This window comes from Squalius cephalus (genome assembly GCF_949319135.1).
Source record: "Squalius cephalus genome assembly, chromosome: 9".
NCBI classification, from domain to species: Eukaryota; Metazoa; Chordata; class Actinopteri; order Cypriniformes; family Leuciscidae; genus Squalius; species Squalius cephalus.
The window spans coordinates 44,422,379-44,556,972 of NC_137130.1; the positions used below are offsets into that span (position 1 = coordinate 44,422,379).

At 40.5% G+C, this 134,594-nt stretch overlaps 3 protein-coding genes across 3 annotated transcripts in view; 1 reads left to right on the forward strand and 2 right to left on the reverse strand.

Annotated features, from left to right (window-relative positions):
- Nucleotides 1–15,880: 15,880 nt before the first annotated feature.
- On the reverse strand, nucleotides 15,881–16,939 carry LOC307163971 (putative inhibitor of apoptosis; the record flags this gene model as incomplete). Its single annotated transcript, XM_079880318.1, has 2 exons — nucleotides 15,881–16,281; nucleotides 16,444–16,939. The coding sequence occupies 2 exons, from the start codon at nucleotides 16,937–16,939 to the stop codon at nucleotides 15,881–15,883; spliced, it is 897 nt and encodes a 298-aa protein (XP_079736444.1).
- Nucleotides 16,940–62,332: 45,393 nt separating this feature from the next.
- Nucleotides 62,333–120,330, forward strand: LOC307163972 (E3 SUMO-protein ligase RanBP2-like). The gene is given in 26 exon segments (XM_079880319.1): nucleotides 62,333–62,581; nucleotides 66,026–66,093; nucleotides 66,180–66,291; nucleotides 67,688–67,840; nucleotides 67,945–68,175; nucleotides 68,458–68,600; nucleotides 71,536–71,731; nucleotides 75,387–75,687; nucleotides 77,548–77,729; nucleotides 77,812–77,993; nucleotides 78,074–78,197; nucleotides 78,562–78,723; nucleotides 78,791–78,928; nucleotides 79,043–79,174; nucleotides 79,379–79,573; nucleotides 79,660–79,743; nucleotides 80,992–81,130; nucleotides 81,565–81,659; nucleotides 81,763–85,366; nucleotides 92,512–92,678; nucleotides 92,760–92,883; nucleotides 93,898–93,984; nucleotides 95,859–95,983; nucleotides 95,987–96,019; nucleotides 97,389–97,454; nucleotides 118,553–120,330. Coding segments are annotated over 26 exon segments (7,218 nt in total). The 5' UTR covers nucleotides 62,333–62,512; the 3' UTR covers nucleotides 118,859–120,330.
- Nucleotides 120,331–133,253: 12,923 nt separating this feature from the next.
- Nucleotides 133,254–134,594, reverse strand: part of LOC307164982 (uncharacterized protein) — a 2,625-nt gene continuing 1,284 nt past the window's right edge. The window contains exons 4-6 of the mRNA XM_079882233.1: nucleotides 134,311–134,539; nucleotides 133,934–134,086; nucleotides 133,254–133,673 (exon numbers count right to left, since the gene is read on the reverse strand). Coding sequence (XP_079738359.1) covers nucleotides 133,402–133,673; nucleotides 133,934–134,086; nucleotides 134,311–134,539 — 654 coding nt within the window. The 3' untranslated portion in view covers nucleotides 133,254–133,401. The remainder of the gene's footprint in view (nucleotides 133,674–133,933; nucleotides 134,087–134,310; nucleotides 134,540–134,594) is intronic.

Consider the following 134,594-nt stretch of genomic DNA (forward strand, 5'->3'; position numbering starts at 1 on the left):
ATTAAGATGATTACGTTAATAGTGTTTTTTTTTTTGTTGTTTTTTTACAGTAAGTTTGATTTGAGTCAGAATTATGTGGTAATTCTTTATTAATTACTAATGGGTTCCCTCAAATACATGAATTTACTCAATGGCATTCTATGCTGAGGAATACACACACACACACACACACACACACACACACACACACAGTACTGTATATAAAAACTAATCTGAGGTTAGTTATGGCAAGGCACTTGAGTGGGCTTCCTTTCTGAAGTTGGTTTCTTATAGAACACACTCACAGAACCACACAGGCAAAAACCTCTTTAACATTTATATGTATTTGTTAAAATTGTTTTTTCAGAATACTACATATCCAAATACAGACTCACCTTCATTTTTTAAACACGTTTTCGCTCAGATCCCTGACATCTCGCAAACTAATTTACTTATTGCAGGTGACCTAAATTTAGTTTTAGATCCTTATTTGGACAGATCATCATCCCGTAGAGCACCACATTCTAATTCCAGCACTTTCATGAAGGAATATTGTAATAATTCAAATTTGTTTGATATTTGGAGAATTTTTAACCCTCGAGACAGAGCGTATTCTTTTTATTCCAATGTTTATAATGTATACATTAGAATTGATTATTTCTTGGCTGATGCTAAATTGGTGCCACTGGCCAGTGAGGTTGTGTATAATGACATAGTGATTTCAGATCACGCTCCTCTTTCATTCTCTTTAAATCCAGCTAGCTTGCCTCATTGTGATAGGATATGGAAACTGGACCCACAGCTTTTAAAGGAACCACAATTTTGTAATTTTTTAAGAAAACAAATTTCTTTTTTCTTTGAGATGAATGATCTTCCTGGAACGTCCCCCTCAATACTGTGGGAGACCATGAAAGCATACATCAGGGGTTGTATTATTTCTTTTCAGGCTGCTAGAAAGAAAAGGAAAAGGGCTGAGTTGGCAGATCTGGAACAACAAATTAATAGATTGGATAAAGAAAATGCAGTGCATCCATCCATAGAGATCTATAAGAAGATCCTCTTATTAAGATTTAAATACAATCAGATTCTTTCAGATCGTATAACTAGGGGATTTTTATTTACGCAACAAAGGTGAAAAACCTCATAAATTACTGGCTAGACAAATTAGGAAAATTGAAAGTAATTGTCACGGGGTGACTAAATACATCAGTCCCCTGTAGAGCGGAACTAAAATTTGTCGCGACTCCCCCGGAACCTAAACAGTGAAACACCTACACAGCCTGAACCAGCGTAAGCGCCCCGTAAACAGGAATTAATTATCCGAGATCACTGGCAGCTGGGCCCCGAGGTGAGCGAGGGCTGAGAATGAGACACGTTGTCTAAGAGGAGCATAAAAGGGGAAGGGCACGGTGTGCGGGGACGCGCAGCACGTGAGCGGCCGCGGCCGCGGTCACGGCGGGAGGCCGCGGGAGAGAGAGAACGAGAGAGACAGATGAGAGAGCCAGAGAGAACTTCGGCTGGATGGCGGGCGGAGGCCTTGGTGCACTGTGGGTCTGTTGAGTTGCAGTTTTATTGTGGAAATGAGCACGAGTGAAACCTTGCAGTGTGTGGTGGAAATGTGAGTGTGGGATTTGTTTCTGCTGTTCACTCGCAATCACAGCTGTCCATTCCTCTCTCTGCCTGAGCTCAATGAAGAGCCTGCTAATGCTTGAAGAGCCTGCTAATGCTTGAAGAGCCTGCTAATGCTTGAAGAGCCTGCTGATGCTGTGAGTTACACGTGTCTATTCCTCCCTCTGTCTGAGTCCAGTGAAGAGCCGGCTGATGCTGTGCTGAGAAACGCGAAGAGAACGCTGAAGAAGAGAATGCGGAAGCTGTGGATTATGTCCATTCCTCTCTCTGTCTGAAGGTGCTGAAAAACGCGAAGAGAACGCTGAAGAAGAGAATGCGGAAGCTGTGGATTATGTCCATTCCTCTCTCTGTCTGAGGGTGCTGAGAAACGCGAAGAGAACGCTGAAGAAGAGAATGCGGAAGCTGTGAATTATGTTCATTCCTCTCTCTGTCTGAGGGTGCTGAGAAACGCGAAGAGAACGCTGAAGAAGAGAATGCGGAAGCTGTGAATTATGTTCATTCCTCTCTCTGTCTGAAGGTGTTGAGATACGTGAAGAGAACGCTGAAGAAGAGAATGCGGAAGCTGTGAATTATGTTCATTCCTCTCTCTGTCTGAAGGTGCTGAGAAACGCGAAGAGAACGCTGAAGAAGAGAATGCGGAAGCTGTGAATTATGTTCATTCCTCTCTCTGTCTGAAGGTGTTGAGATACGCGAAGAGAACGCTGAAGAAGAGAATGCGGAAGCTGTGAATTGTTCATTCCTCTCTCTGTCTGAGGGTGCTGAGAAACGCGAAGAGAACGCTGAAGAAGAGAATGCGGAAGCTGTGAATTATGTTCATTCCTCTCTCTGTCTGAAGGTGTTGAGATACGCGAAGAGAACGCTGAAGAAGAGAATGCGGAAGCTGTGGATTATGTCCATTCCTCTCTCTGTCTGAAGGTGCTGAGAAACGCGAAGAGAACGCTGAAGAAGAGAATGCGGAAGCTGTGGATTATGTCCATTCCTCTCTCTGTCTGAAGGTGCTGAGAAACGCGAAGAGAACGCTGAAGAAGAGAATGCGGAAGCTGTGAATTATGTTCATTCCTCTCTCTGTCTGAAGGTGCTGAGAAACGCGAAGAGAACGCTGAAGAAGAGAATGCGGAAGCTGTGGATTATGTCCATTCCTCTCTCTGTCTGAAGGTGCTGAGAAACGCGAAGAGAACGCTGAAGAAGAGAATGCGGAAGCTGTGAATTGTTCATTCCTCTCTCTGTCTGAAGGTGCTGAGAAACGCGAAGAGAACGCTGAAGAAGAGAATGCGGAAGCTGTGAATTGTTCATTCCTCTCTCTGTCTGAAGGTGCTGAGAAACGCGAAGAGAACGCTGAAGAAGAGAATGCGGAAGCTGTGAATTATGTTCATTCCTCTCTCTGTCTGAAGGTGCTGAGATACATGAAGAGAACCTGAACTGAAGAGACTTTTAACATTGTTTTTATTATTTAATAAAGAGTATATTTATTTTGAATGCTGTGTCTGCCATTTCCTTTGCGTCCACGGCCGGCTCCTCAGGGGCGGCACGCAAGCGAAGGGGTGGGCGGCCCGCTGGCGCTCCACCCCGACCTGTGACATAAATGGCGTAGTCGGCAGGATGCCGCCCTGAGTTGAGCAGCCGTGGGCCGAAGGTATGGCGACCAGTTTTTTTTTTTCCTTTTTTTGTTTATTTTTGCTTTTCTTTTTTTTGTTTTCCTCTTTTTTTTTTTCCCCTTTGCTTCGGCGTCCCGCTCCAGGGACTGGAGCGGATTGGTGGGGGGGTATGTCACGGGGTGACTAAATACATCAGTCCCCTGTAGAGCGGAACTAAAATTTGTCGCGACTCCCCCGGAACCTAAACAGTGAAACACCTACACAGCCTGAACCAGCGTAAGCGCCCCGTAAACAGGAATTAATTATCCGAGATCACTGGCAGCTGGGCCCCGAGGTGAGCGAGGGCTGAGAATGAGACACGTTGTCTAAGAGGAGCATAAAAGGGGAAGGGCACGGTGTGCGGGGACGCGCAGCACGTGAGCGGCCGCGGCCGCGGTCACGGCGGGAGGCCGCGGGAGAGAGAGAACGAGAGAGACAGATGAGAGAGCCAGAGAGAACTTCGGCTGGATGGCGGGCGGAGGCCTTGGTGCACTGTGGGTCTGTTGAGTTGCAGTTTTATTGTGGAAATGAGCACGAGTGAAACCTTGCAGTGTGTGGTGGAAATGTGAGTGTGGGATTTGTTTCTGCTGTTCACTCGCAATCACAGCTGTCCATTCCTCTCTCTGCCTGAGCTCAATGAAGAGCCTGCTAATGCTTGAAGAGCCTGCTAATGCTGGAAGAGCCTGCTAATGCTTGAAGAGCCTGCTGATGCTGTGAGTTACACGTGTCTATTCCTCCCTCTGTCTGAGTCCAGTGAAGAGCCGGCTGATGCTGTGCTGAGAAACGCGAAGAGAACGCTGAAGAAGAGAATGCGGAAGCTGTGGATTATGTCCATTCCTCTCTCTGTCTGAAGGTGCTGAGAAACGCGAAGAGAACGCTGAAGAAGAGAATGCGGAAGCTGTGAATTGTTCATTCCTCTCTCTGTCTGAAGGTGCTGAGAAACGCGAAGAGAACGCTGAAGAAGAGAATGCGGAAGCTGTGAATTGTTCATTCCTCTCTCTGTCTGAAGGTGCTGAGAAACGCAAAGAGAACGCTGAAGAAGAGAATGCGGAAGCTGTGGATTATGTTCATTCCTCTCTCTGTCTGAAGGTGCTGAGAAACGCAAAGAGAACGCTGAAGAAGAGAACGCGGAAGCTGTGAATTATGTTCATTCCTCTCTCTGTCTGAAGGTGCTGAGAAACGCAAAGAGAACGCTGAAGAAGAGAATGCGGAAGCTGTGAATTGTTCATTCCTCTCTCTGTCTGAAGGTGCTGAGAAACGCAAAGAGAACGCTGAAGAAGAGAATGCGGAAGCTGTGGATTATGTTCATTCCTCTCTCTGTCTGAAGGTGCTGAGAAACGCAAAGAGAACGCTGAAGAAGAGAACGCGGAAGCTGTGAATTATGTTCATTCCTCTCTCTGTCTGAAGGTGCTGAGAAACGCGAAGAGAACGCTGAAGAAGAGAATGCGGAAGCTGTGAATTATGTTCATTCCTCTCTCTGTCTGAAGGTGTTGAGATACGCAAAGAGAACGCTGAAGAAGAGAATGCGGAAGCTGTGGATTATGTTCATTCCTCTCTCTGTCTGAAGGTGCTGAGAAACGCAAAGAGAACGCTGAAGAAGAGAACGCGGAAGCTGTGAATTATGTTCATTCCTCTCTCTGTCTGAAGGTGCTGAGAAACGCAAAGAGAACGCTGAAGAAGAGAACGCGGAAGCTGTGAATTATGTTCATTCCTCTCTCTGTCTGAAGGTGCTGAGAAACGCAAAGAGAACGCTGAAGAAGAGAATGCGGAAGCTGTGAATTGTTCATTCCTCTCTCTGTCTGAAGGTGCTGAGAAACGCAAAGAGAACGCTGAAGAAGAGAATGCGGAAGCTGTGGATTATGTTCATTCCTCTCTCTGTCTGAAGGTGCTGAGAAACGCGAAGAGAACGCTGAAGAAGAGAACGCGGAAGCTGTGAATTATGTTCATTCCTCTCTCTGTCTGAAGGTGCTGAGAAACGCAAAGAGAACGCTGAAGAAGAGAACGCGGAAGCTGTGAATTATGTTCATTCCTCTCTCTGTCTGAAGGTGCTGAGAAACGCAAAGAGAACGCTGAAGAAGAGAATGCGGAAGCTGTGAATTGTTCATTCCTCTCTCTGTCTGAAGGTGCTGAGAAACGCAAAGAGAACGCTGAAGAAGAGAATGCGGAAGCTGTGGATTATGTTCATTCCTCTCTCTGTCTGAAGGTGCTGAGAAACGCAAAGAGAACGCTGAAGAAGAGAACGCGGAAGCTGTGAATTATGTTCATTCCTCTCTCTGTCTGAAGGTGCTGAGAAACGCGAAGAGAACGCTGAAGAAGAGAACGCGGAAGCTGTGAATTATGTTCATTCCTCTCTCTGTCTGAAGGTGCTGAGAAACGCGAAGAGAACGCTGAAGAAGAGAATGCGGAAGCTGTGGATTATGTTCATTCCTCTCTCTGTCTGAAGGTGCTGAGAAACGCAAAGAGAACGCTGAAGAAGAGAACGCGGAAGCTGTGAATTATGTTCATTCCTCTCTCTGTCTGAAGGTGCTGAGAAACGCGAAGAGAACGCTGAAGAAGAGAATGCGGAAGCTGTGGATTATGTTCATTCCTCTCTCTGTCTGAAGGTGTTGAGATACGCAAAGAGAACGCTGAAGAAGAGAATGCGGAAGCTGTGGATTATGTTCATTCCTCTCTCTGTCTGAAGGTGCTGAGAAACGCAAAGAGAACGCTGAAGAAGAGAACGCGGAAGCTGTGAATTATGTTCATTCCTCTCTCTGTCTGAAGGTGCTGAGAAACGCAAAGAGAACGCTGAAGAAGAGAACGCGGAAGCTGTGAATTATGTTCATTCCTCTCTCTGTCTGAAGGTGCTGAGAAACGCAAAGAGAACGCTGAAGAAGAGAATGCGGAAGCTGTGAATTGTTCATTCCTCTCTCTGTCTGAAGGTGCTGAGAAACGCAAAGAGAACGCTGAAGAAGAGAATGCGGAAGCTGTGGATTATGTTCATTCCTCTCTCTGTCTGAAGGTGCTGAGAAACGCAAAGAGAACGCTGAAGAAGAGAACGCGGAAGCTGTGAATTATGTTCATTCCTCTCTCTGTCTGAAGGTGCTGAGAAACGCGAAGAGAACGCTGAAGAAGAGAATGCGGAAGCTGTGAATTATGTTCATTCCTCTCTCTGTCTGAAGGTGCTGAGATACATGAAGAGAACCTGAACTGAAGAGACTTTTAACATTGTTTTTATTATTTAATAAAGAGTATATTTATTTTGAATGCTGTGTCTGCCATTTCCTTTGCGTCCACGGCCGGCTCCTCAGGGGCGGCACGCAAGCGAAGGGGTGGGCGGCCCGCTGGCGCTCCACCCCGACCTGTGACATAATCATACTATAAGTAAAGTTAAAGGTACAATATGAGTAGTGATAACCCTATACCACCTGTCAAAATGATTGATGACTTCCGGTCCCGCCCACAGATAAGACATCTGGTCACCGCCCTTCCGGTTGTCCGTTGACCTGTCCCGCCCTTTCTGGCGTGTATAGATATGGATATGGATTGTCGTATTGACCGTTCGATCATGTGTTTTGACAGTTTTATCTACCGGTGTCTTTCCGGCATATGTTGTTGTTATGGTTTGCCCTATTGTCCTAGCTAGTCGTAGATCATTTGGTTTGACAGAAAGTTTTTGACCCTATTTGACCCTTTTTATCCGTAGATAATGTGGTTTTGACATAAACACTGATATCTCTGCTACACAGACGTCCACCCTCACATTCCTGAGGTAACAGCAAAAGTGAGAAAAAAGAGAGTTGTCCCTAATCATGTTTTATATTTCACACAAATGATATACAATAATATCTTAGCAAAAATCTACTGAAACCATTTAATTCAGTTTTAGATAAACAAAAGAATAAAAAATCGTATTACATAAACATTCCGTTCTTTAGGCCTATAAGTGTATAAAATAAAATAGCTATCTTGTTAATTTAACTAAAGTTGAAAACCATTCAGTTCTTTATAAAAGTATATAATGAAATGCTTATAAAATAAATATCTTATTGATCCAATTGTTTTTGATAAACAAAAGAATAAAAATCATATTACATAAAACATTCCGTTCTTTATATACATTAAAATGGTTATCTTGCTAATTTAACTAAAGTTGAAAAACATTCTGTTCTTTAAAAGTATATAAAAAAATAAAAATAAAAAAATCTACTGAAATTTCAGTTTTAGATAAAAAATAAAATTCATCTAAGTCTGCTGACTGAAGATTTCATGAAGCACCAGACAAATGGTATGTGTGTGTGTGTGTGTGTGTGTGTGTGTGTGTGTGTGTGTGTGTGTGTGTGTACGTGTGTCTGTGACAGGTTCCGGTAAATTAGCGTGCCGTCATCTTTCTGAATTTATTTCAAAACATAATCGTAAAAGTTTAAATATGATCTTTTAAAATTAAAAGACTGTTTAAATTAAATCTTTGAAGTTTGAATACATTCATATCTTCTATTTATCTTTTAGAAGATTACTGTAATGATTTTGTTTAACGGTGACCTAAAGTATAATTGTTATTAAACAATGTCTGTCTGTTCAAAAACTTTAGATTGTAGAAAAACTGTACTTTTTAGTCGTCTTAAATCTCATTTATATGAAAAGATTCAATCAGCATTTTTTTGTCCATGCGGGGTTTCAATTTTTATGGTGGGGGCTTTCCATAGCTATAATGAATTTTGTACCATACACCTAAACACAGAAAACTACATTTGTACATTTTCAAAATGAAATAAATAAACAAATCATTTAATATAATTTTGTGCACACACACGGTTCTAAAAAATGAACTAATCTCTATTTTAAATTAAATTATTATTAATAACATATGTTACTAAAATGTAAACAAAGTTTTAGCTAAATAAATATATAAACAAAAACACCTTACAGCCCCAGATCCTTCAGAGATAAACCACAGTGTGAACTGAAGCTTCAAGAAACAGGGTATCAGACCAGATGAGTCTCGGGGGACAATGTCACAGTAAATCTAGTCTGCTAACGCCTTTCCAGAGTACATCCAGAGTTTATACTAAATTCATTTAAAAGCATAACCTTAAAAGTTTAAATCAAATCTTTAAAGTTTTATTAAAATCATATCTTATATTTATCTTCTAAGAAGACTTATGTATTATTTTTAATAAACAACGTCTGTTCAAAAACATTAGATTGTTGAAAAACTGTGCTTGGGCATCTTAGATCTTTTGTCCATACAACATGTTGTCAAAGTTTTGTTGTTGTGTTGTTTTTAAGAAATCCGAGGACTCCACATTGCTCAAAGTTTTGTTGTTGTGTTGTTTTTAAGAAATCCGAGGACTCCACATTGCTCTTATTTAGACTAAGTTGTATCATTTGCAAAATCACTGACACGGCATAGCCTAAGTAAAGTTGGTCTTGAGCGAATATTTAATTTTACTCGTCTTAATTCAAAGTATAAGATCATATCATTTTTACTTGCATCTCCCGAACTATCCTTAATCAGTGTGGAAACACACAGGGTGAAACCCTTTTCTGAGAATATCGGTTATCTACTCAAAATATATGTAGAAGTGTAAATCTGGTGTTTAAAATCTGTCTGGTGGCCGCATGAATAGACTTTGGGGAGAGCTGATGATACTATCTATAGCAGGAAGCATGCCCTTTGACCTCCTCGATTGTGGAGGCTTTTTTGTTTGTTTTTTGTTAAAGACCCAACTACAAGTTAGTTCTCCCAAAAGAATTTCTCCCATCTAGTGGTTCTCCCATCTACTCGCTTTTTCAAATGCGTGTTGCAACTGCGGTAGCCGTAATGTGTCAAGAAGCTATGACAACATGGCTTCCAATAGCACATCATTGAGTTTAACGATACATGTTCTACTGTTATGGCAGCTATATAATGATTTACACAACCAAGCAATGAAAAAAGCTTGTAATTTAGACCATACCCTTGACTTACCTGTCGAGAAGAAATCAGGCAACTTCCCTTTCAAAGTCTTTCTCCTTCATTAGCTCTTTCCACATGGGGAAAAGCTATCCCGATATTTATTTACATACCGATAAATTAAGTTTTAGCTTTTAGGCGATGAGGATTCCTTCTCCTGCATAACTATGATCCAGCATTATAATGTACTGTGCAGCCTTTTCAGATTTGTCTGGGGCAGTATCAACGTCTCTCATATGGTCTAGCGGTTAGGATTCCTGGTTTTCATCCAGGTGATTGTCATTGTTGACTCCATATCATAGCTCGGCTCATGCTGCATTATTTAATGCCCGCTCTGTGAATAACAAGGCACTGTTCTTATCGGATTTTATTCAGGACAAAAAGTTGGACTTCCTGTTCTTAACTGAAACATGGCATAGAGAAAATGATGGACTTCTTTTTAATCAGATCACTCCTGCTGGTTTTGGAATCTTAGATCTCCCGAGGTTATCTGGCAGAGGTGGAGGCATTATTGTGGTTTACAACCTGCAATTCAAGATAAGCCCTGTATCAGTTTCCCAGTTCTCGTCATTTGAATGCCTGGTTCTGAGTATTTCTGCTCCTTCATCTTCCATCATTGCAACAGTCTATAAACCACCTAAGACATCACATGAAGCTTTTACATCAGAATTTGCTGATTTTCTGTCTATGTTGAGCTTGAAGTTCCATAGAATTCTTATTGTGGGGGACTTTAACATACATGTGGACCGAAGTGACTCTGTGTTTGCCAAGGAATTTTTATCACTTCTTGACTGTCTTGACTTCTCACAGTTGGTAACAGGCCCAACTCATTGTAAAGGCCATACCCTGGATCTTGTGATAACAAATGGTTCATTTGTATCACAGTTATCATCTGTTGACATTGGATTGTCGGATCACTCAGCTGTTTTCTTTAATTTGGAGATGCATCACTCAAGTGTGCCTACAAACCGAACTGTAACATTCCGGAAGTGGAAGTCCATTGATCAAACAGTTTTTTCTAATTCTGTTGTATCTACTTTAAGTGACCAGCATTCAACATCTTTGGAGGAGAAAGTTTCACAGTTTAATAATGCTCTTGCTACTAATCTTGACTCTTATGCTCCCCTAAGGTCACGTAAGATTAATTCAGCCCGCACTGCTCCTTGGTATAATGACAATTTACGCACTAGGAAGGCTGCATGTCGAAAAATGGAGCGCAAATGGCGTCTTACTGGCTTGAACGGTCATTATTTGGCTTGGAAGGATCTTCTGGGTGACTACAGAGCATTAATTGAGACTGAAAGATCTTTTTATTTCTCTCAGATTATTGAAAACAATCAAGGAAACCCCAGACATTTGTTTCACACTATAAATAGACTGCTTAAAGTTGATGCTGCCACCACCTTGCCTGTTTCTCAACAGCTATGTGATTCTTTTCTTAAATTTTTTAAATCTAAAATTGATAGTGTTCGCAAACAAATTTCTGTTGCATCTGCTCCCACTGTCTCACTTCTCTGTTCATCTGGGTTTACTGGTCTTCCTCTCACTAATTTTCCACATCTTAATTCTGAGGCTCTCAAAAGGGAGGTATCAAGCATGAAATCTACCACTTGCTTGCTTGATCCTGTTCCCTCAAGCTTATTTAAATCTTGCTTCGATGTTTTGAGTCCTACTGTCCTCAGTATTATGAATGACTCATTGCAGACGGGGGAGGTTCCAGCAGCATTAAAGATTGCTGCTGTAACTCCAGTACCAAAAAAAGGAAATACTACTCTGGAGGATTTTAATAATTTTCGTCCTATCTCCAATCTTCCGTTCATGGCAAAAATACTTGAGCGTGTTGTTGCCCTTCACTTACGTAACCATCTTGCAATTAATAACCTGTTTGATCCTCTTCAGTCAGGTTTTCGTAAATTCCACAGTACTGAAACGGCTTTGGTCAGAGTTACCAATGATTTGTTAATGGCTTCTGACTCTGGTGTAATTTCCATTCTCATCCTTCTTGATTTAAGAGCAGCTTTTGATACTGTGGATCATAGTCTATTACTCATCCGCCTTGAACAAGATTTTGGTGTGTCGGGGACAGCCTTGAAGTGGTTTAAATCCTATTTTTCTGACCGTTCTCAGTTCGTTTCCATGGGTGGTTTCAGGTCTGAGATTAGCTCTGTTCTCACTGGGGTTCCTCAGGGCTCAGTCTTGGGCCCTCTGCTTTTTAATATTTATCTGTCACCGCTTGGAAAGTTGCTGCGATCGCTTGGCCTCCATTATCACTTTTATGCTGATGATACGCAGATTTATATACACTCAAAACCTGGTGAACATCTTGATGTTGATTCTCTGTCCGGCTGTGTTTCTGAGATTAAGGAATGGATGACTACAAATTTTCTGTGTCTGAATAGTGGTAAAACTGAAGTTATGCTTATTGGCTCCCCTCATCAAATTTCCAAAGCTGGTTCCTTATCTTTGACTATTGATGGCTCTGTCTTGGCTACTCAAGCTAAAGTGAGGAATCTTGGAGTTATTTTTGATTCTAGGCTTTCATTTGATTCTTTCGTTCAGAGTACAGTTAAATCATCCTTTTTTCACCTCAGAAATATAGCAAGATTACGTCCTATGTTAAATTTCTCAGTAGCTGAAAAGCTGATGAATTCTTTTGTCATCTCTAGGATAGATTACTGTAACGCCCTTCTAGCCGGAGTCTCTAAATCCACACTCAACAAACTACAGTATGTACAAAATTCGGCCGCCAGGATATTGACTGGGTCCAGGGTATGTAATCACATCACTCCAGTTTTGGAGTCCTTACACTGGCTCCCAGTCCGATTCAGAGTAGATTTTAAAGTTTTGATGCTGACATATAAAGCATTGCATGGCTTGGCTCCGTATTATTTATCTGAATTGTTAACTTCCTATACCCCAACACGGAGACTGCGTTCTTCGCAATCCAACTTGTTGGTTGTTCCTCATACACGCTTACGATCTATGGGTGATAGGGCCTTTTCTTCATATGCTCCTGTCCTTTGGAATTCTCTGCCTCTTGATCTTAGGGAAGCCCAGAGTTACGACATTTTTAAAGGTAGACTTAAGACTTATTTTTTTAAACTAGCATTTGATTGTTGATGTTATTTTTATTGCTTGAGCTTTGTATTGCTTAATTTGTGTACAGCGCTTTGAGAAGTTGCTTTTAAAGGCGCTTTATAAAATAAAGTTTATTATTATTATTATTATTCATCCAGGTGGCCCGGGTTTCGACTCCCGGTATGGGAAGACAATTTTTTTTACATTGTCAACAAAATTCAAGTTCATCAATAATCATTTTTAGTTATCCATAGTCTTGGAGGCCTACACGAACTGCAGAAACAAGCAGAAGATATGTAAAAACTCATAAATGCTGTTTCAGTCCTGAATCATTTTCACAAATACAATTATATAGAATTCAGAAAATTTCACTATGGAATATTTACTTTATCATTTAGTACATCATCATTTAAACTTTTCATCTCATAATTATGACGCATAGTCATAATTTTAATTTAAACTTTTTGTCATAATTATTACTTAATTCAGAATTACAATTTTTGTCAATTACGCCTTTTTAACGTAACACTATTTTGATGGTCCTTTTGAATGTGCTGTTGACTATAGTAGTGTTGATGATGAAACGTCTTGAGTTAGGCTAGCGCTTTTTGTCCCTCTCTGTTATTATAGTGTTTCAAGATGGCGGAACGGCACGGAAGCCTCCTTGGACTTACCCGCCCCATGTAAATAAAGATAAGAAATGTTTCGCTTACGAGGATAAGTCAGATCATTGGCAGAGGTCATTTTACACCCATGAGGACATATTTTATGAATACAGACAATGATTTTAGCTAATAAAATACCATTTTTTTCAACGAGCGAATCTACACATGAGAGGCCTTCAGAAGTCATAACTTCAGGGGTCAACAGCTTAGGCCCGTTGGTTTAGGTATTTGTAAAAATCAAATACTGTATTACACTTTTCAAAGTTACAATAAAAAGACCTGTTGTGTTCTGACACAAGGCCATTAACTTGTTTTTATAAATGTATTTTGCTTATTTCTACAAATATCGGCCTGAAAATTGAAAAATCAGAAAAAGAAGAAAAAACAGTGTTTTAAAATACAACTAAACCATGATAATGTTTAGTTTAGATGTTGATGACTAAGCTTCTGGCATATAGTGCAACCACGCAACAAGAAATCTAATATTGGTGTAATCTTTGCTAGGTCTCACTCACGACACACAACTTTGTAAATAAAATAAAATAAAATATCATTGTAGTCATTGTACTGTAATTTAACCATATTTTATTGATTAATATTATGGCTTCATGTTGATTTAAAGTTTTTAATTGTTATTAACTAATACCTTTATCTTTTAACATCCGGCACAAAATGAAAGAGATGTATTATTTGAAAAAAAAAAAAAAAAAAAATTGGAATGTTCACAATCACTATGTGTCAAAAACAGTATGCGTGTAAATAGTTGTGCTAAGTTCCACACCCTATGGACTAACTTTAAAAAACAAAACAAAAATACACATACATATATATATATATATATATATATATATATATATATATATATATATATAACATACACAAATAATTTCTTAACTAAGCAACTGCTTCTTAAATTATCAGACACTCACCGCACTGATGTTAACATCACCATATATTGTGTTTTCTACCATGATTGTAGTAACTATTGTCCCACCATTCTTCTGGGCAATTGTTAAGTTAAGCTGATTAGGGTTCTGAATTAATGGCTGTCCCAATGATGTAGAAATATTATGCTTTCGTCGTTGTGGAAGGTTGTTAGGCTGGTGAACGTCACCATCTGTTAAAAAATTAGCAATTAAATACACAACCAAAACCATGTAAACATTATAGTAAAGCTTATTGAAGATTGAGAAACATATTGATTACTAACAAAGTAAATTATACAACTTTTCCTACGTTTGATATTCTTTTTTCTGATTTTTTTCACTATGGACTTGATCCTTTTTAATGGTGTTTTCTCTCCTTATTTATTCTGTAGTTCCTCTACTGTGTCTTCCAACCTCCCTGTTGTTCCTCTCCAGCTGTGTTAACCAAAGACAAACAGTTAGAAGAATAAAATGTATGTACAATAGCAAAAATAAAGTTGGTCATTAGTTGTTAGGGTTAGATACACCTGTAGACACATTCATACACCCGTTCACCTGTTTTCATTTAGCATACACCAGAGTTCAAACATTCACTTTTTCACTTTTTATTTATTACATCAAGAAAACATGAATACAACACACTGCACTTGGATGAATACATTTATTAGATTTATTTAATAATATTACCAGTTCCATATTATCTTTATTAAAAAATAAGGCAATAAATGATTTTATTTTTTAAATTTGACTGCATTCTTTACTTTTTGATTTATGAATTATAACAGACTGATGGGAAAAACCTTATTTTGCAGTTACTTTTTTAAAATTTGTTTTATTATTCAACTATCTCTTTCTTTTTGTTAGATTTTATTAGTTGTAATTTTATATATAAACATTTAACTTTTAAAATAAATGTTTTACAACAACATCACCATCTTCTGCTATATTTGGGCCTCCATGCTCATCTATTTACAGTATATGATATTGGTGAAGGGGGCCAGCATGAATATATTTTTTAGGGGGCCCCCGAATTCTCTACGGCCCCGTTCACATCGCATCGTAAGCGCATAATATCACCTGCTCAAGTACGTCTTGACGAGTTTCTTCTGTATTAAACAGCGAATCTTCTCAGTCAGATCGTCGCAAGATCTCAGGAATCCTCTCACACTGCTTGTGTTCACGCGCTCCATCGCTAACGATTCAAACTTCCATAAAGCGCGCCAAAACAGCAGCGCGGAGATGTGACGTCATGTGTCGAGCGGGGCGCTCGTAAAAAGCACATCTTTGCATTTCTTCTGAAACAACAATTTTTAACATCACTATCGCAACACTTATCGTATTGCCGGCTGGGATTGTAATGTTTTGTATGCCGTTTTCTTTACACTCACCCCGGATATCTGTTTCCTGCAGTTAGCTGTAATGTTAGTGAACTCTAGGTCTTCTCTTTGTTCATATATGACAGTATTCACGAATTGGCTTGATTTGATAAAATTATGTTTTATGTCTTCACTTGAGACATTTACATTATACCGTCCTAGTTTTTAAATAGCGCTAAAATGTATATTTTAACCCTTTATGCGGATATGCCGCACAAGGTTCTCTGTTCTCTGGTTCTGTGTTTTTAAAAATAAAGACAAGGATACCTCTTTCTATAAGCGACCCTTAAAATCTGTGCATACAACAAAACACGTGTAGGTGTACGATGATTTATCAGCAAATTACTTTTGTTTGAAGAAAAACTTAAATCAGCTGGTGCTTGATAACTATTGAAGTTATGATGATGCGATATTTATCACGTTTTCATTTTAACTCAATACTCTATGAACTTTAACATCTTGTTGGTCAAATTAACTTAAAGCCTGAGCATCCTAGCTACTTTCTAAATGTGTGTAACAGAACTTATGGTGAACAATTTAGCCATATGTTTTAAACGTGTAATGTTTAAACAAATTTTGTTACTGGACTGAGTGAAAATAATAAACTTCTCCTTTGTTTTTATTATTTATTAAGTTAAATGCAAATGATAGGAAAACTTTAGGATAGGAAAGTACGGACAGCGCCTTTGACCAAGCCTCTACATATGGGGCACTTGCGCAGAGAAGGTGCACATTCTTTGCACACAACTAGGTGACCACAGGGGATGAAGACAATGTTCACTTCCTTATCCATGCAAACTTTGCATGTGCGCTCCTCTTGAAGTCTTTTTAACTGTTCCTCCATAGGCAAGTCTGAAAGATCTTGACTAGGGGATGCAGCTTCATTTGTCTGGGGCGTCGGGCCACACTCAAATTCCATCTCTAAAGCAGACTTCACCACAGGATTGTTCTCTTGTTCTCTCACAAATTCTCTTGAGTCGCTGTCTCCATTAGTCAATAGCTGCTCAAATAGTCTTGGCAATCTTGCTTGAATCTGATGAACAAACTCTTGGCCCTTTTCTTGCAAGAGGTATTCACAACTTGTCACAATCTTGGCATGCGTCGGGAACAGGAACGCCTTGACATTGCTTCAGACTTGCAAAGACTTGCTTCAGTTGTGGAGGCCAGCTTAGCAACTGGGAACCGGGAGATCGTGCAGTATCAGAGCACCAGAGACATTACCCCAGCTGCCGTTTCGTTCGAGGTATTCACATCTTGGAAACCACTTGGCATGTTCTACCCATGGATCATCACCAGACTCCCAACATCCGAGTACACCATCGCAACAAAAGCACTTCACGTCAACATTACGACCAACATAGTAAAAACCAGCCTTAGCCAATTGGTCTGGTCGAACAGTTATTCTTGAGGGCCAGTAGACAAATGTGAGCAACCTTTCTTCACACCGTTGCATTGCCGATACATTGAAAGGGCTAGATAAAGGTACATTATCTGCACAGTCACCTCGAACGAAACGGCAGCTGGGGTAATGTCTCTGGTGCTCTGATACTGCACGATCTCCCGGTTCCCAGTTGCTAAGCTGGCCTCCACAACTGAAGCAAGCCACTCTGTCGCCCTGGCCAAGGTAGTAGAAACCAGCTTTGGCAAGCTCGGCCGGAGATAATGCAGCAGGAGTCCATTTCTTAAAGGTGTCAAGGCGTTCCTGTTCCCGACGCATGCCAAGATTGTGACAAGTTGTGAATACCTCTTGCAAGAAAAGGGCCAAGAGTTTGTTCATCAGATTCAAGCAAGATTGCCAAGACTATTTGAGCAGCTATTGACTAATGGAGACAGCGACTCAAGAGAATTTGTGAGAGAACAAGAGAACAATCCTGTGGTGAAGTCTGCTTTAGAGATGGAATTTGAGTGTGGCCCGACGCCCCAGACAAATGAAGCTGCATCCCCTAGTCAAGATCTTTCAGACTTGCCTATGGAGGAACAGTTAAAAAGACTTCAAGAGGAGTGCACATGCAAAGTTTGCATGGATAAGGAAGTGAACATTGTCTTCATCCCCTGTGGTCACCTAGTTGTGTGCAAAGAATGTGCACCTTCTCTGCGCAAGTGCCCCATATGTAGAGGATTGGTCAAAGGCGCTGTCCGTACTTTCCTATCCTAAAGTTTTCCTATCATTTGCATTTAACTTAATAAATAATAAAAACAAAGGAGAAGTTTATTATTTTCACTCAGTCCAGTAACAAAATTTGTTTAAACATTACACGTTTAAAACATATGGCTAAATTGTTCACCATAAGTTCTGTTACACACATTTAGAAAGTAGCTAGGATGCTCAGGCTTTAAGTTAATTTGACCAACAAGATGTTAAAGTTCATAGAGTATTGAGTTAAAATGAAAACGTGATAAATATCGCATCATCATAACTTCAATAGTTATCAAGCACCAGCTGATTTAAGTTTTTCTTCAAACAAAAGTAATTTGCTGATAAATCATCGTACACCTACACGTGTTTTGTTGTATGCACAGATTTTAAGGGTCGCTTATAGAAAGAGGTATCCTTGTCTTTATTTTTAAAAACACAGAACCAGAGAACAGAGAACCTTGTGCGGCATATCCGCATAAAGGGTTAAAATATACATTTTAGCGCTATTTAAAAACTAGGACGGTATAATGTAAATGTCTCAAGTGAAGACATAAAACATAATTTTATCAAATCAAGCCAATTCGTGAATACTGTCATATATGAACAAAGAGAAGACCTAGAGTTCACTAACATTACAGCTAACTGCAGGAAACAGATATCCGGGGTGAGTGTAAAGAAAACGGCATACAAAACATTACAATCCCAGCCGGCAATACGATAAGTGTTGCGATAGTGATGTTAAAAATTGTTGTTTCAGAAGAAATGCAAAGATGTGCTTTTTACGAGCGCCCCGCTCGACACATGACGTCACATCTCCGCGCTGCTGTTTTGGCGCGCTTTATGGAAGTTTGAATCGTTAGCGATGGAGCGCGTGAACACAAGCAGTGTGAGAGGATTCCTGAGATCTTGCGACGATCTGACTGAGAAGATTCGCTGTTTAATACAGAAGAAACTCGTCAAGACGTACTTGAGCAGGTGATATTATGCGCTTACGATGCGATGTGAACGGGGCCGTAGAGAATTCGGGGGCCCCCTAAAAAATATATTCATGCTGGCCCCCTTCACCAATATCATATACTGTAAATAGATGAGCATGGAGGCCCAAATATAGCAGAAGATGGTGATGTTGTTGTAAAACATTTATTTTAAAAGTTAAATGTTTATATATAAAATTACAACTAATAAAATCTAACAAAAAGAAAGAGATAGTTGAATAATAAAACAAATTTTAAAAAAGTAACTGCAAAATAAGGTTTTTCCCATCAGTCTGTTATAATTCATAAATCAAAAAGTAAAGAATGCAGTCAAATTTAAAAAATAAAATCATTTATTGCCTTATTTTTTAATAAAGATAATATGGAACTGGTAATATTATTAAATAAATCTAATAAATGTATTCATCCAAGTGCAGTGTGTTGTATTCATGTTTTCTTGATGTAATAAATAAAAAGTGAAAAAGTGAATGTTTGAACTCTGGTGTATGCTAAATGAAAACAGGTGAACGGGTGTATGAATGTGTCTACAGGTGTATCTAACCCTAACAACTAATGACCAACTTTATTTTTGCTATTGTACATACATTTTATTCTTCTAACTGTTTGTCTTTGGTTAACACAGCTGGAGAGGAACAACAGGGAGGTTGGAAGACACAGTAGAGGAACTACAGAATAAATAAGGAGAGAAAACACCATTAAAAAGGATCAAGTCCATAGTGAAAAAAATCAGAAAAAAGAATATCAAACGTAGGAAAAGTTGTATAATTTACTTTGTTAGTAATCAATATGTTTCTCAATCTTCAATAAGCTTTACTATAATGTTTACATGGTTTTGGTTGTGTATTTAATTGCTAATTTTTTAACAGATGGTGACGTTCACCAGCCTAACAACCTTCCACAACGACGAAAGCATAATATTTCTACATCATTGGGACAGCCATTAATTCAGAACCCTAATCAGCTTAACTTAACAATTGCCCAGAAGAATGGTGGGACAATAGTTACTACAATCATGGTAGAAAACACAATATATGGTGATGTTAACATCAGTGCGGTGAGTGTCTGATAATTTAAGAAGCAGTTGCTTAGTTAAGAAATTATTTGTGTATGTTATATATATATATATATATATATATATATATATATATATATATATATATATATATATGTATGTGTATTTTTGTTTTGTTTTTTAAAGTTAGTCCATAGGGTGTGGAACTTAGCACAACTATTTACACGCATACTGTTTTTGACACATAGTGATTGTGAACATTCCAATTTTTTTTTTTTTTTTTTTTCAAATAATACATCTCTTTCATTTTGTGCCGGATGTTAAAAGATAAAGGTATTAGTTAATAACAATTAAAAACTTTAAATCAACATGAAGCCATAATATTAATCAATAAAATATGGTTAAATTACAGTACAATGACTACAATGATATTTTATTTTATTTTATTTACAAAGTTGTGTGTCGTGAGTGAGACCTAGCAAAGATTACACCAATATTAGATTTCTTGTTGCGTGGTTGCACTATATGCCAGAAGCTTAGTCATCAACATCTAAACTAAACATTATCATGGTTTAGTTGTATTTTAAAACACTGTTTTTTCTTCTTTTTCTGATTTTTCAATTTTCAGGCCGATATTTGTAGAAATAAGCAAAATACATTTATAAAAACAAGTTAATGGCCTTGTGTCAGAACACAACAGGTCTTTTTATTGTAACTTTGAAAAGTGTAATACAGTATTTGATTTTTACAAATACCTAAACCAACGGGCCTAAGCTGTTGACCCCTGAAGTTATGACTTCTGAAGGCCTCTCATGTGTAGATTCGCTCGTTGAAAAAAATGGTATTTTATTAGCTAAAATCATTGTCTGTATTCATAAAATATGTCCTCATGGGTGTAAAATGACCTCTGCCAATGATCTGACTTATCCTCGTAAGCGAAACATTTCTTATCTTTATTTACATGGGGCGGGTAAGTCCAAGGAGGCTTCCGTGCCGTTCCGCCATCTTGAAACACTATAATAACAGAGAGGGACAAAAAGCGCTAGCCTAACTCAAGACGTTTCATCATCAACACTACTATAGTCAACAGCACATTCAAAAGGACCATCAAAATAGTGTTACGTTAAAAAGGCGTAATTGACAAAAATTGTAATTCTGAATTAAGTAATAATTATGACAAAAAGTTTAAATTAAAATTATGACTATGCGTCATAATTATGAGATGAAAAGTTTAAATGATGATGTACTAAATGATAAAGTAAATATTCCATAGTGAAATTTTCTGAATTCTATATAATTGTATTTGTGAAAATGATTCAGGACTGAAACAGCATTTATGAGTTTTTACATATCTTCTGCTTGTTTCTGCAGTTCGTGTAGGCCTCCAAGACTATGGATAACTAAAAATGATTATTGATGAACTTGAATTTTGTTGACAATGTAAAAAAAATTGTCTTCCCATACCGGGAGTCGAAACCCGGGCCACCTGGATGAATAATAATAATAATAATAAACTTTATTTTATAAAGCGCCTTTAAAAGCAACTTCTCAAAGCGCTGTACACAAATTAAGCAATACAAAGCTCAAGCAATAAAAATAACATCAACAATCAAATGCTAGTTTAAAAAAATAAGTCTTAAGTCTACCTTTAAAAATGTCGTAACTCTGGGCTTCCCTAAGATCAAGAGGCAGAGAATTCCAAAGGACAGGAGCATATGAAGAAAAGGCCCTATCACCCATAGATCGTAAGCGTGTATGAGGAACAACCAACAAGTTGGATTGCGAAGAACGCAGTCTCCGTGTTGGGGTATAGGAAGTTAACAATTCAGATAAATAATACGGAGCCAAGCCATGCAATGCTTTATATGTCAGCATCAAAACTTTAAAATCTACTCTGAATCGGACTGGGAGCCAGTGTAAGGACTCCAAAACTGGAGTGATGTGATTACATACCCTGGACCCAGTCAATATCCTGGCGGCCGAATTTTGTACATACTGTAGTTTGTTGAGTGTGGATTTAGAGACTCCGGCTAGAAGGGCGTTACAGTAATCTATCCTAGAGATGACAAAAGAATTCATCAGCTTTTCAGCTACTGAGAAATTTAACATAGGACGTAATCTTGCTATATTTCTGAGGTGAAAAAAGGATGATTTAACTGTACTCTGAACGAAAGAATCAAATGAAAGCCTAGAATAAAAAATAACTCCAAGATTCCTCACTTTAGCTTGAGTAGCCAAGACAGAGCCATCAATAGTCAAAGATAAGGAACCAGCTTTGGAAATTTGATGAGGGGAGCCAATAAGCATAACTTCAGTTTTACCACTATTCAGACACAGAAAATTTGTAGTCATCCATTCCTTAATCTCAGAAACACAGCCGGACAGAGAATCAACATCAAGATGTTCACCAGGTTTTGAGTGTATATAAATCTGCGTATCATCAGCATAAAAGTGATAATGGAGGCCAAGCGATCGCAGCAACTTTCCAAGCGGTGACAGATAAATATTAAAAAGCAGAGGGCCCAAGACTGAGCCCTGAGGAACCCCAGTGAGAACAGAGCTAATCTCAGACCTGAAACCACCCATGGAAACGAACTGAGAACGGTCAGAAAAATAGGATTTAAACCACTTCAAGGCTGTCCCCGACACACCAAAATCTTGTTCAAGGCGGATGAGTAATAGACTATGATCCACAGTATCAAAAGCTGCTCTTAAATCAAGAAGGATGAGAATGGAAATTACACCAGAGTCAGAAGCCATTAACAAATCATTGGTAACTCTGACCAAAGCCGTTTCAGTACTGTGGAATTTACGAAAACCTGACTGAAGAGGATCAAACAGGTTATTAATTGCAAGATGGTTACGTAAGTGAAGGGCAACAACACGCTCAAGTATTTTTGCCATGAACGGAAGATTGGAGATAGGACGAAAATTATTAAAATCCTCCAGAGTAGTATTTCCTTTTTTTGGTACTGGAGTTACAGCAGCAATCTTTAATGCTGCTGGAACCTCCCCCGTCTGCAATGAGTCATTCATAATACTGAGGACAGTAGGACTCAAAACATCGAAGCAAGATTTAAATAAGCTTGAGGGAACAGGATCAAGCAAGCAAGTGGTAGATTTCATGCTTGATACCTCCCTTTTGAGAGCCTCAGAATTAAGATGTGGAAAATTAGTGAGAGGAAGACCAGTAAACCCAGATGAACAGAGAAGTGAGACAGTGGGAGCAGATGCAACAGAAATTTGTTTGCGAACACTATCAATTTTAGATTTAAAAAATTTAAGAAAAGAATCACATAGCTGTTGAGAAACAGGCAAGGTGGTGGCAGCATCAACTTTAAGCAGTCTATTTATAGTGTGAAACAAATGTCTGGGGTTTCCTTGATTGTTTTCAATAATCTGAGAGAAATAAAAAGATCTTTCAGTCTCAATTAATGCTCTGTAGTCACCCAGAAGATCCTTCCAAGCCAAATAATGACCGTTCAAGCCAGTAAGACGCCATTTGCGCTCCATTTTTCGACATGCAGCCTTCCTAGTGCGTAAATTGTCATTATACCAAGGAGCAGTGCGGGCTGAATTAATCTTACGTGACCTTAGGGGAGCATAAGAGTCAAGATTAGTAGCAAGAGCATTATTAAACTGTGAAACTTTCTCCTCCAAAGATGTTGAATGCTGGTCACTTAAAGTAGATACAACAGAATTAGAAAAAACTGTTTGATCAATGGACTTCCACTTCCGGAATGTTACAGTTCGGTTTGTAGGCACACTTGAGTGATGCATCTCCAAATTAAAGAAAACAGCTGAGTGATCCGACAATCCAATGTCAACAGATGATAACTGTGATACAAATGAACCATTTGTTATCACAAGATCCAGGGTATGGCCTTTACAATGAGTTGGGCCTGTTACCAACTGTGAGAAGTCAAGACAGTCAAGAAGTGATAAAAATTCCTTGGCAAACACAGAGTCACTTCGGTCCACATGTATGTTAAAGTCCCCCACAATAAGAATTCTATGGAACTTCAAGCTCAACATAGACAGAAAATCAGCAAATTCTGATGTAAAAGCTTCATGTGATGTCTTAGGTGGTTTATAGACTGTTGCAATGATGGAAGATGAAGGAGCAGAAATACTCAGAACCAGGCATTCAAATGACGAGAACTGGGAAACTGATACAGGGCTTATCTTGAATTGCAGGTTGTAAACCACAATAATGCCTCCACCTCTGCCAGATAACCTCGGGAGATCTAAGATTCCAAAACCAGCAGGAGTGATCTGATTAAAAAGAAGTCCATCATTTTCTCTATGCCATGTTTCAGTTAAGAACAGGAAGTCCAACTTTTTGTCCTGAATAAAATCCGATAAGAACAGTGCCTTGTTATTCACAGAGCGGGCATTAAATAATGCAGCATGAGCCGAGCTATGATATGGAGTCAACAATGACAATCACCTGGATGAAAACCAGGAATCCTAACCGCTAGACCATATGAGAGACGTTGATACTGCCCCAGACAAATCTGAAAAGGCTGCACAGTACATTATAATGCTGGATCATAGTTATGCAGGAGAAGGAATCCTCATCGCCTAAAAGCTAAAACTTAATTTATCGGTATGTAAATAAATATCGGGATAGCTTTTCCCCATGTGGAAAGAGCTAATGAAGGAGAAAGACTTTGAAAGGGAAGTTGCCTGATTTCTTCTCGACAGGTAAGTCAAGGGTATGGTCTAAATTACAAGCTTTTTTCATTGCTTGGTTGTGTAAATCATTATATAGCTGCCATAACAGTAGAACATGTATCGTTAAACTCAATGATGTGCTATTGGAAGCCATGTTGTCATAGCTTCTTGACACATTACGGCTACCGCAGTTGCAACACGCATTTGAAAAAGCGAGTAGATGGGAGAACCACTAGATGGGAGAAATTCTTTTGGGAGAACTAACTTGTAGTTGGGTCTTTAACAAAAAACAAACAAAAAAGCCTCCACAATCGAGGAGGTCAAAGGGCATGCTTCCTGCTATAGATAGTATCATCAGCTCTCCCCAAAGTCTATTCATGCGGCCACCAGACAGATTTTAAACACCAGATTTACACTTCTACATATATTTTGAGTAGATAACCGATATTCTCAGAAAAGGGTTTCACCCTGTGTGTTTCCACACTGATTAAGGATAGTTCGGGAGATGCAAGTAAAAATGATATGATCTTATACTTTGAATTAAGACGAGTAAAATTAAATATTCGCTCAAGACCAACTTTACTTAGGCTATGCCGTGTCAGTGATTTTGCAAATGATACAACTTAGTCTAAATAAGAGCAATGTGGAGTCCTCGGATTTCTTAAAAACAACACAACAACAAAACTTTGAGCAATGTGGAGTCCTCGGATTTCTTAAAAACAACACAACAACAAAACTTTGACAACATGTTGTATGGACAAAAGATCTAAGATGCCCAAGCACAGTTTTTCAACAATCTAATGTTTTTGAACAGACGTTGTTTATTAAAAATAATACATAAGTCTTCTTAGAAGATAAATATAAGATATGATTTTAATAAAACTTTAAAGATTTGATTTAAACTTTTAAGGTTATGCTTTTAAATGAATTTAGTATAAACTCTGGATGTACTCTGGAAAGGCGTTAGCAGACTAGATTTACTGTGACATTGTCCCCCGAGACTCATCTGGTCTGATACCCTGTTTCTTGAAGCTTCAGTTCACACTGTGGTTTATCTCTGAAGGATCTGGGGCTGTAAGGTGTTTTTGTTTATATATTTATTTAGCTAAAACTTTGTTTACATTTTAGTAACATATGTTATTAATAATAATTTAATTTAAAATAGAGATTAGTTCATTTTTTAGAACCGTGTGTGTGCACAAAATTATATTAAATGATTTGTTTATTTATTTCATTTTGAAAATGTACAAATGTAGTTTTCTGTGTTTAGGTGTATGGTACAAAATTCATTATAGCTATGGAAAGCCCCCACCATAAAAATTGAAACCCCGCATGGACAAAAAAATGCTGATTGAATCTTTTCATATAAATGAGATTTAAGACGACTAAAAAGTACAGTTTTTCTACAATCTAAAGTTTTTGAACAGACAGACATTGTTTAATAACAATTATACTTTAGGTCACCGTTAAACAAAATCATTACAGTAATCTTCTAAAAGATAAATAGAAGATATGAATGTATTCAAACTTCAAAGATTTAATTTAAACAGTCTTTTAATTTTAAAAGATCATATTTAAACTTTTACGATTATGTTTTGAAATAAATTCAGAAAGATGACGGCACGCTAATTTACCGGAACCTGTCACAGACACACGTACACACACACACACACACACACACACACACACACACACACACACACACACACACATACCATTTGTCTGGTGCTTCATGAAATCTTCAGTCAGCAGACTTAGATGAATTTTATTTTTTATCTAAAACTGAAATTTCAGTAGATTTTTTTATTTTTATTTTTTTATATACTTTTAAAGAACAGAATGTTTTTCAACTTTAGTTAAATTAGCAAGATAACCATTTTAATGTATATAAAGAACGGAATGTTTTATGTAATATGATTTTTATTCTTTTGTTTATCAAAAACAATTGGATCAATAAGATATTTATTTTATAAGCATTTCATTATATACTTTTATAAAGAACTGAATGGTTTTCAACTTTAGTTAAATTAACAAGATAGCTATTTTATTTTATACACTTATAGGCCTAAAGAACGGAATGTTTATGTAATACGATTTTTTATTCTTTTGTTTATCTAAAACTGAATTAAATGGTTTCAGTAGATTTTTGCTAAGATATTATTGTATATCATTTGTGTGAAATATAAAACATGATTAGGGACAACTCTCTTTTTTCTCACTTTTGCTGTTACCTCAGGAATGTGAGGGTGGACGTCTGTGTAGCAGAGATATCAGTGTTTATGTCAAAACCACATTATCTACGGATAAAAAGGGTCAAATAGGGTCAAAAACTTTCTGTCAAACCAAATGATCTACGACTAGCTAGGACAATAGGGCAAACCATAACAACAACATATGCCGGAAAGACACCGGTAGATAAAACTGTCAAAACACATGATCGAACGGTCAATACGACAATCCATATCCATATCTATACACGCCAGAAAGGGCGGGACAGGTCAACGGACAACCGGAAGGGCGGTGACCAGATGTCTTATCTGTGGGCGGGACCGGAAGTCATCAATCATTTTGACAGGTGGTATAGGGTTATCACTACTCATATTGTACCTTTAACTTTACTTATAGTATGATTATGTCACAGGTCGGGGTGGAGCGCCAGCGGGCCGCCCACCCCTTCGCTTGCGTGCCGCCCCTGAGGAGCCGGCCGTGGACGCAAAGGAAATGGCAGACACAGCATTCAAAATAAATATACTCTTTATTAAATAATAAAAACAATGTTAAAAGTCTCTTCAGTTCAGGTTCTCTTCATGTATCTCAGCACCTTCAGACAGAGAGAGGAATGAACATAATTCACAGCTTCCGCATTCTCTTCTTCAGCGTTCTCTTCGCGTTTCTCAGCACCTTCAGACAGAGAGAGGAATGAACATAATCCACAGCTTCCGCATTCTCTTCTTCAGCGTTCTCTTTGCGTTTCTCAGCACCTTCAGACAGAGAGAGGAATGAACAATTCACAGCTTCCGCATTCTCTTCTTCAGCGTTCTCTTTGCGTTTCTCAGCACCTTCAGACAGAGAGAGGAATGAACATAATTCACAGCTTCCGCGTTCTCTTCTTCAGCGTTCTCTTTGCGTTTCTCAGCACCTTCAGACAGAGAGAGGAATGAACATAATCCACAGCTTCCGCATTCTCTTCTTCAGCGTTCTCTTTGCGTTTCTCAGCACCTTCAGACAGAGAGAGGAATGAACAATTCACAGCTTCCGCATTCTCTTCTTCAGCGTTCTCTTTGCGTTTCTCAGCACCTTCAGACAGAGAGAGGAATGAACATAATCCACAGCTTCCGCATTCTCTTCTTCAGCGTTCTCTTCGCGTTTCTCAGCACCTTCAGACAGAGAGAGGAATGGACAATTCACAGCTTCCGCATTCTCTTCTTCAGCGTTCTCTTCGCGTTTCTCAGCACCTTCAGACAGAGAGAGGAATGGACATAATCCACAGCTTCCGCATTCTCTTCTTCAGCGTTCTCTTCGCGTTTCTCAGCACAGCATCAGCCGGCTCTTCACTGGACTCAGACAGAGGGAGGAATAGACACGTGTAACTCACAGCATCAGCAGGCTCTTCAAGCATTAGCAGGCTCTTCCAGCATTAGCAGGCTCTTCCAGCATTAGCAGGCTCTTCATTGAGCTCAGGCAGAGAGAGGAATGGACAGCTGTGATTGCGAGTGAACAGCAGAAACAAATCCCACACTCACATTTCCACCACACACTGCAAGGTTTCACTCGTGCTCATTTCCACAATAAAACTGCAACTCAACAGACCCACAGTGCACCAAGGCCTCCGCCCGCCATCCAGCCGAAGTTCTCTCTGGCTCTCTCATCTGTCTCTCTCGTTCTCTCTCTCCCGCGGCCTCCCGCCGTGACCGCGGCCGCGGCCGCTCACGTGCTGCGCGTCCCCGCACACCGTGCCCTTCCCCTTTTATGCTCCTCTTAGACAACGTGTCTCATTCTCAGCCCTCGCTCACCTCGGGGCCCAGCTGCCAGTGATCTCGGATAATTAATTCCTGTTTACGGGGCGCTTACGCTGGTTCAGGCTGTGTAGGTGTTTCACTGTTTAGGTTCCGGGGGAGTCGCGACAAATTTTAGTTCCGCTCTACAGGGGACTGATGTATTTAGTCACCCCGTGACATACCCCCCCACCAATCCGCTCCAGTCCCTGGAGCGGGACGCCGAAGCAAAGGGGAAAAAAAAAAAGAGGAAAACAAAAAAAAGAAAAGCAAAAATAAACAAAAAAAGGAAAAAAAAAAACTGGTCGCCATACCTTCGGCCCACGGCTGCTCAACTCAGGGCGGCATCCTGCCGACTACGCCATTTATGTCACAGGTCGGGGTGGAGCGCCAGCGGGCCGCCCACCCCTTCGCTTGCGTGCCGCCCCTGAGGAGCCGGCCGTGGACGCAAAGGAAATGGCAGACACAGCATTCAAAATAAATATACTCTTTATTAAATAATAAAAACAATGTTAAAAGTCTCTTCAGTTCAGGTTCTCTTCATGTATCTCAGCACCTTCAGACAGAGAGAGGAATGAACATAATTCACAGCTTCCGCATTCTCTTCTTCAGCGTTCTCTTCGCGTTTCTCAGCACCTTCAGACAGAGAGAGGAATGAACAATTCACAGCTTCCGCATTCTCTTCTTCAGCGTTCTCTTCGCGTTTCTCAGCACCTTCAGACAGAGAGAGGAATGAACAATTCACAGCTTCCGCATTCTCTTCTTCAGCGTTCTCTTCGCGTTTCTCAGCACCTTCAGACAGAGAGAGGAATGAACATAATTCACAGCTTCCGCATTCTCTTCTTCAGCGTTCTCTTCGCGTTTCTCAGCACCTTCAGACAGAGAGAGGAATGAACATAATTCACAGCTTCCGCATTCTCTTCTTCAGCGTTCTCTTCGCGTTTTTCAGCACCTTCAGACAGAGAGAGGAATGGACATAATCCACAGCTTCCGCATTCTCTTCTTCAGCGTTCTCTTCGCGTTTCTCAGCACCTTCAGACAGAGAGAGGAATGGACATAATCCACAGCTTCCGCATTCTCTTCTTCAGCGTTCTCTTCACGTATCTCAACACCTTCAGACAGAGAGAGGAATGAACATAATTCACAGCTTCCGCATTCTCTTCTTCAGCGTTCTCTTCGCGTTTCTCAGCACCCTCAGACAGAGAGAGGAATGAACATAATTCACAGCTTCCGCATTCTCTTCTTCAGCGTTCTCTTTGCGTTTCTCAGCACCTTCAGACAGAGAGAGGAATGGACATAATCCACAGCTTCCGCATTCTCTTCTTCAGCGTTCTCTTCGCGTTTTTCAGCACCTTCAGACAGAGAGAGGAATGGACATAATCCACAGCTTCCGCATTCTCTTCTTCAGCGTTCTCTTCGCGTTTCTCAGCACAGCATCAGCCGGCTCTTCACTGGACTCAGACAGAGGGAGGAATAGACACGTGTAACTCACAGCATCAGCAGGCTCTTCAAGCATTAGCAGGCTCTTCAAGCATTAGCAGGCTCTTCAAGCATTAGCAGGCTCTTCATTGAGCTCAGGCAGAGAGAGGAATGGACAGCTGTGATTGCGAGTGAACAGCAGAAACAAATCCCACACTCACATTTCCACCACACACTGCAAGGTTTCACTCGTGCTCATTTCCACAATAAAACTGCAACTCAACAGACCCACAGTGCACCAAGGCCTCCGCCCGCCATCCAGCCGAAGTTCTCTCTGGCTCTCTCATCTGTCTCTCTCGTTCTCTCTCTCCCGCGGCCTCCCGCCGTGACCGCGGCCGCGGCCGCTCACGTGCTGCGCGTCCCCGCACACCGTGCCCTTCCCCTTTTATGCTCCTCTTAGACAACGTGTCTCATTCTCAGCCCTCGCTCACCTCGGGGCCCAGCTGCCAGTGATCTCGGATAATTAATTCCTGTTTACGGGGCGCTTACGCTGGTTCAGGCTGTGTAGGTGTTTCACTGTTTAGGTTCCGGGGGAGTCGCGACAAATTTTAGTTCCGCTCTACAGGGGACTGATGTATTTAGTCACCCCGTGACAATTACTTTCAATTTTCCTAATTTGTCTAGCCAGTAATTTATGAGGTTTTTCACCTTTGTTGCGTAAATAAAAATCCCCTAGTTATACGATCTGAAAGAATCTGATTGTATTTAAATCTTAATAAGAGGATCTTCTTATAGATCTCTATGGATGGATGCACTGCATTTTCTTTATCCAATCTATTAATTTGTTGTTCCAGATCTGCCAACTCAGCCCTTTTCCTTTTCTTTCTAGCAGCCTGAAAAGAAATAATACAACCCCTGATGTATGCTTTCATGGTCTCCCACAGTATTGAGGGGGACGTTCCAGGAAGATCATTCATCTCAAAGAAAAAAGAAATTTGTTTTCTTAAAAAATTACAAAATTGTGGTTCCTTTAAAAGCTGTGGGTCCAGTTTCCATATCCTATCACAATGAGGCAAGCTAGCTGGATTTAAAGAGAATGAAAGAGGAGCGTGATCTGAAATCACTATGTCATTATACACAACCTCACTGGCCAGTGGCACCAATTTAGCATCAGCCAAGAAATAATCAATTCTAATGTATACATTATAAACATTGGAATAAAAAGAATACGCTCTGTCTCGAGGGTTAAAAATTCTCCAAATATCAAACAAATTTGAATTATTACAATATTCCTTCATGAAAGTGCTGGAATTAGAATGTGGTGCTCTACGGGATGATGATCTGTCCAAATAAGGATCTAAAACTAAATTTAGGTCACCTGCAATAAGTAAATTAGTTTGCGAGATGTCAGGGATCTGAGCGAAAACGTGTTTAAAAAATGAAGGTGAGTCTGTATTTGGATATGTAGTATTCTGAAAAAACAATTTTAACAAATACATATAAATGTTAAAGAGGTTTTTGCCTGTGTGGTTCTGTGAGTGTGTTCTATAAGAAACCAACTTCAGAAAGGAAGCCCACTCAAGTGCCTTGCCATAACTAACCTCAGATTAGTTTTTATATACAGTACTGTGTGTGTGTGTGTGTGTGTGTGTGTGTGTGTGTATTCCTCAGCATAGAATGCCATTGAGTAAATTCATGTATTTGAGGGAACCCATTAGTAATTAATAAAGAATTACCACATAATTCTGACTCAAATCAAACTTACTGTAAAAAAACAACAACAAAAAAAACACTATTAACGTAATCATCTTAATCTTTGAAAAATACACGACAATGACTTGTTTAGGCTATATGGTCCGTGTAACACTTTGCAGTTCTTTGTTCAATTTGCACCATCAAAATTAACCAAATGAAAAATTGGCTTCAAACTTTCATTTTCCATTTCTTTGGAGTAATTCACAAACGGATAATTGTCTCTCAGTTTAATGTTCAATTCTCCAAGCTTGGGTTGCTGTGTCCTAGTCTGATTTTTGAACAAACATAAAAAAATGACTTATTGCTCTGATTTTCAATGTCTCCGTGTTTTGCTCGCGGCTGGACCGTACCAGTTCCGCCGGGGGATGGAGCGGGGGGTGGGGATGTGGATGCATTTACCCAGAGTGCTGTAGCGTTATGTATATGGCACGTCGGAGTCTGACCGTGAAATAATTTATCGCCTACATGTCAGAACCCTATGTTGGAAACTTTATATTCCTTCATCGAAGCAAAAACCAGGAGATGTTGGGATATCGTTCAAGCAGAAGTTCTTCTTTATTGAGCGTAGCTGCAGTCCAACAATCTCACTAATGTAACTTTACATGGTATCTTATAGGCATTTCAGTGGGCTGTCCTTAAACACAGCCTTAGGGATGACCACTAAGTCTAATCATCTAAAGACAATCGAGGCAATTAACCCCAACTGAGATAATGGTTCCCCCCAAATTGTATAAACAACACATGGTCACGAGAACTAAGACTATGTAACATTCACACATAGTTCAACTCTTAGTAGGAAGATCAAAGACTTAACAAAACCCCTTCAAGGGAAACTATGTTAAATCTAATCAGTAAATGGATGCCCTCATGTTCACCTTGAATGCACAATACAGTATAGTTCACCTTAGTTTTTTATGTGATGTTATGTAAGGAAGTAGGATCAGCAGATCTAAAACATATTCTTAAATTTGTAATCCTACACCTATTAACTGTGTAACTGCGGTTAACAACCACAGATTGTCTGGACGATGTGTGAGTGGAGTGTGCTTGATGATTACGAAAGTGAAATTCGCAGGTTAGTAGAGGAGCAGGGATACACATGCACACAAGTTCAAGAGGTCTTACAGCAGCAATAGAGGTTCCAGTATTTCCTCCATTTCTAAATTCTGTGCATCGAGGAACATTCATCGTTTCGATTACGCACGGCTAGGGAGAGATGGTGTGGATGCAGTCGTTCGACCAGCAGTTACTGTTTGCGGCCCTGTGTACGGTAGAGAGATGATGACTGGGATGTTGAGAGCTTCGGGATACAGGCTGGGTTAAAGAGCTGTAAGTACTGACCCCGCAGTTCACACAGATGCAAAGAGAGGGAACTGCTCGCCAAACTAATCCACATGTCTATTACGCTGAGTATGCCGGTCACAAAATACACATGGACCAAAACGAAAAGCTTGTGGATTCTGGAGTGACTGAAGTTGTTGCCGCTGATGGTTTCAGTGGGAAAATTTTGGGATTTTCTGTAATGCCGATCAAAAATAATCTGATAATTTATGATGATGTGTACAGAGAAATCTGCTTGAGCCATTGCCTTTTTGATCAGCTAAGAGTTGATCATGGATGTGAATTATATTTATGTCTGTATCAACAAGACAATCTTTGGGCCTTTCGCACTATGTCAATAGACTCCCTTTCATTCAAAGTCAGTCAAGACAGAACCACGCTGCTGAAAGAAAGTGGGTCGAAGTCAACGCGCGAATAAACTACCCAATTAAGTACACATTGTGTGCCTTGGTCAATGTAGTGGGATTGCCCCTTTAACAATAGTCTGCGTGACCCCTTGAAAAATAGCGTACGGATTGCATAAAGTGGGTGGGTACGTCAGGTCATCACGTAGCAATAAAGACACAGGTGAGAGTAGTTTCCTCATGACATTGTACCAATGTGACCTGTTTGTGTAGGTCTTGTATCTCCTTCACTCCTCGGGAAAGGTAGGTTTTGTTAAATTGGAGGCTCATAGACGGGAGGGAATTATAAACTTATGCTGGGTACACACCAAAAGATAATCGGGCTGATTTTGGGCCGATTTTCCCCCTTCCGACAATCCTAACTATGTCCCGATTATCTTGATGGTTCAACAGATTATTTTATCAGATTTTCCCTTGGTGTGAGGTGTGTTAAGAGTGTCCGAACCTGCTCGGAAGAACGTCGGAGCCGCTCCGATCGCGAATCGTAAATATTCAACATGTTTAATATTTACGATCAGAAATCCTGATTTGTGGTGTGAACTCCGAGGACAAACGCGCGCACGTTCTAGAGATTATCACGTGAAACAAAACAATATCCAATCAGAAAGTGAGATGATGGAAGACACGGTCATTCTCACACACACACTTGCAGGAAGCTGAGTGTTAAGATTTAGTATTCATAAGTGTTAATTAGGAGGAAACAAGCCTTTGTTTTTCATTTTAAGAGCAGAAATTTTACAATACCTAAACACAATATTGGGTTTGAAAAATAAGAAAGCTGCAAAGTGCGTTTCAATCCGTAAACATTTTCAAATTTTTGTTTAACTTTTAAGTTTGTCACTGATTATGTATATGTCTTTTTATGTTTGTTTATCGGCTTTACTCTTTGTACCCCCCCCCCCCCCCACTGTAATTGTAATTCTTAAAATCAATTAAAAAAAAAAGATAAAAAAAAGAAGCTGAATGTTAAGGGTTCAGTGAGGTTCTAGAGGGATTAAATAACTTTTTCTAAAGAGACAATAAATCCAATAAAGAATAAATGAAGACAATAAAGAATGAATATATTTCTGTATAAAAGGTTATAATGGTGGGTACAATGTTTTTTTTCGCGTGAATTTTCTGTGAAAATCATTCCAAACACTATCGCAATTTCTTCCTGCATATCGTCCGTCATGCTTATTCTGAAGTCTCACGGTATTTTGCGAGATTTCCTGTCTTCTCAGTCGAGACTCTGGTTGAAAATCTGTTTGTGTGTGGTGTGCTCTCTTTGTCACATCATGGCACACCACACACTATAGGAGCAAAACGCTTAAATCTAGGATTTTTTGTCCTCATGTTTGTGGTCTATCACATTTTGAAAATCTTATAAAATGTAAAAAATCTTTTGGTGTGTACCCAGCATTAGATGGGTGTTTGTGGGAATTTAATTTAATTTACATGTTTGATTAATGTGCTTGTTTGGTGTAATTTTAGATTAGTCGGGTGCGTCCAGGCATTGTTAGCAGGGTTGCCAACTCTCACGCATCTGGCGTGACACTCACGCTTTCAGCATCAATCTCACGCTCTCACGCACACGCAAGAAATGTCACGCCAAAATCCACGTTTCTCCCCTCTCAATCCGTTCATTTTCTGTTGATGACTAGACCACTGCGTATTAATTACAGGAGAGGAGTTTAAGGCCCACAGCTGCGATATCTGCCTACAACGTTCTCACTGCAGTATATTCTGAGCGCACAGACAGCGCGTCAGAATCAGTTTTGCTGGGCAGTTCTCTTTTGCGCTTGAACGAACAATAACACATGCCAAAATGTCAGTTTTGTCGAGTATCCTCATAACAATAAGCAGTCTTAAATTAGTTAAATAAGTCTTAAATGAACAAGAGTAAATGAGAAAATGAGATGCGTGAGAGCCTGTCAGCAGCGGCAGATCTTAAAGTGACAGCAGCCACTAATCCTGTAGTCAGTAAAGTTAACCAAAGAACAAAGGGAACCGAGAAAATCACTCACTGCTCTTGACTAAAGAACGCTTGCAATATCATAATCAACTTAATTATTTCCTGGATTTTGTATCACCATAGTCCCTAAAGGTATGTAAATGCAGGAAATGTGATTAAAATTGTGAAAAATATTTTTGCTTTTTTTTTGCAAAAACTTTTTCCCCCATTTTGTGTGATGATCAAAAAAATGATCAAAGGTTGCCCAGATTGTGTTGAGCCTGCGGATGCTGAGCGAACCTTTTCAGTTATTGGCATAAACAAGACTGACACCAGGAACAGACTGTCACTTGATGGCACCCTGTGAGTGATGCGAAGTTCGGATAATTTTACTCACTCGTTTGTTCGATCTCGTACGGAAGCGTATTGCATTCACTTGAGGAAAAAAAAATCTACTCTGTTTTTCTGAATTAACGAGTTAATTATCTCAGAATTACGAGATAATTTTTCATAAAAAAACATTTTGTTCTGTTTTTCTGAATTAACGACTTAATTATCTCAGAATTCTGAGATAATTAAGTCATTAATTCAGAAAAACAGAGCAATTTTTTTTTAAATGAAAAATTATCTCATAATTCTGAGATAATTAAGTCATTAATTCAGAAAAACAGAGCAAAAAAATTTTATTTATGAAAAATTATCTCGTAATTCTGAGATAATTAAGTCGTTAATTCAGAAAAACAGAGTCGGTTTTTTTTTCTCTAGTGAATGCAATACGCTTCCGTACAAAAATAATTTACAGGGAGCATAAATAATTACTTTCCGAGTCTTTCGTTCATTTGTCACGTGACAGACGCAATGAACGTTCATGAACGGACTGAACCCTGCTTCAGATACGAGCTCCTGCAGAGGTAGTGAAAGCAGGCCGACACTGCCACTGTGGCACAACAGGCCTCATGTGTGAAACTTGTGCTGTGGTTTTCTGGGGAGGTTGAGTAACTATTATGTGTACCTTTTGTTTTGAGATTTTTTATTGTTTTGATGTTGTTGTTTTACATGTTTGTTATTTAATCACCTCTATCTTTATTTTTTTTATAGTGCAATCAATAAATTAATTGTACATTTTGAAAAACTTTTTTTTTCATAAATCAGGGTTTATACTAAGTAAACAAGGACTGATGTTTTTAAAATTAGGGTTAGGGTTACGCGCGCGCACTGATGTTTTACAGAGTCTCACTCCAGCCAAAGTCCCAAAGTTGGCAACCCTGTTGTTAGTGAGTATGCGAGTGTCATACACGTGAAAGGTAATTTTATTTTTCCCTTACCCTGTTTGTGTGATTACAAATGTGAGAGGAGTGGGGAGGGAGAAGAAAGCAAACGAAAATGTCTATTTGTTTTGCAGAAGTTGTCAGCTGCTGCTTTGCTGCGGCTTAAATAGCGTTTCCAGTTTGAGAAGCGGGATTTTTGCCTTGAACGCTCGTGATTGCATTGAACGTCTTCGCTATTGCCTGTACAATGCTCACGATGGATGCGCTAAAGCCGTGGCCTTTGATTCTGGCGCCATCTGGTGTTCGCTCACTTTACTGGTGCAATTTTACTGATTTGTTTTTATTCGTTGTCTGTGTATTTTGTTTAAGTGTGTGTGCAATGGAGTTGAATTGAAATTGTTTTGTTTCTTTTTGGTTTGCTTTATTTTATTATTATTATTAGGTTTTGTTTACAAACTAATTTATTTAGTTTATTTTGTTATTTGGGTTGGTTGTATAATTTCTTTGTCTTGTGTTACATTGATACTGCTCAATTACGGAGCGGATTAATTCTGTTTTTGTTCTATTTGACTTTGGTTTATTTGGTTGGTGTTGAGTGGGTTTAAATAATTATTGTATTTTTGGGTTTGGTTGGTTTGAAGTGTTTTGATTTGTATTTATTTTGTTGTATTATTTGAGCAGTGAAATGTTTTATACAAAGACCTAATATCAAAGAAAGAAACCAACTTGTTTAGTTCTTTTTTTGTGTGTGTGAATTGTTCTTTTGTTAGTATACTTTTTCTCTTTGTGTGTTTGGCCAGTGTATGGGTGGCCGGCCCATGTGAACCGACTAAAAAACGAAGCCCATTGGGCTGATTCATTCACATTAATTAAAGTGATTTTATCATTGATGTTGAGCTCAAGGTGTTTTTAGTAACTAATTGATAAATAAAATTGTAATCTGTGGTTGTGTCTCTGCTCGTCCTTTTCCTTTAGTGGAAAGCCTGTTTCGGAGGCTTGAAAATTTGGGGTCTTGAGTACGGGCCTTACTAGTGTAAGTTAATTGAGTCATTCAGTCACATCAACAATGTTTTTTTGGACATTGATGACCTCTTTTGCAAGCACTGTGTCTTCGCCATTGCTTCAAAATGCTGCATGGTTGGGCTACAGAGTTTCATCCCTGCCTGGACAATCCGATCCAAGGGCATACCCGATGCTCTTTTTGCAGCCCATCTCAGGACCGCTCGAATCCCACCTCAGTTCAGCTGACTACATTAGGAATGGAGGAACTCTGACTTATCCTGCGCCCTTTGGACGAGACCCCCTCGATGGTCAACCTGACCTTCAGGTGCAGAGGGAAACATTGCTGTTGTCAACCTGTAGTTGTGATATGTTTTTCGATTGTCTTTTAGGTCACATTGGCCTATTCTGGGACGGTTTGGAGCAGTGGGGACTTCTTTCCCCTATAATGTAAAAAAAAAAGTCAAATATGTACTATTGTGTTAACATTTTATTAACTAAAAATGCGTTAGAACTGGTGGTGGGCCGTTATCGGCGTTAACGTGCTGCGTTAACGCGAGACTCTTATCGGGCGATAAAAAAAGTTGGGTTGGGAGCTACACAAGCTATGATGACGTAATCTACCCGCGGCCGTGAGGTACACCCGGCTGCAACGCATCATATTCGTCGTCAAACACGGCTGAAAGTGAAAGCTGGTGAAAAAGATCGGTGCAACATCCATTATTTGGACTATTTGGTTCGGTAAGTTAACACACGACTAATCCGTTCTACCACCTCAAATTCAAAACGAAACATATCACTGAATACCAGCGCGCGCGTATTATTCTCAATATATCTTAGTGGTGTAGCACATAATCTCTTTTTATTAAAAGCGCCCGATTTTAAGAATCGTTGTTGTGTTTCTTTTTAACTGAAAAGCCATCAGTTAGACAATATTCTAATTTTAAATTTGGGGTTTCATAAGCTCCAAGCCATAATAAACATTAGACCTACTTAAGTCTCTGCAGCTAGTGTACTTAAATTTTATTTATCTGCCAAATTATGTTGTATACTTACAGTTTTGCACAATACATGTTCTCAAAACTGCATACACCCTTTAAAATTCTCTGCGTCTAGCGCACCTCTCTCGCTCTGCATCTCGCGCGCGCGCACCTCTCGCTCTCTCTCGCTCTCTCTCGCTCTCTCTGCATCTCGCGCGCGCGCACCTCTCGCTCTCGCTCGCTCGCTCGCTCTCTCTCTCTCTCTCTCTCTCTCTCTCTCTCTCTCTCTCTCTCATTGAGATGCATTGATTTTGTGTCTTCTCCCGTCCCGCAGGAAAAACACATATTTGTATTGCTATTATTATTAAAGAGATTCATGGGGTTGTTTGTTTTGACTCCTTGGCCGGCATGTATTCTGGACACATACACACAGGACAATGGAGGAAATCGAGTGTATGCTGTTTTTGGATGGTTTTGTTTTTGTTTTTGCTGTTTTTTATTCAGGATACTCCGTCTGGCGCTTGCAATGATGATGCAGTGAATAGTGATGATGCTCTCTGACCAATCAGCAGTCTGCCGTGTTTTCACGTCACATTTTAGTATCGCCTCAGCTCGCGATACTAAAATGTGTATCGCTCAGAACCTCGCCGGAGGTGGTACGAAAAAAAGTACCTGGAAGCAGATACAGGTACAACTTTTACACAGTGAAAAACCAAACAAAGGCGAGTCGAGTCGAGCCGGTACTGTGTAGTGGAAAAGCGCCATTATTGACATCTCCATCATGTCGCTAGGATACCTCCCGATCCCGCAGTGTTTTTTTTTAGCCGCCCATTTCTGCCCGCAGCAAAGTTCAAACCGCCCGCTCCCGCGAGATTTGCGTTGGGTCGGGCGGGACTCAATCCCAATGCAGCCCTCTATGTCGGTGGTCTCCTACTTGGTTTATCAGGGTGTTCTGAGATCGCGCCCTCTATCCAGATTGGCGCATCAGATCCTCCTGTGGTCTCAGTTGTTATCTCAAACTGTTGTTATCTCAAACTGTACAGTCTCCAACTGTTATCTCTCAGAGCAATGCACGTCCCAGGGGACTAGAATCAGAGAGCAGACATCCTGTCGAGGCAGGGGCTGAGGCCCGGGGAATAGAGACTTCACACAGAGGGACGTCCCACTGTCCACTGTGGTTTTCTCTCACCCATCCAGCCCTGGTTGGATACCATGGTACAGACGTGGCCGGCCCGAGTATGGTTTTCAGACATCATAGCACTCCTGGCAGGCCAGCCTTGGCAGATTCCTCTGAGGAGGGACCTGCTTCCACAGGCTGGGGGCTCAATGTTCACCCTCAACCAGACCTGTGGAAACTTTGGGCCTGGCCCCTGAGGGGACTCAGTACCTAGAGGCTGCGGGCCCAGCTCGCCCTCCCCCTCCTGTGAGAGCTCTTCGGCCTCTGCCACAATGCCAGGGCCCACACCCTCCTCCATCTGCTCGAGGTGAACCAAAAGCGTCTCCTGGCCACCTGGGTCTCTGGCTTGGAGAGAGAGAGATGTGAGGAGATGGGATCTCTTTGGAGTCATCTCCTCAAATTCTGAGATGTTCTCTGTTAAGCATCACTTGGTAGCAAACGTGTCAAAAGAGATCAATTCAGTCCAGACTCATGACGCCATGCTCTAATTTACAATTATGAGTTTAAGGGATTAAAAGCTTCCTTAAAATTTATAATGACAAGTCACTGATTCTTGAGAGTCGGGACAAAACACGTTTTAAAAAACTTTTTTTTTAAATACACACTATATAAATTAGAGTTATATGTTTCTGCAGAGAAAGGTCTTAGCTATTTAACCATGTAAAGGAACAGGTTCTAAATAAAAACACATTTTTAACAAATAAACATGTTTCCCTTCAGAACTGGATTTGTGTCAACTCCGTCAGACACACTAAAAAGTATACAATTTTAATTCTTCAAATCCAACAAGAATCTAAAGTTCTGAAGTATATTGTAATAGTGTTTAGTTACTCTGATATGTAAAAAAAAATACAATATATAAACTTAAGTTGTTATTTCACGCTATTCTGAAAACTCAGATTTCTAAATATTTGCATTTTCAAACTTTGATTTTAATTTCAATATTGTAAAAACAAATTCCTTAAATAAATAAAACATAAGAGGATGTAGATCAGATGGTCCTTTATTACAAAAACAACATAAACTGAAGGAAGAATATTTTTTTCCCAAAAAAATAACAAAAACATACAAACATCCAACGCTGTTGACGAAGATCTGACGGTGTTGACGGAAAAACTGACGGTGTTGAGGGAAAATGTTTGAATGTTTTACCTCAGATTTGTGAAATGTTCACCTGTTTGTCGTGATATGTTCTGACAATAAAGAGTAGTTTAAAACCACAATTAACGCTCTGTTTTCTACAACTTTCACTTAGGAGCAAAAATCTGCCTTTAAACTTGAAAGACATTTATCGTGATAATTATCGATATCGACTGATATAAAAAAAAGATTGTGATAACTTTTTTTGGCCATATCGCCCAGCCCTACACTGGCTTCTCATTTCTCTATCTCTGTCTCTACATATATAAATATATATATTAAAGTGCTGGCAAAGTTACACGTTACACAATAATAAGTAGACCACTGCCTGCCCATTATCTACAAGTCAGATGCGTATGGTTAAATAATGTAATGCATGCTATGTATAAGCATTTATGTGTAAATAAAACCCTGAAATAACGTCTGACGGAGTTGACGTAAGGGCATGTATTTTCCCGCCAAAACATGTATTGTACACTGCAGCTAGGTAGTTTTTCCTCAGTTGCTAGCTGTCCCAATAACCTCACTAAAATGCTTAAATTCAATCCACTATGGTTTAAAAAAAAGTATCTTAACAGAAAGATGGTATTGACATGGTGCAGCTGTGACCATAGGAATATTGACATTGTTTGTCTAAAATATAAAAAAATGTAAAATGTACCAGAGCATGTGTGGTAGTGCTGCATTCACCACAGGCAGGGAGATGAAAAGGGGTCCAAATTTTCCCCAAAAAGATAAAAAGTTTATTCTAAAAATCAGATAGGTATATAGAATTCCTTTAGATTTAACTTTGTAAGTATGTCAATCATGATGAATTTCTTAATTTTTGCTATAAATAAGACTTTTCTATGTGGGACATGTTTTGTCCCGACTCTCAAGAATCAGTGAAGTAATCATGAGTCCTGTCCATACGCTACACTGTTTAGTTTTTATGATTTTTGAGCAAATTGGTTACAGGACACAGCAAGACTGATACGACTGTTACGACCAGAAGGAATTTGCAGAGAGTTTGGCTCTTACTTAATTCATGTTGAAAAGGACAAAGAAAGCGCTTTATTCCTATATATTCTATATACAACCACTTGAGAATGTATAAACACGTATCCAATTTACCCATCTCATGATTTTCCTTTTATGGGGGTTGGCCTATGTATTCATTCTCTCTTTTTAACTCTTTTGGTTTAATGTGTAACATGTTTGGTCTCTATGAACTCCAATCTACGCTCTCAATTTGTTAATTTACATTACATTTTGCTAACTCAGTGCCAAATTAGTATAATAAGAGTCTTGAGGGTTCTTCACTTAAACACCCAGTCAAATTACATATTCAAATGAAAAAGTAAAAGAGCTGCTGAGTCCGTAGCCATTTTCAAGAAAGACGCATCTTTTTTTACGGCAGCACTTGATCCAGAAATACTAACACTTTCTCTTCTATTATATTTATTTCACGAGTTCACATGTTAATGAAATCTGATGTAATATTATAATGCGTATTTGGCTTGCTGTCCGGGGGGAGGGCTCCGAGCTCGGAATTCGGCCCGACCCCAGAGTACTCCCCCCTATGAATGTATAGATCATGGGTATCTATGAGCAGACCCATCTGAATGTGAGGTGATGGGGTGGTGGCGGGATGCTGAGAAATTTGTCATGAGACAGGAGGTAAGGGAAGGCTTTATTTATACTGGCTTCTTCTTGTGCTGATTGGATGATTACCTGAACATGCTCCTCCCGAACTTTGTTACATAAAACTTCATTTCACGAGTTCACATGTTAATGAAATCTGATGTAATATTATAATGCATATTTGGCTTGCTGTCCGGGGGGAGGGCTCCGAGCTCGGAATTCGGCCCGACCCCAGAGTACTCCCCCGAAAAAAGCCAGATGAACGCAGGACAGCGAGCGTAGAATTTATCTCCCCAAAATGTGAAGGGTATGTATTTACCAAGGAACGAGCTTGCCTATTCGACTGGGAAGGCTCTCGCGACGTCCGACGGGAACTTGGATGCTCACAGCATCGGACGGATGAGCCCGTTCTGCAGTTGAACTGACAGCTTGATGACGCAAGAATTATGCGAGCGTGAATTTGTGAACGAGTTTAACCGTTCACCCAGGAGGGCTCTCGCAACATCCGACGGGAACTTATATGCTCACGGCATCGGACGGGTAAGCCTCGCCAGGTTGAACGGAGGGCGCCCGCTGGACTCGGTTGGGAGGGCTCGACCGGCGCTTCGACTGGGCTGGGGCACGGGAATAGACCCCTCGCGGCCCGACGAATGGGGATCCCACCTAGCGACACGAGCGCGGCCGTCCGGCGACGACTAAGACAGGCAGGCTCTCACTGCAATTCGAACGGGAGGGCTCGACCGGCGCTTCGGAAGGGGGACTGAGCCCGGCCCACGAGCGGGGAGCCGTCACTGCATGCGAACGGGGGAGCCTGCAATTGATTGTAAAATGCTATATTATAATTATTGAAGCGAGTGTAAATACGGCGAGCAAAATAGTTTCGGAAAGTCGGTTTGAACTGGTATCGGTGCGGAAAGTGACGAAGGATGTGATGTTGCAGGTGATGGAAATGAATGATCTAATTAGTTAGGGCTTGGTGAGTGTTTCTGATGTGGAAGCGGCTGGATCTAATATAAGTTTTGAAAGCTTCAGATGACCAGCGACCGAGGGTTTGAATTTGTTGATGGGAGAGACCTTTTTGTGCGGCTGTGGTAGCTGCTCCGATACGGAATGAGTGGCTAGAGAAATTATCTGCTGTGATGCCAGATTTGATGAGGACTGCTTTAAGGTGCTTTTGGAACCAAAATCTCGTAGCAGGATGATTGTAGTCGTTAGTGAAGAGTGGGTCGAGTGGGGATTTGGACGTGGAACGTTTGTACTGCAGGTAGTTAAAAAGAGCATGGTACGGTTGGATGGGAGTTTGTAAATTGAAAATATAAACGAAGTGACCTTTTTTAGCTCTGTCAGTTTTACTTTGTTTGATGAAAAATGATATGGTTTCATGATCTACGATCTGTAGGTCTGAAATTGTAGGATGAATGTTTGGGTCGAATAAGGAAGTGATGGTTAGTTCGGAGCAGCGGAGGAAACCAAAGAATGCTAGGATGAACATAGCTTCTAATGTATAGGCGGTGTTGGTGGAGTGGTATCCAAGACAGAGTGATGAAATGCATCTGGTGAGTATATTGATTGTGATTGGTTGTCTGGTGTCTGGGCGAGTGGGGCGGGTTCTTTGGATTCCCTTAATTAGAAGGGACGTTTGGGAGTTATTAATTGCAGGTGCAGGTTTACCGTGGATTAATTTATGGAAGAATTGAATGCCGCTTAGATAGCTTTTTATGGATCCGGCTTGGAGACCTTTAACTGAATTAAGGTGCGATATGAACGAAGTAATGGTTAGAAGAGAGAATTCGGGAAACGGCAGGTTGTGAGAGAGGTGGAATGACTTGAACGATTTCCACGCGGTGTAATATGTTTGCAGGGTTCTGGGAGAAACTGCTTGGAGGATGGAATTAATGGACGTGTCCAGGAGGGATTTTAGCGGATGATTTATGGGAAGATCAGCTGAGAATAAGGAGGTACTGGGGTTGGAGTGGGGTATGCTTCTGGTGCCAGCATCCTGAATTTCTGAAAAGAGAAACGGGAGAGAAGGTGCGTTCCATTCGACAGGGTCCCTACGCTGTGTTCACTGCTCCCTACTCCCTGAGCACGGTATATCAGTTGAAGTGGACTTCACTGACAATAACCACTCATTTGGAATGCCCTGCAAACGTCATCAAAGAAAGTCAACGACGGGGTCACGCAGATAATGATATAACATAAATATATATAGGACTACATTCATATTTAAATTTTTATTTACTATCACATTTAAAATATCACTTTACTTCACAAACTAGCTAAGCTGGCTGCATTCACTGAGGTAAATTATAATCATCAAAGATAGTATATGTAATATTCACAAGAATAACCGTTAAAAATACTGTCATTTGTATAACAATGGTGAAATGTTTGAATAATTACACACATACGTAAACTCCTCCATCAGTAGTTATGACCATTACTGGTGACGACGTGGTGCGTACAATGACAGTTGGGTGAACATCGCTCTCTACTTCCTGTGAAGTGATGTATCGATGTTCCCTTATTCCCTATGCCGTGCTCAGTGCCCTTCGAACTGAACATGTTCGCTCCCTTCGGATTGGAATCTCACTTAAGATGGCGGAATACCCTGGGAAGTCCACTTCGCAGTCCACTTACGGTCGAATGGAACGCACCTAGAGAGTCAGCGATTTGGTTTTGAGCCCCTGGAACGTGTTTTGCAGTTATTAAGAACTGGTCACATGCGGAGATCCAGATAAGGCGTCTGAGGAGTGGCATTAACGCAGGTGAGCGAGAACGACCTTTGTTAATGCAATGTACGGTTGCTTCATTGTCGCAATGGATTTGGATGCTTTTGGATGACCACTCTTTCCCCCATAGGGAAGCTGCGACAACGATCGGGTAGAGCTCGAAAAGGGCCGAGGAGGCTGAGGACTGGGGTGTGTCTAGGAGCTGAGGGGGCCAGGGAGACGCGAACCAGTGTCCTTGGTAATAGCCGCCGAAGCCGGTCGAGGGAGAAAAAAAAGTTAAGCCGTTCCACTGGTTAAGGAAATTCATCCATAATTTTAGCTCGTTTTTGGACTCGTCAGAAAGGATGATCCGATCTTCCAGCGCGTGAAAGGATGAAGTGAGGGCGAGAAGATGCGCGATAAAGGGGCGGCCCTGAGGAATAATGCGTATAGCATAATTTAGGTGGCCCAGCAGCGAGAGAAGTTCGCGTTTTGAACAATCTGAGCTGTCTGTACAATTGGATGCGATTAAGATGATACGATCTATTTTTTCCTTAGGCAGTGAGGCCTGGAATTTTACTGAGTCCAAATTGATGCCTAGGAACTCGATGGACGTAGTTGGACCCGATGTTTTCTCCTGGGCTAACGGAATCCCTAGTTCGGCGAAAACTTTTTGCACTGTGAGAAGGTGAGCCTCGGGGATGGCGTTGTATGGTGAAATTATTAAGAAATCGTCGAGCAGATAGAGAAGATGAGGAATTGCATAATTATTGGAAAGGATCCAACATATAGCTTCAGAGAGAGTGTCAAAGATTTTCGGGCTGCCGAAAGTTAAGCGCACGGCGAAATAATACTTGTTCCGCCAGTTTACACCGAACAAGTGCCACGAATCAGGGTGATTTGGCATTACTTTGAAAGCAGAGGAGATATCTACTTTTGCAAGCCATGCGCCTCGTCCAGCTATTTTACTCATGGTTATGGCTTGTTTGATGTCATGGTAGTTGAGAGAATATTCTTTGAGAGGGATGAGACTATTGATCCTCGGATATGGAGAATTATGGGGGGGCTGAAAGGTCTATTATCAACCGCTTTTTCCCCGAGAATTTCCTGGTAGCCACGCCTATAGGGCTGATGCGAAATTTGTCGAACGGGGGAGCCTCGAAAGGGCCTATCATAAAACCGGATTCAATTTCTTTTTTAATTAGTTTATCTACTACTTCAGGCTCCACTAAGGAGGACTGAAGATTAGCGCAGATAATGTTTTGCGTGGGATGACTTTCTACGCCGGGTTTAAAGCCTTGGTTGAGACCTGTCAGCAAATAATTTGTGAAGTTGACATCTGGGTGGTGTGATAATTCCTCGGCCAGGCGGAAAACATTTACAGGAGTCGAGAGCTAGTTTTTTGCATTTTTATTAACAGATTTTTTGACTGGGCAAACCACGCGGGCGTGTGCACCGCCACAGTAATCACAGACGTGGAGAAAACGACAACGTTGTCTTGGGCATCTCCCTTCATTGAAGTTTCTGCAAACTTGTCTGTCGGGTGCCGTGTATGGTGCTCTGATCGAACAATCTTCTCTTGCGGGTCGCGGAACGTAACTTGTGGATTTTATGGCATTCTGCTCTGAGCAGGGAGGGATCGATGGATTGATTTGGGGGCATGCCGTGGTGACATGGCTTGTGGATCTGCAGATTGCGCAGGAGATCGGTTAGGGACACTGATTCCATTGGGAAACGCGGACGGCGCATTTTGCGGAAAACAATTTATGGTAAGTATAGAAATGACTACCCCCATAAGACAACGCGAGCTCCGCTATGATCGCGTTTAGCTCGCGCCGTCTATGGGGGAAAGTCATATAATTTCTGTATAGCGGCTGAAAGCGTATACAGAATTCGGCCAGTGATAATGTGCGTGATGTAACTCGTGAATTATTTTTTAGAGTGACTGAGATATCGCAGTCCACAGTCCACTTGGCGATTGGACTCGACTGGGGGAAACAGGGACAGGAGAGAACCCAGATCTACGTCTGCACCTGCGAGGATTTGGGCTCTGATGTTGTTCGTCACTGGAGGAGGTTCTGCGGCAACTACATTCGGAGGGGCTGGCTGAGGAGTGGCTGAGAAGAGAGAGAAAGGAGAGCGCACTTGGAGTGGGTTAAAGGGAGGAAAAGTCGGGGCTGTGGCCGATTGCGGAGGCATCTTCGCGCAGAGATCGGCCCCCGGGATAGAAGGAGGAGGAATAGGAAGAGCATAGTGTGGAAGGGGAAGGGGAAGGAAATGCGCCGGCGATTGACCAGCTAACGGAGGCATCCTCACGTTAGGGTGAGCACCTGGCGCTTGGGAAGGAGGAAAACTGAAAGAACATTTGGGGATCTTGTGTGAAAGTAGAATTGCAGAGATCTGGAGCATGAGGTACCACGGTGGGAGGGGCTGAGGAGAGGAGTTGACCCGGAAAATTTTGGCGCCCTTCCGCGACTGGATCCGGGGCGCGGCCCAGGCTAGCGGAAAGTCTGCGATGACGTGGCGCGGGGCCAGGGCCCGGCGCTGCGAGTGAGGAAGGTGTAGATGCTGCGGGACGAGCGATCGGGGCCCGGCGGGCCTTGCTCGTCCGAGCCGATGGGTTTGGAGCTGAAACAGAAGGGTGAGAAGATTGTAAGTTGACATATAAATCAAACAACTCTGCTTTTTTCATCCTGCGGGAAAAATTTGCATCTGAATTAATTAAGGCTTGAAGACAATGAGGAAGATGATGAGTTCCTCGCTGGCGGTGGTGAGGGGAGTCTTCTGCGTCTCGGAGTATGCGGAGAGGATCTAGAAGGCCGGCGTCCCCTGTTTGAGGATAGAGGCTCGATGTTGTTAGCTGCTGGAGAGGAAAAGGCCGCTGGATCAGCGGTTTGCGATGGAGACATCTCCGTGATGAAAGAATCATCGTCGGAGGGGAAGAGCTCTAACTCGGACATGACGGCACGAAGGCGGATTCCGATGCTGAGAAATTTGTCATGAGACAGGAGGTAAGGGAAGGCTTTATTTATACTGGCTTCTTCTTGTGCTGATTGGATGATTACCTGAACATGCTCCTCCCGAACTTTGTTACATAAAACTTCATATATTTTTTTTAAACCCGCTGTACTGCGTTAGATTAAACTGAGAAGGGTCACAGCACTTGCATATTGTTGTCCTACTGTTAGTTTAACTGCTTCTGCTAAATGAATTAATGTAAATGTAAAATGCCCTGCTAGAGGATAAAGCATCGTAAAACTTCTCTCCAAAGAAACAACTTCTTATTGGCTCACACACCTCCAGAGTGTGTTTATCACTGTTCACAAGATCACGTATAGTTGTGAATGTTAGAATATGTTAGAATAGTGTAGTTTAGTTTAGTCTAGTTAATAAAGTCTTGTTCATGTCACATATGCTTATCTACTGGAGTATATGACTACTAGTATTTGACTACATGCTGTACAGTAAGAAAGACATTTCCCATACCCCGAACATTTCTTAGAATTAATAAACAATTAACACTGAGTTTTCACTGGACAAACAGGTTTATTGATTATAATATTAATTCTACTAAATTAAGTTAATTCTATTAACTGATCAAAATATTTATAATTAATTATAACCAGTTATAATTAATTATTCACATTTCTTCTGAGCTAATTTGCTACAGTTTTCTGTAAAGACAATACATTTAGAAAGTACATTTACTATATAAATGCCCGATTCTATTCTATTCTAACCGTATTTGAGTGCATGTGTCGTTTCATTAAAGTGCATAGCGAACGTTTTCACAGTATTTGTGTGTGTTGGCTACGAAAACTCTACAAGTACATAAATGTATCAAATAAGCATTCCGAGATATCCTGTTCATTCTCAAAGATGTTTCTTCTGCCAGAGTCTCTCCTTAATCTGAGTCTGACTCCGGTTTATACATGTAGGGCTGAATAACGAGTCTCTCTGTCATGTTGCTTCTACCGAATGTTTATTGCCATAGCTATGCAAAGCAGAGATGTATACGCTACGCCCTCTTCTGAAGACAGGCGGGAATGTGCACCTCATTTGCATTTAAAGTCACACACACCAAAACAGCTCTTTTTTAGCCACGCCCCCAAAAAATTAACCATTAACCACTCGTTAAAATAAATTATCTGTGGGGTATTTTGAGCTGACACTTCACCGACACATTCTGGGGACACCCAAGAATAATATTACATATTGTAAAAAGGGGCATAATAGGCACCCTTTAATTCTTTATGATGTAGAAATGGGTAAACATGCCAATTTGACGAGGATGTTGATTTTCAGATTGGTTGATTGTTTCATTTTGATCATTAAAATACCTAATGACCCCAGAAGGTTAAATTAAATTCAATTCACATTTATTTGTATAGAGCTTTTTTCACAATACACATCATTTCAAAGTGCACGAGTCCATATTACAATTTACAGTGATCTGTTATCAGAGGAAACTGTCTTTAGTTATGCATTTCAGAAATGTACATATACAAAATCACACTTAGATAAAAATGTATTAATTTAAACAATGCAATAATTAAAGGCAGAAACAAATTAACAAAGTTAACAAATGATTATGACATTTAGAAAAATATAGCATTAGTGCATGTTGATTCAGACTTTGCATCACCTTCACAGGTGTTGGGTCATCTGAAGTCTTCATAGGTGTTGGGTCATCTGAAGTCTTCACAGGAGTTGGCACCGTCTCTTCACAGGTGTTGGGTCATCTGAAGTCTTCGCAGGTGTTGGCAATGTCTCTTCACAGGTGTTGGGTCATCTGAAGTCTTCGCAGGTGTTGGCGATGTCTCTTCACAGGTGTTGTGTCATCTGAAGTCTTAATAGGTGTTGGGTCATCTGAAGTCTTCACAGGTGTTGGGTCATCTGAAGTCTTCACAGGTGTTGGGTCATCTGAAGTCTTCGCTGGTGTTGGGTCATCTGAAGTCTTCGCAGGTGTTGGCGATGTCTCTTCACAGGTGTTGGGTCATCTGAAGTCTTCACAGGTGTTGGGTCATCTAAAGTCTTCGCAGGTGTTGGGTCATCTGAAGTCTTCGCAGGTGTTGGCAATGTCTCTTCACAGGTGTTGGGTCATCTGAAGTCTTCACAGGAGTTGGGTCATCTGAAGTCTTCACAGGAGTTGCGTCATCTGAAGTCTTCACAGGAGTTGGGTCATCTGAAGTCTTCACAGGTGTTGCGTCATCTGAAGTCTTCACAGGTGTTGGGTCATCTGAAGTCTTCACAGGAGTTGGGTCATCTGAAGTCTTCACAGGAGTTGCGTCATCTGAAGTCTTCGCAGGTGTTGCGTCATCTTAAGTCTTCACAGGAGTTGGCGATGTCTCTTCACAGGTGTTGGGTCATCTGAAGTCTTCATAATAGGCTGGATGCAAACTGGAGCTGAGTTTGCAAATAGAAAAAAACCCAGAAGCAAATAGAAAATAATTAGCGTGCTGCTCTTCTTAACATCAAGCAAGAATAATCATGTGCATTTGATCTGATATAACTGTATAGGGTTAGGAGATGCATTATATGATTGCAAGGATAAAGAGATGTGTCTCTAATCTTGATTTAAACTGGGAGAGTGAGTCTGAGTCCCGAACATTATCTGGAAGGCTATTCCAGAGTTTAGGATAAATGTGAAAACGCTCTCCCTCCTTTAGTGGATTTAGATATTCTAGGTACTATCAGAAGCCCAGAGTTTTGTGATCTTAAAGAGTGTCGTGGATTGTAAGGCGATAGATGATTAGTCAAATACACAGGAGCTAAACCATTTAGGGCCTTATAGGTCAGTAGCAAAACTTAGCAATTGATACAGAACTTAATAGGTAAACAGTGTAGAGATAATAAAATTGGTGTTTTATGATTATATTTTCTTGACCTGGTAAGAACTCTAGCAGCGGCATTTTGGACTAATTGTAGCTTGTTGGTTGAGGATGCAGGACAACCCGCTAGTAATGCATTACAGTAATCTAGTCATGAGGTCATGAATGCATGAACTAACTTTTCTGCATCAGAAACAGAGAGCATGTTCCGGAGCTTAGCGATGTTTCTGAGGTGTAAGAAGGCTGTCTTTATAACATATGAAATATGATTTTCGAAAGACAAGTTGTTGTTTAATTGTCCCAGGTCTTAAACTGTAGAGGATGGAGTTACAGTACATCCTTCAAAGTGCAAATTGTATTCTAAGAGATTCTGTGTACAGGTTTCTGGTCCAATAAGTAATACATCAGTCTTTGCTGAATTTAATAAAAGAAAATTACAGGTCATCCAATATTTTCTATCTGTAACACACTCTGTCAACTTAGATAATTTAGAGAATTATCTGGTCGTGATGAAATATATAACTGAGTATCATCGGCATAACAGTGGAAATGAATTCCATGTTTTCTTATAATATTACCAAGTGGCAGCATGTATATAAAAGCAGAGGGCCAAACACAGATCCTTGCGGCACTCCATAAAATGCCTAATGTGTTGCACAGCTGCTCTCTGACCCTACCTCCTTTTTTCCTGGACCAGCAAACATGAAGTGTGTCACAGACATGTTATACACTTTAAACGCATGAGAAGCATCTGGCTTGAGCTCCACTGACACTGCTCTCACTCCAGAAGACCTTTTGATCTTTCTAAGTCAGGAGACGGAGTTTAACAAAGTCTGATAACTTCTCTAACCTTACTAGGAGGACAAGGACTCTCAGACATTGTTTTGTTGTGAAACAAGTAATCTCTGTCCCCATCTAGTGGACACTTTGAGTCACTGGTGTTTTCACCTTCAGTAAGATAAAAATTAAAACTGTTAAAATCTGTTGTGTTAATCTGTATAAGTACAGGAAATTGATTTCTTTTCTTAATCTTTTCCTAATCAAAAATTCTTCGATTTAAGTTATTTTCAGTGTATCTTCCGAGAATCTTCACTGTGCACAACATTTATTGAAGAAAGGAAAATATTACACAGTACTCACTTTTCATTCAGTCTGTGTTGCTTGGACTTCCTCATTTTGAAGTTCAGTAGAAGATCACGATGTTTAACCCCTAACCAGACCTATTTTGGCAGTGGGCATAAATTACATACCCAAAATAAAAAGGTTGCTGCTCAGAAGTCATTCTGGATAAACATATAATCAACATATATTTATAAAGCCAACCCTTGAGAGTTAACAGTGCAAGACTTAGAATTACTCAGTCTAATATCCAAATATTATGAAATCGCAATTATAACAATAAAAACATTACAAAGTATTTGAACTGTGTCTGTGCTAAATCGTTTTGTCTCATCCAATCCAATCCATTTTATTTGTATAGCACATTTAAAAAACAAAGGTTTACAAAGTGCTGAACAAGGGATAATACTGTACATAAAAGCGCATATAAACATATGTGCATATAAACATAAAACAAACACATACACACCTAGAACAACATATAATCACACAATTAACATGATGGGTTAAAAGCCAGAGAAAATAAATGAGTTTTAAGACGAGATTTAAAAGATTCAAGGGTTGGGGCCAATTTGACCTGTGGAGGAAGCTCATTCCACAGTTTAGGGGCGGCAGCTGAAAAGGCGCGGTCACCCCTGGTTTTTAACCTGGTTTTGGGAGCAACCAGCCGAAGTTGCTCACTAGACCTAAGTGACCGTGCGGGGGTGCAAATCTGTAATAGGTCTGAAATGTAACACAGAGCCAAACCATGTAATGATTTAAAAACAAACAATAAGATCTTAAAATGTATTCTAAAATGGACTGGAAGCCAATGTAACGAGGCCAGGACTGGTGTTATGTGTTCATGCTTGCGAGTTCCGGTTAAAAGACGTGCGGCTGAGTTTTGTACTAACTGTAAGCGTGAGAGAGAGGTTTGATTTACGCCAATATAAAGAGCCTTACAGTAATCTAATCACGTTGAAATAAAAGCATGAATCACATGTTCAAAGTGCTTAGGGGATAAGATAGGTTTAATTTTAGATAAAAGTCTCAAGTGATAAAAGCTGGTTTTAACAACATTATTTATTTGTTTATCTAGTTTAAAACCCTTGTCTATTTTGACACCCAGATTTGTGACTGAGGGTTTCACATATTGTTTCAGGTAGCCCAGGTCAACGGGTAAGAGATCATTGACCCGATTGGATCCAAACACAATGACCTCGGTTTTGTCTTCATTTAGATTAAGAAAGTTAGAAGCCATCCAGGCCTTAATATCTTTTAAGCACTCCAATAGAGGTGTGAGGGAGTTACTTTCACCTCTTTTGAGGGGAAGATATATTTGAGAGTCGTCTGCGTAAAAATGATATGAGATGCCATGTTTTCTAATTATGTTTCCTAGGGGAAGGAGATATAAAGAAAAGAGAAGTGGTCCAAGAATAGAGCCCTGTGGAACACCACAAGGAAGGGGGGCAGTCGATGAACCAAAATCTCCAAACTTTACTGAAAAGCATCTCCCAGCTAAATAGGACTTAAACCACTGCAAAGCAGTGTCTCTAATACCAACACAGTGCTCTAGACGAGAGATTAAGACTGCGTGGTGTATCAAATGCCGCAGTGAGGTCTAAAAGCACTAATATGGCAGAATTTCCTGAATCATTTATTAACAAGAGGTCATTAAAGACTCGTAGGAGTGCTGTTTCAGTGCTGTGAAAAGCTTTAAAACCAGATTGAAAAATTTCAAAAATTCCATGTACATTTAAAAAAGACTGCAATTGTAGAAGTACAGTCTTCTCTAAAATTTTTGAGAAAAAGGGAAGTTTTGAGATAGGTCTATAATTTAAAGACATTGTAAATTCAATTGGAGTTAGACAACACGTGTCAGGACCTACTCATCGTCGTAATCATACTCTAGATCTAATATTATCACACGGAATAGATGTGGATGCCGTTGAAATTCTGCAGCAGAGCGATGACATCTCAGATCATTATCTAGTCTCGTGTAATTTCCATTTAGCCAAGGCTGCAAAGCCGACTCCATGTTACAAATATGTGAGACCTATCACTTCTGCTACTAAAGATTGCTTTATTAATAATCTTCCTAATCAATTTCAGCATCTCAGTATCTCAGATAGCTTAGAAGAACTAGATATTACAACAGAAACGTTTAACTCTCTCTTTTCCAGCACTTTAGACACAGTTGCTCCGTTGCGCTTAAAGAAGATTAAAGAAAATAGTCCAACGCCGTGGTACAATGAGCACACTCGGGCCCTTAAGAGAGCAGCCAGAAAAATGGAGCGCAACTGGAAGAAAACAAAACTAGAGGTATTTCGCATTTCATGGAAGGAGAGCTCGATTACTTACAGAGAGGCTTTAAAAGCTGCTAGATCTGCTTATTTTTCAACCCTATTAGAAGAAAATAAACATAATCCTAGGTATTTATTTGAAACGGTGGCTAAACTAACGAAAAATAAAGCTTCAACCACCGAAGTTTCCAAGCAACACAGCAGTAATGACTTTATGAACTTCTTCACTTATAAGATTGATAATATCAGGGACAAAATTATAACTATGCAACCGTCTACTACAGTATCACATCAGGCAGTGCATTGTAGTCTCCCTGAGGAAAAATTTGATTCATTCGTTGCTATAGGAGAGGAAGAATTTACTAAACTCATTAAATCATCTAAATCTACAACATGTATGTTAGACCCTATACCGACTAAGCTACTGAAAGAAATACTTCCAGAGGTCATAGATCCTCTTCTTAATATCATTAATTCGTCTTTGTCTCTAGGATACGTACCAAAAAACTTTAAGCTGGCTATGATTAAACCGCTTGTTAAAAAAACGCAACTTGATCCTACAGAATTAGTCAATTACAGGCCAATCTCGAATCTACCTTTTCTGTCAAAGATATTAGAAAAGGCAGTATCCTCACAACTGTGTTCCTTTCTTGAAAGAAATGATATCTGCGAGGATTTCCAGTCAGGATTTAGACCGTACCATAGTACCGAGACAGCTCTCGTTAGAGTCACAAATGATTAGCTCTTTTCATCCGATCGTGGTTGTGTCTCGCTATTAGTGTTACTCGATCTTAGTGCTGCATTTGACACCATTGACCACAACGTTCTTTTAAATAGATTAGAACATTATGTTGGCATTAGTGGAATTGCACTAGCATGGTTTAAATCATACTTATCTGACCGTTATCAGTTTGTAGCAGTAAATGATGAGATGTCTCATCGATCACAAGTTCAGTATGGCGTACCACAAGGCTCAGTACTAGGACCGTTGCTGTTCACTCTGTACATGCTACCCTTAGGAGATATCATTAGGAAACATGGCATTAGCTTTCACTGTTATGCCGATGATACTCAGCTCTATATTTCTTCAAAACCTAACGAAACTTATCAATTCACAAAATTAACGGAATGCATAGCGGATATAAAAAATTCTAAATTCTGAAAAAACAGAGTTTCTAATTATTGGACAAAAAACTTCCTCACGTAATAATCTAGAATACTGTCTAACACTCGATGGCTGCTCTGTTAAGTCTTCGTCGTCGGTTAGGAACCTGGGTGTGCTCTTTGATTCCAATCTTTCATTTGAAAGTCACGTGTCTAGTATCTGTAAAACTGCATTTTTCCATCTTAAAAATATATCTAAATTACGCCATATGCTCTCATTGACAAATGCGGAACAATTAGTTCATGCGTTCATGACCTCAAGGCTAGATTATTGTAATGCTCTACTGGGTGGTTGCCCTGCACGCTTAATAAACAAACTACAGCCAGTTCAAAACACAGCAGCTCGAGTTCTTACCAGAACCAGGAAGTATGATCATATTAGCCCGGTTCTGTCAAAACTGCACTGGCTCCCTATTAAACATCGCATCAATTTTAAAATATTGCTGATCACGTACAAAGCACTAAATGGTTTAGCTCCGCAGTACTTGAGCGAGCTCTTAACGCATTATATTCCTTCACGTCTATTGCGATCTCAAAATTCCAGCCAGTTGATAATACCTAGAATATCAGAATCGACTGCTGGCGGTAGATCCTTCTCCTATTTAGCACCAAAACTCTGGAACAGTCTTCCTACCATTGTCCGGGAAGCAGACACACTCTGTCAGTTCAAAGCTAGATTAAAGACACATCTCTTTGACATAGCATTCACATAACACATTATAGACTTCTATAATTCAATGTTAGGCTGCATAGATTAGGCCAGCCGGAACCGGGAACACTTCCCATAAATCCTGATGTACTCGTTACATCATGAGAAGAATGGCATCTACGCTAATTTTAGTGTCTGTGTTTATCCCGAGGTTTTCCTGCAGCCTGCCGGATCCAGGCCGTATCCAGATCTGATGAAGGACCTTCGCCTGGACCCGATGACAACGCAGTGCTGAAGTGCCAACTAGTCTCTCCCTATGGAGGATCCCTTTACCACTCTACAGATAAAGCGTTGTCGGGAAAATTCGTTTCGCGTATCTACCCCGAAATGATAAAATAAAATTCTGTATCAAAAATTTATAAGGAAACACCAGTACTTTGTTTAGGCTTGGTTTGTAGGGAATTACAAACCTGCGCACATATATTCAAACGCACATAACTATAGAACCCATTCTAAATGCGCATGTGAACGCCATCAGTGTTTCTCACAGGTTCGCGTTTAAAGTCTGTGTAGAGAGAATGGTGTCGTCTTAGCGGCCCCTAATTTAATAACAAATGATCGTTGCGACGGAAGCGAATCAATGAAAACTAACTTTAGCTGGAAAATAACTTTATTAAAGAACCGCTATAAAGCCAAAACAATCTCTGTTACCTTAAATTATACGTTTATCTCTGTAAAGCTGCTTTGAAACAATCTACATTGTTAAAAGCGCTATATAAATGAAGATGACTTGACTTGACTTAAAGTGTTTAAGAATTAATAGATTGAGATTATTGCTATATATTTTTGTTATAATCAGACTTGATTCGTGTTATTGGTAACATGATTTGTTGTAGCGTACTGACATGATAATTTCTCTTCTGTTTGTACATAATCTCATCTGAATATACATTTGTAGTGTATATTACTTAAAATTATGTTAAAAGGAACTATGCACAAAATCAAATCATAATGTTTCGCTGGATAAGTGTATGTAAATGTGAACATAATGTTCATTAAAAAAATTCTTGTTGTTTGTTGTTTATAGAAAAAATATTGAGAAGCGCAATCACCAGTAAAGTCATTAAGGTTATGACGACAGCTTTCTGGAGTTCGCTAGTTGTACGTTATCTGTTAAGCCTTTACACAATACAAATCACACACATCAGACAAAACACAATTCATCAAAAATAAATAAAAAACACCTTATGGATATGTAAATATATAAACAGAAACTAAAATACAATATACTAATAGATAGAAATTGCAGTGGGAATAATTCCTGTAAGCTTTCTTTTTGGCCAAAGGTGCTCTAAACCGACGACCTGATGGCAGTAAAGAGTGATACAGGATGAGATGGGTCAGTGCTTTCCTCTTTACTGCTCAGTTATAGAGGTCTAACAGCTGAATCTGCAATGATTTCACTGCAAAAAGGGCTTTTCTTACTTAGTATTTCTGTCTTGTGTCCAGTCCAAATATCAAAAAATTCTTAAATCAAGAAGCATTTACTAGATAAGTAAAATGACATAAGAAATTATATATTGTTTTCTGATAAAAAAAAATAAAAAAATTAAAAAAAAAAAATTAAGTGAGATGATTTTGACATGATTTATGTGACATTATAACAATAAATGCTAAAATGTGTAATAGTTGCAACAGTTGTTGAATGTGTGATAAATCGCTTTGTCAGACCAGGTCCAAATATTCTCATGCAATCTGATTAAAGCTCGCAATAAAGAGCAAAATAAATAAATAAATAAATCTGTCACAAACGAGACTCCCGTGGCTCTTCTGCTTCTGTTCTCTTCCGACTTCTGCTCGCCACCAGAGGGATCCCTCTCCCGAATATTAAACCTCTTTGAACTAGATTTCCCTCTCACACACCCGGCACTGGTTACCCTTACACCTGACTTTCATCAGTGGATCTCAGACTCTTCCTCATTGTGAAGTTTTGTCCTGCCCTGGAGAACATCTCTGAGTGTGTCTTCCAGTGTTTTTGTCTTCCTGTGGATTACTCTTGGACTGTTTATCCTCTCCGTGATTCTTTGCTGCCTGCCCTGGACTGTTTTCTGTTGTGGACTGATTTATGTAAGCTTGCTGCCCTGACCTCACGCCTCCCAGCAAACATTTGGACGTTTAATGACCGTTGAAAAGACGTCCGTCCGAGACGTCCCGTCATGGTTGAAAAATAGTTCCAAAATGGAAGTTGAACCGACGTCTTTTCTGGCCGTGAATTCCACGTCTCTTCTGCGCGTCCCTGGACGTCTAAATGCGTCGTCATATGTGTTTAAATGTGTTGCTGCATAATTTAAGTGTATAAGCCTGCATATAAAATAATCACACACCTATTGTGTAACATCGTGAAAGACAATCAAGTCTTGAGGTTTACATATCTTGACAAAGGTTCTAAAAAGGTCCAAAATTGGTCCAGTCAGACCTGAACGTCAATAAAACGTTTTAATCACGTGTACATCAAAAACAATAACACATTATTTGTGGACATAAGCAAAAAAGAAGCATGTTCTGATTAAGCACAACATTTTATTGATCTTGAACAGCCAAAATTTCTCTTTATTTTTTTCAATGTTTAACATTTCGTGAGCTTAGAATTATAAGGTTCTATCTCCACTTTTGGTCGAAATTGAGTTTTTGACAGTCTGATTCATTAGGTGTTTATTAATGCCTGTGTGGTGTTATTTTTGTAAAAAAAATATTTTGTTAGTAGTTATTAATAAAATAAAAGGTTCCATCTCACAAAACATAAACCGAGTTTAAAAACTTTGATCCTCAATAAACTACAATAAACGGAGATAGAACCTTATAATTCTAAGCTCTCGATTTGTTAACCAAACTAAATACCAATAGCAAAATACTGAATTATTATATAAAGATAGTTCACCCAAAAATGAAAAATATGTAATTTACTCACCAAATTCCAAACCTGTATGAGTTTCTTTCTTCTGCTGAACACAAAAGAAGATATTTTGAAGAATGTTTGTAACCAAGCAAATAGAGCATCCACTGACTACCATTATTGGAGAAAAAATGATTATTAATGGGAAGCGACATCTGCTTGGTTACAAACATTCTTCTAAATATCTTTGTGTTTAGCATAGAAAGGTATACAGGTTTGAAACATGAGGTTGAGTAAATGATGACAATTTTCATTTTTGGGTGAACTATCCCTTAAACACATTGTTTGGCTCATTTTTGTATCCACCACCCCCAGCTCTTCCAGGAGCGTGTTTCAGGTGTTCTGCCATTGCTGCATCAATTTCAGTGTCTGTAGCATGTGGGCTCCACCTCTTCACAGCATCTAAGGGAAGAGAATATATTTCTTTTTAAAATAAATGAAAATTAAAAATTTGAGGTAAATGACATGCACTTATTTTCTAAATATTTTTATGGTCTTCAGCTAAATTCAAAACAGCATTTGTCCCCTGCCTCTTCAATACCACTGTGGTGCCCTTGAGAAAGACCCTTAACTAGGTGTGTAACAGTGAGAAAGTGAACAGGACATTTCTGATAAAGACAGGTGGGCTGTGATGTCCCCTGAATAGACATGTTTAGCAATTCTAAAATTACAATATTTTTAAAGCAGTTACTGAAAACATACATGTTCAAATCCAGGTAATTTCATTCTACTTCAGATAATTTACTTTCTGAAAGAAACTCTCAAAAGGCTACATTAATAATTTACAGTAATAACTTTGACTGTATCATTAAACATACTTTATACTATGGTATACCGTTGTATAAGTTCAAAGTAACTTTTAGCCTACTAGCTAATTTTAGCCAAACTCAGTTAGCCAATTTCAGTTGACAATGTGGGCATCATTTCTTTCGGTTCATTCATGTCAAACAAGTAAAACTCTAGCACGTGAATCTAATAATACAAAATGTACGTACCCAACAGTAGATTTCTAATAATATGGGCCTCAATTCCTCCTCTCTCCGTGGTTATTCAAACTTCAGTGTTCCGGAGTGAGTCTATGGGGAAAACGCGTTAACATCTCGTGAGATAATCTAACCTATCGCGGGATTTGGTAATGTCGGGAGATCTTTTGTTACATCTTGGCAGCACAGTTTTGGCAATTACATCCAACTCAGACATAAATGGTGACCAGATATATTTCTGTTTTACATACGCATACATTCCATAAAAAAAAACACTAAAAAAAAAACACACAACGTATCAGGTAGGCTACAGGTTGAAATAATGACTAGAATGCAGAGGCTTTGCATTCACTTAACCACACTAGGAACTGTGTGATTATAATTTATTTAAACAAGATAAAGTAAATATATTTACTTTGTATACAATTCGTGTATTTCATAAAGATAATTCCTGTTTTTTTTCTGTCTTGCTAGACTAGACGTGTAAAAGACATCAGTGGACGTCTGTTCACAGCCTTGACGTGTAAAGGACGTCAGTGGACGTCTTCACAACCTCTTAAAAACTACTTGGGCAATTAAATTAATTTTTGCAGTATTAACCATGCAAGGATTAAGCACAGCTTTTGCATATTTCACAAGGATTCTATGATGGAGGGTCATGATGGACTATAAATGCACGTGTAAAAGACGTCGCCAGGTGACGTCCTCTCACCCGATACACTATATTGAACTCCACGTAGCTAAAAGTCAAAATAACAATTATACATGCAACCCCAGAGAACTGTAGACATGTACAAATGTATCTGAATGCATTTTTAGGAAATGTTCTGTGTTACATATTTTTACCGATTTATGCCGTCATACCGCGACTATTTTTGGCCAGGGACAAGACGTTGCCGTCGGACCAATGTTTGCTGGGCTGTTTCTCCATTACGAGTTGCTCTGTCTCTACTGTTGTGTTGCTGGTGATTGACACTGATTGCATGACCAACAGGGGCTCAAATTAATTTTGAACAACTACATAATTTAAAACGATGGATTAAAATTATACAAACCGTTTAACTTTTTAGGGTTAGATCATATTAAAAAGGTTGTTAAATAGAGCTTAATTAATACCATTGCCTGTTTGCAATTAACCCTTATAGATGAGACCCGTTTGAATTTTTTATCAAAAGAAAAATGATACGATTAATTATTTTTTTAAACCTCAGACTCATTGGCCTTGGCTCATTTTCTGTGAAGAACATATATCAGAACACATTTTCAATGACCACATTTTCAATGTGTGTGTGTGTGTGTGTGCTATCTGGGAGTAGAGATTTGTCAAACATAGCCTACACCACAACAATGTTTTCTTTGGTAGAAAAAAAAAAAAAAAAATGAAAACACCAAGACTTTAAAAGCAGTATCCAGCTTTATTTAACATATTAAAAGCAAAATTGTATTGTATAAAGTGAAATATGTGAAAAACAAAAAGCTTTTGATTACATGTATACACCAAATGCATGAGTTCAGAATGCAGCGCATTTACGACTGGTGAATCAAACACTTCAGTCGACTTCAGATACACTATAGCCCTATCCGGACGTTTATTGTTTCTCATGTGGACGTCCATAAAAATAAATGTGCATGTCACCTCAGTGATAAACCTCATAAATGAGAATTTTATGACTTACCACAATTTCCCGATTCATCCAAAAGAGTTTAACACAGTGGTTAAAGCAATCTCGCCTGGGTTAATTCATCTGGTTAAAAGCCACTCCATATATAATCCAAGAAGAACAGTCACAATAGTCTACTTTACTCTTAGATGGAATTGATCTTTTGGACAAGAAATGTACAAATAGACATATATGCCAAATCTTTCAATTTATGAAAAAAAATTCTCCAAGAGGAAAATTCTATTGGAGACCTTTGGTAGAAGATATAAATTGGAAAAGGGCCTGGCTTTTACCTGGTAAATACTGTTTGCCCAATAAGGCTAAGGAAATACATTTCAAAATTTTACATAAAATATATCCTGTCAACTCTAATATTTTGAAATATTTGGATATTGACAGCTCATGTGCCTTTTGTAAACAAGCAGAAGAGACATTTGAACATTAGTTTTGCCCGATATCCCAAAAAAAATTGACCTAGGTTCTTACATAGGCCTATCTGCCAGTGTGACACTTTCTTTCAGTTTAAAAGACATTATTTTTTATTATAATGACGATAAAAATAAACCCCTAGAGTACGTTGTTAATTTCTTTATTCTATAGCCTACGGAAAATTCTTCATTCATAAACAAAAATTTGCAAATAACATCTGTCTTATCCTTATTTTGACTCTGAATTAAGCTCACTTCTTCATTCTCTTCGTTATATAAATAATAAAAATCCCTACGATTTATACAATATTATGAAGAAATATTTAAAGTAAATACATGCACTTAAAAGCTTTCCTTGTATATGTATTTTTTCTTGTTTTTTAATGTCTTGTTTTTTATGTATGTGTATGTAGTTCCTTGATAATGTTATTTTGTTCTTGAGCAATAAAAAAAAAAAAGAGGGAATTACGTTGTCTTTCCTTGCTCCCTTCAGTATCCACCTCAAGGGCTCCCTTCGAAGGGAGGAGGGCATAGGGATGATCACTTCCGCTTGGAAGTTTACCTGAGTATGTAATCGTGATCGTGTGTTGAGCAGCCATAGATCACCTCAGACGATACTCTAAAACAGCGGAGACGGAGAGTGTGACAGCAGCCATGAGGAGGAATAAAGCTGAGGTGGTGCGACATATTTCTGCAGCTCAAGACTCTCCCTCTCAGAAACCGGTAAGTGATGATAATGTCAGGAATAAGACGACGATGTCTCCAGTGTTATTTATATCGCATGAACTTTCCTTAAGTAGTTCTCTGTTTCAAAGTCACTCAGCCTCGCTTCTCTTCAGAAGCGCCTCAGTGGAGTTTCAGAGCTGTTTACACACACCTGTTCACTTCACGCGTTTCTACTGAGCAGATAGCTATTATCAAAAATATTTTATTTACACTTGGTCACATAAATGTGTCTCCGCAAAAAGGATGTAAATCCGACCTTCAATTCCTGCGCTGTAGACTATATGAAAATTTAATTGAGTTCACGTCACCGAAAGCAACAAATATGAGCCGGAATGTATTTTTCAACAGGTCATTTAAAAATCAAAAACTGTAGGCTAATGGGAGAGAGCGGCAACAGCACTGCTAATATCATTAAATTTCTTTACTTTTAATGATGGTGATTGTGTATTAATTGTGTATTGTGTGTATTCAATCAAATTGAAATCGGCAACTTCTTTTAGCTTACTTTCACTTTCATTTCCGATAGTTTGCTGAAGCGAAACCCAGCTAACACACTCGTAACAGTTGCGTAATCTATACTTTTTGGTCATATAATAGGCTTGTTTGAGATGCGCCTCGCCTGAGGTGTAGGCGAGACTAGAGAGGAGGAGTGAAGAAAGTGCAGGCAAGATGTAGATCTCTCTTCTCTAGTGGATCAGAGTCACACACCTGTGAGATTAAAGATGTACAGATCTCTCTTCTCTAGTGGATCAGAGTCACACACCTGTGAGATCAAAGATGTACAGATCTCTCTTCTCTAGTGGATCAGAGTCACACACCTGTGAGATTAAAGATGTACAGATCTCTCTTCTCTAGTGGATCAGAGTCACACACCTGTGAGATTAAAGATGTACAGATCTCTCTTCTCTAGTGGATCAGAGTCACACACCTGTGAGATTAAAGATGTACAGATCTCTCTTCTCTAGTGGATCAGAGTCACACACCTGTGAGATTAAAGATGTACAGATCTCTCTTCTCTAGTGGATCAGAGTCACACACCTGTGAGATTAAAGATGTACAGATCTCTCTTCTCTAGTGGATCAGAGTCACACACCTGTGAGATTAAAGATGTACAGATCTCTCTTCTCTAGTGGATCAGAGTCACACACCTGTGAGATTAAAGATGTACAGATCTCTCTTCTCTAGTGGATCAGAGTCACACACCTGTGAGATTAAAGATGTACAGATCTCTCTTCTCTAGTGGATCAGAGTCACACACCTGTGAGATTAAAGATGTACAGATCTCTCTTCTCTAGTGGATCAGAGTCACACACCTGTGAGATTAAAGATGTACAGATCTCTCTTCTCTAGTGGATCAGAGTCACACACCTGTGAGATTAAAGATGTACAGATCTCTCTTCTCTAGTGGATCAGAGTCACACACCTGTGAGATTAAAGATGTACAGATCTCTCTTCTATAGTGGATCAGAGTCACACACCTGTGAGATTAAAGATGTACAGATCTCTCTTCTCTAGTGGATCAGAGTCACACACCTGTGAGATCAAAGATGTACAGATCTCTCTTCTATAGTGGATCAGAGTCACACACCTGTGAGATTAAAGATGTACAGATCTCTCTTCTCTAGTGGATCAGAGTCACACACCTGTGAGATTAAAGATGTACAGATCTCTCTTCTCTAGTGGATCAGAGTCACACACCTGTGAGATTAAAGATGTAGATCTCTCTTCTCTAGTGGATCAGAGTCACACACCTGTGAGATTAAAGATGTACAGATCTCTCTTCTATAGTGGATCAGAGTCACACACCTGTGAGATTAAAGATGTACAGATCTCTCTTCTCTAGTGGATCAGAGTCACACACCTGTGAGATTAAAGATGTACAGATCTCTCTTCTCTAGTGGATCAGAGTCACACACCTGTGAGATTAAAGATGTACAGATCTCTCTTCTCTAGTGGATCAGAGTCACACACCTGTGAGATTAAAGATGTACAGATCTCTCTTCTCTAGTGGATCAGAGTCACACACCTGTGAGATCAAAGATGTACAGATCTCTCTTCTATAGTGGATCAGAGTCACACACCTGTGAGATTAAAGATGTACAGATCTCTCTTCTCTAGTGGATCAGAGTCACACCTGTGAGATTAAAGATGTACAGATCTCTCTTCTCTAGTGGATCAGAGTCACACACCTGTGAGATTAAAGATGTACAGATCTCTCTTCTCTAGTGGATCAGAGTCACACCTGTGAGATTAAAGATGTACAGATCTCTCTTCTATAGTGGATCAGAGTCACACCTGTGAGATTAAAGATGTACAGATCTCTCTTCTATAGTGGATCAGAGTCACACCTGTGAGACCAAAGAGGGATATCGCAGGATTCACGCTCGTGTACGGTGTTGCTAAACTGGATGTAATTTAAGTTATGTTGCTTTTATATGATGAAAATAAATATAGTGAACAAGACACCCAAAGTACTTATTTAATTCCATTCCAAATACGTGTTTATCAATAATTATTTCTTTAATACAGACATGTGATATATACAGTACCAGTCAAAAGTTTGGAAACACTACTATTTTTAATGTTTTTGAAAGAAGTCTCTTATGCTCATCAAGCCTGCAGTTAAAAACAAAAACAACAACAAAAAAAACCAGTAATATTATGAAATATTATTACAATTTAAAATAATGGTTCTCTTTTTTAATATATTTTAAAATGTAATTTATTTTTTGATGCAAAGCTGAATTTTCATCAGCAAGTACTCCAGTCTTTGGTGTCTTATGATCCTTCAGAAATCATTCTAATATGATGATTTGATACTCAGTTATTATCAATGATGGAAACAGTTGTGCTGTTGATGGTATTCCCGGGCACTCTCACTGGTGATCGTTACACATATGCTGTTTAAACATGGATTTTATCCATTTATTTATTTATTTATTCATTTTATCTATATTATTTTACATACACAGATGTTTCATGGAACGTTGGGTCACGATTATTTTTTCAAAGGTCATGGAAAAGTCATGGAAATGTATTGGTTGAAATGTGTACGAACCCTGGATTATCCATTTGAGTCGCAGTGCATGATGGGAACTGAGCCCCACCTAGACCGTGTTGAATGCAATCAAATAGTATGAGTGATCTCGCTCAGTATTTCTCATTGAGTGCACCGAACCTTGAGTTCAGCAGCTTTTCCAGAAACTCCGTTCATCAGATGTGCCAGATTCATGAACTCTGTTCTAATACTCATTGAGATTCATTCATTTCAATTTCATTGAAGTATAATAGTTTCCTCTGCTCTGTACAGTTAATTACTTTCAGCTTTAGGGTTTACAGTGTTAAAGATTTAAGCTGAATATTATATGGTATACAGTTCATATATACATTATTGCACATATATTGTTTAATTGTGACACTAACCTGTTTTGTGTCTTGCAGAAGTCATTGCAAGGGTTTCTGTTTGCCAAACTATACTTTGAGGCTAAAGAATATGAGCTTGCTAAAAGGTAGGCTAACTCCTTTGCTCTGTCTTCTGTCTAATGCCCGGTTTCTCTGTGAAGTGATGTGTTTCTCTCACACCATTGGATCATAGGCATGTTTCGGAGTATTTGACTGTAAAGCCGAAGGATCCTAAAGCGCACAAGTTCCTCGGGCAGCTGTTCGAACGGGACGGGGAAACGGACAAAGCTGTGGGATGTTACAAGGTTCGGATTCCCTTCACTTACTCTGACATGTTTCTCCACGGCAGTGGTCTTTGAATACACACTTCAGCTGTGGAGTTTAACAATAATAATGCTGGAAAAATATACATGCATACAAAATTATCTGAAATGTTTCCGCAGTGTCGATACACGGGTAACTCCTGCATTTCCTCTCTCTCTGGGACACACTGCAGTCTGTGTGTTGATATTCAGTGATATAGTGTGTTGCGCTGCATGTTTCAGAGTGAAGCGCAGCTCTGTGTTCATTAATACGCCGTCAGCTCATGATCCGGTGTTTTCAGCGTGTGTTCATTAAAGGAGAACTCCGGTCAATTTTAACATTGAGCTCATTTTTTTGTCAATTTGGAGTGCTGTCAGTACAGAGAACAACGACAAAAATCGGTGTTGCCTAACCTGCTTTTAGCCTCTTAACATCCTTGATGTGTCATTACAAGTGCACAGGTCATGTGAGAGTAGTCGATTGTCGAGTTCACGCGCGTGATCATAGGTAACTAAACCTATGCGCGTGAACTCGGCAATCGATTACTGTGGACTTTGACCGAAAACAGGATGTAAACACAGGTATTTGCGCTGGCTTAAATAACATCATTTTTATCCATTTCTTTCACATCTAGTGCAGTCAAATTCACCTGCGTTCACACTGAAGGAATCACTCACATGACCTGTGCACTTGTAATGACACATCAAGGATGTTAAGAGGCTAAAAGCAGGTTTAAAACTTGCCCCATTGAAGTCAACAGGGTGCAAATTTTAAAAAGAGGATAACAAGGTGTAGGCAACACCGATTTCTGTCGTTGTTCTCTGTACTGACAGCACTCCAAATTGACAAAAAATGAGCTCAATGTTAAAATTGACCGGAGTTCTCCTTTAATACGCCGTCAGCTCATGATCCGGTGTTTTCAGCGTCTCAGAGCGGCTTCACAGCGAGTGAATGCAGTGAACTCTATCTGTACATGAGCTGCCTGTACAAATCTGCTCTGCCTTACCTTACATTACCTCAGCTCAAGCTGTTGTTAGCTTTTAATAACCGAATAATAGTAAGAAAAATAAAAAACGTATAGATATCATTCTGCGTATACGATTATGATCATCTTTGGTAACTTTGTCTTGAGTAAAACAGCTCTATATTGAAGCGCTTACAAAACACCTGATCCGGAAGCGATGTGACCTGTTTTACAGAAATGGAAGTTTGTATCTTAACCCGTGTTGGTTTATCTCGAGGGTATCAGTTTCTCACATTCAGTTATAACACAGTTAGTCCAGGTGAAGCACATCAGGATTACTCTGCCCTTTGTTTCCAGGGTTGTTGTATTGTTGAACTTTTAATGCACGTTTAAAGTTTTAGCATGTAATGCTGATGTTTGTTTCTGAACTCCAGCGCTCAGTGGATCTGAATCCGGCTCAGTCAGACCTGGTTCTGAAGCTGGCGGAGCTGCTGTGCGGGAAACCAGAGCCTGACAACCGGGCCGAGTTCTGGGTGGAGAAAGCTGCCAATCTGCTGCCGGGACATCCCAACGTCTTCAACCTGAGGGTCAGTGCGCACATCACATCACATCACATCTCATTCCCATCCCATCACATCTCATTCCCATCCCATCACCTGCTCTGAACACACCCTCTCTCTCTCTGATGCAGGAGAAGCTTCTGAGCACTCGAGGACAGAACGGCTCCATCCAGCTGTACGAGCTGCTTCAGTCTGAGCTCAAGCTGCGGCCCGACGACTCCTACATCAATGACCGGCTGGTGCGTCTGTACAGCGCAGACGGCCGGCACGAGGAGGCGGTGAAGCACTGTCTGGAGGTGGAGAAGACTGGCCTTCTGAGGGACAGTCTGGAGTGGTACGAGCTTCTGGTCAGCACCCTTCAGGTCAGTGATCGTCTCATCTCCTTTTATGTTAGACGAGCTGACTCTTAACTAGGCTGCTTTTTGGGAGATTTTACCAAAAACTTGACATTGTGCTCATTTATTCCCCTTCATTAATCAAATCCATAAGACTATTCTTCATCTTTTAAAACTTTTTTTGTTTTTTTTTTGGTACAATCTTTATTTGAAGCATCAAGTTACTTTCAATAGGTGTTGTACTCGATTGTAAATACCATCTTTTGACGATGTAATCATGCAGAGAGTGATCAGTCTTCTGTGTTTCAGGAGCATCTCTGCCGGCCGAGCGTGGCGTCAAACGAGCAGGTGTCGCGCAAGTTTCAGAAAGAGCTGCTGTTAGCGCTCTGCAGCCGCGTCCGACTGACGCTGAAGGAGAAGAGCTGCGAGGAGAGCGCTGATGCTCTCTGGAGGTACGGCAACACCAGCCTGTCTGGACACTACCACAACACTTGCTGAAATGAATCATGTCTCATGTAATCAATCAATCAATCAGCGTTTCAACCACATAAAAGGCGTCAATAAAACAGCTGGAGAACAATAATGCCACTGTAAGGGGATAATACAGTTAAAGACCAAAGGACCAGATATGATTCATGAAGACCAGGAGTTAGAAGTGCAGTCAATTTAAAAGAAGGGTCAGAATTATAATAAATTGAAGATTTTTTTTTTTACTGAAGATAGTTTGCAGTTTCATCAGCAGAAGTTCAGCTTCAAGACTCACAGGAGTTTGTAGGCCACCCCGTTTACAGTTACACAGATCACAGCAGTTATACCCTTCACCAAGGTCTACGCTACGTCATCGCTTCAGGTTGAATGATTCTGATTGGATAAGAAATAGATAAACATAGTAATTTTTCACACATATACAGATAGACGGAAGCATATCTCCATTGATTATGCGGCTGATACTCGGACCCTGAAGTTAGGCACGTCGTGACCTTCCGGGGCGCAGATTTGGGTTATTGGGCGCCAGCATGTCCAGAACAACAACTCAGTCCATCTCCAATAATGCCAGTGGTTCCTTAACCTGTAACCAAGAATACTACCACACACACACACACACACACACAGCTTCTTCAAGGTTGGATAATGTCGGGCTTTAACAATAAACAGGAGAGTTTTCTCAAAACATCCATTTAGCATGTTCTTTCTCTCAGTGAGAGGACACTTTAATCTAACACAGTAAAGTAAAGACTTCAACTAAAAAAATGTTCACTTAAACTATTGGTTCCAATGACCCCTGTGACCTATAGCTGTCATGGTGAGCTAGAAGAACAGATAAATGTTTTAACATGTTGAAGACCTTTCTCAAACAAACCGAGTCCATATTTCATCTCTGGAAGCTGGGCTAAATAAGCAAGCACTGTTACTGCATTCAGATATCAAATACTGACATTGAAGCAGCAGTGGATTCCAGAATCACCCCCTTCACCACATTTACCTCAGAAAAGCCATTCAATGACCATAAACACACAGTCAGCTAGAAAAATAACTCTAGAGAGGAGTTGGGGTTAAATATATTCACTACTACACAGGGCTCCGAACCGGTTCAAGAAACAAAAATAAAAAAATGGAAACTAACAAAATTTTAACAGGAACAAACAAAAACAAAATCAATTTTAAACGTTCTGAACAGAAAAGCTTATTTGAAATGACCATTAACTTGATAATAACGTTTATCTTTGTTTAATATTTTAATTTGGCAGTCATCCAATCATGAATTCAAATGCAAATGTGACGTTGACGCATCCAATGTGAGTGAAATGCCCGCGCTCAGTTGTCAAGTCATCCTATGTAATGTGCTGGCATTAGCTGTTTATTATCCGAGGATATTTCTCCATGGCAGGTTATATCCAGCGTGGTGTGCTTTAAAACCAGTGAAAATTGCAGATTGAATGAATGAATGAGGCATTTATATAGTGCGTTCACATGTACTACTGTACACTCAAAGCGCTTTATAATCATATCAGGGAATCTCTCCTGAACCACCACCAGTGTGAGCATCCACTGGGATGATTACAGGTTACTAATTACAGGTTAGTGTAGAACTGCTACTATTCAGGATATTTAAAATAAATGTATGTTTAAATTATTAAACACCTTGTTGTCAAAGTTAGTATTGTGTCTTTATGAATAGTCAGACTCTTGCATTTCGTTATATTATATTTTAAGCTCAAATAGAGTTTTGATGTGTTTCACCAGTGAAAGTCTAATATTTGTGTTTTATCCGTCATTAGAACGGCCGCATCTGAGTTAGATCTGAGTGCCTCGCATTAAGTTTTTATTAACTTACAGGTTACAAAGTTATTGTAGCTATGTAGCTATATATTTGGCAAAAAGCTTGTGTTATAAAAGATGAAGTGCTATGCCCAGGCAAATACCTGACTAAGACACTCTTCACTCCATAAATACATAAAACATTAGCCTTTACACACATCGTGTTTCGAATGAAGAAAACGCTGTACTTATTCATAGAACCAGTTCTTTGTTTTCCCTTGCACTGCAAACAAGCAAAGACAGTCTCCAAAATGCGTGCAGGACATTCACGATTGAGGCGGATTGAGCTTCTGTATGAGGTTTTGCCGACAGGTTTTGAGGATCCACTCGGTTTAGTCACAAGCTCTTTGTATAAAGTTTCATTCAAGCTCTGTTATAAAGTACAGGCAATTTTTTTTTTTTTTACCTTATTAACCAGTACTTTTTCTAATCAAACCGTTTTCGGAAAACTAATGTTACAAAAGGAACGCATGAACAGAAACGTTAAAATAGGGTTAGGTGAACCAATAAAATTTTATACTACATATTCATTATATTTTTACTTAATGTATGCTTGAATAAATCATCATGAAAACAAGTTATGACAGCCACGTTTAAATGTTTATATTTCAACATATCATTAAAGGTTGATATAAAAACTGCCTTAAGGGCAATTTAAATGTTTGGAGTGAACTTGGAGTGTTGATTATTAAATGAATTTGATTAATTTATCATTAAATAAACTTTATTCACTTCAGAGCATCACTAGTTTGTAGCAGTAACAGTGACGCTTGCCTGCACTATCACTACTAGTCTTTCTGTTTTTTGGGGTTTTTGCTCAACAGGTTCTATATGTCAGAAAGAAAATATTTTCCTTAATTTTATTTCTTAATTACAACAAATTAATCAGATTTTTAATTGACAGTAATAAGTTGAATGGTGAATGATGGTGAATGAAGGTGGCAGTTTTCACCCAGACTCATAGATGTCTTTTCTTCAGTGTTAGCCTGCTAGATAACGTCAGTGCTTCAGTCAGCAGACTTCAGGTTCACACGTTCATGAAATGTTCACGCCATGTTTCTGCTGCAGTTTGGACCGTGCGATGCAGTCTCTGAAGAACACGGCCACGAACACTCTGGACGAGCTGTCGGAGGTGTTCACGGAGACGAGGGCTCAGCTGTACCTGTACGCCGGGACGCAGCTGCTGAAGACGGCGCAGGACGGGATGCAGCCGTGGAGGGCTGTGCTGGATTTAGCCGCGCTCTGTTATCTCGTGGCCTATCAGGTATGATGTGCGCTTCCTCAAGGGCTGGGGAAAAAATATTGATTTCTCGATTTCAACCAATTCTCATTTTGAAGAAACGATATGGATTCATAAATACCAAGAATCGATCTTTCAACTACTGATCAGTTGATGAATGAACAAAGCTTTGTAGCACTTCCCATCCAATAAATTACAATAAGCTTTGTTACTTCTGATATGAAACAAAGTCTCCTCTATCAAATTCTGTCCATTTACGAAATTCAAACGATAAATACTGTTTTAGCGCTCTTTAGTGTGTGGTTACAGATGAAACCATCATCTCTTCCTCTTTACTACTAGTTACAGCAACAAATAAACATGAACGAACATCATAAGGAATGTTGAAAGATACAGAACAACTTACTGAAATGGCTGTGCAAATACATCTACTGATGCTACTGGACACATCTTCAGTGATGTTCCTGGAATCATTGGGTGTTTTGGCATCTTTCAGCATCATACACCCTCATCCAGGTGACCCAGCTGTCAGACCCCAGCTTGTGTCCAGTTGGCAAATCTAGCTAAACTGCCCCCATGGATATCCTCTCTGGAGCCATAGCCATCTTGAGGCTTTCTCTGCCGCTTCAGTGGTATTGCGGATGGCTCTTCTTCTCCTCACTCCATCAATGCCATCAGACTGAAGACTCTGGACAGGGATCGGGCTACGAAGCTCCTGCATCCTACCTCTATTGGGAGACACCTTGCTCTCCATCCGGCTTGTCGACACTCGCTGACCAGTCCCTTGTACTTGTAGAGCTTCCTCTCAAAGGCCTCTTCCAGGCGGTCTTTCCAAGGGACTGTAAGCTCCAACAGAACTACTTGTTTGGTGGAATCAGACAAAAGAACAACATCTGGTCTTAAGGTGGTCGTCACAACATGGTTGGGGAACTTGAGTTGCCTCTCCAAGTCCTAGCTGCCAGTCCCATGCAGTGGCCAGGATGCCTGCAGATGATTTTGCAACTGGTCTTGGCTGCTCTCCAGCTCTGACGAAGGCAGTGGCTTGCTTGGAGGGGCGGGAGCGCTTGGCCCACTCGACTCCTATAGCAATGGCTTCAGCGATGGCCTTCAGCACCTGGTCATGCCTCCACCTGTACCTTCCCTCTCCCAGTGCCTTTGTGCAGCAACTCGGAATGTGCTCTTGGGTTCCACGCTTATAGCACAGTGGGCATGCTGGTGACTCCACCTTGCCCCATATGTGAATGTTTGATGAGCTGGGAAGCACATCGTATACCGTCTGGATGAGAAACTTGATCCGCTGTGGCTCTGCCTTCCACAGCTCCGCCCATGTCACCTTCCTCTGGATCGCGCTCTCCCATCGTATCCAGGTACCCTGTTGCCTCATTCCTACTGTCCTGCAGGTTCTCTCCTCCTCGACCACTGCTCTCACCTCCTCCTGGACTAGACGACACTTTTCCTTCCATTTGATGGTGTCTATGTGGGGAGTTGAAAAGGAACCCAGTCCAGCCCTACCTCTTGTTACAACCCCCACCAGCCTTTTGTGATGTAATCTAGCCTCTGCTTGTCGAACAGCTTCCTCAGCCTTCCATTTCCGACCAGTCCTCACTTCAATCCCAGCCGTTGCCACTTGAGTCTTTCTTCATTCTTTCTTTTCTTTATTTATAAAGCATATTTAAAAACAACCCTAGGTTGACCAAAGTGCTGTACATGACAATTTACAAAAGGATAAAAGACAACTACATAACATATTTTAGACTAACAACATCTGTTCAAGAAAATAGGATCTAAGCATAGATTTAAAAACAAAAAAAGATGTTGCTGTTCGGATGGCTACAGGAAGCTTATTCCAGAGTGTTGGACCAGCAATAGAAAAAGCTCGATCACCACAGTGTTTCAATTTAGACCTAGGGATGGACAACATTCCTAAGTGTCCCGATCTAAGTGGGCGCGAAGCGTTGTGTGGATGCACCAACTCAGCAAGATAGACTGGTGCAAGATTATGTAAAGATCCCAAAATAGAGCGAATTGCAATAGTCTAAGCGAGAAGTGATGAATGCATGAATCATTTTCTCAATTTTTTAGAGATAAAAACGATTTGACTTTAGCTAGACGACGAAGATGGAAAAAACACAACTTGACTACCACATTGATCTGCTTATCAAACTTAAGACCAGAATCAAAAAGAAAACCTACAGTTTTTGCACACGAGGTAACCCATTGGGTTAAATAACCAAGTTCATAGGTGCTGGCATTAAAGGCATCACTAGGCTCAAACAGAATCACTTCGGTTTTGTCTTCATTTAATGTCAAGAAATGATTTGTTAACCATAATTTAAGTTCCTGAATACAACCAATCAGAGCTCCCATTGCATGTTTATCATTAGATTTTAAAGGGAGATACAGCTGGGCATCATCAGCATATAAATGAAAAGAAATCCCATATTTATGAAAGATTGAACCCAGGGGCAGCAAATATATCATTAATAAAATCGGCGCAAGAATGGAACCCTGAGGGACACCACAAGTCAAAGGAACAGTAGAGGATGTATGTTGTCCAATACGAACAGAAATCTTACGATCACTTAACTAGGCCCAGAACCATTCAAGAGTGGTACCTGTAAGGCCAATGCAATTTTTTAAACGAGAGATGAGTGTATTATGGTTTACCATATCAAAGGCATTTCCAGCATCAGTAGACAATAGAATGTCATTTGAAACTTTTAGTAGAGCAGATTCAGTACTATGTAATTTTCTGAAACCAGATTGAAAAGTTTCATAAATATGGTTTGTACTAAGAAAGGCCTGTAGATGAAATAACACCACTTTCTCAAAAATTTTGGCCATAAATGGTAGATTAGAGATTGGTCTAAAATGTGCCAAGACAGATGTATCTGAATTTGGGACCTTTAACATTGGAGTAATTGTTGCATGTTTAAGACTATCGGGGACCATACCAGTGCTCAAACTCAAGTTTACAAAGAATAGCACATCTGCACCAACAATATTTACAACTTGCTTAAAAAAGTGATAAGGCATGACATCAAGAGGACAGACAGTGGGTCTTAAATGTGCAATGATATTTTTGCAAATAGGAAGAGTAATAGGATCGAAGGAGGACCAAGTAGCAGGGCCCAAAGAGTGCGATGCTACTTAGATTTTTCGGAAGCCCCAGCCATCTTCTGAGGTGGCTACTGACCTTCCTCTCTAAGGTTTCCACAGTCGAGATTGGCATTTCATAGATGAGTAATGGCCACAGGATCCTGGGAAGAATGCCATGCTGGTTTAGCCAAGCTTTAAACTTCCCTGGAAATCCAGACCAGTCCACTGACTTGAGCCATCTGTCCAGTTCAGTGCAGGTTGACTGGATTGATGCGGAGTCCCTCAGGGTGCTGTCAAACCGCTTGCCTAAGCTCTTGACAGGCTTCTCAGTGATAGTCGGGATTGTTGCACCTGCGACGCTGAACAGGGATTTGTCATCCACCTTTCAATCAATCATGTCTCATCTATCAATCATGTCTCATGTAATCCATCAATCAGTCAATAAAACAGCTTGAGAAAGATGTCATGTAATGTTATATTTACCTCAGAAAAGCCATTAATTGTACAAAAACTTGTTAGTCAGCTTGAAAAATTAACTTAGAACGGCCACTGTACAGTGTTATATCCATGTTTTCCTCAGGCTCCGAGACCCAAAGCCAAGAGTTTGAAAAGTGAACAGGCATCCCATGAGCCATTGGAGCTGCTGGCCTCGGACCGCAAGAGTCAGGCGGGTCACATGCTGTTGAACCTAAGCCGGGACGTGGAGCAGCTGCTGAAGGAGGTGGTGGAGGCGTTCGGGAACCGGAACGGGCCGAGTCTTCTGTTCGACAAGCTCTTCGGCTCACAGGCACACGACCAGCTCTCCTTCATCTACAACGACGAGATACACATTGTCAGCGTACTCACGCCCAGCACTGACGATCTGGCCAAGTGGGACAGCGGTGAGTGTCAGTCCAACTGTATATTCGGTCCGGTGTAGTGCTGCAACCAATCATAAAACTCACCTTTTTTTTGTCACAGATGGGATAATGTTTCAAATCAGCAAAAAAGGGGGGAGATAAACATTGTTGTTTGATTAACATTGACACTTTAAAGGCTTAGTTCACCCAAACATTTTAATTGTCATCCTTTACTCACCCTTATGTCATTCCAAATGAGGTTCATTCTCATGTTAAGCAGCACGTTTGAGCTTCCTTGCGAAAACGAGAATGAACGAGTGCTTCTTGAAGAAGCACATTTAGTGGGTTTGTGGACAAAAGCCCATTCAAATAAATTGCCATTGGACACATAGTCCCCCGAATGGATCGTAGGGTGAATTTGGATCCCGTTGACCTGTTATTTAAAAGAGGATTGGGATGATTCTGCTTACCCCATCCTCCGTGCCCCCCAATTTGCTGATCCCTGAATAGGGGGGTTTTGGACACCTATGGGGTGTCCAACACTCACCTGTTGATCACACTCTCCCATACGCGGGCCCTTTACATGTCCACTTCCTATAATTTTTGGGGATAAAATGTGGTAGTTACTCACAAAACAGCACAATTTGTAAAGGGATGGGGCTCTTAGCTGAAGGCCTCTAGTTCCTACAAACTACTATTTGTCCGTCTCTCTCTACCGGGCACATGGGCGACACTTGGGGTTTGGGCCCTGTCCCACTAACCCACTATTTGTCCTCTTCCCCACTATAGGAACAGAATGGCCCATTGACCCCGATGACCGATCCCCCCCCCCCCCCCACCTCCTGGGACCCCGTCCCCCGTCCCCAGTCCCACAAACCCATTATTTATCCGCTTACCTATTAAGTTTACAAAAATCATGCCTACATGGTCTTAAGGCAAAACATTTTTTTAAGTAGTCTGAACTACTTTTGGAGTTTTGCGGTTCATGGTCGGTCGGGTCGAGGCACAGCATCCACAAAGCCACTTCCACGACCCATCAAACTTGTACTAAAATGTACACCATGGAAATGTCTTGTGCTTCCTTGAAAACCAATGAGGTTCATTATCTGGTGTTACGCAGCACGTTTGAGCTTCAGCAAGAGCCAATGAGGTTCATTCTTGTTTTACGCAGCACGTTTGAGCTTCAGCAAGAACCAGTGATGTTCATTCTCATGTTACGCAGCACGTTTGAGCTTCAGCAAGAACCAATGAGGTTCATTCTCGAGCTTTATGCAGCATGTTTGAGCTTCATTCTCATGTTACGCAGAAGATATCAAGGATGAACGAAAGTTTTATTGGTTTGAAACAACATGAGGGCGAGTAAATGATCACAGAATTGAAGAAATGTTTGGGTGAACTAAACCTTTAAGACAGAATGCACGGATCCAATACAATGATCCACATCTGAATTTCTTTCTCTACTTTTAACATTCAGTTAAGACCGACTGTGTTTGAGGAGCTTGATGGTGTTTTAAGCCCCCAATGGCTCCTTAGAGGCAGCTAACCCTACCATCAACCTTAAACCTACCCATCCCCTCGCTGCCTGGAAGGTGCCGTTGGGGGCATAAAACACCAAACACCGTTTGAGGATAACCGAGGTCTGAAACGTGCCTCTCTTGGGTGTGTGCATAGATTACAGCACGCAAGGGCTGAATTAAGTTCTCTTTCGCGTCTCCTTGTGCTTGAATGTTTAAATTGACAAGATTTACAAAAACACGCAAATGATAAACTTTTGTTCTATGATGGTTAAATTTTGCCATTTTTGGTCATATGCGTGTCGGACCGTGAGGCCTGATCCGTACAGAACTGTGATCCATAACAGCACTAGTGCTGACGGCGGTGTGTGTGTGTGTGTTCACACAGGTGCGGTGCTGCTGCACGCGGGCGATCTTCAGCACCTGGCGTGGCTCGGCCTGCAGTGGGCGCTGATGGAGCAGAGTGTCAGCCTGCAGCGCTGGCTCAAGCAGCTCTTCCCTCGCCTCACACTCGAGACCTCCAAACTAGACACCAACTCACCCGAGTCCATCTGCCTGCTCGACCTGGAGGTGCGTCCACCCCTCCTCATCCTCAAACAGTTACAGCTGAGGTGCTTCATCAGGTCCGCTGTGTATATGTGATGTGTTGCAGGTGTTCTTGTGCGGTGTTGTGTTCAGCAGTCAGACGCAGCTGCAGGAGACGGCACGGATGGCCTCGTGTTCCTCGCCGCATCAGCCCCGGTGTTTGCCTCTGCACATCATCAGGCTCCTGTCCTCCGCCAAGCAGCGCGAGTGGTGGGACGCCGTCTACCGCCTGATCCACAAGAGAGCGCTGTGAGTGACTGCTCTGCTGTGAGTGTGAGGCTGACGCACGGCTCTGTCTGACTGACTGTTTTCTGGTGTGTGTGTGACAGGTCGGGGGCGTCGGCTAAACTGCGGATGCTGGTTCAGCACGGTCTCGGCACACTGCGCGCCGGAGAGAAACACGGCCTTCAGCCGGCGCTGCTCATCCACTGGGCTCAGCATCTCACTGACGTGGTACGTCTGCTCACAACCGTCCTCATGATGCTCCTTCTGAGCCAGGAATTATGGGATGCTCCGCTCTGATGAGTGTTTTTAGGGGGATAATGGTTGATTTCATTTAGGAAATAATGTATTTAAAAGGATTAAAGGGAATAAAGAAAAAGTAACAAAACGGCTAAATAATTTATTGTAAGATAATCCATTGAAACTATTTGCAGAAAATATTTTATTTTAAAATATGCACGTATTCACTCTGAAAAAAGCAGCTCTGCAGAAGTCAATAGTGTCACCATCATTAAAGTAAAGACGTGATAGGAAAGCAAGTTCACTGTCATACTCTGAACACTTCAGTCTTGACGTTGATGTGTGTGTTTGACAGGGGGAACGGGTGAACTCTTACTATGACCAGAAGGACTATGCAGGCCGCAGTGTGCACTACTGGAAAGTTGTGCTTCCCTTGCTTGAAAAAATCAGAAACAAACGCAGCATTCCTGAACCTCTGGAGCCGATGTTCATGCACTTTCAAAGTAGAGACATACAGGTATGTACTCTCTTCCTGCTTCTGTTTCATATGGTGGTTTCGTCTCTAATGGTCTCTTTGTCTTCAGCCTTCTCAAGTGCGAGTATATGAGGAAGAGGCCGCCATAAGCTCTGCCACACTGTTTGACATCGAGGGCAACACCGACATGGCCATCGCAAAGCTGGAGAAGCTCAACAGCATCTCGTCTAACTGGCATCTTGCTAAGGTAACAGCGCTCTCTCTGGACGACAGTCACACTGGCTCAGCTTCAGAAGTGAAGTGATTAACATCGGTGTGTGAATAACCCTGACCTGATGAGTTTGTGGATGCGTGTTGTCAGATCTATCAGAGGCTGTCGGAGGAGGCGGGAAACGGGATGGAGGAGATGCAGGGCAGGTTCACCAACTCCCTCCTGCAGTTCAGGAAATACCTCACAAAGATTTATCAGGCCAGTCCAGAGGACATGGACAAGGTATGTTAAACACCTCTGATGTTCGTGCTGCTCACTTTACTCCAGGGTTCCTCAAATCTGACGCTGGAGGGCCACTGTCCTGCAGAGTTCAGCTCTAGCATTAAACAAACTCACCTGAAGAAGTTAATCAAGGTCTTCAGGATTGCTGGAAAGCTTGAGTTTTGAATGACCTAGTCCTTTAATTCGGTCTCTTTGTGTTTTAAGTTGCCTATATCTATGGAGGATGTGATGGATTTGCTGAACGAGGTCAACCAGCAGCTTTCAGAAGATGACGAGCGGGATGAAGATCAGGTGGACTATCCACTGACGTCCAGCCCTGGTCAGCCCACTGAGCCACATGTGAAGTTCTCCACTCCGTCTCCATCCAAAAGTGCCACATCTCCTTCTAAAAGATCCATGGTATGTCATGGCACTGGTGCTTCTGCAGAAGCTTTGCTTGCTGTTTACATGGTGTTATGGTTCCTGACCCTTGTTTCCTTCTCCAGTTCTCACCTAAAACGACTCCACACTGGGCCGAGGACCAGAAGTCCCTCTTGCAGATGCTGTGCCAGCAGGTCAAGTCCTTGAAGGTCAGTCGCACATCCACCGCTTGTAGCAGAATCAGTCTGTGTTAGTGTTTGCTTTTGCTTTACCTTCAATACTGTGAACATTATTTTGAGGTTTTGTCAAGGAAGCCATTTGACATTGACATTTTAATTTTTCTATACAACTCCAGACAGCAATAAACCCTTGAGCATAAGGTATTCATAGAGCAAGAGTGCGTGGAGACTGGGTAATGCAGTTTGAGCGTGCAAACATTCACTCTGAACAAGAGCTGTTATAATCAAAGCTAACTGCACTCAATCTCTTATTCACCTTGTGAACACTTTAGTAACAAATATACCAGTACATTTGACAGCATGAGTTAAAGCCTTAAAAGGTATAGTTACTTTACTATGGAATGTTTTTTGGTGTTTATCGTCATGTCTTCTATTGAATAATCCATCCTTTCATCACTTACAAACATACCTCTATATCACTGCCATTATTTGCATCGGTGAGTTTCATCTGGAGAAGACATAAACATGGTGCGCCGCTCCACACGTGTTGTTGAATCGGGCGATCTCATGACTGCAGTACCTCTCATGAATGATGTTTGCATTATGTTGCATCTTCGTGCCAGTTACTATTCCCGTTTTACACATTGTGTCATCTTCTGTGGCATCAAATGGTGTGTGATAAAATTTTCAATAATGTTACAGAAATGTGTTTCAGGCTTTCATGACCCTTTCAGCATGTTTGGCCACACATCAGTTGTGGTATGCTATTGATCAGTCATTTCTATATGTGTAACCCTTCCACTAATAACTGTATATTGTCGGAAAGCGCTATAGAAATAAAGCTGACTTGACCAGTAATTTTCGTTGTCTTCTCAAATGTGGAGTACAGGTCTTGAATGCAGTTTTCTGTATGTTAGCGCCACCTTGTGTTCTGTGTATCTGCAGGGCACTAAAGTCAAGTCACCTTTTTTTATATAGCACTTTATACAATACATATTGCTTCAAAGATGCTTTACAGTGATAACTCTGTCCTCCCCATTGTTTACTGTTTCATCTACACTGTCCTATCTAATAAATACTTAAAAGAACAAAAACATAACTTAAAAAAGCTATTACGTTAAAAGTGTTGTTTTAGAAGTTAGTTTTTACGGTACGATTTTTCTAGTGGGTTAATATTCAACCATGTGAAACTGGTCAGCAGCTCTTTGTGAAATTGGTACAGACAAGTTTCAGATTTTAGGGTTTGTAATATCATGTTTTGTTTTCCATCTCACACAGAATGAGGTTCATGACCTGCACCTTAATTCCCCTGAAGCGACAGCATCCTCATATAGGACGTACAGAGATAGTTATCCTGCAGAAGGACTTCAGGATGGATTTCCTGGAGCGCAGGCATTCCATGGTGCTCCTCTTACTGGTCAGTTCAATGAGTTGCTTCATTCCCAAATCTGCCGTCTTTTAAATTTGTGTATACCAGTGGTTCTCAATGTGTGCCTCCCCAACACATCTCAAATCTGGTTCACTTTCAACATTAAAATATATCAACAATCTCACAGCAATAGACATGCGAACCAATGAGGTTTGTGCAGTTTTTTCCAATGTGCTTATTCAACCAAATAAGAGCAGAATAAAAGAAAAATATAAAGCTGGGAAAAAAATGCACAGCAGTTTTTCAACCAAAAAAATTATATTGTTGGCTTTTTTGGTTTAATGTAAAGATTTAATAATGTAAACAATTTTTCATTTTTTGCTTCTAAATGGGGGGAATCACCAAAAAAAAAAAAAAAATGAAAACCACTTGCGTATACAATATTTAACACATAATTAAAACCCATTCCTTTTTTTTCTCAGGGGCCACTACAGGTCCCTTTGCGTACTACAACAAGTCTCCAGCATGTAATTCACAGTATCTTCTACGCCCTGCTGCAAATGTTACACCAACAAAGGTAGTAGAGTGATTTTCATGTAAATGCAATATATTTAATCTTTTTTTTACCAAGAAAAAGCACAGAGAATCAATATCAAAGTATTGTTTGTTTACCTCTGCAGGGCCCAGTATACGGGATGAATCGTCTTCCTCCACAGCAGCATATGTATGCCTACCAGCAATCAACACAAACACCACCTCTTCAGTCAACTCCTGCATGCATATATCCTCAAGAGCAGGTCTTTGGTGCTCCCATCCGGTTTGAGTCTCCAGCTACATCCTTACTCTCTCCATACAGTGAAGAGTATTATGGTCACAATTTTCCTCAACCTACAGTCAATCCAACATCGCCAGAGCCTGGATATTTCACTAAGCCATGTGTCGATACATCCACGCAGCCATCCAAGAGCAGTGAAAACAAGACTGTTGACCCCAAGATGAGTCTTGGGTCTCAGTTCACAGGTGAACCTCCTAAGGTTCCAAACTTTGGTGGGGTTGCCGTTGCCCCATCAACATCGGCAACAACTGCATTCAAGTTCAACTCCAATTTCAAGTCCAATAATGGTGATTTCACCTTTTCCTCTGCTCAGATGAAAAATAGTGAAAGCCTCTTGGGACTTCTGACGTCAGATATTCCTCCCAAAGTGGACGGACCATCAGAACTGAAACATCAGACCCAAGAGCATCCGCCTAGCCAGAGTGGAGTCTTTACTTTTGGGAGTAAAAGTGCCACAGGGTTTTCATTCACCGATGCTGCTCAGAGCAAAATTAATATTTTTGGCAACACTGACCAAAGATTTAGCTTTGCAAGTGGAACCAAACCAGTATTAGGAAATCCAGAGGCTCAGGAAGAGAAAAGTGGGGAAAGTGATAATGATAGCACCCATGTGGAGGAGGAAGAGGATGGACCTCATTTTGAGCCCATTGTGCCTCTTCCTGATAAGGTAGATGTGAAAACTGGTGAGGAGGAGGAAGAGGAGATGTTCTGCAAGAGAGCAAAACTCTTCCGGTTTGACCCTGAGACTAAAGAATGGAAAGAGAGGGGCATTGGAAGTTTCAAAATTCTAAAACACAGAACATCCGGTAAAGTTCGTCTGTTGATGAGGAGGGAACAGGTTCTCAAAATCTGTGCTAATCATTATATCACTGCAGATATGGTCCTCAAACCAAATGCTGGATCTGACAAGTCCTGGGTGTGGTATGCTATGGACTATGCAGATGAAATGCCCAAGACTGAGCAGCTGGCCATTCGTTTTAAAACGGCGGATGATGCTGCACTGTTTAAATTCAAATTTGAGGAGGCTCAACAATTAATTCTAGAGTCCCCACAAGGCCAACAGTTGGAAAAGAAATGTGAAACTCCAAAGCCTCAGGTTTCATCCAAAGAAATGGATCTTAAAACACTGTTTTCCAAGAAGCAGGGTGAATGGGACTGTGATGTGTGCTGTGTAAGAAACGCTCCCACATCTGCAGTGTGTGTTGCCTGCAACAGTGCAGCTCCTTCTACAGCAAAGAACAAACCTGTAGAGGAACTCAAAGGCTCTGCGCCTGTGACTGCTGAATTTCTTTCTTTTGGACTTGAAACTGATGTCAGCTCAATGGGCTTAGTGTTTGGGTCTCAAATAACAGTTTCTTCTCAATTTGGATCAAATGATGCTGCAGTAACATCTGTTGACCTTGCAGCTCAGGCTGAAAAGAAAACTATTCAGGCTGATGCACCACAACATGCAAAAGTGTCAGCAACTCCAGCACTCCCTTTTGACTCTGGTTTTGGCTCTCAATTTGTCAAGAAAGAGGGTCAATGGGACTGTGACTCCTGCTTAGTGAGGAATGATGCTTCGGCAACTGAATGTGTTTCTTGCAAAGCCCCCTGTAGCACAGAGCTAGCTGCCATGTTTGGTAAAAAAGAGGGACAGTGGGATTGTGACACTTGCCTGGTAAGAAATGAAGGTACAGCTAGGCAGTGTGTCTCATGTCAGGCAGCAAACTCAAACATGAAGGGAAAGACCTCTACTGCTCCATCAAGTTCCTCTTTTTCATTCAGTTTTGGTAGTTCTAGCAAGCAACCTGCTGCAACAGGATTTACAGCCAATTTCAATCCAGGTCCTGCTTTTCAGTTTGGTACAAGTAAGGAAAAAGCATCCTCAGACGGTTTCAAGTTTGTAGAGTCCTCAACAACTCAGACTGATAAGCCAAGCAGTTCCAATTTTTCGTTTTCCATGCCAGTGCCCGCTGGTGGTTTCAAGTTTGGCATTGCAGAATCTGAGGCAAACGCATCAGATGGACAGTCAGAAAATGGATCTGCATCTCACCTCCTGGAAAATATTGCTGAACTTCACAGAGAGAAGGAAAAAGAGGGAATCCCAAGTTCCTCAGATGAGCCCTTAGACACTGGTAGTCACGATAATAATCCCCTCTTTACCGTTAAGCCTAACTCCTTTGGTTTCACAGAATTGGCAAATTCTTCACAAGGTAGTTTAAAGTTCGGCCAGAAGGAAATAGCTGAACTTCACAGAGAGAAGGAAAAAGAGGGAATCCCAAGTTCCTCAGATGAGCCCTTAGACACTGGTAGTCACGATAATAATTCCCTCCTTACCGGTAAGCCTGACTCTGTTCGTTTTGCAGACTTGACAAATCCTTCACAAGGTAGTTTAAAGTTTGGCCAGAAGGAAATAGCTGAACTTCACAGAGAGAAGGAAAAAGAGGGAATCCCAAGTTCCTCAGATGAGCCCTTAGACACTGGTAGTCACGATAATAATTCCCTCCTTACCGGTAAGCCTGACTCTTTTAGTTTTGCAGACTTGGCAAATTCTTCACAAGGTAGTTTAAAGTTCGGCCAGAAGGAAATAGCTGAACTTCACAGAGAGAAGGAAAAAGAGGGAATCCCAAGTTCCTCAGATGAGCCCGTAGACACTGGTAGTCACGATAATAATCCCCTCCTTACCGGTAAGCCTGACTCTTTTAGTTTTGCAGACTTGGTAAATTCTTCACAAGGTAGTTTAAAGTTCGGCCAGAAGGATATTGCTGAACTTCACAGAGAGAAGGAAAAAGAGGGAATCCCAAGTTCCTCAGATGAGCCCTTAGACACTGGTAGTCACGATAATAATTCCCTCCTTACCGGTACGCCTGACTCTTTTAGTTTTGCAGACTTGGCAAATTCTTCACAAGGTAGTTTAAAGTTCGGCCAGAAGGATATTGCTGAACTTCACAGAGAGAAGGAAAAAGAGGGAATCCCAAGTTCCTCAGATGAGCCTGTAGACACTGGTAGTCACGATAATAATCCCCTCCTTACCGTTAAGCCTAACTCCTTTGGTTTCACAGAATTGGCAAATTCTTCACAGGGTAGTTTTCAGTTTGGCCAGAAGGATCCCAATTTCAAAGGCTTTGCAGGGGCTGGCCAGCAGCTGTTTACAGGAATTAATTCCAGCTTCAAGACAGACACCTCTGCCGATCAAGAAGATGAAATGTACAAAACAGAGGATAATGACGATATTCAGTTTGAGCCAGTTGTTCAGATGCCTGAGAAGGTTGACCTTGTTACAGGGTTTGTCAGTGGGTCAGACTCTGTGCAGAAGATCTTTGGGAGCCCTTTGTCATCAAAAGAGAAATCTCCTGTTAAAATTCCCAGTCCAACAGATGAAGAAACGAGTGCCTCAAGACTGAAAACCTCTGGACAGGAAGTGACCAGTCAGCCATCCATTGGGAATCCTTCCAGCATCCCAACAAGTAAGCTATATTCTGTGGCCCATAGTTTATGAATAAAACTGTTTAGACCCCTTAGTTTAGATCAGGGATGTCCAACCCTGATCTCAGAGGGTTACCGTCCAGTTTTAGTTCCAACCCTGCTCCACCCTTACGGAACAAAAATACACGGGAATTTACTGCAAAATATAATGTGATATATTACATAATACATTTCCATATGTGGGAAACTAGTGCTTATATTTTTCAATATACTACAATATTTGGACCATGTATATTGATTCATATAAAATATTTATAAATGAAGACATAAATAGCATTACATGTAATTTTCACAAAGTTTTATCCTTTATTGCACATACATGTACCTATTTACATGTTAATGTATTGTACTTACACCCACACACACACACACATACACACATACATCTATGTATTATGAAGTGTATTACTGAATATAAAATTAGATACATTATGATATATTAGTAAATATATTGTCACATATTTTTCAATATATGAAAAGCACCAATTCCTTATGTATTAATCAATATATATTAACAATATATTATTCTGTATATTTTCAATATACTGTTATATCATTAAATATATTGATCATTCATATATTGGGAAATATATTTTCTTTTCGTAAGGGCAAACACACCTGCCTGGAATTTCAAGTAGTCCTAAAGATAATGATTAGTTGATTTAGGTGTGTTTAATAAAGGTTGGAGCTAAACGCATCCCTAGTGTGTATTCTAGTTGTTCGGTTTCATGGTTTATTTGCAAGTTTATGATCTTATTGGGCACTGTTCATTGGTGTATGCTTTCCCAAGGAAGAATAAAATGTCTTTGCAATCTGTCGCCTCTGAAATGTCTCCTTTACAGCTGATGTCAGTAAGCCCATGTTTCTGTCGTCTAGAGACCATCCACTCAGTAACTGAGATAAATTCAAGTCATTGAAAAGAATAATCTTTAAATCTTTAACACGTAACTTTTTTGGGGGTTTGGATTTTAGGCTTTTAAAAAATAATCCAATGGCATTTTGGAGCTGCACATCAGCCACCCAGTTTGAAGCCCAAAGTATTTCAGGTCACAGTTTACTGTGGCACACCGAGTTCTGGCATGAGCCGGGAGATCTGACCTTGGCTGAATGATGTGATAACTTAAACATTGTTTCCTCAATTAAAACATTTGCATGATCTGAAATTGGCTAACCTTTAGATGTTTGTTTGAAACTTTAGTAGAATTTACAATTAAAGTGGACCAGTGGCTTCAAAGTCCTTACATTTTTCAGCAGTGAATGACTTGTAAAGTTGTTTTCCCATCTAGAAATGTGACACCAACAAGTGTCGTTATAGGAATAGGCTGTTACAAGATTTTTCCCTCCACAGACGCACGTCGGTATATTAGGGAATGAACTTGCGCTCCCGGGGCGGTTCAGCGGAAAGAGGAGCGTGTTCCGGCGCAAACGTTCACTGGTGCTATTTTGCAGTTTCACAAAATAATTCCTCCACAGACCAGAAAAAAACGAGTCTAAAGTCAGTGGCGCATTATTCGAGACATTCAGATGATATTGTGGTGAAATTAGACTTATTTCTCAGAGGGGACATGCTTTTAAACGGATGTCTCAGACCGTTTTCAGGAGAAGAGGATTTCTCTTGCAAAAAGATGTGAAAAATAGGCATAAATATAGCTTACACATTTACCCAAATTATTCAGGCTAATTGTAGTAATAATGTAGTAATTGTGCGCCGGTAAATCCGCCATTATAATATCAATCCGCCTTGGAACAAGTGCGCCTGCTTTTAAAGGGAATGTGAGCGAACGCTTTGATTGGTTTATTGGACGTTATGCCCAAACCACACCTATGAGTAATGTAGCGACTTCAGACCAACACATTTTAGATTTGCGTCGCAAGAGTCATTTATCCCACCGGTATAATAGCAACAGCGAGATCCGCCCACAAAGCTATTGCGTTTCGCGTTTGATACTTGCGTTTCAGATCGTCAAAATAGGGCCTTCAGTCTTAAATGCAGTGGTCAAGATACATGATAGGGCTGCATTATTTCTCTCTAAATTGTAATCATATTCATTTTTGCATTAAAACAGATGTGGCATGTTTTTCTGACGGTCTACTGAGATCAGACTCGGTATAGAGTACACAAAACATGAGTTAGCCCTGCACAATTATGACAACATCAAAACATTTCTCTTAAAATATCGCAATTAATTATGTTGACTAATACCACTTGGGTAACACTTTACTTGAAGGGGTGTGCATAAGTCTGACATGACAGGACTATGCATGTTTATGACATATTTATGACCGGTTATGTTGTCTTAGTAATGTCAAGTTGTCATGACAAAGACACTGACAGGTTATGATGTATTGGTTTATGTCAAGGGGTCATAACAAAGACATCTCACACAATGTCATATTTGCATTAAAATGAGAACTGTCATTAACTACCCTTAATGACAGTTGTCATAAACATGCATAAAACCTCCTTCATATCCATGACATGTGAATGTATGCTTTTAAATGTTAAGAGTGTTCACATGTATATTTTGAAGGGTGTCAAAAGATTTAGAACACCACTGTTTTTATAGTTATTTCGATTTATGCAGCTTAATACATCAACGTAATTTGAAACGAATGTTCAGAACAAATAAACAGTTGGAAATAAAGAAGAAATCATGTAATCATTAGGTTTTTGACTTAGTTGCCTTTTGCAGATAACATTTGTAGAATTGCTTTTTCAATGACGACCAAATATTGTTCGGTAGGGCTGGCTATTGACACAAATTTCACGATTCGATTCACAAACTTGCAATTCAATTAGATATTGGTTAATTTGAACATATCTGGTACATTCAAACACATTCAAATAAATTAATTTGTAATTATAACTTCAGTTAAATACTAATAATTATTGCCGCCATCATCATAATTTTGGATAAGTTTCTTACATTTACGTTTTGCAAAAGCACCCAATATAGGCAACGTGCAAACGTGGATCTTTTACACGCCTTAAAGATTTAAAGGAAATATAGTCATCATCAACTTTTTACAGAAACCATGATCCAGTTCATAAAGCTTAAAATATAACGTGCATACACAATAGTAAATAGAAAAACATATTTTCAATTTTCATTTTCATTGACATGTTTTGACTGAACAGTTGTTGCATGTTAATAAAACTAGTTGCATTCGCATTCTCTAGTACATTTTATTTGTTATTAAATAAACGTACATTCCGGCAAATTTGGCCCCTCATTCACATCCTTGGTTCACCCATGCTCATATATCAGCACAGCATCAGTTGTTGAACGTGTCTGAAAGAAACCATTCGTGCACTGTTGACTCGAGAACTGCTGTACCTGTACGTTCGATTTAGTCCGATTTGGTGAACTGGTTCCACCGGTAAGAAGTAGGCAAACCTGGTCCCTGCGAACTCTCTCCAGAACTCCCGGGAGCAGAGCGATCCGGGGAAATGCATACAAACGTAGCCTCGGCCACGTCTGTACCATCGCATCCAGTCTGAGAGGAGCTGGATGCGTGAGGGAGAACCAAAGTTGACAGTGAGACTTCTCTCGAGACGCAAACATATCCACTTGTGCCTGGCCAAACACCCTCCATATCTGCTCCACCACCTTGGGGTGGAGCCTCGATTCCCCGGGCCTTTGCCCCTGTCTCGACTGGATATCTGCTCCTATATTCTGGGCCCCAGGGATATAAGCTGCTCTGAGTGACAGCAGCTTCCCCTGAGACCACAGGAGGATTTGGTGCTCCAGTTTGCATAGCAGACGCGAGCGCAAACCCCCCTGGTGATTTTTATAGGCCCCTGAGATCTGCGGGGAAATTCTTTAGAGCAAGAAATACAGCCAACATCTCCAGACGGGATCATCTCCCGTGAGAGAGGCATCTGTCGTTAGCATCTTGCGATGACAAGAAGCTCCCAACACGGGACCCTGGGACAGGAACCAAGGTTTCTTCCACATAACCAGGGCACGTAAGCATCGCCGCGTAACCCTGTTCATGCGAAAGGGGTTGCCCCTCGGGACAAACCCTTTGATCCTGAGCCACCACTGCAGGGGTCTCATGTACAGCAATCCAAAAGGTATCACGTTGGAAGCTGCTGCCATCAGACCTAAAAGTCTCTGAAACTGTTTGACAGTGAGTGACTGGCCTAGCTTTATTCTTTTCACAGCTGAAAGGATGGACTCTATGTGTGCCGGTGACAGGCATGCCTGCATCAACATTGAGTCCCACACCACACCTAGAATAGTGGTCCTCTTTTTGGCATTTAGCCATAACCCCAACTCTTTCATGTTAGCGAGGACGACATCTCGATGCCGAACCGCCAACTGTTGCGACTGAGCCAGAATCAACCAATCATCGATGTAGTTCATGATGCGAATACCCTGCAGGCACAGAGGCGCCAGAGCTGCATCTATGCATTTTGTGAAAGTGCTAGGATGAACAGAAGAACTTGATATTGGTATGCTTTGCTCCCGAAAGTGAACCTCAGGAACTTCCTGTGATATGGACGGATGGATATATGGAAGTATGCGTCCTTGAGATCTATCGTGTCTCAGTGTTAACATTTTGAACTCTAGTTGCATGACTAACTCGTTTAGCGCTTGAAAGGCGGGCGAAACCCGGACTGTATTTGATACCCATTTTCTATGGTCTGCAGAACCCAACGAGAAACATTTGGCAGTAGCTTCCACGCTGCCAAAAATTCTACTAGTGGTACCAGCCTCTCGAGACTGGCTTCTGGTTTTTGTTGTGCAATCAGCACGACGCCGTGTAACGGCGAACCGGCAGGGAACGACCGAACTGACTGCTCTGGAGCCCTCCTCAGAGGGGGTGGACATCCCAAGACCACTACGTTTCTGGCTGCGCCCTGAAGCACACGAGGTGGCTGGGTTGGTAGAACGGTCCCCTGAGGGCACGAAGGGAGACGGGCACCGTATAATGAGGTGTTGACAGCTCCGCTCCGGGGGGGACTGCCCTCATTGGCCTGAGTCCTCGGGCATCAGGACCTCTACCCCGCAGCCTTCTTAGAGATAATGACGGTCCTCAGATCAGTCTTACCCTTCGAAGACTGCGGGTGAGCATGGGAGGCAACGCTCTGCTTCTGGGTGGCACGGTGTGAAGAGCTGGCTTTTGAAGTTTTGCGCTGCTCCCGCTCAGCAGCCAGATGTTTGCACTGGATGTTTGCGGACTCTGATGGAGAGTGTGTTTGTGCAGACTCTGATGGAGAGTGTGTGTTTGCAGACTCTGATGGAGAGTGTGTGTCAAGTCAAGTTTATTTATATAGCGCTTTTCACAATACAGATTGTATCAAAGCAGCTTCACAGTATTAAATTAAAATAATACATCAATGTTTGTTTCTAGTGGAAAACGTCCACATTTGGTAAAGCTGATCAATAGTATTGTTGATTGATTAATTAAATTAAATATCCCCAAATATCCCCAACTGAGCAAGCCAGAGGCAACAGTGGCAAGGAACCGAAAAACTCCATCAGGTGACCTAATGGAGAAAAAAAAAAACATTGGGAGAACCCAGGCTCAGTCGGGGGCCAGTTCTCCTCTGGCGTTTTTGAACTAGAGACCGGATTTAACTGTAAGATTAAAAATATTATATGAATGCCTGGCTGAAGAGATGCGTCTTTAATCTAGTTTTAAACTGGGAGAGCGAGTCTGAGCAACGAACAGTATCAGGAAGACTATTCCAGAGTTTTGGAGCTAAATGTGAAAATGCTCTCCCTCCTTTGGTGGATCTGGATATCCTAGGTATGACCAAACGCCTCGAATTTAGTGATCTTAAAGAGTGCGATGGATTATAGGGCAATAGAAGATCCGTTAAATAGACTGGAGCTAAGCCGTTTAGGGCTTTATAAGTCAGTAGCAATACCTTGTAATTAATACGGAACTTTATAGGTAACCAATGCAGTGATGATAAAATCGGTGTTATATGATCATATTTTCTTGATCTAGTTAGAACTCTAGCGGCGGCATTTTGGACTAACTGTAGCTTGTTTATTGAGGATGCAGGACAACCAGCTAATAAAGCATTACAGTAATCTAGTCTCGAGGTCATGAATGCATGAACTAACTTTTCTGCATCAGAAACTGATAGCATGTTACGTAGCTTAGCAATGTTTCTAAGGTGGAAAAAGGCTGTTCTTGTAACATATGAAATATGATTTTCAAAAGACAGGTTGCAATCTAGTATAACACCCAGGTCTTTTACTGTAGAGGATAAAGTAACAGGACATCCTACTATGTTAAAGTTGTATTGTGAGAGGTTTTGTGGGTGGTTTTTTGAACCGATGATTAGTACCTCTGTCTTGTCTGGATTTAATAAAAGAAAATTACGCGTCATCCAATCTTTTATATCTTTAACACACTCTGTCAATTTGGATAATTTAGCGTTTTCATCTGGCCTTGTTGAAATATAGATTTGAGTGTCATCAGCATAACAATGGAAACTAATTCCATGTTTCCTTATAATATTTCCAAGTGGCAGCATATATATTGAGAATAACAGAGGGCCTAACCCAGATCCCTGCGGCACTCCACAGATTACTGGAATTATGATCGATTTTTCTCCATTTAAATAGACAAAATGGTAGCGGTCAGATAAGTATGATCTGAACCAGCTTAATGCTTGTCCTTGAACACCAGTATAATTTTGTAGTCGATCTAAGAGTATTGTGTGATCTATAGTATCGAACGCAGCACTAAGATCAAGTAAAACTAGTATTGAGATACAGCCTTGGTCAGAAGCTAAGAGTAAATCATTTGTGATTTTAACAAACGCAGTTTCAGTGTTTGCAGACTCTTATGGAGAGTGTGTGTTTGCAGACTCTGATGGAGAGTGTGTGTTTGCAGACTCTGATGGAGAGTGTGTGTGTTTGCAGACTCTGATGGAGAGTGTGTGTTTGCAGACTCTGATGGAGAGTGTGTGTGTGTGTGTTTGCAGACTCTGATGGAGAGTGTGTGTTTGCAGACTCTGATGGAGAGTGTGCGTCTGCAGACTCTGATGGAGAGTGTGTGTGTGTGTTTGCAGACTCTGATGGAGTGTGTGTGTTTGCAGACTCTGATGGAGAGTGTGCGTCTGCAGACTCTGATGGAGAGTGTGTGTGTGTGTTTGCAGACTCTGAGGTCACGCTAGTGTGGGAGAAGCAGCCGACTGCAGAGGAGGAGCAGAGAGCCAGACGCCTGAAGCTGCCGCCCACCTTCCTCTGCGGCGTCAGCAGCGACTCCGACTCCGAGCGACCCGACGACTTCAGCGCAGAGCTACACACACTGCAGCACGCTCAGGTCAGAGGACTTTCTGAACACTGACATGAGACGTGATTAGCAGCACCGGTTTGACTCATGTGTCTTGTTCTGGACACACAGGTGAAGCCGAAGCCTTCCCATGATGCAGCAGTGGAAGAGCCTCCTGCGGACGGCAGCACTGACCCCATTGACCTTTCCACGAAGAGGAGCAGCGAGAGCGAGTCCAGCTCCACTGCAGGTACACGTGTCCTCCGATGCTCGGGTCTACACTTCTACAACAGCGCTGCCCTGGACACACTCCAGTTTAACAGCTAGAGACTGTAAGAGCAGAGCAGCAGAGCGCCGTTTATCTGTCGTATTAAAGAAGGATTTTGACAAGAAAAAACATTTCCTGAACACTGATAACTGCCTGTGGTTGGCTGACACTTTTTATAACTGAAAGGAGACACGCCTGTGATTGGCTGACACGTTTGATAACTGAAAGGAGACACGCCTGTGATTGGCTGACACGTTTGATAACTGAAAGGAGACACACCTGTGATTGGCTGACACGTTTGATAACTGAAAGGAGACACGCCTGTGATTGGCTGACACCTTTGCATATGAAATAAGTACTACATGTGGAGCTCTTCTGGAAACAAAATTTTTACTCTTACAGCTGCAGAGATGATCTATTGTGAAAGGTGTTGATTACAGCATTAGATTTAGATCATGCCATGTTGTATAAAAGATAGCCAATCACAGTCATGTCTGCTGAACTCTCACGAATACTTTCATCATAACACAGTGCAAACACGATATAAATAAGAGGTTCATCTTGCAGCATAGACAGTCATTGATTATAACAAGAGAGGAGAACTCTTGAATGAAAACACACTGACACGACGATAAGACAATGAAAAACGGTTACTTCTTTGGTTCAGGTAAATGCAAGTTAAGTGTTTCTAACCAAAAATAAGGAACATTTTTATTATTAGAATTGAATGCTGCAGTTTCTTTCCCCAGTATAGAAATGATAAAACATCACTGAAACCATGATGTCAGTTGAACCAGTTTCTTCTCTATAATACACCATCATCTGTAAGCCCTAATCAGACAGGATATGCTTTATTTGGGGAGGTGGGCTAATATAATAACCACCGCTTCTCTAACATGTGGGAGTCCAGCCCGGGGTCAGAGAGTCAAGCTCAGGGACGTTCATTCAAACTCTGAATGATTCTGTTCGCTCTCGTCTGACGTCTTTGCTCTTCTTCAGCAGATCTTCCTTTTGCATCTGCATCTGAGAGTGCGTTTACATTTGCAGACCTGGCAAAGACTTCAGGAGAATTTGCTTCAGCCAAAAAAGGTGAGTGTTCTGTTTACTGTGAATCAGATTAGTTGGCTTAATTCATTTAGCGAATATTTGTATCTTTAGTTATTTTCACATCTAATTATGCCTTTTAAAATGTATTTTAGGAGCTTCTGTTAATTTCACTGTTCATATCTATTGCTACTATCATGTTATCTTTAATTTAATAGCACATGATATTTTGATATTTTTTGAGGATATTTTCGACTAGCCTGCTTGTGTTCAAATGTTTAGATACCAGTGAAATATCACAATTCTCGTTTCCATTTTTGATACTACAGCAAAAACTATTAGCCTAATTAATGTAAATTTAAAACATGATAAAAGACAAGTAATCAGTAATAAAAATGGACAACTAATCCAATTACAAGTGATTAGAAATAAATACAATAGAGCAAAGATACAAATGAAATAAACATTGTTTTTCAGGTTCTCTTTCGGTCGACTCGCTCCATCTCACTATGGAAATCGCCTCTTTATCTTTCTCTATTGCTGTTCGATCACATGATAGAAAGTCTAAGGCCTTCAATAGCCGTACAGCAAACCCATCTAATCTGGTGCCTATTACATGCCCAACTGAGTTTGTTGTGGGGACAAAAAGTAAGACTGTTAAGTTAGCACTCTTTAACATCCGCTCACTTAAAAATAAATCACTTCTAGTCAACGACTTAATAACCACAAACAACCTGGATTTTATGCTTCTAAATGAAACCTGGCTAGAAGACAGCTACAGTGCAACAGTCCTCAATGAAACAGCCCCTCCGAACTTTACTTTTATGAGTGTCTGCAGAGCTGTTAAGAGAGGTGGTGGTCTAGCTGCGCTTTTTAAAGATATCTATCAATGTAAGCAAATATCATTTGGGAATTACCATTCTTTCGAATATCTGGGTATTGTGTTAAAAGGTGCTCCACACATTTTACTTATCATTATTTACAGGCCTCCAAAATACTCTCCAGCCTTTGCTGAGGACTTTACAGAACTGTTATCAACAATTACCTCAGAGTTTGACTGTTTTGCTATTACTGGGGATTTTAACATCCACATAGATAGTGCAGAAACCAATATGGCAAAAGAAATCAAAACTGTTTTAAAAACTTTTGATCTGACTCAGAATGTACATGGACCCACACACAATCATGGACACACTCTAGATTTACTTATCAGTAAGGGTAGATTTACTTATCAGTAAGGGTCTAAACATTTCATTGATTGTTATTAAGGATGTAGCACTGTCTGATCATTTCTGTATTTTCTTTGATATATTGATCTCTCCTGCCATTGAAGCTAGATCTGTGTCTGTCAAGAAGAGATGCTTAAATGAGAACACTAGTGTACTATTTATGAAGGCTATATCCTTAACACCAAGCATATCTGCAGACTCTGTTGATTTTCTCCTGGATTCTTTTAACTCAAAAGTTAAAAGTGTAATTGATGATATTGCTCCTGTGAAAGTCAGGAAGAAGAGTGGCAGACAAAAAGCACCTTGGAGAAACTGAACAGCAGTGCAAAATATGAAAAGACAATGCAGAAAAGCAGAGCGCATGTGGCGGAAGACAATTCTGTGTCAATTTGTCCATTCAACAGAGAAGACATGAAAGAGAACTAAATTCAGTATTCGTTCACTGTCTGAGCTTTCTGAGCATGCTCTTCTGATGTTTGCGCGCGTCCTGCAATGTAGGGAATTACTCGTTTTACATAAATCTTGTAACATTTCATGTTTGTACTTGTATATAGGATTTGGTTCATTTGGTAAACCAAATGACGCATGTGTGCTGAGAGCGATCAGCATGTAACAGAAGTGTTTGTACATACTGCTGCTGTCAGTGTGATGTTTTTAGTGTTTTTCACACAAACACGTTTATTTCTGTAGATGATAATTTTGAATGGCCAAACGCTGGAGCCACGGTCTTTGGAAGTGCACCAGCGCGAAATGGAGGTGAAGCACACAACGAAGGAGAAGAGGAGGGCAGTGATGAAGAATCTCCCCGTAATAAGTAGATCCACTTTGAGCCGATCATGTCTTTGCCAGAGGTGAGTGTGTGTGAGGTTAATCCAGGGCTGCACGATACTGGAATTAAACCTTGCGATTTGACTAAGTGCAGTTATATCTCACATAAGAGATTTATTTAGATTTATTGGACTTTCAGCACGAGGGCCCATCCGGCTATGAGTATCGTTTCGGTTTTGTAACGTAACCTCGGTTCCCTGAGATGAGGGAACGAGCATTACATAAGCTAGCTTACTCTATGGGAAAACTTCTTTTCTCGAGAATATTGAAGCCAAAAATGATCCTTTAATTTCCTTTAATGTAAAACACAGTGCTGCAGCAAGCAGACCTAAGCGAAACGGCTCGCGCTTATTGGCTGCTCTGCGGCAGCTGCTGCAACCTATGGAGAGGCAGCTGAGCCATACGAACCAATGAGGTCGCTTGGCGCCCATCACGCATCACAACGGCCCAAAGGGAGAGTGTCTTATAGCTATATAAGTCCCGCTTCACCATAGGTAATCTGGTTTCATCGACTGAAGCGATCCCCAGATCAGAGCACAATGCACGACAGGTTACGCAATACTCATTCCCTCATCTCAGGGAACCGAGGTTACGCTAGTAGCTGAGACGTTCCCTTTCGAGAGTACTCTCGTATTGCGTAACATAGCTTGTGCTACGGGAACCCAATGTAAAACACTGTGCATGCTCACAACTTTCTCAACCAGCAACCCAGGGCACGTGCCCGGGCTTATAAGAAGAGTAAAGTAATAATTACCCCAGGCCAACACATTAGTGAGCCTAGTAGGAAGTATGCAGGGAAGAACCCAAGTAGCTGTTGTGGGCACCTGGTCTACATATGTGGCACCCACCGCGTGAGCGGGTGGGTGGGGGGAAAAGGGGAGTCCTGAGTGTGTTTGTGACACTGAGTGGGCAGTGTTTATGAGTAGGGGTGAGCACTATGTAGTGGGCACATATCCTACATTTAAAGCACAGTTGGCGTGAGCCGGAGAAACAACAGACAATTTGCTCTTTTTGAGTTTTGTTTGTGTCACCGTAAAAACAGCGTTTTGTGTGCAGGCGTGCGTGTGCTAGAACAGGCTTGTGTGCTGGAATATTTACATCTCCTGTCGCCTGAGATGAGGGAACTGAGAGAAGTGTGCGCACGCGCTTCGATGGTGGTCCGGCCGCGGTGGGACTTAACCATCGTCGTTTTCCCCTTGTGGTCAGGAGGGCTTAGGCGGCGGAGGTGGTCTGCGACGGTTAGATAAGCGTGAGTGGTGGCGAGCTTCAGCCGCTGGGCGAGGTTGAAAAGCTGAAGGCGGTGGCTTAGAAGTCTGTGAAGGCAGAGGTTTCTTAAAGTGCTTTGGGAGAAAGTGTCGCATTGCTTGTGACGCTTTCTGTGCCTCGTTAAAGTGCTCAGCAAAGCCCTTCACTGATGGACCGAACAGGCCGGTCGATGAGATCGGAGAATCCAAGAAGGTGGACTTATCCGTGTCCTTCATATCCATCAGCATCAGCCACAGATGACGCTCCATTACAGTTAGAACAGCCATGTTCCTTCCAATCGCCTGAGCGGTGGTCTTTGTTGCTCGCAGGGCCATGTTAGTGGCGCTGCGCATGTCTTTGAAGGCCTCTGGGTCCGGGCCAGCCTCATCCAAAGTGCAGAGAAGGTTGGCCTGAAACACTTGAAGCACAGCCATAGTGTGGAGCGCTGAAGCAGCTTGACCGGCGGCGGCGTAGGCGTGACTGGTGAGAGCAGAGGTATTTCGGCAGGCTTTAGATGGGTGGGATGCCTTCGACTGCCATCCATGAAAGGTGCGCGTATACAGCTTCCTCAATGGGGGGAAGATGCTGGTAACCCTTTTCCTGAGTGCCGTCCACGACGGAGAGCGTCGAAGAAACTGAGGTTTTCAGCCTGGCCGAAAATGGCGCCTTCCAGGATTTAGTCAGCTCTTCATGCAGTTCTGGTAAGAACGGGGCGGGTCTCTTCTGAGGGGCCTGCCATGCCCCTGCAGAAACCATTCGTCGAGCCTGTTGTTTAGTCTGGTTATGAACACACACCAGTGTTGAAACACCAGTAAAGGAGATTGTTTGGTCTGTTATTAACACACACCAGTGTTGAAACACCAGTAAAGGTGATTGTTTGGTCTGTTATGAACACACACCAGTGTTGAAACACCAGTAAAGGAGATTGTTTGGTCTGTTATTAACACACACCAGTGTTGAAACACCAGTAAAGGTGATTGTTTGTTCTGGTTATTAACACACACCAGTGTTGAAACACCAGTAAAGGTGTTTGTTTGGTCTGTTATTAACACACACCAGTGTTGAAACACCAGTAAAGGAGATTGTTTGGTCTGTTATTAACACACACCAGTGTTGAAACACCAGTAAAGGAGATTGTTTGGTCTGTTATTAACACACACCAGTGTTGAAAAACCAGTAAAGGTGATTGTTTGGTCTGTTATGAACACACACCAGTGTTGAAACACCAGTAAAGGTGATTGTTTGGTCTGGTTATTAACACACACCAGTGTTGAAACACCAGTAAAGGAGATTGTTTGGTCTGTTATTAACACACACCAGTGTTGAAACACCAGTAAAGGAGATTGTTTGGTCTGGTTATTAACACACACCAGTGTTGAAACACCAGTAAAGGTGATTGTTTGGTCTGGTTATTAACACACACCAGTGTTGAAACACCAGTAAAGGTGATTGTTTGGTCTGGTTATTAACACACACCAGTGTTGAAACACCAGTAAAGGTGATTGTTTGGTCTGTTATTAACACACACCAGTGTTGAAACACCAGTAAAGGTGATTGTTTGGTCTGTTATGAACACACACCAGTGTTGAAACACCAGTAAAGGAGATTGTTTGGTCTGTTATTAACACACACCAGTGTTGAAACACCAGTAAAGGTGATTGTTTGTTCTGGTTATTAACACACACCAGTGTTGAAACACCAGTAAAGGTGATTGTTTGGTCTGTTATTAACACACACCAGTGTTGAAACACCAGTAAAGGAGATTGTTTGGTCTGTTATTAACACACACCAGTGTTGAAACACCAGTAAAGGAGATTGTTTGGTCTGTTATTAACACACACCAGTGTTGAAAAACCAGTAAAGGTGATTGTTTGGTCTGTTATGAACACACACCAGTGTTGAAACACCAGTAAAGGTGATTGTTTGGTCTGGTTATTAACACACACCAGTGTTGAAACACCAGTAAAGGAGATTGTTTGGTCTGTTATTAACACACACCAGTGTTGAAACACCAGTAAAGGAGATTGTTTGGTCTGGTTATTAACACACACCAGTGTTGAAAAACCAGTAAAGGAGATTGTTTGGTCTGTTATTAACACACACCAGTGTTGAAACACCAGTAAAGGTGATTGTTTGGTCTGTTATTAACACACACCAGTGTTGAAACACCAGTAAAGGTGATTGTTTGGTCTGTTATGAACACACACCAGTGTTGAAACACCAGTAAAGGAGATTGTTTGGTCTGTTATGAACACACACCAGTGTTGAAACACCAGTAAAGGAGATTGTTTGGTCTGGTTATTAACACACACCAGTGTTGAAACACCAGTAAAGGTGATTGTTTGTTCTGTTATGAACACACACCAGTGTTGAAACACCAGTAAAGGTGATTGTTTGGTCTGTTATTAACACACACCAGTGTTGAAACACCAGTAAAGGTGATTGTTTGGTCTGTTATTAACACACACCAGTGTTGAAACACCAGTAAAGGTGATTGTTTGGTCTGTTATTAACACACACCAGTGTTGAAACACCAGTAAAGGAGATTGTTTGGTCTGTTATTAACACACACCAGTGTTGAAACACCAGTAAAGGAGATTGTTTGGTCTGTTATTAACACACACCAGTGTTGAAACACCAGTAAAGGAGATTGTTTGGTCTGTTATTAACACACACCAGTGTTGAAACACCAGTAAAGGTGATTGTTTGGTCTGGTTATTAACACACACCAGTGTTGACACACCAGTAAAGGAGATTGTTTGTTCTGTTATTAACACACACTAGTGTTGAAACACCAGTAAAGGTGATTGTTTGTTCTGGTTATTAACACACACCAGTGTTGACACACCAGTAAAGGTGATTGTTTGTTCTGGTTATTAACACACACCAGTGTTGAAACACCAGTAAAGGTGATTGTTTGGTCTGGTTATTAACACACACCAGTGTTGAAACACCAGTAAAGGTGATTGTTTGGTCTGTTATTAACACACACCAGTGTTGAAACACCAGTAAAGGTGATTGTTTGGTCTGTTATTAACACACACCAGTGTTGAAACACCAGTAAAGGTGATTGTTTAGTCTGGTTATTAACACACACCAGTGTTGAAACACCAGTAAAGGTGATTGTTTAGTCTGGTTATTAACACACACCAGTGTTGAAACACCAGTAAAGGTGATTGTTTGGTCTGGTTATTAACACACACCAGTGTTGAAACACCAGTAAAGGTGATTGTTTGGTCTGGTTATTAACACACACCAGTGTTGAAACACCAGTAAAGGTGATTGTTTAGTCTGGTTATTAACACACACCAGTGTTGAAACACCAGTAAAGGTGATTGTTTGGTCTGGTTATTAACACACACCAGTGTTGAAACACCAGTAAAGGTGATTGTTTAGTCTGGTTATTAACACACACCAGTGTTGAAACACCAGTAAAGGTGATTGTTTAGTCTGGTTATTAACACACATCAGTGTTCACACACCAGTAAAGGTGATTGTTTGGTCTGTTATTAACACACACCAGTGTTGAAACACCAGTAAAGGTGATTGTTTGGTCTGTTATTAACACACACCAGTGTTGAAACACCAGTAAAGGAGATTGTTTGGTCTGTTATTAACACACACCAGTGTTGAAACACCAGTAAAGGAGATTGTTTGGTCTGTTATTAACACACACCAGTGTTGAAACACCAGTAAAGGAGATTGTTTGTTCTGGTTATTAACACACACCAGTGTTCAAACACCAGTAAAGGAGATTGTTTGGTCTGTTATTAACACACACCAGTGTTGAAACACCAGTAAAGGTGATTGTTTAGTCTGGTTATTAACACACACCAGTGTTGAAACACCAGTAAAGGTGATTGTTTGGTCTGTTATGAACACACACCAGTGTTGAAACACCAGTAAAGGTGATTGTTTGGTCTGTTATGAACACACACCAGTGTTGACACACCAGTAAAGGAGATTGTTTGGTCTGTTATTAACACACACTAGTGTTGAAACACCAGTAAAGGTGATTGTTTGTTCTGGTTATTAACACACACCAGTGTTGAAACACCAGTAAAGGTGATTGTTTAGTCTGGTTATGAACACACACCAGTGTTGAAACACCAGTAAAGGTGATTGTTTAGTCTGGTTATTAACACACACCAGTGTTGAAACACCAGTAAAGGTGATTGTTTGTTCTGGTTATTAACACACACCAGTGTTGAAACACCAGTAAAGGAGATTGTTTGGTCTGTTATGAACACACACCAGTGTTGAAACACCAGTAAAGGTGATTGTTTGTTCTGGTTATTAACACACACCAGTGTTGACACACCAGTAAAGGTGATTGTTTGTTCTGGTTATTAACACACACCAGTGTTGAAACACCAGTAAAGGTGATTGTTTGGTCTGTTATTAACACACACCAGTGTTGAAACACCAGTAAAGGTGATTGTTTAGTCTGGTTGTTAACACACACCAGTGTTGAAACACCAGTAAAGGTGATTGTTTAGTCTGGTTGTTAACACACACCAGTGTTGAAACACCAGTAAAGGTGATTGTTTAGTCTGGTTATTAACACACACCAGTGTTGAAACACCAGTAAAGGTGATTGTTTGGTCTGTTATGAACACACACCAGTGTTGAAACACCAGTAAAGGTGATTGTTTGGTCTGTTATTAACACACACCAGTGTTGAAACACCAGTAAAGGTGATTGTTTAGTCTGGTTGTTAACACACACCAGTGTTGAAACACCAGTAAAGGTGATTGTTTAGTCTGGTTATTAACACACACCAGTGTTGAAACACCAGTAAAGGAGATTGTTTGGTCTGGTTATTAACACACACCAGTGTTGAAACACCAGTAAAGGTGATTGTTTGGTCTGTTATTAACACACACCAGTGTTGAAACACCAGTAAAGGTGATTGTTTGGTCTGTTATGAACACACACCAGTGTTGAAACACCAGTAAAGGTGATTGTTTAGTCTGGTTATTAACACACACCAGTGTTGAAACACCAGTAAAGGTGATTGTTTGTTCTGTTATGAACACACACCAGTGTTGAAACACCAGTAAAGGTGATTGTTTGGTCTGTTATTAACACACACCAGTGTTGAAACACCAGTAAAGGTGATTGTTTGGTCTGGTTATTAACACACACCAGTGTTGAAACACCAGTAAAGGTGATTGTTTGTTCTGTTATTAACACACACCAGTGTTGAAACACCAGTAAAGGTGATTGTTTGGTCTGTTATGAACACACACCAGTGTTGAAACACCAGTAAAGGTGATTGTTTGGTCTGTTATTAACACACACCAGTGTTGAAACACCAGTAAAGGTGATTGTTTGGTCTGGTTATTAACACACACCAGTGTTGAAACACCAGTAAAGGTGATTGTTTGTTCTGGTTATTAACACACACCAGTGTTGACACACCAGTAAAGGTGATTGTTTGTTCTGGTTATTACACACACCAGTGTTGAAACACCAGTAAAGGTGATTGTTTAGTCTGGTTGTTAACACACACCAGTGTTGAAACACCAGTAAAGGTGATTGTTTAGTCTGGTTGTTAACACACACCAGTGTTGAAACACCAGTAAAGGTGATTGTTTAGTCTGGTTATTAACACACACCAGTGTTGAAACACCAGTAAAGGTGATTGTTTGGTCTGGTTATGAACACACACCAGTGTTGAAACACCAGTAAAGGTGATTGTTTAGTCTGGTTGTTAACACACACCAGTGTTGAAACACCAGTAAAGGTGATTGTTTGGTCTGGTTATTAACACACACCAGTGTTGAAACACCAGTAAAGGAGATTGTTTGGTCTGTTATTAACACACACCAGTGTTGAAACACCAGTAAAGGTGATTGTTTGGTCTGACTGTTAACACACACCAGTGTTGAAACACCAGTAAAGGTGATTGTTTGGTCTGGTTATTAACACACACCAGTGTTCAAACACCAGTAAAGGTGATTGTTTGGTCTGACTGTTAACACACACCAGTGTTGAAACACCAGTAAAGGTGATTGTTTGGTCTGGTTATTAACACACACCAGTGTTGAAACACCAGTAAAGGTGATTGTTTGGTCTGGTTATTAACACACACCAGTGTTGAAACACCAGTAAAGGTGATTGTTTGGTCTGTTATTAACACACACCAGTGTTGAAACACCAGTAAAGGTGATTGTTTGGTCTGTTATGAACACACACCAGTGTTGAAACACCAGTAAAGGTGATTGTTTAGTCTGGTTATCAACACACACCAGTGTTGAAACACCAGTAAAGGTGATTGTTTAGTCTGGTTATTAACACACACCAGTGTTGAAACACCAGTAAAGGTGATTGTTTGGTCTGTTATTAACACACACCAGTGTTGAAACACCAGTAAAGGTGATTGTTTGGTCTGTTATTAACACACACCAGTGTTGAAACACCAGTAAAGGTGATTGTTTAGTCTGGTTATTAACACACACCAGTGTTGAAACACCAGTAAATGTGATTGTTTGGTCTGGTTATTAACACACACCAGTGTTGAAACACCAGTAAAGGTGATTGTTTGGTCTGGTTATGAACACACACCAGTGTTGAAACACCAGTAAAGGTGATTGTTTGGTCTGGTTATTAACACACACCAGTGTTGAAACACCAGTAAAGGTGATTGTTTGGTCTGGTTATTAACACACACCAGTGTTCAAACACCAGTAAAGGTGATTGTTTGGTCTGGTTATTAACACACACCAGTGTCGAAACACCAGTAAAGGTGATTGTTTGGTCTGGTTATTAACACACACCAGTGTCGAAACACCAGTAAAGGTGATTGTTTGGTCTGTTATGAACACACACCAGTGTTGAAACACCAGTAAAGGTGATTGTTTGGTCTGTTATTAACACACACCAGTGTTGAAACACCAGTAAAGGTGATTGTTTAGTCTGGTTATTAACACACACCAGTGTTGAAACACCAGTAAAGGTGATTGTTTGGTCTGGTTATTAACACACACCAGTGTTGAAACACCAGTAAAGGTGATTGTTTAGTCTGGTTATTAACACACACCAGTGTTGAAACACCAGTAAAGGTGATTGTTTGGTCTGGTTATGAACACACACCAGTGTTGAAACACCAGTAAAGGTGATTGTTTGGTCTGGTTATTAACACACACCAGTGTTGAAACACCAGTAAAGGAGATTGTTTGGTCTGTTATGAACACACACCAGTGTTGAAACACCAGTAAAGGAGATTGTTTGTTCTGGTTATTAACACACACCAGTGTTGAAACACCAGTAAAGGTGATTGTTTGGTCTGGTTATGAACACACACCAGTGTTGAAACACCAGTAAAGGTGATTGTTTGGTCTGGTTATGAACACACACCAGTGTTGAAACACCAGTAAAGGAGATTGTTTGGTCTGTTATGAACACACACCAGTGTTGAAACACCAGTAAAGGAGATTGTTTAGTCTGTTATTAACACACACCAGTGTTGAAACACCAGTAAAGGTGATTGTTTGGTCTGTTATGAACACACACCAGTGTTGAAACACCAGTAAAGGTGATTGTTTGGTCTGTTATGAACACACACCAGTGTTGAAACACCAGTAAAGGTGATTGTTTGGTCTGGTTATTAACACACACCAGTGTTGAAACACCAGTAAAGGTGATTGTTTGGTCTGGTTATTAACACACACCAGTGTTGAAACACCAGTAAAGGTGATTGTTTGGTCTGGTTATGAACACACACCAGTGTTGAAACACCAGTAAAGGTGATTGTTTGGTCTGTTATTAACACACACCAGTGTTGAAACACCAGTAAAGGTGATTGTTTGGTCTGGTTATTAACACACACCAGTGTTGAAACACCAGTAAAGGTGATTGTTTGGTCTGGTTATTAACACACACCAGTGTTGAAACACCAGTAAAGGTGATTGTTTGGTCTGTTATTAACACACACCAGTGTTGAAACACCAGTAAAGGTGATTGTTTGGTCTGTTATGAACACACACCAGTGTTGAAACACCAGTAAAGGTGATTGTTTAGTCTGGTTATTAACACACACCAGTGTTGAAACACCAGTAAAGGTGATTGTTTAGTCTGGTTATTAACACACACCAGTGTTGAAACACCAGTAAAGGTGATTGTTTGGTCTGTTATTAACACACACCAGTGTTGAAACACCAGTAAAGGTGATTGTTTGGTCTGTTATGAACACACACCAGTGTTGAAACACCAGTAAAGGTGATTGTTTGGTCTGTTATGAACACACACCAGTGTTGAAACACCAGTAAAGGTGATTGTTTAGTCTGGTTATTAACACACACCAGTGTTGAAACACCAGTAAAGGTGATTGTTTGGTCTGGTTATGAACACACACCAGTGTTGAAACACCAGTAAAGGTGATTGTTTGTTCTGGTTATTAACACACACCAGTGTTCAAACACCAGTAAAGGAGATTGTTTGGTCTGGTTATTAACACACACCAGTGTTGAAACACCAGTAAAGGAGATTGTTTGGTCTGGTTATTAACACACACCAGTGTTGAAACACCAGTAAAGGTGATTGTTTGGTCTGGTTATTAACACACACCAGTGTTGAAACACCAGTAAAGGAGATTGTTTGGTCTGGTTATTAACACACACCAGTGTTGAAACACCAGTAAAGGAGATTGTTTGGTCTGTTATTAACACACACCAGTGTTGAAACACCAGTAAAGGTGATTGTTTGGTCTGGTTATTAACACACACCAGTGTTGAAACACCAGTAAAGGAGATTGTTTGGTCTGGTTATTAACACACACCAGTGTTGAAACACCAGTAAAGGAGATTGTTTGGTCTGGTTATTAACACACACCAGTGTTGAAACACCAGTAAAGGTGATTGTTTGGTCTGGTTATTAACACACACCAGTGTTCAAACACCAGTAAAGGTGATTGTTTGGTCTGACTGTTAACACACACCAGTGTTGAAACACCAGTAAAGGTGATTGTTTGGTCTGGTTATTAACACACACCAGTGTTGAAACACCAGTAAAGGTGATTGTTTGGTCTGGTTATTAACACACACCAGTGTTGAAACACCAGTAAAGGTGATTGTTTGGTCTGTTATTAACACACACCAGTGTTGAAACACCAGTAAAGGTGATTGTTTGGTCTGTTATGAACACACACCAGTGTTGAAACACCAGTAAAGGTGATTGTTTAGTCTGGTTATTAACACACACCAGTGTTGAAACACCAGTAAAGGTGATTGTTTAGTCTGGTTATTAACACACACCAGTGTTGAAACACCAGTAAAGGTGATTGTTTAGTCTGGTTATTAACACACACCAGTGTTGAAACACCAGTAAAGGTGATTGTTTAGTCTGGTTATCAACACACACCAGTGTTGAAACACCAGTAAAGGTGATTGTTTAGTCTGGTTATTAACACACACCAGTGTTGAAACACCAGTAAAGGTGATTGTTTAGTCTGGTTATTAACACACACCAGTGTTGAAACACCAGTAAATGTGATTGTTTGGTCTGGTTATTAACACACACCAGTGTTGAAACACCAGTAAAGGTGATTGTTTGGTCTGGTTATGAACACACACCAGTGTTGAAACACCAGTAAAGGTGATTGTTTGGTCTGGTTATTAACACACACCAGTGTTCAAACACCAGTAAAGGTGATTGTTTGGTCTGGTTATTAACACACACCAGTGTTCAAACACCAGTAAAGGTGATTGTTTGGTCTGGTTATTAACACACACCAGTGTTGAAACACCAGTAAAGGTGATTGTTTGGTCTGGTTATTAACACACACCAGTGTCGAAACACCAGTAAAGGTGATTGTTTGGTCTGTTATGAACACACACCAGTGTTGAAACACCAGTAAAGGTGATTGTTTGGTCTGTTATTAACACACACCAGTGTTGAAACACCAGTAAAGGTGATTGTTTAGTCTGGTTATTAACACACACCAGTGTTGAAACACCAGTAAAGGTGATTGTTTGGTCTGGTTATTAACACACACCAGTGTTGAAACACCAGTAAAGGTGATTGTTTAGTCTGGTTATTAACACACACCAGTGTTGAAACACCAGTAAAGGTGATTGTTTGGTCTGTTATTAACACACACCAGTGTTGAAACACCAGTAAAGGTGATTGTTTGGTCTGGTTATGAACACACACCAGTGTTGAAACACCAGTAAAGGTGATTGTTTGGTCTGGTTATTAACACACACCAGTGTTGAAACACCAGTAAAGGTGATTGTTTGGTCTGGTTATGAACACACACCAGTGTTGAAACACCAGTAAAGGTGATTGTTTGGTCTGGTTATGAACACACACCAGTGTTGAAACACCAGTAAAGGTGATTGTTTGGTCTGGTTATGAACACACACCAGTGTTGAAACACCAGTAAAGGAGATTGTTTGGTCTGTTATGAACACACACCAGTGTTGAAACACCAGTAAAGGAGATTGTTTAGTCTGTTATTAACACACACCAGTGTTGAAACACCAGTAAAGGTGATTGTTTGGTCTGTTATGAACACACACCAGTGTTGAAACACCAGTAAAGGTGATTGTTTGGTCTGTTATGAACACACACCAGTGTTGAAACACCAGTAAAGGTGATTGTTTGGTCTGGTTATTAACACACACCAGTGTTGAAACACCAGTAAAGGTGATTGTTTGGTCTGGTTATTAACACACACCAGTGTTGAAACACCAGTAAAGGTGATTGTTTGGTCTGGTTATGAACACACACCAGTGTTGAAACACCAGTAAAGGTGATTGTTTGGTCTGTTATGAACACACACCAGTGTTGAAACACCAGTAAAGGTGATTGTTTGGTCTGTTATGAACACACACCAGTGTTGAAACACCAGTAAAGGTGATTGTTTGGTCTGTTATTAACACACACCAGTGTTGAAACACCAGTAAAGGTGATTGTTTGGTCTGGTTATTAACACACACCAGTGTTGAAACACCAGTAAAGGTGATTGTTTGGTCTGGTTATGAACACACACCAGTGTTGAAACACCAGTAAAGGTGATTGTTTGGTCTGGTTATTAACACACACCAGTGTTGAAACACCAGTAAAGGTGATTGTTTGGTCTGGTTATGAACACACACCAGTGTTGAAACACCAGTAAAGGTGATTGTTTGGTCTGGTTATTAACACACACCAGTGTTGAAACACCAGTAAAGGTGATTGTTTGGTCTGTTATGAACACACACCAGTGTTGAAACACCAGTAAAGATGATTGTTTGGTCTGGTTATTAACACACACCAGTGTTGAAACACCAGTAAAGGTGATTGTTTGGTCTGGTTATTAACACACACCAGTGTTCAAACACCAGTAAAGGTGATTGTTTGGTCTGGTTATTAACACACACCAGTGTTGAAACACCAGTAAAGGAGATTGTTTGGTCTGACTGTTAACACACACCAGTGTTGAAACACCAGTAAAGGTGATTGTTTGGTCTGGTTATTAACACACACCAGTGTTGAAACACCAGTAAAGGTGATTGTTTGGTCTGGTTATTAACACACACCAGTGTTGAAACACCAGTAAAGGTGATTGTTTGGTCTGTTATGAACACACACCAGTGTTGAAACACCAGTAAAGGTGATTGTTTAGTCTGGTTATTAACACACACCAGTGTTGAAACACCAGTAAAGGTGATTGTTTGGTCTGGTTATTAACACACACCAGTGTTGAAACACCAGTAAAGGAGATTGTTTAGTCTGTTATTAACACACACCAGTGTTGAAACACCAGTAAAGGTGATTGTTTGGTCTGTTATTAACACACACCAGTGTTGAAACACCAGTAAAGGTGATTGTTTGGTCTGTTATGAACACACACCAGTGTTGAAACACCAGTAAAGGTGATTGTTTAGTCTGGTTATTAACACACACCAGTGTTGAAACACCAGTAAAGGTGATTGTTTGGTCTGGTTATTAACACACACCAGTGTTGAAACACCAGTAAAGGTGATTGTTTGGTCTGGTTATTAACACACACCAGTGTTGAAACACCAGTAAAGGTGATTGTTTGGTCTGGTTATGAACACACACCAGTGTTGAAACACCAGTAAAGGTGATTGTTTAGTCTGGTTATTAACACACACCAGTGTTGAAACACCAGTAAAGGTGATTGTTTGGTCTGGTTATTAACACACACCAGTGTTCAAACACCAGTAAAGGTGATTGTTTGGTCTGGTTATTAACACACACCAGTGTTGAAACACCAGTAAAGGAGATTGTTTAGTCTGGTTATTAACACACACCAGTGTTGAAACACCAGTAAAGGTGATTGTTTGGTCTGGTTATTAACACACACCAGTGTTGAAACACCAGTAAAGGAGATTGTTTAGTCTGGTTATTAACACACACCAGTGTTGAAACACCAGTAAAGGTGATTGTTTGGTCTGTTATTAACACACACCAGTGTTGAAACACCAGTAAAGGTGATTGTTTGGTCTGTTATTAACACACACCAGTGTTGAAACACCAGTAAAGGAGATTGTTTGGTCTGTTATTAACACACACCATTGTTGAAACACCAGTAAAGGTGATTGTTTGGTCTGGTTATTAACACACACCAGTGTTGAAACACCAGTAAAGGTGATTGTTTGGTCTGGTTATTAACACACACCAGTGTTGAAACACCAGTAAAGGTGATTGTTTGGTCTGTTATGAACACACACCAGTGTTGAAACACCAGTAAAGGTGATTGTTTAGTCTGGTTATTAACACACACCAGTGTTGAAACACCAGTAAAGGTGATTGTTTGGTCTGTTATTAACACACACCAGTGTTGAAACACCAGTAAAGGTGATTGTTTGGTCTGGTTATGAACACACACCAGTGTTGAAACACCAGTAAAGGTGATTGTTTGGTCTGGTTATTAACACACACCAGTGTTCAAACACCAGTAAAGGTGATTGTTTGGTCTGTTATTAACACACACCAGTGTTGAAACACCAGTAAAGGTGATTGTTTAGTCTGGTTATTAACACACACCAGTGTTGAAACACCAGTAATGGTGATTGTTTGGTCTGTTATTAACACACACCAGTGTTGAAACACCAGTAAAGGTGATTGTTTGGTCTGGTTATGAACACACACCAGTGTTGAAACACCAGTAAAGGAGATTGTTTGGTCTGTTATTAACACACACCAGTGTTGAAACACCAGTAAAGGTGATTGTTTGGTCTGTTATTAACACACACCAGTGTTGAAACACCAGTAAAGGTGATTGTTTGGTCTGGTTATTAACACACACCAGTGTTGAAACACCAGTAAAGGAGATTGTTTGGTCTGTTATTAACACACACCAGTGTTGAAACACCAGTAAAGGTGATTGTTTGGTCTGTTATTAACACACACCAGTGTTGAAACACCAGTAAAGGTGATTGTTTGGTCTGGTTATGAACACACACCAGTGTTGAAACACCAGTAAAGGAGATTGTTTGGTCTGTTATTAACACACACCAGTGTTGAAACACCAGTAAAGGAGATTGTTTGGTCTGTTATGAACACACACCAGTGTTGAAACACCAGTAAAGGAGATTGTTTAGTCTGGTTATTAACACACACCAGTGTTGAAACACCAGTAAAGGAGATTGTTTGGTCTGTTATGAACACACACCAGTGTTGAAACACCAGTAAAGGAGATTGTTTGGTCTGTTATGAACACACACCAGTGTTGAAACACCAGTAAAGGAGATTGTTTGGTCTGTTATTAACACACACCAGTGTTGAAACACCAGTAAAGGAGATTGTTTGGTCTGTTATGAACACACACCAGTGTTGAAACACCAGTAAAGGTGATTGTTTAGTCTGTTATGAACACACACCAGTGTTGAAACACCAGTAAAGGTGATTGTTTGGTCTGGTTATTAACACACACCAGTGTTGAAACACCAGTAAAGGTGATTGTTTAGTCTGGTTATTAACACACACCAGTGTTGAAACACCAGTAAAGGTGATTGTTTGGTCTGTTATTAACACACACCAGTGTTGAAACACCAGTAAAGGTGATTGTTTGGTCTGTTATGAACACACACCAGTGTTGAAACACCAGTAAAGGTGATTGTTTGGTCTGGTTATTAACACACACCAGTGTTGAAACACCAGTAAAGGTGATTGTTTGTTCTGTTATGAACACACACCAGTGTTGAAACACCAGTAAAGGTGATTGTTTAGTCTGGTTATTAACACACACCAGTGTTGAAACACCAGTAAAGGTGATTGTTTGTTCTGTTATGAACACACACCAGTGTTGAAACACCAGTAAAGGTGATTGTTTGGTCTGGTTATTAACACACACCAGTGTTGAAACACCAGTAAAGGAGATTGTTTGGTCTGGTTATGAACACACACCAGTGTTGAAACACCAGTAAAGGTGATTGTTTGTTCTGTTATGAACACACACCAGTGTTGAAACACCAGTAAAGGTGATTGTTTGGTCTGGTTATTAACACACACCAGTGTTGAAACACCAGTAAAGGTGATTGTTTGGTCTGTTATGAACACACACCAGTGTTGAAACACCAGTAAAGGTGATTGTTTGGTCTGGTTATTAACACACACCAGTGTTGAAACACCAGTAAAGGTGATTGTTTGGTCTGGTTATTAACACACACCAGTGTTGACACACCAGTAAAGGTGATTGTTTGGTCTGGTTATTAACACACACCAGTGTTGAAACACCAGTAAAGGTGATTGTTTAGTCTGGTTATTAACACACACCAGTGTTGAAACACCAGTAAAGGTGATTGTTTGGTCTGTTATTAACACACACCAGTGTTCAAACACCAGTAAAGGTGATTGTTTAGTCTGGTTATTAACACACATCAGTGTTGAAACACCAGTAAAGGTGATTGTTTAGTCTGGTTATTAACACACACCAGTGTTGAAACACCAGTAAAGGTGATTGTTTGGTCTGTTATTAACACACACCAGTGTTGAAACACCAGTAAAGGTGATTGTTTAGTCTGGTTATTAACACACACCAGTGTTGAAACACCAGTAAAGGTGATTGTTTAGTCTGGTTATTAACACACACCAGTGTTGAAACACCAGTAAAGGTGATTGTTTAGTCTGGTTATTAACACACACCAGTGTTGAAACACCAGTAAAGGTGATTGTTTAGTCTGGTTATTAACACACATCAGTGTTGAAACACCAGTAAAGGTGATTGTTTAGTCTGGTTATTAACACACACCAGTGTTGAAACACCAGTAAAGGTGATTGTTTGTTCTGTTATGAACACACACCAGTGTTGAAACACCAGTAAAGGTGATTGTTTAGTCTGGTTATTAACACACACCAGTGTTGAAACACCAGTAAAGGTGATTGTTTGTTCTGTTATGAACACACACCAGTGTTGAAACACCAGTAAAGGTGATTGTTTGGTCTGGTTATTAACACACACCAGTGTTGAAACACCAGTAAAGGTGATTGTTTGGTCTGGTTATGAACACACACCAGTGTTGAAACACCAGTAAAGGTGATTGTTTGTTCTGTTATGAACACACACCAGTGTTGAAACACCAGTAAAGGTGATTGTTTGGTCTGGTTATTAACACACACCAGTGTTGAAACACCAGTAAAGGTGATTGTTTGTTCTGTTATGAACACACACCAGTGTTGAAACACCAGTAAAGGTGATTGTTTAGTCTGGTTATTAACACACACCAGTGTTGAAACACCAGTAAAGGTGATTGTTTGTTCTGTTATGAACACACACCAGTGTTGAAACACCAGTAAAGGTGATTGTTTGGTCTGGTTATTAACACACACCAGTGTTGAAACACCAGTAAAGGTGATTGTTTGGTCTGGTTATGAACACACACCAGTGTTGAAACACCAGTAAAGGTGATTGTTTGGTCTGTTATGAACACACACCAGTGTTGAAACACCAGTAAAGGTGATTGTTTGGTCTGGTTATTAACACACACCAGTGTTGAAACACCAGTAAAGGTGATTGTTTGGTCTGTTATTAACACACACCAGTGTTGAAACACCAGTAAAGGTGATTGTTTAGTCTGGTTATTAACACACACCAGTGTTGAAACACCAGTAAAGGTGATTGTTTGGTCTGGTTATGAACACACACCAGTGTTGAAACACCAGTAAAGGTGATTGTTTGGTCTGGTTATTAACACACACCAGTGTTGAAACACCAGTAAAGGTGATTGTTTGGTCTGGTTATTAACACACACCAGTGTTGACACACCAGTAAAGGTGATTGTTTGGTCTGGTTATTAACACACACCAGTGTTGAAACACCAGTAAAGGTGATTGTTTAGTCTGGTTATTAACACACACCAGTGTTGAAACACCAGTAAAGGTGATTGTTTGGTCTGTTATTAACACACACCAGTGTTCAAACACCAGTAAAGGTGATTGTTTAGTCTGGTTATTAACACACATCAGTGTTGAAACACCAGTAAAGGTGATTGTTTAGTCTGGTTATTAACACACACCAGTGTTGAAACACCAGTAAAGGTGATTGTTTGGTCTGTTATTAACACACACCAGTGTTGAAACACCAGTAAAGGTGATTGTTTAGTCTGGTTATTAACACACACCAGTGTTGAAACACCAGTAAAGGTGATTGTTTAGTCTGGTTATTAACACACACCAGTGTTGAAACACCAGTAAAGGTGATTGTTTGTTCTGTTATGAACACACACCAGTGTTGAAACACCAGTAAAGGTGATTGTTTAGTCTGGTTATTAACACACACCAGTGTTGAAACACCAGTAAAGGTGATTGTTTGTTCTGTTATGAACACACACCAGTGTTGAAACACCAGTAAAGGTGATTGTTTGGTCTGGTTATTAACACACACCAGTGTTGAAACACCAGTAAAGGTGATTGTTTGGTCTGGTTATGAACACACACCAGTGTTGAAACACCAGTAAAGGTGATTGTTTGTTCTGTTATGAACACACACCAGTGTTGAAACACCAGTAAAGGTGATTGTTTGGTCTGGTTATTAACACACACCAGTGTTGAAACACCAGTAAAGGTGATTGTTTGGTCTGTTATGAACACACACCAGTGTTGAAACACCAGTAAAGGTGATTGTTTGGTCTGGTTATTAACACACACCAGTGTTGAAACACCAGTAAAGGTGATTGTTTGGTCTGGTTATTAACACACACCAGTGTTGACACACCAGTAAAGGTGATTGTTTGGTCTGGTTATTAACACACACCAGTGTTGAAACACCAGTAAAGGTGATTGTTTAGTCTGGTTATTAACACACACCAGTGTTCAAACACCAGTAAAGGTGATTGTTTGGTCTGGTTATGAACACACACCAGTGTTGAAACACCAGTAAAGGTGATTGTTTGTTCTGTTATGAACACACACCAGTGTTGAAACACCAGTAAAGGTGATTGTTTGGTCTGGTTATTAACACACACCAGTGTTGAAACACCAGTAAAGGTGATTGTTTGGTCTGTTATGAACACACACCAGTGTTGAAACACCAGTAAAGGTGATTGTTTGGTCTGTTATGAACACACACTAGTGTTGAAACACCAGTAAAGGTGATTGTTTGGTCTGTTATTAACACACACCAGTGTTGAAACACCAGTAAAGGTGATTGTTTGGTCTGGTTATTAACACACACCAGTGTTGAAACACCAGTAAAGGTGATTGTTTGGTCTGGTTATTAACACACACCAGTGTTGACACACCAGTAAAGGTGATTGTTTGGTCTGGTTATTAACACACACCAGTGTTGAAACACCAGTAAAGGTGATTGTTTGGTCTGTTATTAACACACACCAGTGTTCAAACACCAGTAAAGGTGATTGTTTAGTCTGGTTATTAACACACACCAGTGTTGAAACACCAGTAAAGGAGATTGTTTGGTCTGTTATTAACACACACCAGTGTTGAAACACCAGTAAAGGTGATTGTTTGGTCTGGTTATTAACACACACCAGTGTTGAAACACCAGTAAAGGTGATTGTTTGGTCTGTTATTAACACACACCAGTGTTCAAACACCAGTAAAGGTGATTGTTTAGTCTGGTTATTAACACACACCAGTGTTGAAACACCAGTAAAGGAGATTGTTTGGTCTGTTATTAACACACACCAGTGTTGACACACCAGTAAAGGTGATTGTTTGGTCTGACTGTTAACACACATCAGTGTTGAAACACCAGTAAAGGTGATTGTTTAGTCTGGTTATTAACACACACCAGTGTTGAAACACCAGTAAAGGTGATTGTTTGGTCTGTTATTAACACACACCAGTGTTGAAACACCAGTAAAGGAGATTGTTTGGTCTGGTTATTAACACACACCAGTGTTGAAACACCAGTAAAGGTGATTGTTTGGTCTGGTTATGAACACACACCAGTGTTGAAACACCAGTAAAGGTGATTGTTTGGTCTGGTTATTAACACACACCAGTGTTGAAACACCAGTAAAGGTGATTGTTTGGTCTGGTTATTAACACACACCAGTGTTGACACACCAGTAAAGGTGATTGTTTGGTCTGGTTATTAACACACACCAGTGTTGAAACACCAGTAAAGGTGATTGTTTGGTCTGTTATTAACACACACCAGTGTTCAAACACCAGTAAAGGTGATTGTTTAGTCTGGTTATTAACACACATCAGTGTTGAAACACCAGTAAAGGTGATTGTTTAGTCTGGTTATTAACACACACCAGTGTTGAAACACCAGTAAAGGTGATTGTTTGGTCTGGTTATTAACACACACCAGTGTTGAAACACCAGTAAAGGTGATTGTTTGGTCTGGTTATTAACACACACCAGTGTTGACACACCAGTAAAGGTGATTGTTTGGTCTGGTTATTAACACACACCAGTGTTGAAACACCAGTAAAGGTGATTGTTTGGTCTGTTATTAACACACACCAGTGTTCAAACACCAGTAAAGGTGATTGTTTAGTCTGGTTATTAACACACATCAGTGTTGAAACACCAGTAAAGGTGATTGTTTAGTCTGGTTATTAACACACACCAGTGTTGAAACACCAGTAAAGGTGATTGTTTGGTCTGGTTATTAACACACACCAGTGTTGAAACACCAGTAAAGGTGATTGTTTAGTCTGGTTATTAACACACACCAGTGTTGAAACACCAGTAAAGGTGATTGTTTGGTCTGTTATTAACACACACCAGTGTTCAAACACCAGTAAAGGTGATTGTTTGGTCTGGTTATTAACACACACCAGTGTTGACACACCAGTAAAGGTGATTGTTTAGTCTGGTTATTAACACACATCAGTGTTGAAACACCAGTAAAGGTGATTGTTTAGTCTGGTTATTAACACACACCAGTGTTGAAACACCAGTAAAGGTGATTGTTTGGTCTGGTTATTAACACACACCAGTGTTGAAACACCAGTAAAGGTGATTGTTTGGTCTGGTTATTAACACACACCAGTGTTGACACACCAGTAAAGGTGATTGTTTGGTCTGGTTATTAACACACACCAGTGTTGAAACACCAGTAAAGGTGATTGTTTGGTCTGGTTATTAACACACACCAGTGTTGAAACACCAGTAAAGGTGATTGTTTGGTCTGGTTATTAACACACACCAGTGTTGAAACACCAGTAAAGGTGATTGTTTGGTCTGTTATTAACACACACCAGTGTTCAAACACCAGTAAAGGTGATTGTTTAGTCTGGTTATTAACACACATCAGTGTTCACACACCAGTAAAGGTGATTGTTTGGTCTGATATTAACACACACCAGTGTTCAAACACCAGTAAAGGTGATTGTTTGGTCTGTTATTAACACACACCAGTGTTGAAACACCAGTAAAGGTGATTGTTTAGTCTGGTTATTAACACACACCAGTGTTGAAACACCAGTAATGGTGATTGTTTGGTCTGGTTATTAACACACACCAGTGTTGAAACACCAGTAAAGGTGATTGTTTGGTCTGGTTATTAACACACACCAGTGTTGAAACACCAGTAAAGGTGATTGTTTGGTCTGGTTATGAACACACACCAGTGTTGAAACACCAGTAAAGGAGATTGTTTGGTCTGTTATTAACACACACCAGTGTTGAAACACCAGTAAAGGTGATTGTTTGGTCTGATATTAACACACACCAGTGTTGAAACACCAGTAAAGGTGATTGTTTGGTCTGGTTATTAACACACACCAGTGTTGAAACACCAGTAAAGGTGATTGTTTGGTCTGGTTATGAACACACACCAGTGTTGAAACACCAGTAAAGGAGATTGTTTGGTCTGTTATTAACACACACCAGTGTTGAAACACCAGTAAAGGTGATTGTTTGGTCTGATATTAACACACACCAGTGTTGAAACACCAGTAAAGGTGATTGTTTGGTCTGTTATTAACACACACCAGTGTTGAAACACCAGTAAAGGTGATTGTTTGGTCTGGTTATTAACACACACCAGTGTTGAAACACCAGTAAAGGTGATTGTTTAGTCTGGTTATTAACACACACCAGTGTTGACACACCAGTAAAGGTGATTGTTTGGTCTGGTTATTAACACACACTAGTGTTGAAACACCAGTAAAGGTGATTGTTTGTTCTGGTTATTAACACACACCAGTGTTGAAACACCAGTAAAGGAGATTGTTTAGTCTGGTTATTAACACACACCAGTGTTGAAACACCAGTAAAGGTGATTGTTTGTTCTGTTATGAACACACACCAGTGTTGAAACACCAGTAAAGGTGATTGTTTAGTCTGGTTATTAACACACACCAGTGTTGAAACACCAGTAAAGGTGATTGTTTAGTCTGGTTATTAACACACACCAGTGTTGAAACACCAGTAAAGGTGATTGTTTAGTCTGGTTATGAACACACACCAGTGTTGAAACACCAGTAAAGGAGATTGTTTAGTCTGGTTATTAACACACACCAGTGTTGAAACACCAGTAAAGGTGATTGTTTAGTCTGGTTATTAACACACACCAGTGTTGAAACACCAGTAAAGGTGATTGTTTGGTCTGTTATGAACACACACCAGTGTTGAAACACCAGTAAAGGTGATTGTTTGGTCTGTTATTAACACACACCAGTGTTGAAACACCAGTAAAGGTGATTGTTTAGTCTGGTTATTAACACACACCAGTGTTGAAACACCAGTAAAGGTGATTGTTTGGTCTGTTATTAACACACACCAGTGTTGAAACACCAGTAAAGGTGATTGTTTAGTCTGGTTATCAACACACACCAGTGTTCAAACACCAGTAAAGGAGATTGTTTAGTCTGGTTATTAACACACACCAGTGTTCAAACACCAGTAAAGGTGAATTATCTTCTGTGTTCTCTCAGGGAGGCGACATCACCAGCGGGGACGGGACGGGAGGACGGTCCATCTACGGAGGGAAGTTTGAGGACGAGAACTTCGACGTGAGGCACACGGGTCCGGGACTGCTGTCCATGGCCAACCGCGGCAGAGACACCAACAGCTCGCAGTTCTTCATCACACTCAAGAAAGCAGAACACCTGGACTTCAAGCACGTGGCTTTCGGCTTCGTCAAAGAAGGCATGGATGTGGTGAAGAGAATAGCAGAGCTGGGCACTAAGGACGGCAAACCCACTAAAGCCATCACCGTCTCAGACTGTGGACAGCTGTGAACTCTTCTACGTTTAGCAAACTTCTGTTCATGGTAGACATTATGTTCCCGGAACTTTTGTGTCACTCCTTTTTTTCTCTCTACTTCGTAGGAATGACCTACATGAAATTGACCATAAATGTATTGATTAAAGGGTTTGTTCACCCAAAAATATCAATTCTGTCACAATTATTCACCATAAGACTTTCGTTCATCTTCAGAACACAAATGAAGATATTTCTGATGAAATCTGATGGCTCAGAGCGGGCTCCATTTACAGATATTTAATTAACACTTTGAAGGCCCAAAAAGTTAGTAATGACATCGTTAAAATAGTCCATGTGACTACATTGGTTCAACCTTAATGTTATGAAGTTACGAGAATACTTTTGTGTGCCAAAAAAAAACAAAATATTGACTTTATTCAGTCATTTCTTCTCTTCTGAGTCAGTCTTGAGGCGCGTTCACGAGAGCATCACGACGGCATCAGATTTCATCAACAATATCTTCATTTGTGTTCCGAAGATGAGCGAAGGTCTTTCGGGTTACATTGAGTAATTAATGACAGAAGTTTCAATTTTAATAAGCGAGTACATCATAAATCCATCTTCCATAAGGTAATTAAAAGTGTGTATATTTCCGACCCGTCTGGACTGATTGTTGGTAATCTTGAATCAGAACTCCAGCAGGACACCAGTAGAACCAGTACCAGTGTAAAAGACCTCCACCGCACTTTACCAGCGAACGATGTCCCTAAACCTCTGTTCTATTGCATTTATTTACTTGTGCTATTGCTTGTAGTTTAAGTATTTGTTCTTATTGTATTGTTTACTTGTCTTTAATAATCTTTGAAATTGTTTTAGCTGTGGAATCAAAATTGTAATCGAGAATTGTTCAATTTCACTGGTATCTAAAATGTTGTGTCATAACCGTATTTACAGTACAAGAACACATGGGTCAAAAACAACTATTCTATTTCAATTCTAACAAACTATTTCATTCATTTATTACTTTTTTTTGTGGGGCCATCGAAAATGTAATTATTGAATTGAATCGAAATTATTAATATAGTAAATCATAAATAAATAATATAGTGCAACATGTTCAATTGATTCATTAATGGCCACCTAATAGAGTCATATAGAATCAAAGCTTTATTTACATGATTTTTGGGCATTTACGGTATTTACAAAACATATACAAAACATGTATGTGTCACGATTTTGGGTTTGTTCTTGTCATGTTTCTGTGTCATGTGACCCTTGTAAGTCATGTGATCCTGCCATGTGTTCCCATGTGTCATGTTGTCATTGGTTCATTGTTCACAGGTGTCCCTTGTCTAGTCATTAGTCTTGTGTGCATTTAAGCCCTCTTGTTTGCCATGTGTCTTTGTCAAGTATTATTTCCTGTAACTGCTGTTGAGTAAGTTCATGTTCATGCCACGGCATTGTTTTGTTTCATGTTTTGTTTACAATAAACTGCACTGGGGTTCTAATTTACAACTTGCCTCCAGTGGATCACCTCATTTCACTATGGTATTTAAGTAGGTCTATTAAAATAGACAATACAGAACATTCATTGTGTAAAGAGATATAAATGTGGAAAATAAGATAAATATTATAAACAGGTACTAAACAAAAATATCAGTGAAGGGATTTGAAAGACATTTTGGGATGAGATTAATAAAACTGTTTTATACTGTGTATATATATATATATATATATATATATATATATATATATATATATATATATATATATATAAGCATGTTGAAGTTTATCTGTTGATTCCGCTATGATAATTTCAGATATGATCAGTTTATTCAGCATAAGTCTCTCCTCTATTGACATACATTCCGAGAAATAAAAAGGTGGTCCTTCCGTGCGGCAGCATTAGGAGCTTTACAGCGTCTGTGATCATGTTTGAGAAGAGCGCCCCCTGTCGGCTCGGGCTCTCACACAGAGTGTGTCCTGTACTGGGAGAACTGGTTCCAGAACAGGAGAGAAACACTTCATAGTTCTTCATAGTTCAGCGGTTCTGTGTCTCAGGTGGACTCGCAGTTAAAGATGTATATCAATATCATTTTCTGTCAGCTTCTTCACCATACGACAGGCTGACATCCTGAAATAATAGCATTGAATTACATTGATTATACTGATTATAGAACTTTTTTGTTCTATTATTATTAACAATCATGTTAAAATGTTTAGAAATGACATGATATTGTGCTAATCACCTGAACACACATTCAATCACCTGTTCACAGTGATGTTGTGAACTCTACCTTTGGGTCGGTTATTTATAGGGTTGTTTTATGTTTTATTGCTCTATCATTTCTCTTACACCCATTACCTGTGGTAGAATGATATATTTCTCTGAAGAAGGACACTGAACTACATTTGAACTGATTTACATTTAATGCAGTTTTTTAGTGTCCAAGGTTTCATATATTGATGATGCTTTGAAATATGTTCATTGCTCTTCTGGACTTCCATCAAACCTCTACACATGATTCAAAACACAGCAAAATGACCGGTCACACAGTCCTGTCAAAGACATTCATCTGGTATTTATATTTATATACAGGCATATGAATATAAACATATTTAAATCATGACAACTCTCACATTAGTTTTAGCATATTAATGAATAATAAATGTTAATGAATTCAAATTGAATTCACAGTGATTTTCATTCACTTAGCGTATAGGTTATAATGAAAACTGAATATTTCTGAAATACACATCCAATATATAATAAGTAATTAATAATAAGTATTAACTTATAAAAAATAAAACCAGTAACAACCACATCACTCGCCAGGGCACTTCTGTGTCAAATCTGGGGTCTAATTGGACTCTTTTTACTCTAGAACTCTCTCAAATACTTTGATATTCAACATAATACAACATCATATCAATATATTCCAGAGACCCCTAGGGTGGCCATTTCCAGAACACCTAAAAGGAGGACACTTTGAGGCATTTAGTGAGGCAAGAATAATTGCATAGGACTCTGGTGTACTCGCAACTACTAATTTTGTCCATCATGTCGATGGTGTCATGATACAGTGATTCTGAAATAGCCGACTCTATTCATTGCCAGACAATGTGATCTACGATATATCTTGATGTAGACCTACAGTATGTGTAACAGAAGAGGCCAAAAGTGTTTGTTCATAGTATTTGTATTTATTCAAGACATTATTTCAAACACTGACCACTGAGATGAACCTGTCTTGCACAGTCCCAGAAAACATAACATTTCTGGACATCTGGAAATAAAAGAAATACATAAACAAATAATGAATGCAAAAAATAAATTAATATTAATAATAAATTAACTAGTGAATTGTGTCTCTGTTCACGTTTCGGCATGTTAAAGTTATGATATGACGTAGCCAGCACGTGGAGGCTTGTTTACGTTTTTAACCAATTAGGGATTAGGGGTGCGGAGTGCGTGTCTATTACACACCATAAAATGCGTATCATATGCATGTGAAAAACATTTTTGCCATTGGCACGAGAAATACAATTTGTGGTATAGATACGCGCTTTCATGAGGTCGGGCTGGATCTTACGGCATTAGATGTTATGCTGTTGCATCCCAATAAAGATTCTAGAGCGGGTTTTTTTAGGCCGATTCAGCGCAACTCCAAAGAGGACAGATGAGTGGCTTGAGGCTACGCCGGACAGGGGGCTTAAAATCTGGACGTATGGCCACCTTAGACCCAACAAATTAGATCAATTAACCTCAAAACTGTTTTAACTGACTAAATCTCACAAATGTTGATATTCAGATGAAAAGAAAAAAAGAAGAAGAGCAAAGAATCAGTGGGCCCTATCTTGCACCCAGCGCAATTGACTTTGTACACGGACGCATGTTTCATTCCTATTTTGCACCCGCACCCCAGGGTGGTTCAGCGCAAAAGAGGAGGCGTGTTCCGGCGCAAACGTTCCCTGGTGCTATTTGGCTGTTCCATAAAACAATTCCGCCACTGACCAGAAAAATCCTAGTCTAAAGTCAGTGGCGCGTTGTTCATTATGCTATTTTAAGGGCGCATGCTTGACCATAATGTAGCGTGTGCACAACGCGCATACACTTTGATTCTCTAATCTACACAGAAGCAGCAGTTTTCATTTTTGCAAATCATATTATTACAAACGATAGATAGATAGATAGATAGATAGATAGATAGATAGATAGATAGATAGATAGACAGTTCATTATAAAAGCAAACATCTAGCTTACACATTTACCCAAATTATCATACGCCTGTTTAACCGAAGCTAATTTGGGTGTGTTTCTCCATCCCCAATGTCACTTCTCTGTGTTTTACGGCCCTGACGAGAACGTCGGTCTCCTCGGCTGTGAACCGCTCCTGGCAAATCCGCCGTTATAATAGCGATACACCAAGGAAAAAGCACGTCTGCTCTTAAAGGGAATGTGAGATGTCGCTCTGATTGGTTTATTTCACGTCATGCCCAAACCACACCTATGAATAATGAAGCGACTTCAGACCAACACATTTTAGATTTGCATCGGGCACAAGAGTCATTTATCCCGCCGGTATAATAGCAACAGTGCCCGAGACCCGCCCACAAAGTTACTTGCGTTTTGCGCTTGACACTTGCGTTTCAGATCGTTAAAATAGGACCCATTGTGTTTGATGCAGGAGGAATAAAGATCTGGGCTGCATTTCCCAAAAGCATCGTAAGCCTAAGTAGATCGTAAAAACGATTGTACGACTGATCTTAATATTACGGTCTGTTTCCCAAAAGCATCGTAGCTTAAGTAGCACTTGAAAATCATCATAGATCTACGAGTGCTCTAGAGTAATCTTAAATCCCCAAGTGCATCGTAAGAGGACAGAGTTATGAGGACACCTGCAGGACAACCGGCAGATTACACCTTTAACTTTATTCAAATGCAATGTGATTAAGGTTTTGATTGTACTTTATTGTACACTTTTTTACTATTTTCTTTTTATTAAATTAATGTATAAATTAAATAATTAAAAAGGTCAGAAAAAATAGAAATAATTTAATCTAATAATTTTAATCAAACACCATCATGGTAACACACATGAAATTTTAAAAATGCAATAAACATTCATTTAACAACATTAAATGTAACATAAAACCCTAATGTACATAACTGATTAGAACAAACTAAGAAAACTCTGAAGAAACTTAGTTATTTTAACAAAAATAGATCAAATCTGAAGTGTCACGCAGGGAATTGTGGGAATGTCAATTTACGGTTTTTCACTGTAAATTATACAATGAGTTGTTCTTTTTCACTTTCAAAAACTGTAAATGTAATGGTATTTTACAGCAAAATTACATTAAATGTACCATTAGACTATCACAGTTATTTACCGTATATAGTACGGAAACTTTCTGTTAACCAATTAACAGTTTTTCACTGTAGCATTTTTACAGTCTTTTACTGTTAAAATCATGATCATTTTTTACAGTGTATAGTTCGGGGAACACGCCTATCAGTGGTATACCTTTAGTTAAGTTATACCTTAAGAGTCTTCATAGCGCGCTAAGAGACAACGTTATCGGGAAACCCAGCCAAGGTAAAGCTAAGAGCGGTCCAGACCAACCTTCCGAACGTATGACTTACAGAAGGTATACTTAACTAAGAACGTTTCGGGAAACATGTATTAACGATAAGGTACAGCTTAAGGTGTAACTTAAAGGGATACTCCACTTTTTTGGAAATAGGCTCATTTTACAACTCCCCCAGAGTTAAACAGTTGAGTTTTTACCGTTTTTGAATCCATTTAGCCGATCTCCGGGTCTGGCGGTACCACTTTTAGCATAGCTTATGTGGGGAAATCTAGAATATACATTGATAGAATAGTATAATTGTTATAAGATAATTGTGAGTTAAAAGCTAGACCCCCCCTAATGTAATAGTTTTTGTCATTTCAGTTATTTTATTAATAATGGTTATTTAATTATTCAGTACATGCATGTCAATTTGTAGTATACAGCTATGTGATGGGTGTCCAGTTGGTGGCAGTAAGCCAGAGGAAAACCCCCGGAAAAAACCTAGAAGAGAAAAGAAAAGTTAGTTCACGCGAGGTTTAACGAGACGATGAGTATTGAGTTATGTTGTACTGTGTGGTACGGAGCTGTTGCGAATGACGCTGGCTGAATAAAAGAACCCAACCAAATCACACGCTTGTTCATTCCTTCAAGTGTGCTACAAAATACTGGCGACGAGGATGGGACCGGCGGTGCCGTTTTGAGTGAGTTGTCTACGACAACGCTGAGCATGGACATTGAGCAACTGCAAGATCAGCTGAGCGCTGCGTTGCTCCGGCTGCGGCTCGATCAGCTGCACGAGGTGTGTGTGTATGTGAAACTGTCAGTGGAGGAGGGACAAACCAAAAGGCACTCGCTGATCAGATTAATAAGTGAATCAGTAGAGAATGTTATAGAGACAGAAGATGACGATGTAGCCCGTCAACATGTGGAAGATTTGTTAGAGTTTTCTAGCAAGATGACGCAAAGCAGTGACCGCGCGGTACAAGATAGTGGTGGTGACGCAGACAATTCGGCGGAGCTCGCGCATTTAAAGAGACAGTACACAGAATTGCAGCATCAGTTTGAGTTGTCAACAAATGTGTTAAAAAACGAAATCCAACGCCTGAGTTTGAAAGTTCCTGATGTGTCAAGTCCCCCTGTGTTTTCCCATCATCATGCAGTTCCTGAAGTCACTATCCGGCGTGATTTTAAGATTAATGGCCAAATTGGAGAACGGGGTCAGAAAGATAAGCTTTCATACAACAACTTGATGCACCAAATTGATGCTGGAGTGAACAAGGGACACAGAGAGTCTGAAATAATTGATGCGGTGATAAGAGCAGTGAGTCCAGGTATGAGCCTGCGTGATATGCTGGAGATCAAGACTGATTTAACCCTTTCTCAGCTGCGCACGATTCTGAAAGGCCATTATAAGGAAGAAAGCTCAACAGACCTGTATCATCGACTGATAAACATCACTCAAGAGAGCCGTGAGTCACCACAAAACTTCCTATTCCGTGCCATTGAGTTGAAGGAAAGACTTTTAGCTGCTGCTCGAGAACCAGATGGAGAAGAACCGTACAGCCCTGATCTCATACAGAGAAGATTCCTGCGCGCACTGGGAACAGGGTTATCAAACGATTAAGTATCAGCTAAAAACCTGCCTTGATGATCCTACAATCACAGATGAGGTTCTCATCACAGCTATGAACGAAGCTGCAAGTCTTGAGTGCGAACGACAGCAAAAGTTCAAGAAAAATGCCAACATCAAAGAAACTAAAGTCAGTGAGGTTCCAGTAGAACTACGTCAAAGTCAAGAGAGAATGGGTCATGCTGTTGGAGGTAAAGAACAGTCCACATGCACACAATTAAAAGCTTTGAAAACTCCACAAGTCATGGACAAGAAAGACTCTGAGCTCTATGAGGTCGTTAAACAGCTGAAAGAGGAGATCGGAGAAATGAGGAAAGCGATGAGTACTTACCGTTCCACGCAGCCAAGAGAAAGGAAGCGAGGATGCCGTGGATGTCAAGATGACGGCAGAGGTGACCAGTGTGATCATTGCTTTAAATGTGGGCAAAGTGGACATCTTTCCAGAGGGTGCAGGGGACCACCTGCAGGAAGAACAGAAAGAGGACACTCAGCTAGCAGTATGGCAGTAACAACTCACACCACATCCTCACTGTGGCCAGAACGTCAACATGACATCCTGTGTGACAGCATTAAGCAGCTGGAAGCTCAGAAAGCAGCGAAGCGAAAGGAGTGTCCTCTGCAGCATATCAGATCCATAACTACTAATCAGCTGTCCACCAAACATAATGCACAGTTATTGAATTTGATCGGAGAAAAATGTATGGTGAACTGTTTCTTTGATGGGGTAGCAACAAAAGCGCTATGGGATACTGGCTCACAAGTCTGTCTCATGAATGAAAAGTGGCGAAAAGAACATCTTCCACACACAACACTACGTGGCCTTGAAGAGATCCTAGGCCCTGGAACCCTCACCGGTCGAGCAGTGAATCAAACAGTGATCCCGTTTGAAAGCTGGGTCGAAGTGACATTCAAGCTGGGAACAGACAAAACCACACCGTTGGAACTGGAGGTACCGGTATTGGTATGTGGTGATGATGAAGTGGCAGAGGAGCCCATCATTGGTTACAATGTCATTGAGTACCTGTTGAACAGTGGTGTAGAGCGACCTACCAATGTAAAGACCAAAGCCATGAGTACTGCACTGTCCTGTGACTGCAAGAAAGCAGAGGTTTTGCTGAACTTAGTGAGAAGCCAAGACGAAGGGTTCAGTGATGGAGTAGTGAAAGTAGGAAGGTCAGTAACAAAAATTCCTGCCCAACAGGCTAGAGCTGTCAAATGTTGCATTAAAACGGGCCCTTTGCTATCTGATCAAGATGCTCTTTTTGTACCGGATGAGTGTGCGAAGTGGCCAGATGGATTGAGGGTGGAGGAAAACATTGTTTGCCTTAAGAGAGGGACCTGTTCACGCATCTGTATTCCTGTGATCAATGATACTACTCATGACATTGACCTGCCTCCACGGGCAGTTCTGGGCCATATACAGCGAGTAAAAGCCATCTACCCTGCTGAGGTGAGACCGGTGACCGCTCAGAAAGAGGTTGCATGTGCGACTGTTGCACACACCACCCAAAGCCTGTTCCAAAAAGACGGTGAACAAGTCAGCCAATTTACAGAAAACGCAAAAACAACGTTAACGGTTCAAAAAGAAAACCTATGGGACCCTCCTGTATGCGTTGATCACCTAAAACCTGAACAGCAGCAGAAAGTGAAGCAGCTTTTAAGGGAGGAGAGTGGTGCTTTTGCTCGTGATGACAGCGATGTAGGATGTATTCCATCTCTCCAGCTAAAAATCCGCCTCCATGATACCACATTTGTGAAGCACACATACATGTCCGTCCCGAAGCCACTTCGCAGAGAGGTTAAAGAATACCTGGAGGATCTGTTAAATAAGGGGTGGATTACTAAATCTAAGTCACCATATTCTTCACCAGTAGTCTGTGTGCGTAAGAAAGATGGAACTCTCCGCCTCTGCTGTGACTATCGGGAGTTAAACAAGAAATCCATTCCAGATAGACACCCTATTCCCCGCATACAGGACATGCTCGACAGCTTGGCAGGCAACACCTGGTTTTCAGTCCTTGATCAAGGCAAAGCCTATCACCAGGGTTTTGTAGAGGAATCCAGCCGACCTCTCACTGCGTTCATTACACCGTGGGGACTATATGAATGGGTGAGGGTCCCTTTCGGATTGTCAAATGCACCTGCTGAATTCCAAAGGAGCATGGAGGAGTGCCTGAGAGAATTGCGTGATGAGGTATGTCAACCATATTTGGATGATAACTTAGTTCATTCTAAAACATTTGATGATCATCTTCAGGACATTAGAAAAGTGCTGCAGTGTTATCAAAATCATGGTGTCAAACTAACGCCTCGAAAATGTGAAGTGTTCCGAAATCAGGTACGATTCCTAGGGAGGCTGGTGACAAAAGATGGGTACACGATGGACCCGGCTGACGTTGCTCCTGTCCAAGCACTGAAAGAAAGGATCCCTAAGACAGTTGGTGAGGTGAGAAAGTTGTTAGGATTTCTCTCCTACTACCGGTCATATATTGAAAACTTTTCCCGCAAGGCCGCACCTCTTTATCTGCTGCTCGCCGAAAAAAAGACACCAACAGGGAAAGTACAGATGAAGCGGAAAGGAAAAGGGAAACATGGCCAAGGACAGCTTGCGTCATCACATCCAGTCACGTGGACAGATGAACATCAAAAGGCCCTCTGTGAGTTAATCGATTATTTATCTAACCCACCGGTGCTGGGATATCCAGATCTGGATGAACCTTTTGTACTCCATTGCGACGCTTCACAGGAAGGCCTTGGTGCGGTGCTTTATCAAAGGCAAAGAGGCAAGTTAGTGGTAATAGCGTACGGATCAAGAACCCTAACCCCTCCTGAGAAAAACTACCATCTTCACTCAGGAAAGTTGGAGTTCTTGGCCATGAAGTGGGCTATATGTGAGCGGTTCAGAGACTATGTCTATCATGCACCATCATTCATTGTGTACACGGACAATAACCCTCTCACATATGTGATGTCAACAGCCAAGTTAAATGCCACAACGTACAGATGGGTAGCGGAACTTGCTGACTTTCGATTTACCATCAAATACCGCCCAGGAAAGTCAAATGGGGACGCGGATGGCTTGTAGCGTATGCCGCTGCATATGGAACAGTACATGAAAACCTGTTCAGAAGAAGTGCACCCTGAAGTCATGGTCAGCTTATCTCAGTCAGCGGTAGTACAGAGTCAGGAGAGAGGGCCGTGGTTGTGTCCACTTACAATTGAAACTGCGTTGTCGGGAGAACAGGAGGAGGAGCTGTTCACTTCAGTTGCAGAGATCCCCAAGGAGGTACTGAGAAAAGCCCAAGAGGAAGACCCTGAAATCAGAGAAGCTGTTACATACCTAAAAATGAAACCGCGGCCTGTGAACAGAAGTCAGGGTAGAGAGGTTCGGGGACTGATGAGGGAAAGAGCAAAATTATACCTGGATGAACATGGTCTCTTGTTTCGGAAAACAGCAACTCGTCATCAGTTGGTATTGCCTAGGACATACCATGAGCTAGTTTATAAGGAGTTGCATCAAGACATGGGCCACCTGGGAGCAGAAAGGGTGCTGAACTTAATCAGAGATCGGTTTTATTGGCCCCACATGCAAAAGGAAGTGGAACACTATGTCACACGTGTTTGTAGTTGCTTGAGAAGCAAGCGTCCAAACAAACTGACCCGAGCTCCTCTGGTAAACATCACCACCACTTACCCATTTGAGCTGGTCTCTATTGATTTTCTGCACCTAGAGAAGAGTAAGGGAGGTTATGAATACATTTTAGTTGTGATGGACCACTTTACACGATTCGCACAGGCGTATGCATGCAGAAACAAGAGCGCCAAGACAGCGGCTGAGAAGGTGTTCGGGGACTTTGTTTTAAAGTTTGGGTTCCCGACAAAACTGCATCACGACCAAGGCAGGGAGTTTGATAACAAGCTGTTTTCAAAGCTGCAAGAGTACAGTGGTGTGCAAGGCTCCCACACGACACCGTATCACCCGCAGGGCAACGGTCAAGTTGAGCGGTTTAATCGAACTTTGCTAGCAATGCTGAGGACCTTACCAGAAACCGCCAAAGCCGACTGGAAGACGTCACTTGCAAAAGTTGTGAATGCATACAACTGTACGAAAAGTGAGGCAACAGGGTTTGCTCCCTATTATCTCCTGTTCGGCCGTACTCCCAGACTGCCCATTGATATCATGTTCGGTGTACCAGCAAAGAACCAAAGCTCATCTTACCATGACTATGCTGAGGACTGGAGAAAGAGAATGACAGAAGCTTACAAGTTAGCCTCAAAAGTGTCACACAAAGAGAAGGAAAGAGGTAAAGCTTTGTACGATAAGAAAATACACGGAGCTAACTTGTTCGGAACTTCAAGGAAAAAGGTGGTCCTGGGAAGCTTCGATCATTTTTGGAAGAACAAGTTTATGTCGTCACCAAGAGGAAGTACCAGGATAGTCCGGTATATGAAGTTCGACCTGAACAAGGCAAAGGGAAAACAAGAATACTACACAGGAACCTATTGTTACCGTGTGACTACTTACCTGCAGAGAGAGAATGTTTACCTGGAAGACCTGAAAAAGAAAACAAGAAAAAAGCCAAGACTGAAAAAACATCGACACAGCAAAATCAAACATTCTGTGACAGTTCAGATGGTGAGGATGATTGGAAATGCCTGGTTGGAGTGCCAGTCAAAAAGGAGAATCAGAGCGTCAGAGAACCTCCAGAACCTCATTCAGAAGACACAGTGATGCTGAACGATGCAGAACCAGAGGTTGAACATGAACAAGGAGCAGGACGGGGAGAAGATGATGTGTCATCATCCAGAGAAGAGGCTGGAGAAACTGATGATCCTGAAGAGAGTGACGGGGAGACTCCTTCACAACCTGCCTGCAAAAGAGTATATCCTTTGAGAAACAGAAAACAAAAAAAATTGTTTACTTACCATACTCTAGGTCAGCCTAGTATCGTAGATGGGTAAACTGCTGAATTAAATCACAGTAATTAGTTCTAGTTAAAATGTTAAGAAGTTAAATTAAGACCAGAATAACATTGAGTTCATGTTTTTGTTTTAAAGAGAAAATAGTTACCATAACATTCCAGAAGAAAACATAAAGTAAATTGTTTCAATGGTGCAAGGCTAGATTCCTTCAGTGAAAGTACAGATTCCTGTTGATAAACAGCGATGGTGGTAGAAGATCATGGTGCACAATGATGTCTGCTACAAACACACGAGTACTAAAACTGTTGTATCACTGACTCCTACCAAAGAAATGATCTACGGGTAGATAACCAGTAATTTATTCTGAGAATGTCGGGACTACATTCTGTTTTGTAGGGGAGAATGTGGGGAAATCTAGAATATACATTGATAGAATAGTATAATTGTTATAAGATAATTGTGAGTTAAAAGCTAGACCCCCCCTAATGTAATAGTTTTTGTCATTTCAGTTATTTTATTAATAATGGTTATTTAATTATTCAGTACATGCATGTCAATTTGTAGTATACAGCTATGTGATGGGTGTCCAGTTGGTGGCAGTAAGCCAGAGGAAAACCCCCGGAAAAAACCTAGAAGAGAAAAGAAAAGTTAGTTCACGCGAGGTTTAACGAGACGATGAGTATTGAGTTATGTTGTACTGTGTGGTACGGAGCTGTTGCGAATGACGCTGGCTGAATAAAAGAACCCAACCAAATCACACGCTTGTTCATTCCTTCAAGTGTGCTACACTTAGCATACATCATTGAAGTGGACAAGACCATTAGCATTTCTCTCAAAAAAATTACCAAAGAGTTTTGATATTTTTCCTATTTAAAACTTGACTCTTCTGTAGTTACATCGTGCACTAAGACCAACGGAAAATGAAAAGTTATGATATGGCTGATATGACTAGGAACTATACTCTCATTCCTGCGTAATAATCAAGAAACTTTACTGCCGCACCATGAGTGCAGCAGGCGTAAGGATATGACACAGCGCCTGAAAATAGGCTACCTTCCGTCAACATAACCAACGTGACAACCTACCTGCTTGCACAGGGAGCGTGCCTTGTAGCATGGAGACATTTGTGAGAGACGATTCAGAGGACATATACTTTGGTTCAGATCCCGAACCGTATCTATTTGAACCGGAATACACTGAAGATGAGCTTTTGGAACATGAAAGGCAAGAAAGTATGGCTGAACAGACTGGGACAGAAGGGAGTAGGAGAGCAGATTTGAACTGGTGGTGTAAGTGTGGGGCTTGTCAACCCATGCCGACCGAAAGTGAGTGCCTGTGTTGTAACGAGTGGGAACAGGTTTTGCCATCAATGGCAAGGATCGATCTACCTGATGAGGAAGTGGCATGTGTCGCAACATTCGAGGACTTCTTAGCGATGCTGCATCCTGCCGTGGTCGATTTTTTTTTTCGGTTAGACAAAATAAACTGGAAAAAACGTCCCGTGCCGAGTGGACCTGACGGCCAGCTATCGTTAGAGTAAGTGATTACTGCAATCATTACAATGTATGAGTCAAAGATTTAGAATGCATCCTGTCAGCATGCATTTTCAAGCTTATATTTATAATGTGTTATCTTCTCAGTCAATACAGGTTGGTGTCGTACCGCATTATTATGGAGTGGGCCCTGAAGGGAGATACTTTAGGAAGAGGCAACCGAAAACCATTGCCATCGTGTGTGGTTGGTGCCATTCGCCGAAAATATCTATCAGAGTCAGGAGTTTATGTAGGATTTCAAGAAGCAGAAGATGCAATAAATATACTATAGGTACTGTTACTGTTCTGTAGGCCTACATTTCAAGTGCCCGGATTTTATGGCTTCTTACAGTTCAAATACATTTTTGCAATCTGGTGGATTATAAAGATTATATTCTGTTTTATGTTGCACAAGCTTTGAGTGTGAAACATATGTGTTCTTGTGCTTGTGAGTTATGTTATCAGTAATTACATTAGTCTGTTTAGACATTTACTCATCTGACTGTCAGACTTTCCCATATTATTAACTCACAGATGTGAGTTGTCATTTGTCTAAATAAAGCTTTGCCTTCATGTACCTAGAAAATATGTGAAGCCTTATTTTTTTTACATGACCTACCAACTTATAGAAATACAGTATAGCAACATTTATATTTGGTTTTGTTTAGTTTTGTTGTGACCATATGTACAACATGATATCTAACATCTTTTACTTGTAAAATACATAAGCCTAGATGATGTTTACAAACCAAAGGGTAATCACAAATTGAGAATGCAATCATTTATTTAACTGTACAATAAAACAACAAACTATACATATATGCATATATGATGTGAAGTCACAGTGTATTCTGAACGATACAAGGTCTATGGGGAGTTAGCGGGTTTGTGTTCATGTGTTCGTTTCAGATGACAATCACAGCTTCTCTGATGGACCTTTGAACCTTGATGTGTACACTCTTAGGACATCTTCCTTGCTGGGTTTTGGCTGTAAGGCGATGTTAGCTGCCAGATGAGGTATTCTGAGATGGGATGACGAATCTTTGAATTTGACAGTGGGATCCAATCGTCTTTCAATCACTCCTTCCATGAGACCATTTATGAATGTTTGTGTTGTCGTCTTATAGATGGGTCTGGCAATCCACTGCTTAGACTGTCTTTGATAGACAACATTGTGCCTTGGGAGGCCTGAAATTATACACCCAGCAAGGTATTGTGAGTTAGTCTGTAATGGTTATGATATTTATGACGAATTTAGAGGCCTTTTATACCAGCCCATTTTTTATTTTACTAAAAATGAATTTGTTCAGTCATACTGTATGTATAAGCCAAGAGATTATGTATCGATCTTGTGTTGACATCTCTATGGTTGACATCTCAAATATGTCAGGTAAAAAACTGTATGGTAGTAGGAGACCTTTGCATTTTGTAATATTTTTATGCCTTACCAGCTGCTGTTGTTGCCTGTTCACGCTGCGTAGAGTGGTTTTCGTTGTGGTCCATAATGGCCAACATTGTGCGTGCCTGCATCGATGAATAATGAAAGTGTAGACGCTTTGGACAGTATTTCAGCAGGGCATTATGAAAGACCTCGAGTTGTCCTGGTAAAACAGGGAAAAAAAATTGATAACTGTGTGCATGTGCATGATCTATGCAGGACTGACATTGTCAGGACTGGGGTCAATCCAATATTTGTGTCTTTTGAAGTGATTCGAAGGACCATAATACTTATAAATTTTATATCACTTTCTCAGACACTTCCCACTGAAAGTAAATTTAGTTGGCCATTACACTACCTGCACATCAAACTTTTTCGTAAACATACCTGTGTGTTTGAACAGCGTCATTTGCTCCAGGTCTTTCAGTAGACGTGCATCCACCACTATTTCAATCAGGGCTTTGTAGGCAGGGGAGTCCACGGACAACCATTTCTTCGTCCTTTGCTGGTCTCTTGTCAGCTCTTTATGGTAGCAATTGTACTCCATGCCATTTTCCTCCCAGCGATGAACCCCTGAGATATGATGTAGTATTGATTTCCATCGTCTGTGCAATTCCTGACAATAACATAAGAGGCCAGACAGAAAATTTCTTTAGTGATAACATTAATTC